General features: G+C 42.7%; 1 protein-coding gene across 2 annotated transcripts; it reads right to left on the bottom strand.

The window, feature by feature from the left end:
- Positions 1-2,963: 2,963 nt before the first annotated feature.
- smyd2b (SET and MYND domain containing 2b) lies at positions 2,964-97,114 on the bottom strand. Of its 2 annotated transcripts, XM_052098622.1 has the most exons (12): positions 96,801-97,114; positions 42,539-42,602; positions 40,180-40,290; positions 40,048-40,108; positions 22,797-22,921; positions 21,922-21,989; positions 18,162-18,264; positions 8,967-9,077; positions 8,656-8,776; positions 8,037-8,211; positions 4,152-4,260; positions 2,964-3,235 (listed from the first exon to the last, which is right to left on the bottom strand). In XM_052098622.1, the coding sequence occupies exons 1-12, from the start codon at positions 96,974-96,976 to the stop codon at positions 3,146-3,148; spliced, it is 1,314 nt and encodes a 437-aa protein (XP_051954582.1). In that variant the 5' UTR covers positions 96,977-97,114; the 3' UTR covers positions 2,964-3,145. The 2 variants fall into 2 exon arrangements, with proteins under 2 accessions (XP_051954582.1, XP_051954584.1); XM_052098624.1 differs by lacking the exon at positions 42,539-42,602 and having other exon boundaries at positions 96,801-96,937.
- Positions 97,115-144,179: the final 47,065 nt, after the last annotated feature.

Here is a 144,179-nt window from a genome sequence, read left to right on the forward strand (position 1 = left end):
GCCCGGGGGCGGGGTATGCAAATACTATCTGCCAACTTCTCATTGGCCTTTTTTCATAGATCAGAGGCATATTCGGTGCTCAAGAGAGACCCCTAGTGTCGCTTCTCCGACACAACGTCGAGAGTGCAACAGACTGGGAACTATAATGCTCTCTTAGCAGGCCATCCTGCAGGAGCAATCAGGCCTCTGCATATTATCCAGAATGCAGCAGCATGGCTGGTCTTCAATGAACCCAAGAGAGTGCATGATATACCACTCCATGTCTCTTTACACAGTCTACTGTTGCTGCATGTATCAAGTTCAAGGCTCTAAAGCTGGCAAACAGAACAGTCACTTGGTCTGCGCCTGCATGCCTACAATCATTCCTGCAAAGCTAGGTTCCCTCAAGAAGGTTGCTGTCAACAAATGAGCGTGGTACCAACAAAAAGATGCACAAAATCACTTTCCCGCACTTTTGGCTTCACTGTACCTCGATGGTGGAACGAACTTCCCAACACATCTGCGAAGGAAACAACCTTAAAAAAACAGCCAAAGAGACAAAATTTCTGAGAGCACTTAACCCTACACTCAAATACAGTTAAAACTTTAAATTACAATTAAAATCGTCTCCTTAAGATGAATCATTATTGTTGTATAAATCCTCATTTTGTAAGTTGGTTTGGATATAAACTTTCAAAAAAAATTATAAATGTATATTTGTTGTTCACAGGTAATTTTTTCCTCCCCAAAGCATGCAATAACAACTTAAATTGAATACTTTGCATACATGGTCAATATAAGCTGTTGTTGAATGATAAAGAACTGAAAGATTCTGGAACTAAAAAAAATCTACATTTGATTATCTACTACTAAAAAAACAGGTTATGTGTTTGGAACGAAAAAAAGGGATATAATATACTGACAACGTGGACGTTTCCTTTAACATTCCTTCAAACAAGTATTCAATTATATCAGCAATGTGTCTATTGTTTTTCAAATGTGTCTGTCTTTTTATTTTTTGGGGGCAGTGTGTGGAGACTTTAAAGTGTATGTGTACACTAACATTTCCAGTCCCACTTTGTATTAGGTGTCTTTAACTACTATGTACTTAAGCATTTGATACAACTTAATTATTTTGTGCATACAAGCTGTAGCATTGTACTTAAATATAAAGTACCTACATTTTAATTACACTTTTACTAACCCTAATCTTGTTACACTATTAAACTTACTACTAAATCTAACCCTAACACAACCCTTACCCAAAAATCTAACTCTAACCCCTAACCCTACTCCTACACCTACCCAAACCTCAACCTCAGTAGCAGCAAATGTGATTCTTGTGAGAATTTAGCAGAAACATTTAGCAGAACAACATGTAGTTACACAGTAAATACATTGCATTTTATGTACTTTAATGTTAGTACATAGTAGTTAAAAGACACCTAATCTAAACTGTGACAACATTTCCTACATGTGTCTCAAACTTGTCTGAAGTGTTTTAGGGACATTATTTGTCTCAAACTTGCAAGTGTCAAAATGTCAATTTTGCAACATGCTCTTATAGTCATTGTACTGTAGCTATTTTTATGGTTTTGGTTGTTGTTGTTTTGTGTCAAAAAGAATCAATCAAGTTTATTCCTGACCTGTATTTCAAATTGTTACTCACAAAATTTCAGTTCTTTCAGGTATGGTACATAGTTTTTGGCTGCCTGTAGTTTCATTAAGGCGTTTCATATTTAAAATGTGTTGTACTATATTTTAATTTTCTTTTTTGTTTCTTATAGAATGATTGAGAATTGTTCTACACTTTGATGCCTAAAACCAAGCCGTGAATCCATTATTTACATTTTGCAACTTCAGTGCAGTTTTGAGGTCAGTATCAATATAATTATGAAATTTATCCAGGTGAAATTTCACCCCACATAATAATACAGTTTATGTTGCATAAATAAGTAAATTTTCTCCAAACAATATTATTACTGTAATGCAAAGAGTCAATTTCTCATTACATTAAAGCATCTAGATATTTGTACTTTTTTTTCAATCCTTACTATTCTCAGTGGTGTCTCAAAATTACTATAATTTTACTAAATCTTTCTGTATTGAAATTACTGCACTGCAATATTTTTTGTTATTTAAACAAGACTAATTAAAAAGCATTATAAATACTACCATTATGTACCGTACTGTATGTAATTTCCAAATGAAACAATGTATCTATTTTCCCTCAATACATTATTGGTATTTTTTGGGAAAATGTGTCTTGATGTCAAAAAAATAATGTCAGTGCAAACATATCTAAATGATCCTACAATTAGCTTCATGTTCTTTATGCAAATATGTAATATTTCTTCTTTTGACTTGGGGGTGAAATATGACCCACACATGTTATTGACAGGTTCTTTCTGAGTTTCATCCACATATCTCATATTCAGATACCAAACCTTTTGTTGAGTTTGCATGTATCCACATTATCACTGCAGCGCACATATTGGTCCACTTTTTGGCCAACTATTTTGACATTAATTGAAAGTGTTGCAAAGAAATTTTGATTAGTTCATAAGTTCAAGTCAGAAAGCATATTTCATATGTTTTGATATAGTAAATTAAATATCTTATTTCTCTCCTTGGATTGTGCCAAATGTTTAAAATCCATTAGATGCTGACCAGGAACGTCCTTTTTTATGGATCCAACTTCCCAGTATATGATGTACAGGAGCGTTTCTCTCTTTCTTCCTCTGCTTTCTTATGTGACCATGATCTTGTTTTGGTAACAAAAATGCTCTATGTAATATATATATATATATATATATATAACAGAGAGTATTTTTGTTATACGTTATATACACGTTTTTATCATTTTTTTTATATTAACTATGTCTTGTTGCTGTTTGTAGTGTTGTGCACTGGAAGACCAAGACAAATTCCTTGTATGTGTATACTTGGCAATAAAGTTGGCCAAAAAAATTTTTTTTACATGTGTTTTATATATGTGCAAATAATTCACATTTTTGACATTGCCATGAATGCTTAAGCATTAAAACATGGTTTTCTCTATGTTGTGACTATCCTTTGAATAGCTAAAGTGTCATAACATACATTCATGAAAACTCGCCATTCATTTATTGTTATAGAGTGATATTCATGTGTGTTAGAGTTTTCATTATTTGCAAGGGTCACTTCTTATTTCCTGTTTGAGCTCCAACACATATGCGTGATCTTTGCCATGAACCACCTCCATGATGGCCAACGCCTGAAACAAAAACACAATTTTTATTCACTGCTGGTGAATTAGTCATGAAATTACAACATTCCTGGACATTTTCTTCCAAAACACAAATTATATACTTAAATCTGATTCCCTGCACTTAAGGTTACTTGGCTTTAAATAATAATCTGATAGAGCAGGATACTTGAATGTAGTGACAAACTTTGAGGCAAAAAATATATATAATTATATATAAATGTACATAAAACTTAGAGGTAGTTTACCCAAAAATGAAAATTCTCCCATTATTTTTTTCACCCTCCAAATCATAAGACGTTCTTTTTAAAAAACAAAATGAGATGTTCAGCAGAAAGTTTTTACAGTCGACACTGCTCCAAAAAGGACAACATTTATGTACTATAATATATGTGCGACTCATGAGCTATATTTCAAGACTTCTGAAATCATACTATAGCTTTCTGTACTAGGTTTGACGTCAAAAACAAGATCCATGAGAACTAATAACATCACTGACATCAAACCTGGTGAGATGCATCTTGATTCCATATTTTAACTAAACGTATATAAGAATGAATTTTGAGAGCTTTGGAGGAGATTTTTTCAGTGAAAAACAACTTAAATATTGGCCTGTTCTTCACATAAAGCTATCGTATGACTTCAGAAGTCTTTTAATATAGTGCATGGAGTTGTATCAACTACATTTATGATATTAAATGGTGTTTATTAAAAAAGAAATTGTAGATTGGCATCTCCAGTTACCATTCATTTTTATTAATTGAATGAAAAAGAGCACCATGAACATTCTATTTTATGTTCCATGACAAAAGTCATATAGGTTTGGAGTGACACAAGGGTGAGAAAATAATAGCAATTTTTTGTGAATTATCCCTTTAACCTACCCAAGTCAAATTTATGTTTTGCAGGAACATTGTGCTTATACCTTTTGAAGGGTGTTGATGCCAGTGGACTTTCTGTTGAGAGCGATGTACAGTCTGCCCATTTTAAGATACATCGATGCTATATTCAGAGAGAATGCTGGGTAAAGCACACTACAAAGAAAACACTGAGGTTAGTAAAGTATTTATATACTTCACACTTAAAATTCACACTTAAAAATGTATGATTTCCTTTGCATTACAATATCTCAAAGCAATTGTCATCTACAGAGTAACCACAGGTGAAGGTCAGCACCTTGATTCAAATGTGTGTGGGTGTGTGTTTTTTTTTTTTTTTTGTATGTACTCACTAAAGTAATGCACCACTAATTTATTATTTTACAGACTTTACTGATTATTTAATCAATAAACCAATTATACTAATTTCTTTTAAATTACGTACCATCTAAAACACTTTTCCCAAAAATGATTCATTAAAAAAGTTTATTGTCGCACACAAATTATACACTCAGCACCTCTGAAAGCATTTCTTTCTTAAAATGACTCGTTAGAGGGTGCACACATTTCAGTTGTCACAAAAACACATATGTTATAAACATAATTAATGTTTTAAATGTATTTCAAATGTATCAGTGGTTTGTCTTCTGAAGTGATCCAATCAGTTTTGGTTGAGAACAAACCATAATATAACTCCTTTTTCGCTGTAAATCTTGCCATTGCAGTCTGTCGGCACGATCATGATTTCGCAACACATTCTCACACCCCAACTCTTCACATACGGACGCTCGGGCAGGACCCCTTGGCGTCACTTATTGACGCGCTGGGTGTACCTGTGGCGTCATTTTACGACGCGTCCGGTTTTGAAACATAAAAAAACAGTTGGAGGGCCATTGTAGCCTATTCCTTTTTATTTTTATTTATTGCAGTCTCGAAATTTCAACGCTACACGCTCCGGTTCAGAGATACATAGAAGTCTATCGGACTACCCTGCGCGTTGAAAAATTACGGCAAAGGTATACCCGGCGCGTCAATAAGCGACGAAACTGCCCAAGCGTCCGTATGTGACGAGTTGGGGTGAAGTGCTTGATGCATGCTCAGAGCACTAGATGGCATGATTACACTATAGGATGTAGCGAATCAGCTCTATATTCTTCCACCATTAGGTAGCGAATCAGCTCTATGAAATATTAATAATCAATCATAACTTGTTATAATCGATTATGAATATTTGGATCAGTTAATCGGGTTAACTTGATGTAGCTACATTAACATTACAACCAAATACTCGGTTCATCCCGTGAACACTCAATATTGGTTATTAATTAATTAATTAATAGAAAGGTACATTTCCGGGGCATGGGAAATGTCTTTCTTACTAAGTATTAAGAGCAAGTAGTCAAAATCTATGATTAGTGACTTTAGATATGAGCTTGAGACACAGACAACTTTACATGTGACATGAACAAGACTTTATTAACTAGACTAAACATTTAAACTACTCTAACATACATATACATACATTCATACAGTTTACCAAGGGAAAGAGGGCTGAAGCAGAATACAGGAAGGCAAGAAGTTATAGCATTGTTTGAAGTTCAGCAGATCAACAGCCTGAGCAAACCATCATATTAGTTCTGACACGCCCTTTTTAGAAAGGGGTTAAGGATACTTAATGTATCAAATAATGAGACTAAGTTTGATACTTGCATGTCCCATTTGAATTAAACTGTCCTGATGCAATTTGTTGAGGCTCCAGTTGATCTTTGATGATGTTGTCTTGATGAGAGAGAACCAGTGGGAGTCAGAGAATCTTTGGTGAATGGAAAGTCAAGGCCGTAGCCTGGCACACGCTTGGGAGACCTTGGGGCCTTCTAGTTTGGCATCATTCAGCGAGAGAGTGAGAGAGCACAAGGCTCAGAGGGCAAGAGAGGCAGGAAGCAAGAGAGGCTAAGAGCGAAGATAAGAGAGGGCTAAGGGAGAGGGCTAAGAGAGGGCGAGGAAGTGGGCGCAGCAATTTTATACCCTCAGGAAACAGGTCCCACCTCTCATTGGCTCGACCAATAAGAAGGGTTTAAGTTCTAGGCGGGAATTTGGTTTATTGCTCTTTGTTGTAAAATTGCCCATTGCATGTGCAAGAAAGAAAATAGGAAATATACTTGTAATACTAATATGTTGTTGTTATCGACATATCATGTACACAGTCATTTCAATCTTCAAAATACCAAGTTATAGAGACCAAATATGCCACACATATGATTTTGGTTAACCATAGTATGCAAAGTCTGAAACATTAACCCATTAGTTTGCAAGAAAACATAGATCAAGCACATTTAAGGGAAAATGTGAGATGGCACATTAGATACATGTCAATATTTATCACATGGATATATAGAATATATATATAGGATTAACAGGGTTCATTTCTCTTTCTCAGTAAGAGAATGAAGTGAGGGTCAGCACTTCTCTGAACATTCCTTTGGAGGTCGTAAAAGTCTCCCTTACTCTGGGCATGAGAGAGTTCCTTTGTCAAAGCTCATTTGCATGTTTATGACAGTAAGAGATTTTGGGCTGAATGACTCAAAAGATAGTAAAACATCGCGTAATATCATTCTACAGAGATCTTATATTCGAATTCAGCTCGGACAAATCGTAAGGTTTAATTTGATACCAAGAAACATGTGTTTAGTACACTTAGAAAGGGAATATACACTGAGGCTATTAAATATGAGGCCTCAGAGTTTAAAACACACAACTGAAACAGTTCTAACGAGTTTGATATACCTCAGAAATACACAACATACAGGGATTACACGTATTTCATTAGCAATATGCAGTTCTGTGTTTAACTGAAAAACACACACACATTTTTACGTTCAAAGTTTCCCCCTTCCTGTCCACACGATATGCACGTGGTGAGCATGCGGATGTCACATGCGGTTCTCTGTCAATAGTTCATTGTCTCTTTGTCAATACATTTATTGTGCTTGTGGAGACTGGTTGGCGCTATTTCAGTAATTAGGGGAGTTTTTAACAGTAAGTTCTTGTTTGTTCGTGAATCTGTTAAGGCCACTGATCCTCCGCCATACCTTACAAGGAAGTGTAATCAAGCTTGAAATCGTGATTGTGCCACTGCCTACCGACTGCAATGGCAAGATGTACAGTGATCACCAAAGAGACTGCAGTCAAGATTTATTGTGAAAAAGGAGTGACATTTTGGTCTATTCTCATCTAAAATCGATTGGTTCACTTCAAAAGACATTTATTAAACCACTAGTCATATTGATTACTTTTATGAAGACTTCATGTGATATTTGGACCTTCAGAGTTCTGGCCACCATTCACTTACAGAGCTGAAATATTCTTCAAAAAATCTGTATTTGTGTTCAGCAGATGAATGAAAGTCATACACATCTGAGTATTGTACACATCTGAGTAAATGATTAAATTTTTATTTTTGGGTAACTTTCCTTTTAATTAACTTATAAGTAATTCATTTAATTGAAAGTTGTAACTGTAATCAGATTACAAGAATTCAAAATGTAGTTACATTTTTTAAGTGATTACAGTAACTACTTACTTTGCAAGCATCGACAGATTACACATTTATGGAGGTTCCATGCACAGCACAAGTAATAAGGAAATTTGTTGTTGACTATTTTTATCAAATTATCTGTAAGTTGTTGCAGCTCTATTTCAAACCTAACTAGCTTTTTCTGGGAAATGTTTTACTTAATGTGTGTGTGTGTGTGTGTGTGTGTGTGTGTGTGTGTGTGTGTGTGTGTGTGTGTGTGTGTGTGTGTGTGTGTTGTCTTTCTTTAAAATTGAAAACAAAATTCAATGTTACACTCATACATTTTTAACTGTGGAAGAAGTGTCTAAACACTTTTGTAGCCACTGTATTAATCACATGAGTGTATGTGTTTATATACCTGTATGGCTCAATTACTTTCTCCCCATATCGAACTGCTGCATGATAGTTGTCCATGAAGAGGCAGATGCCCATTGCCTGATACATCATATGCAGCATGTAAACATTGGATTCTTCAAACACAGCACTCATCTTATCAATGCTTAGCTCACACATCTCCAACAACTCCGCAGGACGTCAACAAATGTCAAGATACAATAAACCTCAATATTTGACTCCACTTTAAGGTATTTAATGACCTCACATATGACAATAGTGTATTAAAACTGACTTGATATTTTACAGAAAATGTAAATTCTGTGATCATTTACCTTCATGTTTTTCCCAACGCGTACAGAAGATGAGGGTGAGAATAATCTTTGCACAATTACTTTTTTAACTGTTCTTAAACTGTTCAATTCCAATGTTAAAAACAAGCAGCTGATGTTTATTTTGAACAAGATCCCTAATAATTTCTGTCTGATCTTAACAGTTTGAGCTGCACATTTCAGCACATATAACTTGATGAATCTGATATGGCCCCTTTAAATATCAGCATAATGAACTGAAAATTATTTAGCACTGCAAGTTTGCAATTAATTTTCTCAATACAAAGAGACATGAGTGCCATAAAAGGATATTTTTGTCATGTTTGGCCCTGCGGAAGTTTTCAATGGTGTTCCGAGCATAACGCATCATATCCTTAATCTCCTTTTCAGTGATGTCATCTGTCAGCTTCCTCACCTTCATCTTAATGAGATCCTACATACACACATAAGATTATAATAATATAATATAATATAATATAATATAATATAATATAATATAATATAATATAATATCAAATGTATGCAACAGGTTTAAATGATGTGCAGTAAAAGTAGAGTGGAAATACAGTTGTGTGATTTTGCCTGGAGCAAAAATATCTCTCTCTCCAAACATGTATACACACCATGGATTTGGTTGTGCATTCTTTGCAGTTACAGTTGAAGTAGTAGACATTGCGCAGTCTCTCAATCCTGTCTTCTGTGGGGTACAGCAGGTCTATATAACTGGTGTATATCTACAGACACGCACGCACACACACACACAAACACAAATGTCAGTAAGGTCAGGATAACCGCAGAGTTGAACATCAGGTTTATGGTTGCATGTATGTGAGGCACAGGCCTGGTGATAGGTCCACCTGCACTTGACCCACATGTGCGCAGTTTGATTGACATCAAACACAGCCCCTTGATGACAGCCTTCCCTGCTTTCTTCACAGCCATTGGATACAATTATTTTATTGATATTTTAGATTTGTTTCCAGTGAGATATTGAGTTTATATAGTGACTTTGCTGTTGTAAACATTACTGTTTCTACTCTAGAAACAACATTCTTTAAATTTTTTTTTTTTTATCAATTATTTAATTATTAAATAATTATACCGTGACTGCCTAAGGGAAACACGGGAGTCCGCTCGCCAGAGGGGACAGAACCGTGGTGTTACACACAGGGGGAGTCCGAAGGAGGCTTTACCTGTGGAGCACCTATACCAGTACAGGGTAGCTTGCGGTACCCGCAGTGGCTTGGGTCGGCGAGTTCCTCCGCTGAACTGTGACCCACGAGGGCTAGGGAGGAATCAACCAGTGTCCCAAACCTGAGATCTCCTGGGAATGAAGGCGCACTGTTTCCCCTGGTTAGGGGGAAGGGCGCTAGGTGCAAGTGATTCACCCGGTCAGATCGTGGGCGTGCTACCGAGTTCTACGGGCTCGGTACCTGAGAAAACACGGGACGATACTGACTCAACTCGAAGATTGTAGAATCTCGCAAAAGTGTTAGGTGTTGCCCAGCCCGCTGCTCTACAAATGTCTAATAGGGCAGTGCCCCTAGCCAGTGCCCATGAAACGCAACACTCCTGGTGGATTGGGCTCGGACCCGCAAGGGTGGGGGCACGGCCTGGGTGTGATAAGCCAGGGAAATGGCGTCGACAACCCAGTGGGCGAGTCTCTGCTTGAAGACAGCGTTCCCTTTCTGCTGTCCCCCAAAACAGACGAAGAGCTGCTCAGAGCGTCTGGTGCTCTGTGTGCGGTCCAGATAAATACGCAAAGCGCATACTGGACACAGCAGTGAAAGGGCTGGGTCTGCCTCCTCCCGGGGCAGCGCTTGCAGGTTCACCACCTGATCCCTGAAGGGTGTGGTAGGGACCTTGGGCATGTAGCCCGGTCGCGGTCTTAGGATCACGAAAGTGTCTGCCGGACCGAACTCCAGGCAAGCGTCGCTAACAGAGAACGCATGCAGGTCCCCGACCCTCTTGATGGAAGCAAGCGCGATCAGCAGGGCGGTCTTGAGAGAGAGGGCCCTGAGTCCAACTGAGTCAAGCGGCTCGAAGGGGGGTCTCTGGAGTCCCGTAAGGACGACCAAGAGATCCCAGGAGGGGAACAGGTTAGGGAGTTATCCTCCGGGCACCTTTTAGGAACCTGACGATTAAGTCGTGCTTACCAAGAGACTTGCCGTCTACCGTGTCGTGGTGGGCCGCGATAGCGGCGACATACACCTTGAGGGTGGAGGGGGACAGCCTCCTCTCCAGCCTCTCCTGAAGAAACACGAGCACTGACCTAACTGCGCACTTCTGCGGGTCTTCGGCTCGGGAAGAACACCAGTCCGCGAACAGACGCCACTTTAGAGCGTAAAGATGCCTGGTAGAGGGGGCTCTGGCTTGATTGATTGTATCTATGACGGTCGATGGTAGGCCGGCTAGATATTCCGCATCCCGTCCAAGGGCCAGACGTGGAGGTTCCAGAGGTCTGGGTGCGGGTGCCAGAGCGTGCCCCGTCCCTGAGAAATAAGGTCCTTCCTCAGGGAAATTCGCCAGGGAGGGGCTGTCGTGAGGAGCGTGAGGTCAGAGAACCAAGTCCGGGTGGGCCAGTAGGGGGACACCAGAATGACTTGCTCTTTGTCCTCCCTGACCTTGCATAGCACCTGTGCAAGAAGGCTCACTGGGGGAAATGCGTACTTGCGCAGCCCCGCAGGCGTCTGCCCCGAGGGGAGCCTCTGTCCGGGCATACCAGAGCGGGCAGTGGGAGGTTTCTTGGGAGGCAAACAGGTCTACCTGAGCCTTGCCGAACCAGTCCCAAATCAGCTGGACCGACTGGGGGTGAAGCCTCCACACTCCGCCAGTCAAGCTTTGTCTTGACAGTGCGTCTGCTATCAAATAGAGGTTGCCGGGGATGTGAGTGGCGCGCAATGACTTGAGTCGCTGCTGACTCCAAAGGAGGAGACGACGGGCGAGCTGTGACATGTCGAGGGAGCGTACTCCGCCTTGGTTTATGTAGGCTACGACCGTGGTGCTGTCTGTCCTGACTAGGACGTGTTTGTTCTGAATTAACGGGAGAAACATCTGCAGGGCCAGAAAAACAGCTCTAGGCAGTTGATGTGCCAGCGCAGCAGGCCTCGGTTCCACCGGGCTGCAGCTGCACACCCGTTGCACACGGTGCCCCAACCCAATTTGGAGGCGTCGGTTGTGACCAGAACGCATCGGGGCACCTGCTGCAAGGGTACTCCTGCCCTTAGAAAGCAGAGGTCTGTCCAGGGTTTGAAGGTTTGGCGGCAGGCAGAGGTAACTTTTACATTGTGCGTGCCGCGGTGCCATGCTCATCTCGGGACTCGAGTCCGGAGCCAGTGCTGAAGTGGTATCATATGCATCAACAACAGCGGTGCGGCCGCTGCGAAGGATGCCATATGCCCCAGGAGCTGTTGGAAACGTTTTAGCGGGACCACGGCGCCTGGCTTGAAGGAAGCGAGGCATTTCAGCACTGACTGAGCACGCTTGTTGGAGAGACGTGCTGTCATTGAGACTGAGTCTAACTCCAGACCGAGAAAAGAGATGCTCTGGACCGGGGAGAGCTTGCTCTTTTCCCAGTTGACCTGAAGCCCCAAACGGCTGAGGTAGCTGAGCACCTGGTCCCTGTGTGCGCATAGTAACTCTCGGGAGTGGGCCAGTATGAGCCAGTCGTCGAGGTAATTGAGTATGCGTATCCCGGCTTCTCGGAGCGGGGCAAGAGCTGCCTCTGCGACTTTCGTGAAGACGCGAGGGGACAGAGACAGGCCGAAGGGGAGGACTTTGTACTGATATGCCTGGCCGTCGAACGCGAACCGTAGGAAGGGTCGATGTCGAGTGCGAATTGAGACATGGAAGTACGCGTCCTTCAGGTCTACCGCTGTGAACCAATCTAGATGCCGGACACCAGATAGAATTTGTTTCTGGGTGAGCATTTTGAACGGGAGTTTGGACAAGGTGCGATTGAAAACTCGCAGGTCCAAGATCGGTCGTAAGCCGCCGCCTTACTTGGGTACAACGAAGTAAGGGCTGTAGAAACCCTTCTTCATTTCGGTTGGAGGGACAGGCTCTATCGCGTCCTTTAATAGAAGGGAGGCGATTTCTTCACGCAGGGAATGGGCATGTTGGCCGTGTACTGCGGAAAAATGTACGCCCACGAAGGGGGGCGGAGACCTGGCAAACTGAATTGCGTTACCGAGTCGAATGGTCCGGTGCAGCCAGCGTGACGGGTTGGGCAGTGAAAGCCACGCCTCTAAACTCCGTGCTAGGGGCACCAAGGGGACAAGTTTTTTGGACGTACCCGGCGGGGCTTCGCAGCGGTGCCGAACAGGTAACGCGGCGTCGGGAGGCAACATGGCGTCCCGGGGCTCCTGTGCTGAGAATAAACTCAAAGCACTTACCTTGCTCCGTGCATCCGGCAGGGGGCGGGTTCGTGACTGAGGAGGAGGTCTGATGCTGACGTCCTCTGGACTCGTCTGAACCGGCCGGCCGGGGAACACTCGTGGGGCTGAAGGCGGGGACACCGCGTCCATGGAGCCGGGACTGTTGAGGCCTGAAAGCAGAGTGCCGTGAGACCGGCATTTCTGGGCCATGTGCCCCAGAGACAAAGGAAATAGCTCTTTTATTGAGAATTTGGGTACCGCAGCCCTTGTTAGGTGGTGCGGCAAATGAAAAAACAAAGGATTCTCCTCCCGGCCCTCCACCAGGGGACGGAGTGGTCTTACCACCTCCAGAGCTAACGTCTTGGGCTCTGGGTGCATTGTCTCAGGAGCGCCTGGGAGCCTTCCCGGTCCTCGAGGGGGTCCCTGAGACAGGGGGCGTGCGCTTCCCGCGGTTTGCTCGACGCTGGGGCTGAGAGCTGGGCCCGGGTTAGGCGGAGCAGGAGCTCGTCTTCTGGCCGCGGGAGGACGCCCTCGGCGAGCAGACGGGGCATGGGCTGTGGCGGCAGGCTTGCGGCGAGGCATGATGTGAGAGATGGCCTCCGTCTGCTTCTTTACCATGGAGAACTGCTGGGCAAAGTCCTCGACGGTGTCGCCGAAGAGGCCGAACTGGGAGACAGGGGCGTTGAGGAAGCGAGTCTTGTCGGCTTCACGCATCTCGACCATGTTCAGCCACAGTTGACGTTCCTGGACCACTAGCGTGGCCATCGCCTGCCCGAGTGCCTGCGCTGTGACCTTCGTCGCTCTCAGTGTTGAGCGCAGTTCCTGCAGCGTGTCAGGGATCAAGCCACCCCCGTGCATGTTGCGTAGTGCCTTGGCTTGGTGGACCTGCAGGAGAGCCATGGCATGCAGAGCGGAAGTGGCGCGTCCGGTGGCGCTGTAGGCCTTCGCTGTCAGCGAGGAGGTTGCTCTACATGTCCGGGAAGGGAGTACGGGGCGACCTCGCCAGGTGGTAGGGGTTCCGGGGCATAGATGGATCGCAACCGCCCTATCCACCTGGGGAATCGCCTCGTACCCGTGGCGCGCTCCGCCATCGAGGGTGGCGAGGGTGGACGTGCCTGTGGCGGTGTGACGAGTGGACAGTGGTGCTCTCCACAAAGACGTCAGCTCGTCATGTACTTCCGGGAAAAACGGAACCGGGGGGGCGAGGCTGTGAGCGGCGCCCAGACCCCAGGAACCAGTCGTCCAGCCGTGATGGTTGTGGGGAGGATGGAGGGTTCCAATCCAAGCCCACGCTGTTGGATGCCCGGGAAAGCATGTCGGTCATCTGAGCGCCGGCCTCAGCCTGGGCGTGCAGGCCCGAAAGCGGCAGCCCAGGGGAGTCCTCAGCATCAGATACCACGCCCTCCGATGCCGTGGCGAGCTCATCTGCTTCCATCGCAAGAGGGTCGGCAGACTGGCTGTGAGGCGAGTTGCCGCCGCCTCGAGCACGGACGGGAATCAACGAGCGTGCTGGGGTGCGGGTAGTCCGAGGGGGCGTACCCGGCGGAGCTGCACCCGCTGCCATCCCCAAATCACCTCCATCGCCAGCCGCATTGTCCTCAATCCCGTGGGAAGAAGGAGCAACAAGGGGGGCGGCTGGAATGGCTTGCTCTTGTAAGCAAGTCGCGACTGCAACGTTGTCATGGTCATGTTCTCGCAGTGAGAACATGAACCATCCACAAACGCAGCCTCGGTGTGATCACTACCCAGACACACGAGACAACGCCTGTGGCCGTCAGAAGCGGAGAGCACTCTACCGCATCCAGAAACAACACAGGGGCGGAAAGGCATCTTTATAAAGACGCGTCCTTAAAAGGACGTTCAACGCCGCTGTGTTTTGCTCTTTTAGAGGAAATTACTCTTTTAAATAAAATCACTCTTTTATGAAAAAAACTTGTAAGAGTTCTTTAATCTGCGCTGTAGAAGCGCCCAGGGGCAGGAAGTGCACAGCCGTGCAACAGGAGAAAGCCGCTGTTGTGCGCCGTAGAATCCAACAGCATGCAGCAGAGGGATAGCAGGAACTCGGTGTGTATACGCAGCAGTTGCAGACACGACCATCGCCTCCGAAGAAATTTTCTGAATGAACTCCTGTATTTGCGCCGCTTAAATACCCGTATGTCCGGGGGCGGGACATGCAAATACTGGTGGCCAACTCTCATTGGCCTTTTTTCATAGTTCAGAGGTGAATATTGGCGCTCAAGAGAGACCCCTAGTGTCGCTTCTCTGACACAACGTGGAGAGAGCGACAGAAGGGGAAATGGATATTCACAATTCAAGGACTCCTTTTTTATCTGAACTCGCTCACCATTTGTGTAATTTAATTGCAGGAAACTCCCAGATCACTTCCAGGACATATGTGGTAGGGAATCAAGGCCATCACCAACTACAGTTGCCTGTGACAAAGATGCCTCCCTTCCAGATGCGCTGAATGACTTCTATGCTTGGCTTGAGGCGCAGAATGATGTGATGATGATGTGAGGAAAACTCTACATAGAGTCAACCCACGGAAGGCTGCTGGACCAGACAACATTCCCGGCAGAGTGCTCAGAGGGTGTGCAGACCAGCTGGCAGATGTTCTTACCGACATCTTCAACATCTCTCTGAGCAGTACCGTCGTTCCAACGTGCTTCAAGGCCACCACCATCATCCCCATGCCAAAGAAGTCTTCAATGTCCTGCCTCAACGACTACCGTCCCGTCGCACTCACACCCATCTTCATGAAGTGCTTCGAGAGGCTCGTTGTTAGGCACATTAAGACCCAGCTGCCCCCCTCACTAGACCCACAGCAGTTTGCGTATCGTCCCAACCGTTCAACAGATGACGCCATCACCACCAACCTCCATCTGGCTCTTACCCACCTAGATAAAAAGGACTCGTACGTTCGAATGCTGTTCATAGACTTCAGCTCAGCATTCAACACAATCATTCCTCTGCACCTGATTGGAAAGCTGAACCTACTTGTCCTGGAGACCTCCCTCTGCAAGTGGATCCTGTACTTCCTGACTGGGAGACCTCAGTCAGGAATTACATCGGGAAAAGCATCTCCACCACCACCACACTGAGCACTGGGGCCCCCCAGGGCTTTGTGCTCAGTCCAATGCTGTTCACTCTGCTGACTCACGACTGGGCAGCAATGCACAGCTCGAACCACATCATCAAGTTCGCCAATGACACATCCGTGGTGGGTCTCATCATCAAGAACGACGAGTCAGCATACAAAGAAGATGTGTAGCGGCTAACAGACTGGTGTAGAGCCAACAACCTGTCTCTGAATGTGGACAAAACAAAAGAGATGGTTGTTGACTTTAGGAGAGCACAGAGTGACCACTCTCCACTGAACATTGACGGCTCCTCTGTGGAGATCGTCAAGATGACCAAATTCCTTGGTGTTCACCTGGTGGAGAACCTCACCTGGTCCCTCAACACCAGCTCTATTACCAAGAAGTGTCTCTACTTTCTTTGAAGGCTGAGAAAAGCACATCTCCCACCCCCCATCCTCACTACATTCTATAGAGGGACTATTTAGATCATCCTGAGCAGCTGCATCACTGCCTGTATGGGACTTGCAACATTTCGGACCGCAAAGCCTTGCAGAGGATAGTAAGGACAGCTGAGAAGATCATCAGGGTCTCTTTTCCCTTTATCAAAGATATTTACACAAAATGCTGCATCCGCAAATTAACCAGCATTGTGGATTACCCCACACACCCCTCACACAAACTATTTACCCTCTTGCCATCTGGCAAAAGGTAACTAAGCATTCGGGCCCTCATGGCCAGACTGTGTAACAGCTTATTCCCCCCAGGCATCACACTTCCCAATACTCAGATACTGGACTGACACACACACACACACACACACACACACACACACACACACACACACACACACACACACACAACAAAGATGACTTATCACTTATACCTGGCTGCTACCTCAATAACTGCTATGTCTATAGAACACTATTTCATAGTATGTTATGTTTACATTTGGCATTTTTAGAACGCGTCATCTTTTTGCGCTACTCAGATTACAAATGTGTACTGGTCGGCACTGCACTGTCTCTTACTGTGCCTATTGTCCTGTCCCTTTAATAATTTATTGTACTGTCTCGTTTTTTTCTTTCCACCTCAGTAAAACACACAAGATGCTCTTTGGACAATTCTTAAATCATGCTGGATAACAGAGCTTTTGTTCATGTCAGCTCCAGTGCATGCTGTTATAAATGCAAAATCATCCTTTTCAAAGCATAAATGAAGACATACCAAATGTAAAGAGAGTGTAATTTTCCTTATATCCTTATATATATATTTTAGTAAATGCTGATTCAACTTCTACATAAATTCAAATTTTCTGTTCCACAGAAAAAATAACAGCATATGAGTTTGGAACAACAAACTGAGGGCGAGTAAATAATGGCAAAAGTTTCTTTGTTAGGTGAACTATTCCCCAACTTGTCTAGCAGAATGAATGAATGAATGTTACATTTTTATAAAATGGTCATATCAATTATAGAACTGTCACATTCATTTTTAAGACACTCAATACTCAAGAAACGCAGGCATCAAAACCTACAGGCCAGTTTCACTACTCCTCTTCATGGCAAAGCTCTGTATAGGATTTATCTATTTTCATATAACTGTCAAATAGCTCTATCAATCAACCTTAAAACTGGGCCTCACCACTAAAACTGAAACTGAAGCACACTTTACACACACACTTTTACACCCCTTCTATTCTTGTATCTGTGATCTCATCAGGATACAGCATGCTCAACCTCTTAAGCTATCCCAAATGTTTGCCTCAGCCAAGAGTGCTCCTGCTGAATCAGGTAATAGACATCCTTTGGTTTTATCACTAGACAAAAAAACATCTAGATTTAGAAAACAGGGTGACTGATAACACATCAGACCAGATGAACTTTGCTAAATAAAGTCATGTGTTGTGGCCTCAGATACAAGTAGATTCTGGCTGCCAAATATTCCAGTGAAGCTCACATAGTTTTTTTTAGAAATGCTGTTTCAACTCAATGTGAAGCCATGTTTATGACATTGAGCAACTCTCCAGTGAAGTGTCTATCTTTCTATTTGATTTCTGACCAGTGTTTGATGAAGAGTTTGCCACTGTCTGAAGAGTTTGGCCCATGCAGTCACTATGTTTTCAAACGGTTTCCCTTGACACATGAAATAATTTAGTAGTTTAATTGGGTATGTGAATGATGTACCTAGACACATACAACTAATCGGTAATCTTTGAATATGTCCATTTAGTCTATTCAAAAACCTAACAAACAAATACCTAACAAAATCCACTTCTCAGTACCTGCCTAAAGAACTGCAACTTCATTTTTGGTAATTTAACTGGTGAACATTGTCCTCACAAAATGAAAAGCAGCATACTGACCTCTTGACCTGGACTGATGTCCTGCACAGCACGCACTTCTGCATTAATACCTCTGAATGTGACAATGACATTTGGACAGCAGCTGTGATTCATCAGTGCAATGCTGAGAGAGAGATACAATACAAGAATATGAGACTGCTCGACAACTGGTGTCTCTATTCTGATATTGTGGTCGACAGCAGGGGAAAACGATGCTAAATGCAAATAATAAAACGTGTGTGTGTGTGCGTGCGTGTTATGGCTGGGCAGTTTTTCAGATTTTTCTGATAAATTCTCATTTGCATTTTGACCATTTTCTTTTTAAATCGAGATTTTAGCTATAGTTAGATATGTTGTAAACCCATTAAAGGTTGAATAAGAGAAAAAAAATTCACAGTGCTTGTCTTAATGCCGCTTCTGATCTGATCAGCTGCACCTGTGTGACATGACTATGGATATTATATTACAAATATATTTGTAAAGAAATGTAAAAAGTAATAAAGTGTGTATAATATATATATATATATATATATATATATATATATATATATATATATATATATATAATACATTTTAAAATCTGACATAAATGAGTATTTGCACTTTTATTTCCTTATTTGGTTATTATTGTATTTATTTATTTCCTCATTTATTTCTACATTTATTTCTTTCAACATGTATTTATTTCTACATTTATTTAATTATAAATATTTATATTTCCATATTAATTAATTTATTTGTATTATTTCCACATTTATATATTTGTAAATGTCTGTGTCCATATGGTAATGAGGGGGCGTGCTTTCTACTTTAAGCATAACAATCTAGCTTAGAGCGCTCTAGAGTGAAGCTTGGAGGCCACAGTGATATCTTGTGGTTGAAAAAATATAATACTTGAAATATAGCCACAGGTGGGTGGGCGTGCATTTGTAATGGGCGAGAAATTGTAAAATGTACCTGTGAGTTGAGCAATTTGAATAGGAAATTAATTTTGTTTATTGAATGAATGACTTAGAGGTTGGCAAATGACCAAAATCTTTTATCACTGTATAAGTAATTTTATATGTCTGTTACTCTGTGTATGTAGAATGACCATACCTGTACAGACTATTTTCCAAAATGTCCGGGACTCTGCAGACAGAAACTGCAACTTCATCACATCTAATAACAGACATTTCGACAAAAAGCAGCACACTCACGTGAAATGATGCAGTATCAATTAATGCAAACACGCGGATGTTGGTGATTGGAGCTTGATTTATTCAGGGCCAGGAGAGTATAAATAGCCACACAAGGCAGCTCAGTGAGGGTGGAAAAAGGGTGGAGAGGGAGAGAAGCATGGCTATTCATTTGGAATTATCACTGCCAGATCAACATGGCATGAACCTATTTCTAACCAAACTATTCTCCTTTGGCCTACCCGCCGTCACTCTCCACTCTACACTGATCCAGCATTTTACATGGCATGCAGTTTCAGTCATTTTCGACTTACTCCAATCGAAAATGACTGTAACTGCATGCCATGTAAAATGCCGGATCAGTGTAGAGTGGAGAGAGATGGCGGGTAGGCCGAAGGAGAATAGTCGGAGGCAAAACGGAGTGTGACAATTTAAATGCATAAAATATAACACATATTCACATTTTCCAAGATACTCCATTGAGCGGATTTCTTCCATGCCAGTGGACACGCATCATAGTGTGGAGAGAGATGGCGGGTAGACTGAAGGAGAATAATTTGGTTAGAAATATATTAATGACGTGTTGATCTAGTAGTGTTAATCCAAATGAATAGCCGTGCGTCTCTCTCTCTCTCTTTCTCTCTCCTCCCTTTTTCCACTATCGCTGAGCTGCCTTGAATGGCTATTTATATGTACCTGGTCCTGAATATATTAAGCTCCTATTGCCAACATGCGCAGTTGCATTAATTGATACTAGATCATTTCATGTGAGCGTGCTGCTGTTTGTCAAAGTTTATTTTATTAGATCTGTTAAAGCTGCAGTTTCTGTTCAGATTGTATGCCAGGATTTTCAGCCCTGGACATTTTGGAAAATATTCTGTATAGGCATGGCCACTCTACATACACAGAGTTACAAACAAATAAAATTACTTAAACAGTGTGTAACAAAGTTCAATGAAAAGGAGGAGGCTATAACCAGCTTGAAGTGCAACTCATAATTTAATAATGAATTAAAGCAAAAGCCAAATAACAACCAAACATACAGGACAGCTGCCTGAAGCTCTCTCTCTCTATCTCGAACTGTCGTCTCCGGTCACCTTTATACCTCGCTCGCCTCATCAGGGTGATTGGGATCTGGGCATGCATCAACCCGCCCTCCTCCACGCTACACAGTGATAAAAGATTTTGGTCATTTTGTTCACCTCTAAGTCATTAATTCAATAGAGATCATTCATTTTCTATTCAAATGGCTCTACACACAGGTTCAATTAAAGGTTAGATTTTTGTGAATTTTTTTTATGAATGTTCAAAAGAATAAAAAATGCAGATTTTTTTCACAGCCTTCTTTGCTCATATTTACCAAGGGTGCCAATATTTTTGGCCACTACTGTATATACATATACATACACACTTTATTCATTTTTACATTTCTTTGCAAATATATTTATTTGTTTATTTATTTTTCAAATTGTCACATTTGGTCCTCCATACGCAGTGTTGGGGAGTAACGAAATACATGTAACAGAGTTACGTATTTAAAATACAAAATATAAGTAACTGTATTCCACTACAGTTATAATTTAAATCATTGATATTTAGAATACAGTTACATTCAAATGTATTTTGATTACTGAAGAGGTTACTTTGCATTTTATTGTCATTTGTTTTTATCAAGAAAATTCACGTTGGATCATAATTTCTTTATTCTAGTAAGACCTTTGATATTAGGGTAAAAATCATATTCTTGATACTTATTTGTATTTATTGTTTTCCTGTAAAAATATCTCAAAATCCTTAAAACAAGATCAATTAGATTGACCTTGTTTTAGAAACATTGCATAAGATATTTATGTTTTTTAGAGAATGTATTTTTAACATGTGCATTTTGTCTTACTGTACTGGCAGAGAGTTTATAGTCAAAGCAAGTGAAAAAAAATCTACCAGTGATGAAGAAGTAATCAAAAGTATTTAGAATACATTACTGACCTTGAGTAATCTCACAAAATATGAGCATTTTACAGCACAACTTCGTCCATCACGCATGTATACACTGACTTAAGACCATAACTAGCCTCAGCATGGTTATGTTTCTTTTATTTTTACCTATAAAAAATCTGCTACACATATCTATCTGCAGGAGTTTATGAATATACCAGTACACACAAATTGTTGGATATACAATGAGTAATTTCTAGATAACATTCTAGACAGACTTGGTTGAGATAAAATGTATATCTACACTGGCTAAAAAGTATTTTGCAGTTTCTTATTTTATTCTGTTATTTCAGAATGTGGAGTATGTGGATGTATAAGATTTTAATTTATTTTACATTAACACTATGTTGACAACTTCCCCCTGTGGTGCATTTGGTGCATTTGTAAATTTTTCTTGCACACCTTTGTTTCCTATAATGAAAAGAACTTGGATTTCTCTAACCAGGTTGCCTTGCATTCTAATAAAAAACATGCAATATGAATCATGTTGGAGTACATTTAAAAGTGGTATAAAATGTAATTGTACATCTTGAATCGTCCATGAGTTAGATTAAAAATCGAGATTAAATTTTTTCTCATATCGCCGAGCCCAGTGTGTGTGTGCTTACTCTGGAAAAACTGCTAATCCCAAGTGAGAGAGTTCTTCATCCTCAAGAGTAAAGCCATTACAGTGAACCTGTGAGAATTACACATTATCATTATTTATTACACAATTCTCTGGAATACTTGATTCTGACTGGTCAATCGCACCATCCAGCAGTCAATTATTTTTTGAAAAACAACCAAACATCCAGGAATTAAGTATTTCACCAGTCATCTGGGAATTGTCAGTTATCTTTCTTTCTTCTTGTATCACATGCAAAAAGTAAGCTAGTACAATTATTCCAGTTTAAATCAATATTTGATGTCCATTTATTTATCAATTTATTCATTTGGCAAAAAGCTGTGTAATAAGTGGGAAAATTAGCAGATCATCATTTCGCAAAATAAACACCAGCAGAACTCTGACAAGAACCAGAGGTTCTATTGGGCTGTTTTGGAGACTCTGCTATCTCTTTCTTCTTACATAATACAGTTTTCCTCAATTGATTTGACACATTTTACCATAGTAAGGTCAATATTCTTAAAACTAGGGGTGTATCTGTTCCTATTGCAAAATTATCTGTATTTGGATAGAACCGGATATGGCCAGGGCTTAAACTGAAGGCGTGTCTAAACTAAATGAAACGACACGTTTTAAATGTTACTCTATTACATTTATAGTTTCTATAAATAAAATATGCCTTGTAAATGCCGATTCATAATAATAGCCTAATAATAATAATAATAATCTTATTATTAAAATAATAAGTAATAAAATAATAGTTAGATAGTTAAATAATAATTAAAATTCTTAGTAATAAAAATAATATTATTATTATTATAATTCTTCACTAAATTCACTTGTCGAACTTGGTCAAAATGACTTGTAAAATTTGTTTACCTGTGAGAAGAGTGTGAGCAGGGCCTGATGATCAGGGAAGTCCAGATGTTTGGAGTAGAAGTGATAGAGTCCTGCTATATTTGCTTCAATCATTTCTCTTTTCTCATTATCCAACTCCTCCATATCTGAGAAGAACATATCCTAAGAACACATCCTACTGAATGGTTGGGAAACATCAGACAACAATCGGTGCTAAATCAAACATCATACCATAACATAATGTTGAGTAAGCACTAGAGAACAAGACACTTCTTTACTTCTTTACTTTAAATGTGTACAATTATTTCATTCATTATTAATTATATTAAAAGTTATAAAAAAAGGGCTGATGTGTTTAAGATCGAATGACAGTCATAAATGTTAACTTCAGTCTTGTAATGGCTTTAAGTGGCATGACATCTGCTAAGAAACTGATGTATGGATCAAAAGCTTGCAGACACAGCTTTCTTCCTTTGGCTTCTACTTTTGTCAGTAGGTTGGCGTTTTGTGAAAAAATTACACAACAGCTTTTCATCATGTTTTTTCCTTTTATTCTGTAAAATAGCCAAATCTATCATATAGGAATGAATAAGTAACTATGGAATGAATAAGTAACTATGGAACAGGGCTTTCCTTTCCCTGACAAGTGGTCATAGTAACATTCTGTTACTGTTTAATGTCAGGGAGTAATGGTGCTCTCATGTCACCTGTCAGTCAACTCAAGAACCTTGTTCTTTAGCATGATCTGGGCTAAAGAAGCACATTGTATGATACAATTGTTGTCAGATTTTACTGATGATTTTTAATACAGTATGTTATTTTATCTTAATCTTGACCAACCATTTTGGAGATTTTGGCCTTTCCCCACTAAAGTGGATAGAAGCTGTAATTTTATTCCGCTTGTATACATAGTGACCATCTTTGGAATGCTCCTGGGCAGCTATTTTCTGAGTGAAATGACTTGCTTTGAAAGGGATTTTACTCTGAGCTATTCACGTACTCAGACCTCTATTTGTGACCACTATTCATGTCTATGGCAACACTTATAATGCTAAAACGATTTTGTTTTTGATAACAGTAAAATGTTTATCACTATATTAATTCACTTCTATATGTTCTTGCAAAACGTTTAATAGCAAAAAATAATAAAATGGCATATCAAACAGAAATATGGGTTCACTACCTTCAAGTGTTGAGGCCACTGCCATATTGTTTTTTTTTTTAACATGACTTCACAGCTGTCACAGTTCCCCGCCTGTCACTTACTTTGACATCGTGTCGAAGAAGCGACACTAGGGGTCTCTCTTGAGAGCCTTTTGCATCTCTGATCTATGAGAAAAGGCCAATGAGAAATTGGCAGACAGAATTAGCATGTCCGCGACCCAGTAAGACTAGACCTGCGACCCACCAGTTGAGAAAAACTGGTCTACAGGATATAATTTTGTTTTTACTCAAATCACCACTTTGGTCACAAGTTTCAATTAGCAAAATTCAATATTCAATACTTCAATATAAGCATAGCATAAAATAGGACCTTATTAATTTTTTTTTTTAATTCTGTTTTCATAAAAATAATTCTAAATTCCTAATTTCAAAGATTTATAATTTTTTTTAAATGAAAAAGGTAATTAATCAAAAGAATTCATAAAACGTTCATCAAATTATAATATTTTATCATGGAATGTAAACACCTTAATCGGTGTTCCTATCAGCTTATCCAATGTGCTTGTTAGCTAATTACTTTTTCTCCCTATATAACTTGCCCATTGCCGTTGCTGTCTTGTGCCAGATTATCTTGTGCCATTCTGCCAAGCAGTTTAACTGTCTCTGTTCCAGTGGATCGGAGTGTGTTTGGCTTTGTTTTTCTCAGGCCACCTCAAACATTCATCCTCTTTCCGGTCAGCAGATCTTCACCCTCTTCTCTCCAGACTGGTTCAGCTCTGTGTTCCTGCTCCCCTGCTTCCTGATTCCATATTTATATCTCTTTCTGCCCTGTTTGGTTCCTCTCTCCTCCAGCTCACCACCGTCCTTTGTTCCGCTTGTCAGCCCATTCTTCAACGTTTATCTGTCATCGTTGGTGGCTCTCTGGGACTCTTCACCATCAGCACTCCCCTCTGCCCCACCTGCATCACTCCTCTGGCTTCAGCTGCAGTCACATCCATTGCCTTTGCTGCTCCCCAGTCCTCCACTGGAGTTATTCTCATCACCTTTGTTGCCCTGTTCGTTCTTCTGATTGGTATTTTCAAAAAAGTTTACTTCTATCATCTCTATAGTTTTTGGGTCCGCCCTTTTCATCTCTTCACACTACAATCTGGCCATTATGGACCCGGTGGGTGAGGCAAATTTAGGGGCTGTCCTGATGCAACAAGGAACACTTTTATTGTCATCACAGGAGCTCATTACTTCCTCTAATCGGGCGATGGAGGAAATGGCAGCCCAGATTGTGGAACTCCCCAACCAAATGCAGCAGCTCCAGATTGCCCAACCACCAGCATCACCTGCCACAGAAGCATCAGTGCCCCCTGCATTTGCCCCCTGCTATTCTTCCAGTCTCAGAAACTTTCCTGAATCCCCTGCTGCCCTATGATGAGTATCCCAAGTTCTGTCATTAATTAATTTCCCAGTGGTCTCTTGTCTTTGCTCTGCATCACTCTCCTCACCAGACTGGTAAGTGAGTAACAGCATTCTGGGACAATAAGCTTCTCTGCTGTGCATGTAATAATGATTTCTCTGGTGAAATGCCGAAAGTTCCATTCCACACAGGACATATGGTTTGAACTTCTCCTTCCTGTCTCCAGCTGCTGTGGTAAGTCCATTCTTTTTGCCTTTTAGAAATGTTGAGGGAAAGCACAGACGCACCCCATATAGACACATTTTGTAGACTGTAGAAATCTGGTGGGGCTGAAGAATTAGAGGTAAAACATGGCTTTCCAAGGAAATTATAGCGGCAGCATAGACAAGGAGATTATGGAAACCGTGACCTTGCAATTAAAAGACCTCCTTGTTCCCCTAACTGACAAGGGAGTAGATTTCAACTGGGACAATAATGAAATAATATCCTGGTATTCTGCTGAGGGCCAAAAATTGGAATCTAAAAGTAAAAACAAAAAGATTCCCATTGCTATGCTTTACCCACTTCGTTGCAATGACCTAAAAACCATTGCAGAAAATGAACAAACTATAACGAGCATTAAAGATATTGAAAGATTGCGAATGTTAATGACCTTAAGCGCACAGATAAATGCTTTTGCATGAGCGAGGCGATGGGGAAAAAAATTGACCAGCTCCAAAAGAAACTCCAAACCAGCAATAATGACATATCTGTTCTTGAAGATTGCTGTGATACTGCAGGATTCCCAGTAGCTGCAGTCAAGCAAGCAGCACTGGATGAAGCATTTGAGTTAGAGGCTTAAAATTATAGCGATGATGATGATGCAGCCGCGCTAGTGTGAGGACCATGGAGAGAATCTCGTAACCGAGCTCCCGATCAAAGGTTTGACGAGCAGAGTCAGCGAAGCCCAATAAGGACGATAAACCAAAAAAGTCAGTTAAAGTCACTGTACATAAAACTATGATGAACTTAAACTACGAAATTACTACAATGAGCCGCCCATTAACATGTGAGGAATGCTCTAGGCATAAACAAGTCATAGGGATGATGCCAAGAAGGGGCCCATTCAACCATACTGGGAAACACTGATGTTGCAAGCCACAGTGTATAAACTGGAAATCAGAGACATATGGCAAATAATACTCCTCACAATCCCTGAAGAGTTGAAACCAAAATTAACCCCTGAAATTAAATCTGAAACTATACTAAACAGAATTAACAATGAAACTGACGAAAATATCTATGCGCGACTAAGGCAAGCATTACTAGATATGAGGGGCCAACCCATGCTGATTGGGACAAAATCTTAGGAATCAAACAAGCAAGTAATGAAACATTCGAAGCATATGCTGAACGTTTATGGGTAATGTATAAGGAGCACTCATGTCTAGAAAATGCAAGCCGTGACCATGATGTATTATTACAACTCCTAAAAAATCATGCAGGCACCCCAGTCCAGAAGGCTTTGATGAATGTTATAGATCCTGCTGAAAACACCTTTAGAGCAGTAGTAGATTGGGGATCAAATATAGAGAATAGATGGAAAACTAAACCCTGTACCGTCACATCGGCACACTGTATAACATAAGGAAAAAGCACAGGCAAGTTTAAATTAAAACCACAAAATAAAATGTACTGTCATTTCTGTAAGAAACCCAATCCCGTGATGAGTGTCTGCCAGATAAGGGAAAGGGAACAACAAATACACGCGCTTCAGTAATGATGCTGAACTGTTGAAACAATTCTCAAATTTCCCATAGGGGTGCGTGGCCTCCATAGCGTTAGGGAGCATAATCAAGAGTGGAAACTGAATCAAAATAAGGGCTAATATAGGAGGCTGATTAGCCAACATACTTATTGATACTTATCGGTGCAACACGTTCCTGCACAGATATCACGCTACCCCTAAACAACGAAACGATTAGAATCAAAGGCATCAGTGACACACTACTGATTTACATTTACATTTATGCATTTGGCAGATGCTTTTATACAAAGCGACATACAGTGCACTTATTACAGGGACAATCCCCCTGGAGCACCTGGAGTTAAGTGCCTTGCTCAAGGACACAATGGTGGTGGCCGTGGGGATCGAGCCAGCGACCTTCTAATTAACAGTTATGTGCTTTAGCCCACTACACCACCACCGCTCCACATTGTGTTACTGATAGCAACATAACACAGCAGCATTTCGGCTAATCATGAACATGATTGTGGCCTCATCGACTTTGTTGTGTGCATTGAAGGGGACCCCCCCCCCCAAACAATACTGCATCAAATCAGAGGCAGAAGCTGCTGTTCATGAAATAGTGAAAACAACTGAATCCGGGGGGGGTGGTTCGACAATGTAGTTCAACAACAAACTCTCCATTGTATTGCTTACCAACATCTCAACAAGGTATTGCCCAAGGCTACAGCCATAGTGGCAAACCTGTCAAATTCGCTTTCCCACATTTCAACAAAAGCATCGTGTTTTACTGTACTCAACATTAAAAACTGATTTTGGTCAATTAAAGTGGGACGCAAAGATCAGTAGAAATGAGCTTTTACTGTAAAAAAAAAATACAGTACACATGGGAACGAATGCCACAGGGCCTCCACAACAGTCCTGCCATTTTTCACAGGGCAGTGGAAGACACACTCAACCTGCTGTTAGGTCCAGGCAACGTAATCCACTATGTTGGCGACACACTTATTTCAACAGTGGGGTTAATCGATGAACATGTTGACTAGGTGTTTTTGACGCTTGGTAAAACAGGCTTTAAACTGAACAAAGAGAAAGCTCAAATCACGCAGCGAGAAGTGCAATATTTGGGTTACACAATTATGAAAAGTCATCGTGCGCTAACAGATTATAGGCAGAAATGCATAGCTGAACTGCCCCGACCGCATACACTGAATGCATTACAAAAAGTTCTAGGAACAGCAAACTATTTAAGAGATTTTATTCCTCATTTTGCAAACACCACCGCACAGTTGTACTCGCTCGTAAAAGGAAAAACAAAGCCTTCCAACGTTCTAGAATGGACAGAAGAGCATGAACAAGCTTTTATAAGTTTAAAACAAAACTTGTGCGCTGCGCCCGCTCAACCCATCAAAATCATTTCATATGCAGGTAGATGCTCATGAAAATATGCTAAGCTGTGTGCTAGCTCAAGAGCATGGAGAGAAATTGTATCCGATTGCCTATTACAGCCAAAATAAATCTTCTGTCGAACAGGGATTCACGCAGCATGTGCTGGCGGTTCATTGGATGTTAACCACAACGGAACCTATTGTAGGCTTTCAACCTGTTGTTGTGCATACAATGCACATGCCAGTGCAAATGTTGCTGCAGGGCCGAATTAAAGGGGTATCATCACAACGATTAGCAAGATGGTTGGCAGACATACAAGCAAGCAATGTAACCACGGTTAACATTCGTATTTTACCGAATCTATTGGGGGATGTGGAGGGCCACCCACACACATACCAAGCAAAACCAGAAACACAGGGACTGGTTCATGACCAAACACTCCCAAACCAGACTCAAGTGTACATTGATGGCTCCCAGTATTGGCAAGATGGTCAGTTCCATACAGGGTGTGCAGTGTGGACTCATAATCCTCCCAATTCAGATGCTGACCAATTGTTACTCAAATTACCCGCAAACATGTCTGCACAAGAAGCAGAACTCATCACAAACTGCTGTGTGTGTTTACTGATAGCTGATATGCATTCGGTGTAGTGCATGATTTCATGGCTCAGTGTCAATTATGCAAATGTCTTACATCCACCAGAACGCCTATAAAATATTTCAATATAGTCACCTCAATCTGGCAAGCGATCAAAGCACATGATTCCCTGATCTCAGTCGTTAAAGTGCGTGCGCACATTAACAAAAATCCAGACGAACATGAACCAAATAACAACATTGTTGACAAGCTAGCAAAATTAGCAGCTATAAAAGGGGATGAATGGCAGCCCAATATGCTAATTGCACCTGTTGTGAGTGTGGTTCAGGCTAGTCCCATCGACTAAAAACAGTATCAACAGGAACTGTGAATCTCTGATGGAGAGCTTGCACTGCAATTAAAGCAGGATCAATGAATCAATGTCACAGATGGCATGATTTTAAGAGATGGGATAAACGTTTTTCCAGAGGCCCTCCAGAAACTAGTGATAAAACTATACCACGATTATGCACACGTATCAGCTCCCAATACACAACAGCTGATACAACAGAATTTCTGGTGGCCCAGAATGGCATCAGACATTGAAAGATGGTGCAATACATACATCATATGTGCCACCATCAACAAAGGTAGATCTGATCGAACTAAACTCTGCAGACAAGACCCACCAAAAGGACCTTGGGAATTATTACAGCTAGATTTTATTGATCCACTATCCAGTTCCAAAGAGGGGTATCGCTATTGCCTAGTGATAATTGACAAATTCTCTAAATGGGTTGAAGAAATTCCCACTCACAATAACAGTGCAATCAGATCAAGGAACACACGTCGCTGGGCAGAAAATGAACACATATGCAAAATGCTGAAAATCAAGCAAAAATGTCATGTTCCATACAGGCCACAACGCTCTGGAATGGTTGAGTGTGTGACTCGCACCATCAAAGAGAACATATCAAAACAGATCATGTAGCATAAAAACAGGTGGACTGACACGTTGTCTACTGTTCTGACAGTCTTGAGAGCAATCCCGTCCAAAGCCATGGGCCCATTCAAGCGGATGACTGGAAGAGTCATGAAGCTCCCCATAGACCCAGAAATCACCCCCAGCAGACCTGGGAACCCTTGTGCTCACATCTCAGCAGACTGTGTTGAAAAAATTACAAGAAAGGCTGGAAATGTTACATACACAAGCCACCTTGAAACAGCAACAGTCAGACCTGATTAATGATGCATAGTTCAATCCAACCTCTGAAGTGAAATTTACTGAAGGTGACATGATAATCGTGCGTGTCATTGTGAAGCAAGGCACATTCACACCCGGGTGGCATGGACATATTATATCCAGGGGCCAAAGAAGGTGGGATGAGCACACTAAATGAAAAGATCAATGACGGCATAGACCCAAAAATGTTATTTTATCAACAATTTGGAACCTGCTACATATAGTTTTTATAGCACCCACACAGAAACAATAAACACCACACACATTAGCTACACAGAATACCAATTCAAACTAACACTATACAAACCCTTAGACAACAAACCAAATGCCTTTGTTTGGACTAGCCTAAAGGAAGGAACTTATTGTGTGGGAAAATGCAAACATAGCATGTACAATTTCACTGATCCACACAACTGCTCATAGATTGTAAATCATTGTTTCAATGTAACCACCTGTAGGTATAGCAAGCCAAAACAAGGCTCGAAGCTTTACCCCATTCCTCCTGGTGGAAATATTAAGGGAAATACAACAAAACTCTACTGCATGATGTAAATTTGGTTATGACCCATGTAACATACTACATTTCAAATATATTATCTGCTTATTTAAAACATTGCAATAATGATAAAAAACGTATGCATGGCTACAGACACGAATCAATGATTTAATCTCAGATTACAAAGGCAGACTTCCCGTCCAAATACCACCTGTATGTACTAAACGGGACCTGCTTGGAAATATAGCAGGCCTCTTTTGCTCAGTAAATTCAATAGCCAACACATACAAGATAAACTGTCAATCACATTTTCAACATGGTTGGCTAGAGTCCAGCACCCGCATTTCACCACCCCTCTGTCCCCATATGATAAGTTGCTTTATAAATCATGTAACGTTGTTGTATTAATGTTGACTCTTCATTTTTATGACCAGATATGCGGTCTAGGCTTATCAATGCATAATATGTGGGAGTCATTCTCTAGTTCAGGGTACTTTCACGTAATATTTCACATAATATTTTAACAGTATCCTATATCATTCGTCTTTTTCCGTCAGTTCACTGCAGAGAAGATCGTTGATCATCTGTTTCTCGGTGAAGGGGAGAGACAGTGAGAAAGAGAAAACGAGGTGCTCAACAATCAGCTGTTTTTCCGAAGTCAGCTCTTTAGATAAAATTGTGGTAACTGTGGGAAGCTAGTTCGATTTTCCAAGATTTTGTGCCCCACTGGGTCTCCAAGATTTTGTGCCCAGGGGCCTCTGCTTTCTAAATCCGTGCCTGGTCATGCCCCTGATAGAATACAGTATTTTACTAAGTTCTTAAATCTTACTTGTGATTTGCGCACACCGCCCCAACCCAATTTGGAGGCATCTGTGGTGACCAGGACGTGTCGGGACACCTGCTGCAAGGGGACACCTGTCCGTAGAAAGCAGAGGCCTGTCCAGGGTTTGAACGTTTGGCGGCAGGCGGGGTGATAACCACACGTGTGTGCCGCGCGCCATGTTCGTCTTGGGACTCGAGTCTGGAGCCAGTGCTGAAGCGGTATCATATGCATCAACCCGAGCGGCGTGACCGCCGCAGAGGACGCCATATGCCCCAGGAGCCTCTGGAAAAGTTTTAAAGGGACCACTGTGCCTGGCCTGAACGCACCGAGGCATTTCAGCACTGACTGCGTGCGCTCGTTGGTGAGGCGCGCAGACATTGAGACTGAGTCTAACTCCATGCCGAGATAAGAGATGCTCTGAACCGGGGTGAGCTTGCTCTTTTCCCAGTTGACCTGAAGCCCTAAACGGCTGAGGTGCCTGAGCACCTGGTCCCTGTGGGCGCACAGTAACTCTCGGGAGTTGGCCAGGGTGATCCAGTCGTCGAGGTAGTTGAGAATGCGGACGCATTGAACGGCAGTTTGTGCAAGGCCCGGTTGAAAACTTGCAAGTCCAAGATCGGTCATAAGCCACTGCCTTTATTGGGTATGATGAAGTAAGGGCTGTAGAAACCCTTCTTCATCTCGGTTGGAGGGACAGGCTCTATCATGTCTTTGAGTACGAGAGTCACGATTTCCACATGCAGGGATTTGGCATCTTCGCCATATACCGCACTTCCTGTGGGGCGCTCGACGCAGGGCCCGGGTTGAGGCGGAGCTGCGCATTTTTACAAAGCCGCAGGAGGACGCCCTCTGCGAGCAGACGGAACGTGGCCCGTGCTGGCAGATTTGCAGTGGGGCATGATTTGAGATATGGCCTCCATCTGCTTCTTCACAGCTGAGAACTGGTGGTCGAAGACATCGACGGTGACGCCGAAAAGGCCGAACTGGGAGACAGGTGCGTTGAGGAAGTGTGTTTTGTCCACTTCGCGCATCTCGACCATGTTCAGCCACAGATGACGTTCCTGAACCACGAGAGTAGCCATCGTCTGCCCAATTGACCGCGCTGTGACCTTCGTGGCCCTGAGGGCGAGGTCGGTCGCTGAGCGCAGTTCCTGCAGCACGTCGTGATCAGGACTACCCAAGTGCAGATCTTTAAGTGCCTTGGCCTGGTGGACTTGCAGGAGGACCATGGCATACAGGGCAGAAGCGGCCTGTCCTGTGGCACTGTAGGCTTTGGAGATCAGTGAAGACGTCATCCTACAGGCCTTGGAGGGGAGCACAGGGCGACCCCGCCAGGTGGCGGCGTTCTCGAGGCATAGGTGGATCACAACCACTCTGTCCACCGTGTACCCGTGGGCCTCTACGCCGTCAAGGGTAGTGAGAGTGGATGAGCGAGAGGCACGCTGACGGGTGGAGAAGGGTGTCCTCCACGAACTCGCCAGCTCATCATGCACTTCCGGTAAGAAAGGAACCGGGGTGGGGTGCGGCTGTGAGCGGCACACAGACATGAGGAACCAATCATCCAGCCGCGAAGGCTGTGGGGAGGATGGAGGGTTCCAGTCCAGCCCCAAGCTGACGGTGGACCGGGCAAGCACGTCGGACATCTCGGTGTCAGCCTCAAACTGGGCGTGCTGGCCCGAAGGCGGCAGCCCAGTCGAGTCATCCGCGTCAGAAGCCGGACCACTCTACGATGCAGCGGCGAGCTCATCCAGCTCGGGGGGCTCAAGAGGATAGGCGGGCTGGCTGTGAGGCGAGCTGCTGTTGCCTCAAGCCTGGACGGAAGTCAACGAGCGTGCCAGGGGGCGGGTTGTTCGTGGGGGCATACCCGGCAAAACCGAGACTGCTGCCATCCCCAAATCACCTCCATTGCCAGCCGGGTCATCCTCAATCCCATGGGAAGATGGAGCGACGTGGGGGGTGGCTGGAGTGGCGTTGCTTTTGAGGAAGGAAAGCCGTGTCCACAACGTTGCCATGGTCATATTCTCGAAGTGAAAACATGAGCCATCCACAAACGCGTGTGAGCGCTCGGTGTGATCGCTGCCCAGACACACGAGGCAGCGCCTGTGGCCGTCAGGAGAGGAGAGCACTCTACCGCATCCAGGAACTACATATAGGCGGAAGGGCATCTTTATAAAAACATATCCTGAAAAGGACGTTCAACGCCGCTGTGTATTTGCTCTTTTAGACAAAACAACTCTTTAAGAGAAATAACTCTTTTAACTGTGCTGTCGAAGCGCCCAGGGGCAAGCTGCACTACTGTGCAGGGAAGGAGAAAGCCGCTGATATGCGCCGTAGATCCAACAGCAATCACTCAGAGATGGGAGGAAACTGTGACTCGACTGTGACTCGCAGCTTGCTGCATACACAACCGATCGGCTCCGAAGAAAATTTCTGAATGAAACAGACGCATTTCCCTCCCTTTATACCCGTATGTCTGGGGACGGGACATGCAAATTCTGTCTGCCAATTTCTCATTGGCATTTTCTCATAGATCAGAGATGCGAAAGGCTCTCAAGAAAGACCCCTAGTGTCGCTTCTTCGACTTGCTTAGAAATGACTTGCATTTATCATCTGATCGTGGCTGCATTTCTCTTCTAGTGCTGCCTTTGACACCACAGATCACAACATTCTCCAGGACAGGCTTGAGAATTATGTTGGCATTTGTGGACAGGCTTGGTTTAGGTCCTATTTATCTGAACACTATCACTTTGTCCGTGAAAACGAGGTATTGTCAGATCAAACTATAGTTAAGTATGGAGTGCCACAGGGATCCGTTTTAGGGCCTCTGCTTTTCTCCTTCTATTTGCTTCCCCTGGGAGACATTATCAGGAATTGTGGAATTAGTTTTCATTGTTATGCTGATGAAATCCAACTTTATATTTCTTCGAAACTCTACAAAATGTAACAATTTCACCAAATAAGCACAGTGTATCAATGACATCAAAGATTGGATGTATAGAAATTTCTTTCTACTCAAAACAAAGGTACTAATTAATGGACCATAAACCTCTAAAAATAAGCAGGTAAAATATAATTTGACTCTCGATGGATGTACTGTTACGTTGTTTTCTACAGTGAAGAATTTAGGGGTTATATTTGATATCACTCTGTCCTTTGAAAAACACATTTCCAATATTTGTAGACCAGCATTCTTCCACTAAGAAGTTCATTTGAAGTTAAGAAGTTTTTATTATTGCTAAGTTTCAATGCATACTCTCTGTTTCTGATGCCCGAACTGGAAACACTTATCATATTAAATAAATCTGCTTTAAAGCAAATGGACTCTATGCTAATATTATTCTATTTGTTTCTATTGACTTCACAGAGGATGAAGTGATGCCAACTCCAACCGTAAGACATGGGATACTTCATGTGCCACTACCTGAACGTTGGTCTAATGATAGTCTACACTCTTAAAATGGAATACATACACTAACTAAGCACTTTATTAGGAACACTTTTACACCTACTTATTCATGCAATTATCTAATCATCCAATTGTCTGGCAGCAATGCAATGCATAAAAAACTCGCAGATATGGTCATGAACTTTGACCATATCAAAGTTCATGAGTGTACTCACATGAAGTTCATTGTGAGTACACTCTAGAGTCTCTAGAGTGTACTCACAATGGTGCCAAAAACAAAACCTGTCTGGCAGACATCTCAGCCTCCTTGTCTTTCCAGCCAACCCTGCTGTTGAACACAACATCACCGTGCAACTGGGCCAACTACAGTTTCGCTTTCCAAAATGGTCAGAAATCTAGGGGTAACTATTGATGATGAGCTAAATTTCACAGACCACATCTCAACGACTGCAAGATCATGTAGATTTACACTCTACAATATCAGGAAGATAAGACCCTTCCTCTCTGTACATGCCACACAACTGCTCGTTCAGTCACTTGTCATAACTAGACTGGACTACTGTAACGCTCTCGTTGCAGGCCTTCCTGCATGTGCTATTAGACCTCTCCAAATGATCCAGAATGTATAGTATATTTTTCAATATTCTAGTATGTTTCTTATATATCAAAATACTTATATGAGTTTCCTGGCCTTTGTGTGACCCAGGAGAGAGCATATGAGGTTACTAAAAGTGTTGATGCTGCAGAGGCCACAAAGAGCACCCAGCTGTAACAAAATAATGAGACTAAGGACCTTGAAGATAGACTAAAGCCAAGTTTCTACCAGTAAAAAGATATCAAAAGGCTCTGTGAGATAATGGTGGCAAATAGTATCCATTGGTTACAAAAATAACAAAGGGGCACAGAAATGAGGTAATGCCAGATAACAAACTGTATAGAAGAGGAGGTTTTGGACTAAGACAGTCAGAACGGACAGCTGGCCGGTCTCATGTTTGTTGGTGTTCAATAAACTACAATTTTGGCATCTGGAACTCAAGACTCCGAGAGTTTTCTTACAACTTAGAGAGATTCATCGCGATATTCCACGACAAATGCAGCATCACGTCTGGTCTTTAATGAACCTAAGAGAGCACATGTTACACCACTCTTTGTCTCTCTCCACTGGCTGCCGGTTCATGCACATACTAAATTCAAGGCCCTGATGCTGTCATACAAAACAGTCACTGGGTCTGCTCCAGCATACCTAAAAACATTTATGCAGAGCTACGTTCCCACCAGAAGCCTGCGGTCGGCTAAGGAACGTCGCCTTGTCTAACCAAAACAAAGAGGCACCAAAACACTTTCCCGGACTTTCAGTTTCATCATACCACGGTGGTGGAATGACCTTCCCAACTCAATCTGGGAAGCTAACTCACTCTCTATCTTCAAAAAACGGCTAAAAACACATCTTTTCCAAAAGCACTTAACCGGTCAATAAAAAATAAAAAAATAATAAAAAACTTTTTTTAAATATATATATTTACATTTCTTGTTGCACTTAAATCTGTTTTGTATACTATTCTGATGATAGTGAAACTTTGTAGTATGGCGCTTTTCGTACCACTGTCTCCTTAAGATGATTCGCTTATGATTTCCTCTTTTGTAAGTCGCTTTGGATAAAAGCGTCTGCCAAATGAATAAATGTAAATGTAAATGTAACCAACTTCTTATGGAGTTTTGTGTTCCTTGACACAGTTGCCTAAGGCTTGCTCACTGGGGTTCTAAATACAATAATTATTTACTAATTTACTTAATTATTTCTTTTAAGAAACAATTTAAAATAAAATTTGGATCAAAATGCACAATGATGACTCATACATTACAGATATAACTGCTTTATTTTCTGTTAAAGCATGATTTTCTGTAAATCTGCTTTGAAATTATGTGTGTTGTGAAAAGCACTATACACATATAAATTACTTGACTTTATAAAAAAATTGTAACCACAAAAAATAAACATGTTTACTATATTAATAACATTACTGTTGTAACACCATTGTTAATTGCATCAAATCTATGGTTTATGGCAACAACAAAAAAACATGGTTATTACAATATTACTATGGTAAAACTACATTTATATTAATTTTTATATATTATTATAAGTAGCATTAAAGAAAATATTAAGAGTGGAGAGAGGAAACAGAATAGGAAAAAGAAGGCGACAAACGCAGGATCGAACCCGGGTCAAAAAGGCACTGCCGTTAGTCCCAGCGCCACTGCAGCAACTCTTGCAATGCAGTTTGTCTATTGAGGTACAAATAGTCACTCTTTTTTATTAACATCTCTTCAATGTCTCTTACCCCTGCCCTTTTGGAGCTAATGTTGCCAAAATGGGAGAGAAATTTACAAAGGGCGAACTCACACAGATTTTAAAAACTGGCTTTATTTTTTATTTCATCAGGTATAATAAATCATGAGTTGACCCAACCACGGATGTACAGTGTCTACTAAATTTCAATCTAACACACAACGCTGACTACAACAGTAATAGTTTTATAAAAACAATCAAGGCTGTACATAATACTCACAGCTGAAGAGGTTGAACGCTGCTTCACGCATCATGCCTAACAACGCCCTCCAGCCATGACTATATTCACAATATAACATGGCTTTCCATTCCTTATTGCTTAAGTGTCATAGCATGCATTCACCAACCACATGTGTATGCACGCACAGTCAAATGAAATGTACTTTGAAAGGCTACTGTTCGACTGTACGCAGATGCTAATCATTCACATCAAAAACAAAGTATACTTTGGGCTTTATGTCCATATTCCACCAACAGCCAAAAGCTTGCTGGCCTCAAAACATGAACTGCTAATGTCAGAGACTGTTGGGCTGGATAATGTTAGTGCATGCAACAACCACCTGTGTGTGAGCGCACAGTCAAATGAAGTATAATTCAAACCTCTAACATCAGAGGCTGTTGGGCTGGATATTGTTAGCATCAAAGTTTTTAAAACAACAGCAGCTCCAAGAACAAAACTAGATTGCTCTCATTACAGCAAAGCTATTTACGCACCTGATGCAGTGATGAGATGCGCATTCAGTTGATGCCATATAGTGCAGTGGCTCCAACCACTTTATTTTCCATGTCTTATCAAATATTTATAACAACTGTCATATATGTGAATTGATTGCTCTAAATTGTATTAATTAGACTCTATATTTAAATAACTTCTAACATGTTCATCACCAGATCGAGTTGACATTGAGTAGACATTAAACAAATGTGGATGTTAAAATGCTCTCAAAGCTCTTAAAACTCTAAACTTAATCCACTCTATTTTTTAAGATAATATAATGTTAATTACAAATACCATATGCATGAACTGATTATAAGCTATAGCTCCAAATAAATTATTTTGGATGATAAAATATGCTCTCAAAACTCCTAAGACTTTTAAACTCCAGCCTCTTTTTACCCATACCAAAATAAAATGACATTATTTCTAAATATCATATACATGAATTGTCATAACATGGGGAAACAGTCAGGCATTGATAGATCTGAATATTTTTTTTCTTTACCTTGGAACCTGATTCCTATGCTTTTTTACTCTTACTTCGCTATGACAGCAGGACCATCTCTTCCCCTATTTATTGAGAATAGAATTGTGACGTAGTGACATCATTAGAGCAAAGAAAATTATTTTATTGATAGCAAACCATAGTGGAGACATTGCAATAACACATATTTCTGTCATGCTGATTCGTCCAAAGACATGCCAGCAAATTGTGCTATAAATTTTTTTTTAAATTTATCCATTCTATGGTTAAAATGTCCATTCTGTTTTTAAATGTTAAAAAAATTCTAGGGTAAATCCCCAAATCTCCATTTAATAGTAAATATTTGTTTTCACCTCCTAAAGTTTCATATTTTACCCATATAAAATAAAAATAAAATGTCTGAATGTACTCAAACACGAATATTGTTTAAACTTGCAGGGAAATGTATCTTATTTTAAGGATGTTTATATATTTTTAACTGGAAAACAAGACAAAGATACTTATTAATAATATGATTTTCTTGCAGTGCAATTTCTTATGTCCACACTACAATAAAACTTATTTTATAGCTCACTTTTTTAAGAGTTTTAGAATCAGAATCAGCTTTATTGCCAAGTATGCTTACACATACAAGGAATTTGTCTGGGTGACAGGAGCTTCCAGTGCACAACAATTAAGAAAACAACACAAAAACAGCAGCAAGACATAGATAATAATAAAAAAAATTATTATACATATACGTACATACACACAGACCCACACCTTCATATTGTATGTAATGGCAGAAGAGGATATATGTTGGATAATATAAATAGATTAAAATGTGTTTTGCATATAATTATTGCTCAATGGGGCAGCTTTAACTGTTTATGAGATGGATAGCCTGAGGGAAAAAACTGTTCCTGTGCCTGAAGGTTCTGGTGCTCAGAGCTCTGAAGCATCAGCCAGAAGGCAACAGTTCAAAAAGGTAGTGGGCTGGGTGAGTGGGATCCAGAGTGATTTTTACAGCCTTTTTCCTCAATCTGAAAGTGTAAAGTCCTTGAAGGGGGGGCAGGGGGCAACCAATAATCCTCTCAGCAGTCCAAACTGTCCTCTTCATTTAAGAGTATTTACAGTGTGTATTGATATATATTACTCTTATTATTTCTGCAGTGTATAGTTTACGGAACACAAATTTCCATTTGCATGGGATCTAATACATTTGTTGAAATGTATTAGATTAACAGCTCATTCACTCACAGCAAAAAGTTAAGACATTTTTACACAAAATGTATCAAAAATAAAAATAACTAAATTTACTTATTTCTAAGATGATATCTGGACATCACTCACATGTGACTTGATGAGGCCATGTGATAACAATGTAGCATCATAAACATTTAGGCAGTGTAAAGTGTGCAGTGCACACAGTAGTGAGTTGAACCATACTGTGTTCTATACTAAACTAAGCCTCTTTGTTAGATATGCTGAATGTGTTGTGGTACTTACGGGCTTCCATATCCCGCAGTAAGAGCAGATTTTCAGATGGGCCTCTCTCTCGCTGGTCTCTCTGTATCAGTAAACAACCGTCACACACTCAGCACTTCTCAAGATAGTGAGCTTAAACTGTTGGTATCTCACCTGTCTGGCAAGGATTCTGGCCACCAGTCGCACTGTCTCCGATGGACACCAGTTCTTCCCAAACACACACATTGCATGACACTCCAACTTGTGCATGGGCCAGTTATTTTTCTGTCAAGACAAAAATACTCATTAAGAACAAGATTAAAATTTACACTTATGCTGCAACAGTGGTGCCTGTTTTCTGTTATGTTTTAAATCTGATTTTGCAGACTTTTATTTTTTCTGAGTGGTTCCTTCTGAAGCCATTTTTTTATTTTTTTTGTCTCAGTTACGTCACAATACAATATCACATCTACTATAATAGACAGTTTTCATTTAAGAGGAACATTAAAATCATCATAGGTGAGTAATCAGAGGAAGCAGAGAAAAAAAATATTTTTAATTTTTTTCTATATATATATATATATATATATATATATATATATATATATATATACACACACTCACCTAAAGGATTATTAGGAACACCATACTAATACTGTGTTTGACCCCCTTTCGCCTTCAGAACTGCCTTAATTCTACGTGGCATTGATTCAACAAGGTGCTGAAAGCATTCTTTATAAATGTTGGCCCATATTGATAGGATAGCATCTTGCAGTTGATGGAGATTTGTGGGATGCACATCCAGGGCACGAAGCTCCCGTTCCACCACATCCCAAAGATGCTCTATTGGGTTGAGATCTGGTGACTGTGGGGGCCATTTAGTACAGTGAACTCATTGTCATGTTCAAGAAACCAATTTGAAATGATTCAAGCTTTGTGACATGGTGCATTATCCTGCTGGAAGTAGCCATCAGAGGATGGGTACATGGTGGCCATAAAGGGATGGACATGGCCAGAAACAATGCTCAGGTAGGCCGTGGCATTTAAACGATGCCCAATTGGCACTAAGGGGCCTAAAGTGTGCCAAGAAAACATCCCCTACACCATTACACTGATTTTGCAGACTTTTATTTTTTTCTGTGTGGTTGCTTCTGAAGCCATTTTTTTTTTTTTTGTCTAAGTTACGTCACAATACAATATCACATCTACTATAATAGACAGTTTTCATTTAAGAGGAACATTAAAATCATCATAGGTGAGTAATCAGAGGAAGCAGAGAAAAAAATTATTTTTAAACCCAGCTGTTCAAAAGTTATAAGCAACAGCAAAGTGAGTTTTTTTTTTACTGGTTACACTATAGAGTTTGGCCTTGAGTCCCCAAAACTGGACTGGGGGCTATATATACCCAGCCATCTCAGTGTGGCAAATTTCATAATGTTTCTGTGTACAGATCATAGTGCTTAAACTCTTATTGGGGAGAAAGATGTAGAATAACTAAATACCTGTATTAAAAATACCTGCAACCAGAAATGATTGGGGACAACCCTTTCAACTGTTCAATAAGCGCAAATCAATGACTGCTAGTACAGTAATAATTTAGGGGCAGTTCCCCTCTGGCTAAACAGCATGAGTATAATGCCAATATTAGTTATCTATGTTTAGTACAAGTCATGGATTAAATGAGTAAACTGAGTAAATGTTGGTGGCCAATGTTTAGGCAAAAGGATTTTGTATGAACTGTAAGATTAATGGCTCAATGTCTTTGAAGTCCATCCTGAATTAACTGTGGAAGTGCACATAGATGCAGTGTTCTTTTGTTATTTGGCTGATGAACACTTCATTTGCCATTCATTCATTGTCAGTGTATTCCATTTTAAGCAAGTGTAATCCATCCGATGACCAAGATCATGCAGGCAGAGGTCAGTGAGGTGCAGCATAGTCCAGCTGGGAGCGTTTCATTTCGGTGAAGTCCATCCTAAGTCCAAGGTTCAGGCAGTGGCCAATGAAGTATCCCATGTCTTACGATCTGCGTGGCAGCAGTTCATCCTCTGTGAAGTCTGTCTGCGCCACTTAGTTGACATGTCAAACCAAAGATACTTGTCTAGTTAAGAGTAAGCACACATAAATGTTGGGAATTTTTTTGAACTAGAGGTGGCGCTGTCTTCAAACTGTTCTGGTAAACTCAGGACATGATGACAATGTTGCACCCCAGTAAAGACAGTAAAGCCAAAATTGGGGAAAATGGTATTGCTGTGACCCGAGATAATCCTCATGACCCAAGGAATCCATAGACACAAACTTTATGATTTTACGACATACGGTTCAAAGGTTACGGGCAACAATAGCCATCTATTGCTAAAATAGCTGAAAGTGGCTGTACATTAAAATTTGAAAGTCACATTAAAAATAAGGTGGATACAGATATTGACTTTCAGAAATGGGTAAGGGTTAGTCTGTAATAATTACACCTTTATATTATTACCTTTATATTAAATACACTTATTTGTTTGTGTGTTTGTGTGTTATATATTACCTGACAGTTCACATTGCAGTAGAACGCTTTCTTACACTTTCCACATTTTGCAAGACCCTTTTTCCTGCACGTGAGAAAAACACACCACCACCAATGAGCATTGAAACTCACAGAATAAACACACACACACACACACACACACACACACTCATTGATGGGCCATTAGACTGCTTTTGAAAAGCAGCTGTCTCTCCTAAGCAGTTGTCAGAATAAGTGTGGTGTCAATTTAACAACTATAACTGACTCACTGGCTGAGAGCTCGACAGTGATTGGACGACAGCTTTCAAACATTCTGCACTATTTTTAGATGTGACCTTTCAGAGCTTATCTGCTATTCATGTCAGAAAGGAGAGATAAATGTAAAACTAGAGAAGTGCACAAACTCCAATAATTAAATCAGAGTTCTTAAACCTTTTCAGACCAAGGTTGATAGAGAGACGGAGCAGGGACCCCCTGTCACATATTATATAAGCTGTGTTGCTTTTTAAGCCTGCCCTATAATAAATAAAGTGTAGAGCACCATATTAATTAATTTATATACTTGTTTTATGACACAACATTACAAAGTCATTATAATAATCATTATTAATGTACAGAATCTTGTTCATAGAGTTGTCATGATACCAAAATCTCAGTAATATAATGTAATGTAAGTAATACATTAAAACAATGGCATGTTGAATAAATTAATAAAATATTGCTTTATGTTTTTTAAAGTAATTATTCAGGTAAACAGTGATAATAATAAAGAAGATCAGTGATAAAACTAAGAAATTCAGAGCATTGAGTGGTTTTCTTTTCAATATAGCAGTGAGTGTTTTTCTTGTCAATAATGTTATCTGATTAATATTAAAAACATACTGTAATAGACAGCCACAGCAAATGCAAAGATTCTGAAATGGTAAGTTACTCCAAAAAATCTTTAAACAATCAAGTCTGAGTTGAGTCCAAGTCCAAAAGGGGCAGGAGTTGGACTCAAGACAGAGTCCATAACAGGCCAAGTCCGAGTCGAGTCTGAATGAATCTGTTCATGAATATAAATTCTACGTTTTTCTTGTAACAAAAACACATCTGTTGCCTTTCATATATATTTCAGAATTAAAGCATATGCTTTAGGTGTATGAAGACAAAACTGTCCTTCAACACAATTCTTATTGCGTTCTGTTGACATTTCAATTATTTGTTGCTTTTTCCCCTCCACTCAAACATAGACTAAAGAATGTGAAAGCTGCATTAGTCATTACAACCAAGGTTATTATGTTTCAAATTTTATTTAGTTTTTATTTCTACTTCATTTTCAATTTGTCAATTAAATTTAATTTAGTTTTATTTAAAATTACCCCTATCTAAAGAAATAGTCTATACTGAGATTTCTTTCTGAATATTTTTTCTCTGTCTGCCAACTGATTTGAGATAATACAGTACATACAAATGAGTCAACACAGTAGTAATTAGCACTTTCTGAGAAGTTATGTCTCACGATTTGATTGCAAATGCTACATCCAAAAACACTGGAAAACACTGATGTATCCATGATGCGTCAGCAGCTGCCACAGAAGATAAAAAAAAATATATATATATATATATATATATATATATATATATATACACTCACCTAAAGGATTATTAGGAACACCATACTAATACTGTGTTTGACCCCCTTTCGCCTTCAGAACTGCCTTTATTCTACGTGGCATTGATTCAACAAGGTGCTGAAAGCATTCTTTAGAAATGTTGGCCCATATTGATAGGATAGCATCTTGCAGTTGATGGAGATTTGTGGGATGCACATCCAGGGCACGAAGCTCCCATTCCACCACATCCCAAAGATGCTCTATTGGGTTGAGATCTGGTGACTGTGGGGGCCATTTAGTACAGTGAACTCATTGTCATGTTCAAGAAACAAATTTGAAATGATTCGAGCTTTGTGACATGGTGCATTATCCTGCTGGAAGTAGCCATCAGAGGATGGGTACATGGTGGCCATAAAGGGATGGACATGGCCAGAAACAATGCTCAGGTAGGCCGTGGCATTTAAACGATGCCCAATTGGCACTAAGGGGCCTAAAGTGTGCCAAGAAAACATCCCCCACACCATTACACCACCACCACCAGCCTGCACAGTGGTAACAAGGCATGATGGATCCATGTTCTCATTCTGTTTACGCCAAATTCTGACTCTACCATCTGAATGTCTCAACAGAAATCGAGACTCATCAGACCAGGCAACATTTTTCCAGTCTTCAACTGTCCAATTTTGGTGAGCTCTTGCAAATTGTAGCCTCTTTTTCCTATTTGTAGTGGAGATGAGTGGTACCCGGTGGGGTCTTCTGCTGTTGTAGCCCATCCGCCTCAAGGTTGTGCGTGTTGTGGCTTCACAAATGCTTTGCTGCATACCTCGGTTGTAACGAGTGGTTATTTCAGTCAAAGTTGCTCTTCTATTAGCTTGAATCAGTCGGCCCATTCTCCTCTGACCTCTAGCATCAACAAGACATTTTCGCCCACAGGACTGCCGCATACTGGATGTTTTTCCCTTTTCACACCATTCTTTGTAAACCCTAGAAATGGTTGTGCGTGAAAATCCCAGTAACTGAGCAGATTGTGAAATACTCAGACCGGCCCGTCTGGCACCAACAACCATGCCATGCTCAAAATTGCTTAAATCACCTTTCACCTTTCTTTCCCATTCTGACATTCAGTTTGGAGTTCAGGAGATTGTCTTGACCAGGACCACACCCCTAAATGCATTGAAGCAACTGCCATGTGATTGGTTGATTAGATAATTGCATTAATGAGAAATTGAACAGGTGTTCCTAATAATCCTTTAGGTGAGTGTATATATTATATTTAATATAATAATATATAATAATACATTTATTTTATAGTCTATAATTAAATTATAAACAAAACATTTCACTGTTCAAATTATCCTAATATTTTATTGTGCATGGTTGAATTTTGTGAATGGTGGACAAATGCTATAAAAGAATGTATTTTAAGCAGTTCGTCAAAGCTTTGAAAATAGTATTCATTACGCCTAAAAAGACTTACTATCCAATATTAATACTATTTTTAGATATTTTTATTTTGACATGCTGTTTTAAGTAAACTATGAGACATATGATGTGGGTGACTTGACTCAATGAAGCTCTTGATTTTAAGTTTTTAACCATGCAAACTGCAATGCGAGCACCATCTTGGCTGTACAAACACCACAAACAATTTTACCAGTGGTAAGGTCCTGTGTTGTGTGATCTGCCTTGTTTAGTTTCTATTACAATGGATACATACCCGTCTTTATGTTTTCGTCGTGCCAGCTGCCTCAGCAGTCGATGTTATACAGTAGTCTCTGTAGTAACATTCAAGTGTATTGGTTGACTGATGAGTGTGCCTGTGCACGTGCGTATGTGTGTTTGTGTTTGCTTAAACAGTGAAACAACTCTGACTACAGCTGCATGCAGACAGAGATGTGTTCATTAATTTCTGTTTTGTTATTTAGTTTTATATTTTTTTCATTGCATCACAAATGTCATGGACACTTGGAGGCTTAATTCTGAGTCAAGTCTGAGTAAAAATGCATCCGAGTCCGTGGCAAGTCCAAGTCCATTAAAATTGGACTCGTGACACGGACTTGAGTCCAAATTCGAGTACCCCAACTCTAGGTATCGGAGTAGAAGTACATGCACTCAAATAAGCATGTTAGCATTTGAAAGCAGCCGTGTGTCAGTCAGACAGCATGCCGGTACCAGTCGGTACTCTGTACTCCAGTACTATTAAAAGACTGGTATCTGTTTTGTTTGCTGGCACTTAGTTTTGACATCCCTACTTGTACATTACATTGTAATTTTAATATGGGTTACTGTAGTGGGGAACTTGCAATGAAGCATTAAGCTTTGGTTAAAGGGATAGTTCACCACAGTACTCACCTCTGTGTATGACTTTCTTTTTTTTATTAAAGTGATAGTTCACCCAAAAATAATATTTGTCTCATTATTTACTTACCCTCATGATATCCCAGGTGTATATGACTTTCTTTCTTCACCAAAACATAGAAAAATCTTAGCTCAGTAGGTCCTTAAAATCCAAGTGAATGGAGATTTCTCTTTTGAAGCTCCAAAAGTCACAGACAGTCAGCAGTTAAATAAATGTATTGCATTAATTTATGCAATGTAAAGCAATGTGATCACTTTTGGTTCAAAATAAGATTAATATTTAAGTTCTTTTTAACTATAATCCAACGTGAGGGAAAGCTTGCCATGATCTCACTTTTACCACTCAGTTGAGATATCCAGGATAAGGACACAAATGCAATAAGTAGAGAAACGGTTAAAAACAGAATTAAACAAATTAAACCTCCTTCTCACTTAAAACAGTGCTGATCTTCCAGCTGTGATGCACATGCTTCAGTTCTCGCATATTTCAAATGCCAATGCAATTATGTCACACGAGCATAACTCTCCTGACCAGAAGCATGATTTAGAGTTAAAAAAGTACTTCAATATTTATCTTTTTCTTACCAAAAGCAATCGTGTTGCTTTAGAAGACATTAATTTAACATATGATGTCATATGGATGACATTTATGCTGACTGTCTCTGATTTTTGGAGCTTCAAAAGAGAAATCTCCATTCACTTGAATTTTAAGGACCTACTGAGCTAAGATATTTTTCTATTTTTATTCATATGTCTTCTGGTGAAAAAAGAGCATTGCTGTTGGATCTACGGTGCATTGCCAGCGGCTTTCTCCCTCCTCTGCACGCCAGTGCAGTCTAAAAGAGCTTTATTTTCTCTAAGAGTTAACGCATTGCGTCAAACGTCTTTTTAAAGACGTGTCTTTGTCAAGATGCCCTTCCTCCACTGCGTTGTTCCTGGATGTGGCAGATATCTCTCCACTTCTGATGGTCATAGGTGCTGCCTTGTGTGTCTGGGTCGCGATCACACTGAGGCAGCCTTTGTGGATGGCTTATGTACTCATTGCGAGAACGCCACTCCAGCCCCCCCCCCACCCGCGTTGCTCCTTCTTCCCACGGGATTAAGAACGACCCGGCTGGCGATGGAGGTGATTTGGGGATTCAGCGGGCGCAGTTTCGCCGGGTAAATTCCCACGAACCACCAGCCCCCCCATCACCCTCGATTGCTTCCGTCCGGGCTCGACGTGAGACCGGCTTGCCTCATAGCCAGTCTGATGTCTCTGTTGGCACCATGGAGCAGGATGATGATGTCGGCACTCCATCCGAGAGCGTTGTGGTGTCTGACGTGGCATCTTCGGGTTTGACCACCCAGTTCGAGGCCCAGGTCGCCATGAGCATGGAACTGGACTGGAACCCTCCGTCCTTCCCTCAACACTCATGGCTAGATGATTGGTTCCTCGGGTCAGGGTTCCTTTCTTCATGGAGGTGCACGACAAATTAATGAGGTCGTGGAGGGCACCGTTTACTGCCCGGAACTGACCTACTTACTTGTCCGCTCTCACTACCCGTGACGGCCCCCCATCTCACAAACCTTCTCAAGGACCCCGAAGGCTCCCAAGCGTTTCTGAGAAGGACCACCAAGGGGACTAGATGTTCGCACAGGAGCTGGTAGCCAGACCACTCCTACCCCCGGTGGAGGGCCTGGAGGAGAATCCTTGGTTTCCGTTTTTTCATTTGCCAAAGAACAATTTCCTCATCCCCTGTGTCACCTAGCCGGTGCCCGCAAACAGCGTTCTCATGGCATCCCGGCATCAAACCTTTACATGCAAAGTGGCACTCTGGACGTAGAAACTTCACCTCCACATCCACGTCTGTACAGCATTCACAAACCCGGCCAGACAGTTCTGACAAGTCCAAAGGACGCCTCACTAGGACCTCCTCCTCAGTCACTAACCTGCCCCCTACCGGGTACACAGAGCAAGGTAAGTGCCTTGAGTTTTTTCTCAGCACTCATGCCTCAGGATGCAACTTTGCCTCCAGACGTAACACTACCTGCTTCCCGCTGCTGCGAAGCCCCACCGGGTATGTCAAAAGCGATAGTCCCTTTAGTGCCCCTCACGCAGAGCGGGTAGGAGCATCTCTTTTCTCTGCATGGAGTTAGACTCAGTCTCAATGATAGCCCGCTTCACAAAGGAGTGTGCGCAGTCAGTGTTGAATTGCCTCTCGTCATTGAAAATAGGCAGTGCGGTCCCTCTAAAACAGTTTCAGAGTCTCCTGGGGCATATGGAATCCTCAGCCGCGTCGCTAGGGTTGATACATATGAGACCGCTCCAGCACTGGCTTCTGACTCGAGTCGCGAGATGGGCATGGTGCTGTGGCATTTATCGTGTGACCCCCCCCCCTCTGCCACCAGTTATTCAACCCCTGGACAGACTTCTGTTTTCTGCAGACAGGAGTCCCCCTGCTGCAGGTGTCCTGATCACCACAGTTGCCTCCAAACAGTACACTCTGGTACTCCCTCAGGTCGGAGGCAAGGAAACGCTCTCTCCAAACAGAGGCTGGCCCACTGGGTAGTCGACGCATTGCATTGGCCTATCAGACCCCCTTGCAGGTTCGAGCACAATCTACAAGGAGTGTGGCATCCTCGTGGGCACTGGCCAACGGCACCTCTCTAGCAGACATCTGTAGAGCCGTGGGCTGGGCAACAACCAATACTTTTGCGAGATTCTACAATCTCTGGTTTGACTGACCAGGTATACCACTTGCGCTAGCACCGTTCCCCTCATTGAAGGCGAATACGTGTGCTTTTAATCCCAGGTGAGTCCTCAAACTCAAGCTCCCTTGATGTTCTTCCTCCCCAGCCCTCTGGCTCGCGAATTCAACTGAGAAATTCCCGACAAGACCCACTACGGGTACTAGTTACTCTGTACTGGAATAGTTGCTCCATAGGTGCCGGTTATCACGGTAACCCCCTGCGATTTTTTTTCTGTGGTACGGTCCCCTTGTCATGCGGACCCTCGTCTCGCTTGGGCAGTCCCCTCTGCCCCATTCCGCTCCTCCCTAATTAGGCAGGATCTACCACCACGCCACTTCCATGTGTGGCGTAACAGGCCCACGTGACATATTTGCCATCAAAGCGCAGCACATCATCTGGGTCTTCCAAAAGTGTTTCCACCATAGCTTTTCTGCATTTTGTATTACTAAGAAATGTAGCGCTATTCTCTGATAAAGCTACAGTTGTGACACATAGTATTGTAATGTGACTGTAACTGTTGGCTTTCAAATAAGTTTTCAGTTAGGATGCCAGTGGGGCTACCCTAAAGTAATGACACTTTATAAGATTTTGGGCAAGTTAGGATGCTTCTGTAATGCTCTTTTCCTATCTGATGTTAAGATAAGATTTAATAAGACATGCATTTAAAGAAATGTTGTAACTTTTTCCTAAATTAGATCCTTACTGAAATGTGCATGGTAACCAAGCAGATAAAATAGAATTCAAAAGTTAGGATCTTTCTGTAATATGCCCCCCTATATTATATTTTTGTGTGCTTTTGAAGCTTGAAGAGGTGGTCGCCATAATCTGCCATTCTATGACGTCACAGAGCACAAACATGTTTCAAAATCTTTCTCTTTGTGTTAAGAAAAAGAAAGAAAGACATATGGGGTTATAACACAGGGGTATGTAAACAATGACTGCATTTTCTTTTTTGGGTAAACTAACCCTTTAAATGTTTGGTTGCTTTACACATTTGCATTATTCACAAACATTTGTTTCAGATCAAACAATTTGTGTACTCCCCCAGTCCTGCCGCAGAGTCCCTGTTGAAGACCCTTGCATTAAACGAATGAGTTAAAGCACCCCCTTTGAACCGGGACTGTGGCCAGATGAGAAAGTCCACTCCTCTCTCACACCCCAATTCACTTGGAAAGAAACCTGCTCCATGTCTACACCATAGCTACATCTGTTCCCAGTTATCACTCTACTCAAGCTCTTTCAATGTTTTTTCTTTTTTTCATTTTTTATAAAAGGTTTTAACTTAATGGAAGGATACAGCCCGCGGACGGGCCTGTAAATGTAAAAAAAATAAAATATGCGATGCACAAAACTGCTGTGTGTACATTGGTACACATGCCACATATCTTTGGAAAGTTACATTTCTTGATTGTCTATTGATATTAAACCATTTTAAGATACAATCACAACAGCAGGTACAATCTATATCTTTGTCAGACAGCCAACATGTAAACAAACAATAACAAAATTTAGGCAACTCACCTATGAAGCCTCATAGTAGTCCACTGATCCATAACTTCCTGACAAAAACGGTGTTGTTAATTTGTCAAATGTCCAAACGATCAAATCAAGTAAAATATTTAGTCCAAATCACATTATTACATCAATAAATATCCACAGACTCTTGTTGCATCATTTCAAAGTACCTGGCAGCTGTGCCTAATCTTTCACATATTCTCGATCATAACTTCAGTTCAGATGTAAACATTTCCTATATCCGGTATCAAAATGGATGCTGCACTCTGACCTTTCGAATGACACCTCATTTGACCCAATAGGAGCTTCCATGTCCTGTCCAAAGCCTTCAATAGCCAACCACAGTCTGTGTCGCATGTAAGTGCCTCCCCCCATTCCTTTGTGTAAAGATCAAGCCAATTACAGCCAAGTGTGAAGATGACAAGCACATCGTATAGCCAATGAAATTCTGAAAACATTGATATGCGGCTTTAGTGGGAAGTTTCAAGAATGTTTCTCTAAAGCGTGAGCGTAAAGTTTACTTGCATTACCAAATTCTTTTTGCGTCTGTGCGCAAAAGCTGAAGAGTGCCGTTTTGGAGCTGTTTACACATTTGCAGATTGAACAATGGTGAAACGCACGAGGAAAACAAGATTTTCACTCCAGGATGTGTCGGAAGAATGCACTCGTCGTGAAAGCGATGAATCTGGAGATGAAATTTCTGAGAAAAATACAGATGAATTGGCATATGTTGATTCTGAAGCAGAGGAAATGTTTCTGGAGGGAGGAGACATTACTCTGGACAAGTAAGTGTTTTTTTGTATTTTATAACATGTATATTCCGCATAAATAAGCTTTACTACACATTTTGTAGTTACCTTTTGTCGCGTGTTTCCCCAGTGAGTGTTTTGAACTGTTTGAGGGAGTTGTGTTACTTTGTGTGTGTGTGAGGCTTTAGTTCGTTGTTTGATGCAGATCTAGCTATTTTAGCGTGGTATATAGATGTTTTCATTGCCAAAGCATACAGTATTTACAGTAAATATACACACACGAATATATATTTACATACTTGAAAAGAAAAACTATATATACACGTTGAATATGAGATTGTGATTGTGCGTGTGTGATTTTTTTTTTATTACGCCTTTGTTTCATTGTTTGATGCAGATCTAGCTATTTTAGCGTGGTATATAGATGTTTTCATTGCCAAAGCATACAGTATTTACAGTAAATATACATACACTAATATATATTTACATACTTGAAAAGAAAATCGATATATACACATTGAATATGAGATTGTGATTGTGCGTGTGTGATTTATTTTTTTATTACGCCTTTGTTTCATTGTTTGATGCAGATCTAGCTATTTTAGCGTGGTATATAGATGTTTTCATTGCCAAAGAATGCAGTATTTACAGTAAATACAGGAATATATATTTACACACTCGAAAACAAATATATATATAAGTTGAATATAAGAATATAAGTTTGGGGGAGGTGTGTGTGTTTTATTATGTAAATTGCTGAGATGTGAGGAAGCAAGCTGTAAAAAGGTAGAATACAGAAAAGATGGAAAAGTTTTGTCTAGCTCTGTAAATTACATTTATTTTTTTACTTTCACTATAGGCAATTATCTGATGAACCACGGGATTGAGGACGGTGCGAGTGGCGCTGGAGGCGATTTGGGGGCGGCAGCGGGTGCGGCTCCGTCGGGTACCAGAGACCCGCGGACCACCCGTTCCCCAGCATGCTCGTTGACTCCCGTCCGTGCTCCAGGCAACAGCGGCTCGCCTCACAGCCAGCCTACCTATCCCCTAGAGCGCGAAGCGGATGAGCTCGCCGCTGCATTGGAGAGTGCGCCGTCTGACGCAGATGACTCCATGGGCTGCCTCCTTCAGGCCAGCACCCCCAGGCTGAGGCTGACGCTCAGATGTCCGACATGCTTTCCCGGGCCGCCGCCAGCGTGGGCTTGGACTGGAACCCTCCATCATCCCCACAGCCATCGCAGTTGGATGACTGGTTCCTGGGGTCTGGGCGCCGCCCACGGCCATGCCCCCCCCCCAGTCCCGTTTTTCCCGGAGGTGCATGATGAGCTGACATCGCTGTGGAGAGCGCCTTTCACCTCTCGCAAAGCCGCTCGCTCATCCGATCTCGCTACCCTCGATGGCGGAGCGGTTCACGGATACACGACGATTCCCCCGGTGGATAGAGCTGTTGCGCTTCACCTATGCCCCGGAAACCCTACCACCTGGCAAGGTCGCCCTGTACTCCCCTCCAAGGCCTGTAGGACAACATCCTCGCTGACAGCGAAGGCCTACAGCGCCGCTGGACAAGCTGCTTCCGCCCTGCACGCCATGGCCCTCCTGCAAGTCCACCAGGCCAAGGCGCTCAAAGAATTCCACGTGGGTAGCCCTGATCCCTGATTCCATGTGGGTAGCCCTGATCCCTGATGTGCTGCAGGAACTGCGCTCAGCAACCGACCTCGCCCTCAGAGCCACGAAGGTCACAGCGCAGTCACTCGGGCAGGCAATGGCCACCCTCGTGGTCCAGGAACGACACCTGTGGCTGAACTTGGTCGAGATGCGTGACACTGATAAGACTCGCTTTCTCGACGCCCCAGTCTCCCAGTTCGGCCTCTTCGGCGACACCGTCGAGGACGTTACCTAGCAGTTCTCCGCGGTGAAGAAACAGATGGAGGCGATCTCCCAGATCCTGCCCCGCCACAAGTCTGCCGCCTCAGGCCATGCCCCGGCTGCTCGCCGAGGGCGTCCCCCTGCAAAGAAACAACAGGCTGCTCCGCCTCAACCTGGGCCCAGCTCTCAACCCAAACGAAGAACGCCCCGCAGGAAGCCGACGCCCCCCGTCTCACGGACCCCCTCGAGGACCCGGAAGGCTCCCAGGTGCTCCTGAGACGGACGACCCAGAGCCCAAGACATTAGCTCCGGAGATGGTAAGACCGCTCCGTCCCCCAGTGGAGGGCCGGGAGGACAATTTTGTTTTGAATACATTTCATTTGCCGCTCCCCTTAACAGGGGCAGCGGTACCCAAATTCTCAATAAAAGAGCTATTTCCTTTGCCTCTGGGTCATCTGGCCCGCAAATGCCGTTCTCACGGCACTCTGCCCCCAGATCTCAACAGTCCCGGCATGCTGGACGTGGCCACAGGTCCGTATACAGCCCCACGACTGCCCCCAGGCCGGCCGGTTCTGACGAGTCCAGAGGACGCCACCATAAGACCTCCTCCTCAGTCACTAAACCGCCCCCTGCCGGGTACGCAGAGCAAGGTAAGTGCTTCGACACATTACCTGCTCCGCCCCGCTGCAAAGCCCCGCCGGGTACGTTGAAAATACTCGTCCCCTTGGTGCCCCTAGCACGGAGATTGGATGCGTGGCTTTCACTTCCCAACCCGTCACGCTGGCTGGCCGGACCATCCGACTCGTTTACGCAATTCTATTTGCCAGGCCCCCGCCCCCCTTCGCTGGGCGTCCGCTTCACCGCAGTGAAGCGGCGAACATGCCCAATCCCTGCGCGCGCAGATCGCTACTCTTCTACTCAAAGACGCGATAGAGCCTGTCCCTCCAACCGAAATGAAGAAGGGTTTCTACAGCCCTTACTTCGTTGTACCCAAGAAAGGCAGAGGCTTACAACCAATCTTGGACCTGCGAGTTTTAAACCGAGCACTGCTCAAACTCCCGTTCAAAATGCTCACGCTAAAGTGTATCTTAACAGGCGTCAGGCACCTAGATTGGTTTGCAGCGGTAGACCTGAAGGACGTGTACTTCCACGTCTGAATTCTGCCGTGACACCGACCCTTCCTACCGTTCGCGTTCAACGGCCAGGCATTCCAGTACAAAGTCCTCCCCTTCGGCATGTCTCTGTCCCCTCGCGTCTTCACGAAAGTCGTAGAGGCAGCTCTTGCCCCGCTCTGAGAAGCCGGCATCCGCATACTCAGCTACCTCGATGACTGGCTCATACTGGCCCACTCCCGAGAGTTACTATGCACTCACAGAGACCAGGTGCTCAAGTCAACCGAGAAAAGAGCAAACTCACTCCGGTTCAGAGCATCTCCTTTCTCGGCATGGAGTTGGACTCAGTCTCAATGTCCGCACGTCTCACCAACGAGCATGCACAGTCGGTGCTGAAATGCCTCGCAAAGTTCAAGCCAGGCACAACGATCCCTCTAAAACTCTTCCAGAGGCTCCTGGGGCATATAGCATCCTCCGCCGCAGTCACGCCGCTGGGGTTGATGCATATGAGACCGCTTCAGCACTGGCTTCAGGCTCGAGTCCCGAGACGAGTGATAATCACCCCCGCATGCCGCCAAACACTCAAACCCTGGACAGACCTCTGCTTTCTACGGGCAGGAGTGCCCCTGCAGCAGGTGTCCCGATGCGTCCTGGTCACTACCGACGCATCCAAATCGGGTTGGGGCACCGTTTGCAATGGGCACGCAGCTGCGGGCCTTTGGAGAGGGGCCCCGCTGCGCTGGCATATCAATTGCCTAGAGTTGTTGACTGTTTTCTTTGCCCTGCGACAGTTCCTCCCGTTAATTCGAGACAAACATGTCCTAATCAGGTCAGACAGCACCACTGCGGTAGCGTACATAAATCGCCAAGGCGGCGTACGCTCCCGCCACATGTCACGACTCGCCCGTCGTCTCCTCCTTTGGAGCCAGCAGCAAATCAGGTCGCTGTGTGCCACTCACATCCCCGGCAAACTCAATGTGGTAGCGGACGCGCTGTCATAACAACGCTTGCCCAGTGGAGAGTGGAGGCTTCACCCCCAGTCGGTTCAGCTGATTTGGGAACGATTCGGCAAGGCCCAGGTAGACCTGCTTGCCTCCCGAGAGACCTTCCACTGCCCGCTCTGGTATGGCCGGACAGAGGCTCCCCTCGGGGCAGACGCACTGGCACACAGCTGGCCCACGGGGCTGCGCAAGTATGCATTTCCCCCAGTGAGCCTTCTTGCACAGGTGCTGTGCAAGGTCAGGGAGGACGAGGAGCAAGTCACACTAGTGGCTCCATACTGGCCCAACCGGGCCTGGTTCTCGGACCTCATACTCCTTGCTACAGCCCCTCCCTGGCGAATTCCCCTGAGGAAGGACCTTCTTTCTCAGGGGCAGGGCACACTCTGGCATCCGCATCCAGACCTCTGGAAACTCCACGTCTGGTCCCTGGATGGGACGCAGAAGATCTAGCTGGCCTACCACCTACTGTCTTAGACATGATCAACCAAGCCAGAGCCCCTTCCACCAGGCAGCTCTACGCCCTGAAGTGGTGCTTGTTTGCAAATTGGAGTTCTTCCCGGGCTGAAGACCCACAGAGGTGTGCAGTTAGGTCATTGCTCCTATTCCTGCAGGAGAGGTTGGAGGGGAGGCTGTCCCCGTCCACCTTGAAGGTGTATGTTGCTGCTATCGCGGCCCACCACGACGCAGTAGATGGCAAGTCCCTTGGTAAGCACGACTTAATCATCAGGTTCCTAAGAGGTGCCCGGAGGTTAAATCCCTCCCGGCCAAGCCTGTTCCCCTCCTGGGACCTCTCGGTAGTCCTCGCGGGCCTCCACAGACCTCCCTTTGAGCCGCTAGAATCAGTTGGACTCAGGGCCCTTTCTCTTAAGACTACCCTGCTGATCGCGCTCGCCTCCATCAAGAGGGTTGGGGACCTGCAAGCGTTCTCTGTCAGCGACACTTGCCTGGAGTTCGGTCTGGCAGACACTCATGTGATCCTAAGACCGCGACCGGGCTACGTGCCCAAGGTTCCTACCACGCCCTTCAGAGACCAGGTAGTGAACCTGCAAGCGCTGCCCTGGGAGGAGGCAGACCCAGCCCCATCGTTGCTGTGTCCGGTACGTGCTTTGCGTACCTATCTGGACCGCACGCAGAGCTTTAGACACTCTGAGCATCTCTTTGTATGCTTTGGGGGACAGCGGAAAGGAAACGCTGTCTCCAAACAGAGGCTTTCCCACTGGGTAGTAGATGTCATTTCACTGGCTTATCACACTCAGGCCGTGCCCCCCCCTTTGCGGGTCCGAGCTCACTCAACAAGGAGTGTTGCGTCCTCTTGGGCACTGGCCAGGGGTACCTCCCTGGCAGACATTTGTAGGGTAACGGGTTGGGCGACACCCAACACATTTACGAGATACTATAATCTCAGGGTTGAGTCAGTTTCATCCCGTGTTTTCTCAGGTCCGAGCCAGTAGAACTCGGTAACACGCTGATGGGCTGACCGGGTGAATCGCTTGCATATACGCCCTTTCCCTCGCTTGAGGTAAAACTGTGCGTCTTTTTTCCCAGGAGATTTCACTCAACTCGAATCCCTGGTCGATTCCTCCCTAGCCCTCATGGGTTCGGTGGAGGAACTTGCCGACCCAATCCACTGCGGGTACTCAAATCTACCCTGTACTGGAATAGGTGCTCCACAGGGTGAGGACTCCTACGTGGACTCCCCCTGTGTGTATTTTCCGCGATACGGTCCCCTTACGAGCGGACCCGTGTTTTCCTTGGGTAAGTTCTGGCTGCCCTTTGGTCGCCGTGTGTAGCAACTCCCCCCTCGCTGTAGCTGGATCTACCACCGCACCACTTCCACGTGTCGCCTAAAAACACATGTGATGTATTCACCACCTTACCTCCCCAGCTGGGTAGGGGTGGTCTCCGCAGGGTCTTTTCCCCCTGAAAGAATAGGAACTTGGGTAAGACCCCCTTCCCTCAGTGCGTGTAAGGGCCCCGGCTGTCTATTGCTCTATGCGAGAAACATAGAGAGAAAAGAGGCCCAGCCAGGCTTGGCCTGTTCCCAGGTTGGCAAGTGTCACCTTGTTCCCCTGTCAGGGTAACCAAAAGGATTCCGCCGACTTTTGTGGGGCATTGGGGAAGGGTACGTGTAGTCTGATATAGCTGGTCGTCTGGCATGTAAAAAACACCTGCCCGCTCCTGTGTCAGATCATGTACATGGCTCAACAAATGGCGTAATTTAAATTGGACCCCTAGTGTCGCTTCTCCGACACAACGTGGGGAGAGCGACAGAAGGGGAACGTCTAGGTTACGAATGTAACCTCCGTTCCCCGATGGAGGGAACGAGACGTTGTGTCCTTCCCGGCCACGTCGCTGAGCCGAGCCGCTGTAGTGGCCGGACCATTTCCGGCTCCTCAGAAAAATCCTGAATGAACTCTAGTATTTGCCTCGCCTTTGTACCCGTATGTCCGGGGGCGGGGTATGCAAATACTAGCTGCCATTCTCATTGGCCTTTTTTCATAGATCAGAGGTATATTCGGTGGCTCAAGAGAGACCCCTAGTGTCGCTTCTCTGACACAACGTCTCGTTCCCTCCATGGGGGAACGGAGGTTACATTCGTAACCTAGACGTTATCAGACTTTAACTGAAAAAAGCCCAAATGTCAAGGCATATCAAAACTTCTCCAGGGCACAAAACACCCTCAGACCCCAGAGGGTTAAGATTCACACCACTACAATTGTATATATATATATATATATATATATATATATATATATATATAGCTATATTATTATTATTAACATACACTCACCTAAAGGATTATTAGGAACACCTGTTCAATTTCTCATTAATGCAATTATCTAATCAACCAATCACATGGCAGTTGCTTCAATGCATTTAGGGGTGTGGTCCTGGTCAAGACAATCTCCTGAACTCCAAACTGAATGTCAGAATGGGAAAGAAAGGTGATTTAAGCTCTTTTGAGCGTGGCATGGTTGTTGGTGCCAGACGGGCCGGTCTGAGTATTTCACAATCTGCTCAGTTACTGGGATTTTCACGCACAACCATTTCTAGGGTTTACAAAGAATGGTGTGAAAAGGGAAAAACATCCAGTATGCGGCAGTCCTGTGGGCGAAAATGCCTTGTTGATGCTAGAGGTCAGAGGAGAATGGGCCGATTGATTCAAGCTGATAGAAGAGCAACTTTGCCTGAAATAACCACTCGTTACAACCGAGGTATGCAGCAAAGCATTTGTGAAGCCACAACATGCACAACCTTGAGACGGAGGGGCTACAACAGCAGAAGACCCCACCGGGTACCACTCATCTCCACTACAAATAGGAAAAAGAGGCTACAATTTGAAAGAGCTCACCAAAATTGGACAGTTGAAGACTGGAAAAATGTTGCCTGGTCTGATGAGTCTCGATATCTGTTGAGACATTCAGATGGTAGAGTCAGAATTTGGTGTAAACAGAATGAGAACATGGATCCATCATGCCTTGTTACCACTGTGCAGGCTGCTGGTGGTGGTGTAATGGTGTGGGGGATGTTTTCTTGGCACACTTTAGGCCCCTTAGTGCCGATTGGGCATCGTTTAAATGCCACGGCCTACCTGAGCATTGTTTCTGACCATGTCCATCCCTTTATGGCCACCATGTACCCATCCTCTGATGGCTACTTCCAGTAGGATAATGCACCATGTCACAAAGCTCGAATCATTTCAAATTGGTTTCTTGAACATGACAATGAGTTCACTGTATTAAAATGGCCCCCACATTCACCAGATCTCAACCCAATAGAGCATCTTTGGGATGTGGTGGAACGGGAGCTTCGTGCCCTGGATGTGCATCCCACAAATCTCCATCAACTGCAAGATGCTATCCTATTAATATGGGCCAACATTTCTAAAGAATGCTTTCAACACCTTGTTGAATCAATGCCACGTAGAATTAAGGCAGTTCTGAAGGCGAATTGGGGTCAAACACAGTATTAGTATGGTGTTCCTAATAATCCTTTAGGTGAGTGTATAAGTTTGAACTATTTATATTGGTAAGTATGTATGGGCTGTTTTAACCCAAATCAGCAGATGCAATTGGATACATTTATAGAAATCTATGTCATGTTTGTGCGTTATTCATAGGGAATTTGCAAGCACTATATATTATTAGCCTTTATGAATTTTCAAAATTTTCAAAAAAAAATTGGGGGGGTTTATCAGCAATAATAATCAAATATATTGTCAAGTTCCTCTTTGCATTAAAACGTTTATCTAGACTTGTAGTATATTATTGTAAAAATTGTAGTACAATTATTGGTACGTACAACGTACGCCGTTCTTCTGATTTGGAAGTCTAGCAACGCACCTGAAGTACCAGGTTTAGCAGCATCAAATACACAGGCGGAGACACATATATGGCTCTGTAGATGGATAACCTACAGCTCGATTGACAACGCAGCACGAGCAGGCGTTCATCAAAAGAATGTTGAGAACCACTGTGTTAGCCTGTGATGGAGTGATATTGGGGCAACGGAAATGCAGATGTCCGGACTTTCAGGGGGAAAAAATGCTCAAACGGGGTGGGCAAATATCGCGGTTTTGCTTATATTCCGCACTACTCCCGTAACTTGAATCACGTTTATTGAAGTTCGGTAAAGTTGGATATATATTCACAGATTCGAACTTCCCGGATCAATAACTCATAAGCGAAACGTTCTTAAAACAACCGCAGTAATGTAGACAACGAGCTACAACCTAGTTTTCATGAAAACAAGCCTCCGTCGGAGCTGGACATATTACATTGATCTCTAAGCGCAGCCGGCAGAGAGACAAGTCCACAGGGATCGTCTGCAAAGTGCAAAACCGAAATGCGATAGTACAAAAATATTCAATAACTTCACTGTTACAGTCTCCTGCTGGTTATACTACAACACTTAGATTGGAAAAATGTGCTTTTGCATAATTTTGGGGAATCTTGTTAGTAAAAATATTCAATAACTTCACTGTTACACATTGTAGTGTCACCAAATTCTGTTCACACATCAGTGGTCTCCTGCTGGTTATACTACAACACTTCGTTTGGAGAAATGCGCTTTTTCATAATTTGGGGTAATTTTATTGGGGGAAAATATTCAATAACTTCACTGTTACACATTGTAGTGTCACCAAATTCAGTTCACAAATCAGTGGTCTCCTGCTGGTTATACTACAACACTTAGTTTGGAGAATATTATTATTATTTATTTATTTTTTTTTTTTTGCATAATTGGGGTATTTAATTGTTTTTTTTAATGTTCTTATGGTTAACTCATAGATCTCATGGCCACTGCCTTTAAACCAATCAAATTCAAGATGCATAGGGTGACTACGTCACAAGCCAATCAGAAGCAACTTTCAATTAAGCTCTACCTGCAGTGACCTTGTTTTAGTAAAAACCTGTTTTTAAAACCATAAAAACCATGAGCTGGAAAGCAATATATTAGTTCTTTATGCATTAGGATTCCATTGATATTTTTTCTTCAGTCCAGTTCCATCGTTATATGTAAGTAATCTTTTGTTTTTATTGTCTTCATTGTAGTTATTAACATAGTTAGTTGAAGTATGCTTGTATAGAGAAGACTGGCTGACGAAAAATGGAGGTCGGGAGAATGGCGTGGGGAGATATTTCTGATGGCGACAATAATCAAGAGATGGATTATCAGGAAGTAAGATACACCAAGGTATCTTGGAGGGTGTGCAACATTTATTAAAGAAAGCATAGCATATAAAAGAATATATAAAAATAGTAATGTAGAATACATACATATAGAAATGGAATGAATTAAGTAATTAGAATTATACATTTGTATAATCCATGTATAGAAATAAGTAATATTTTTCTAAAAGAGGTGATGGGTGAGACACAGGGCAAAATTATTATGTGTGGGGATTTTAATGCACATAATGGTTTATGGGGTAGTAAAAACACTGATAATAATGGGGAAATATTAGAGGAATTTATAGAAGACTTGGATGATAAGTTTTGAAAAAGAAGACAAGAAATATCTAAGCAAAATATACAAGAATGTCCGTATGAAAAAACAAGGAGTAGATAGCAATATGGATGAAGATTTTAATTCTTTTGAGTTAAAAATAGCTATTAACAATTAAAAGAATACAACACCAGGGAAAGACATGATCAGTTACAGTATGTTAAAAAACTTACCAGAGATAGCCATTAAAGCATTATTGAATTTATATAATCATGTATGGAATGAAAGTACTTTACCCAAAGATTGGAAATGTGCAATAGTGATACCAATAGTTAAACCTGGTAAAGATGCAACAAAATCTAACAGCTATAGACCAATTGCACTCACATCTACATTGTGCAAAGTAATGGAGAAAATGATAGCAAGAAGGTTGAATTACTTTTTGGAGAAAAATGAAATATTATCACCAGATCAGAGTGGTTTCAGGAAAAAGAGATCTACAATAGATGCTCTGATCTTATTTGAAAATTATGCAAAGAAAGCACTTCTAATGAAAGAATATCTTGTTGCAGTTTTCTTTGATATTGAAAAAGCATATACAACACTTTATGGAGGGAATGATATTAGATTTCTTATTTGAAAGTACATTTCAGGTAAGAATAGGGGAAGAAATATCAGCACCATATGATATTATGAATGGGACTCCACAAGGAAGTGTCATCAGTCCAATTTTATTTTATTTAATGATTAATGATATATATGAAAAAGTTAATCCAAATATTGGAAAGGCATTATATGCTGATGATGAAGCAGTATGGAAAAGAGGTAGGAATTTAAGAAATGTAGTTAAAGGAATACAAGAAACAATAAGTGAAGTTGAAGAATGGTCAATAGATTGGGGATTAAAATTTTCAGAACCAAAGACTCATGATCAACCACTAGAAAGAGTGACAGAATTCATCAAATGCCATTAGATTTAAGAAGGGAAAAACTAACTATTATGTATTGGGTTAACTTGCAAGGAAGTGATAACAATCATCGCACAGTTTTGAAAGATTGCTGGGAATATAAAAATAATGGAGGAAATAGCTTTGGATGGAAGTATGAACAGTGGGTCAAGGATTGTTGTCTGGAGAGTGAAGTCATCTGCCCTAATCTGCCATTACATGATGTGCCTGTATGGAACTTTCCTGAACCTATTGTTGAAATGAGATTATTAGAGGCCTGGGAAAAAGCAGAAGAAGGGTATAATAATAGTAATAAAATCAATGTGTTTATGAGAGAAAAGCTTTACTCTTTTATGCAGATGTTTACAGATGGATCTAAAGATCCATTTAATCAAAAAGTTGGTATAGGAGTATATATTCCGAGTTTTAAAACCAAAATAAGTCTCAGAATAACTGATAAATTGTCAACAGAATTAATTGCTATAATAGTAGGGTTACAATGGATTGAACAGACTAAACCAATTAGGACTGTAATTTGTTCAGATTCGTCATCAGCTCTTAAAAGTATAATGTCTACAAGAACGGACAGAGAAGATTTACTGATGGAAATCTATACATTATTGTACAGATTGAAAGCAGAGGGTATAACAGTATACTTTTGTTGGATACCGGCTATTGTAGAATAATCATTTTTTAGATGGTATAATAATCATTCTTAGATATCAAAATACTTATATGAGTTTCTAGGCCTTTGTGTGAGCCAGGAGAGAGCATATGAGGTTACTAAAAGTGTTGATGCTGCAGAGAACACAAAGAATGGTATACAACCTTGAAATACAGGATGTACTTCTTTAATCAGTTATTATATGAATGGTGTCTTGTATTCTTGCAGCTGGTGTTTTGCTGTTTCTGTTAATTAGTAGTATTCTGACATATATCTTTGGTGTATTTCCTTTATGCTGACACGTATCTCTAAAATATATGGTGTGTCTCATTAAAATACAGGATGCACTTCTTACAAAAACACTTTTAATAAGTTAGATATCTCTTATATGATATGTTTCTGGCATGGTGTTTTACCTTGATGAGTTAAATATCTTTGGAGCTTGTATTTTCTTTCATTAATCAAATGATACTGTGTATGAACAAACAAGGCCGCCTCATTATGAGGGTACACTGAAATGTAGGGCAAAGGTAAAAGGTATGTGATGGGGACATGGCTGTTTGTATCATACACAGGTGTTTCTAAAATTGATGAACTTTTATCATGAACTATGACTTATGTCAAAAATAAGTGGAGTTACCAGTTGATGTATGTTTTTTAAAAAATAATTAGATGAGGGATTTTCCACCAATATTTAATTAGTAAGGAAAATAGAACATATTGGTGGCGAAGGAAAGAGACAAGAGCAATTATTCTGTTGGTCAGAGATAATGGGCAAGAAGATAACAAAAAGGTATATAACTGAGAACTCAGGAGGATAGAGTCAGAACAATCAGCTGACTGGTCTCTTGTTTGTTGGTGATCAATAAACTACAACTTTGGCATCTGGAACTCAAGACTCTGAAAATTTTCTTCAACTTAGAGAAACTCTTCGCAATATTCCACGACATATCTTTGGCGCCCAACTTGTGGGGCTGGCATTGAGGTCAAGGGGGCAGAGGTCGCTGGTGGGACGGCTTGCACGAATCGCACAGAAACACCGGCGCCAGAAACTGAGGTAAGCATCTTTGCTTAAGGTGTTTTTGTGTGATCTGTGGTAGCGGGTCCCAGTAAGTGGCTTCCCTAAGACTTTTGCCAGTCCGAACATAGGATAATTCGAACTAATTGGCTAAAATAGAGAGAGTTCCAGATTTCAAAAATGGGGGGTGGGAATGTTTAAGTTAGTATATTAAAGAAGGTAGAAAAAGCCTGGGGGTGAGTCGAGAAGCGACGGCGTGTGAAAATTCCCGGTTAGGTGCATTTATTCAAGGTTTTGCCAGAAGAGTGGCTGAAAATCCTGTACAGGTGAAAATCCTAACACGGGTGGAGAAGTGAAAATTCGCGCAAAATTCCTCCATTCATTTCATTTATTGTTTATTTTTACAGGGACAATGCACAATTAAAAGTAATTGCGCCAGAATTAGCTAATAGCTAGTTTACATCTGCTGTCCCTGGGCAGGAAAACAAATAAAATAACATACATTACATATACCCCACATAAAACATCACAATACATACATGTACAGAATATAAAATTTAAAACCAGAATATAAAACAGATAATATACAACACAGTCATTAGTGGTTGCAGATCTGTTGTGATAGTAGCCAGTACTTAAGCTTTTTTTAAAAATTGAGAAGCTATTGAGGCTTCGAATGTTTGTAGGTAGGGAATTCCACAACCCCACTACTCTAACTGAAAAAGCTTTTTGCCCAAAGGTTGTTTTTCTGTACTGCGGTACCAAATCTCCCTGGCAGATGCTCTAGTCCTACCTGCACTTCCATTATGGATCACGCATCCCTGAAGAGGGGTGGAGCAAGGTTATTAATAATTTTGTAAATCAGGCACACATCAGTATAAAAAACAAAATTATTCATATTTAAAAAATTTAACCTTTTCAAAATAGTACAGTGATGGTAGTCCCTTGGTTTTTATCTAACACTTTCATAATTTGTTTATGAAGGGAGTACACAGGCTTAAGTGTAGTTGCATCTGCTTGTGACCAAGTTGTTATGCAATACGACAAGTGAGGTAGAATCAAAGTATGTACTAAAAGAAGTGCAGCTGATTCAGAGAGCTGGTGCCTGATACTTTTAAAATTATTCAAATTAAATTTAACATTATTTATTACCCTTTTTACTTGCTTTTTAAAAGACAGGTGTTGGTCTATTATTATTCCTAAATATTTAACATGCGTCACAAATTTGATTGCTTCACCATTAAATATGATATCTGGATTCACAGAGTTTTGTTTTCGTGCAGTGAAATACGTGCATACAGTTTTACTTACATTTAGAGACAAACAAGACTCATTCAACCAATTTGTGACTTTCACCATTGCAGATGACAGTTTGTTTGCAACTAGTTCTTTAGTTCTTGCATGAGTAAAAAGCACAGTATCATCCGCATACATTATAACATCTATACCTGGACATACTTGAGGCAGATCATTAATATAAATACTAAATAAAATCGGTCCTAAAATTGACCCCTGAGGAACCCCGTGAGGACAGCTAGCAAATGAAGAGCATTTATCAGCCACTCTTGTGCATTGACTTCTATTACTGAGGTACGATTTCATCCACATCAAGGCAGCATCTGATAAATAAAAATTCTGAAGTTTTGACATTAAACAGTTATGATTCACTGTATCAAATGCCTTTGCTAAATCTAAAAACACAGCTCCAACAACACCACCTTTGTCAAGTTTACTTCTAATTTGTTCGACAAAATAACAATTAGCAGTTTCAGTAGAATATTTTTTCGAAACCCAAATTGCATTTGGTGTAGATTTACTTCACTTTCATTTAAATAAGAAACTAATTGATCAGAAACTACTCTTTCTGCAATTTTTGATGCTATTGGAAGGATACTTATGGGTCTATAATTTGATGGAAGAGTCCTATCACCTGCTTTAAAAATAGGTGTCACTACTGCCGCTTTCCAGCAATCTGGAAAATATGAGTTTGTAATTGACAGATTTGTCAAGTGTGTTAGAGGTTTGCAAAGAATTGATTTATAAGTTTTAAAAAATCGTGCATCAGTATCATAAACATCTTTAGACTTAGATCCTTTTAAATTATCAATTATTTTCAATACAGTAGATTCTGAGACATTTTCAATAGTGAAGACAGGCGTTTCATTGTTTATGGGTTCTAGTACTCCAAATCTCGCACCAAACTTCCTAGCCAGACACTGTACAGAGTTCAAGAAGAAGGAATTAAAAATTGTAGCTATTTTTTCTTTATCTTCTATTAATTTCGATTGGTCCCGTATTATCCAATTTTGAACTGATTTATTCTCCTTCTTTGTAATTTTATCAATACTTTTCCAAATTAATTTACAATTTCCTTTAGAATCCTCAATTAATTTAATAAAATAATTAGCTTTTGCCTGTCTTAATTCTTTTACTACTTTATTTCGCAAATTCTGGAATTTTCTCTTATCATGTGGTAATTTAGATTTAAGAGCAGCCTTTAATGCCAAGTCTCTCTGCTTCATTAGCTTCCAAAGCTGTTCATTTAACCATGGCAAATGTACCTTACGTGAGTAAGATATATTTTTACTAAATTCATTTTTAGTCGTATTAACTCTATCCATCATATTGATAAATGCTTGTTCTATGTCACCAGACTGCATAATATCATTCCAGTCCAAGTGCTTTAATTTCTCCTCGAATTGGCCGATTAAGGATTTTGGTATAATATTAAAAAGCTTTTGCCTTCTTGTCTGTATAAAAACCTTTTTTTGTCAACTTTCTTACGATTAAGGTCAAGTTGTGGTCTGACATACCTGTTACCAAATTAAATGATTTTGTAATTCTTTCAGGTTTATTGGTAAAAATTAAATCTATCTGAGTTTGTGTTGATTGAGTAATCCTTGTTGGGCCAAGGATCATTTGTGTAAGATTAAACTGATCTGATATGCTTTTAAGTTGATATCTCTTAGCTTTTTCCACTCAGTTTATATTAAAATCACCTAGAACAATTAATTCCATTTTTGAACCAATTTCCTTTAGTACAGATTTCAATTTATCAAAAAATGTCTTTGTTGAATTAGGGGTCTGTATAATCCAACCACAGTAAAAGACATTTGAGGAGATAAAACAATAGTAACAATAATACATTCTAGATCTTGCGTTGAATTAAGATGGACCTCCACACATTTAAAATGATTACGAACATACAGAAGGACTCCTCCTCCTCTACCTGACTTTCTATCCTTCCTAAAAACATGATATCCCTGTACAGCAAAAGCAGTCTTTGGTGATAACTCAGTTAGCCATGATTCAGAGAGAAGAAGAAAGTCCAAATTAGAATCCATCAGCAGACCCTCAATTTGCTCTGTCTTTGATACAATACTTCTTATATTCAAATGTCCGCCGAGCAGGCCTTTGGGTTTTAGTCTTTTATCCCACAATACTTTAGACTGGTTTACTGGTTGAAAAAGTTCAAACTTTCTTTTAGTCGTCATTCTGTTTAAATGTTCTTTACAGCCATTCAAGTTAAGAATAGTGTTTTGTGGAGTTGCGATCGGACTTACAGATCGATTGTCACTTCCATGATGCAGTTCAGTGGCGTTTACAAGCTGAGGTGTAGCGCTATCCGGTAAAAATGGCTTTCGTTCAACTTTGCAAACTGGTCCTGGATTTGAATGAACGTCACCTGCCAGTAAGATCGTGATTAGTAGGTAGCTGGTTAGCTTGTAGTTTGGGCTTGAAGATTTCATCCTAGAGCGTGGCCGGACAGTAGTTGGTAAGTTAGCCGTTCCATTGCTCAGTATATTTTGATACACAGCTTGATGACTCAGCTGGGCGAAGACAACAACGCTTCCCCGCGCAACACCGCCAGCTCGACCAAGCCAGCAGCAACGGAGCGAAAGCAGCAGGAGAGCTAAGATGTAAATAATCATTCCGCCTCGATACGTCATTTTCTCAATTCCCAAGATCCTCCAGGTGTTAGATTAAGTTATTTATTGCAGTGTTTGACGGAACCCGGACTGTGCAGAAAACGGGGAATTGTTGAACTATGTGCACGTTTGAGATAATGAATAATGTGCATAACTAACTATGTTGTTGGTGCATGTGCTTTCATACTACTAATCGCATTGTCTATGTGTTTTTTCAAATGCATGGTCACAGTGCTGATGATGTGTTGTGTGCAAGCGCAGAATAATGCAGAGAATCAGGTGCACCAAGCAAGTAACATGAACTAAAAAGTAAGGGTAAATTGGGAAACTAAAATGAAGAAAATAATTGTAGAAAAAGATGTGAAAACACCTGATCCTCTGTCTCCCGGACCTGCCTTCACTCGCTGGGTGGCTGAATGGCCGGCACTGTGAGTGAGGGGAGGGGGAGATTGGGATAGAAAAAGAAATAGATTAATTGGGGAATAAAAAGAAGGAAAATGTTTTCCATTTAGAGTGAACAAAACTAAAGAGAAAATGCAGAGACCCATGAAATTTGTGAGATGCGAAGACCGACGGGGACCTGAAGAGTGGGAACGAAAATTGGAAAAGACATTGATAGAGTCAAAGGGCATACGTGATCATTTTTGGAGGGAAACAGAGTATGTAGATTACACGGGACAGAAAAGACAATTGACACTAGATAAAAAGAAGGCACTGTTGAGAGGTTTGATTAGGTTAGTAAATTTACCAGAATTAGAACAAGAATGGCCTTTTGTAGATTGGTTGGAAGTCACAATGGAGAACTTGTACCTTGGAACCTTTTTAACAGGCATAGAAAGACTTTGCCAGGCAGGATATGGGGAACAGCTGGACACCTTTGGGATAGAAGTAAGAAGGTCAGTTAAACAAGTGCAAATCCCTTATCTCAGCACTGAAGTGGCCCATTATTGGGAAACGCTAGAGAGGCCAGTGGGACAAGGTGTCACAATTTTGAAAAATGTAAGCTTAGAGATATTCAACAGAGTCAGAAATGTATACAGGGAAAGTAAAGTAATATTCAAGGAAAATAATGAAGGGAGATTGTACCAGCAACTGTAATTGAAGGTACAATAGGAATGTTTGAGGTAAGAGTTTGCCTGGATCCCCAGCAGAAATAAAGCAGACTTGGCTGGACATATATGAGAGACAGCAAGATAACCAATAGGGGCAGGCTTGGATAGAAAAATATAGATATGCATGAAATAAGATAGAATGCAAAACTTAGAGTGTATCATTAATAAAGACATTTACAGTAATGTAATCCTTAATGATGTAATGTTCATGTTTAGATAAATATGTAACCACACACGAAAGTATAATGCATGAGAAAGGTTAAATAGTTAGAAGAATTAATGTATTAGTTTAGACACTTATAACTATGCTGTGTGTATAAGAATGAAGCAATGTATAAGTATGTTAACCAGATCAAACTTGTATCCAAGTGCATGCATAAAATAAGTAATGTGTAATCATCTCTAAAATCTTGTAATGTGCAAAGAGATTGTAATGAGAAAATAAAGCATAAACAAACAAATAGTTGGTTTTGAAAAGAAATAAAGTAAAACCATACAAATAATAAAAGAAGGAACATAAGCAAATAATAAGAAAAAATATGAATTAATAGAAATAAAATAAAGAGAATGATAAAAGAGTGTAAAGAAAAGAAATAAGAGATAATAAATAACTATAAGAGGAAGAGATGATAAACAAAAGGGGAATATATAAATAGTATAAATAAAATCAATAGAGTAGCAGGTAAGACTAAGGTAAATGAGCATAATAGTTGATTGTCTCTCCCTCTCTCTCACAGCATGCTGGGGACTGAGTGTTGGAAGGGAGAGAGGGGAGGGGCTGCTAGAACCAGAACAAGAGAGCAGTAAAGGGAGGGCTTTTGAGCACGCTTAAGAGAGATAGGATAAGATTTCTTGGGTCTCCTCCCGCCTGATAATAACAGTACGGAGGGCTGGCAGTGGATTAGAAAGGGTGTAAAAAGGAAAGAAGGAAAAAGAGGCAAAATGATAATAGATAAAAAGTCAAATAAATTAACCTCATGTTTTACTTTCATGCACTGGGCAGGAGAAGTAATTGCAACAGGTCAAGAGTGTTGTGGAAAAAACCTGGAGCAGTGATTTGATAACCCTGAGGAGTGACATTGTTTGGATACATAATAATCTGTGTGGACTGGGACCAGAAGAGGAACCAATAAAGCAACCAAGCAGAACACAAACAAAAAGTAGCAGTATTAAAATATCTAGGAAGAAGGAAATTCCTCAACCCAGAAAAAGCCCAGGGGAAGTCAGGGGTCGGATACTTTTAGTGGTCCTCATCTGACCAACCTGGTGAAGATTAGCATAGCAGAATAGAACACTCTGGGGTTAAAGAGGTACTGAATTATTGAAAACATAGAGGGATAGTAAAATGGCACCGACAACAATAGATCAGATATGCATGGAGTTCCCAACATATAGAGAGGTGATAAAAGAGATGTCTAGGAAATGGGAAGGAAGAACAAAGGGGCTGAACACAAAGTGGCCAGCAGAGGGAACATTTGATGTAGGGACATGTAGAGAAATGGAAGCATTGATAAAAAATCATAAACCAAAAGATAAGAGCCAGAAGAGGATAATGAAACGAGATAGAGAACTAACAATGCTCCATATGTTCAAGACCAAGGGGATAGAAATAATAAAACAGGAAAGGGAAGGAAAAAAGGTGGATGAAGAAAAAGGAGAAAGACCCCCTCCCTATGCACCAGCAATGGAAACGAAAGGGAATTTACAAATGCCTATGATGGAGTTTAAAGGGGAAGTACACATGGCTGGAGAAATAGAAGTCACTGAGAAAGTGTCAATAGAGCCAGAAGAAAAACCAGCAAATCTATACCCAGATATTAAACTGAGAGGAACTATGAGCCACGATTATGGGGAAGCAGTGGGATCAGAACAAAACAGCACAAAGGGTCTATGGAGTCCAAGTCAAAGGTGGGAAGGGCCAGAAGGATCAGATCAAGAAATGCGCCAAGAGCTGTTAAGTCAACAAAGAATAAAGGAAGAATTAAACAAACAATGCCAGGAAGCAATAATAGAAGGAATAAAAGGGTATGCGGAGCAACAGAACAAAGAACAAAGAAAACAACAAGAGCAAGAAAGCACATCTGAAGATGACGATCTAATAGAGACAGATGACGGCATGACAATATCATCAAGAGTGAAAGAAAGTGTGAAAAAGCAGCGGAAGATGAGAGAAGATGTGACCAGCATCAGAGCCAAGTCACAGGAACTATCGGACTCCATGAGAAAGGAAAAAGAGATGCTGGAAAACATGAGAAGGTCAACAAGAAGAAGAGAGCATGTCGCTCCAGACATAAACACCCTGGGACACCGGACAAACGGAAAGATGAAACAGGTTACAGGACAACTCTATCTTGAAGACATGCCAGAAAAGACTAAACAAACATGGCAGAGAATGACAGGAAGAATGGTCAGAACTGATGTGGAATCTGATGGAGGGGATGATGAAGAATGGCCAGATGAAGAGGAAGTGAGAAGACCAGTCAGACGACATAATAGGACGATATCATCACAGTGTCCTATTATGATGAAGGGACAGTATGACTGCTATGTGCCATGGGCCAACCATGATCTTGAAGGATTACTGGCAGCCCTCCCTGACATATATGAAGGAGCAGGAAGGTGGATTAGAGATGTTGAGGAGCGAGCAGTAGGAACTCAACTGGCCCTGGGAGACATTAAAGCACTTCTTGCAAGATGCATTGGAGGAGGCAAAATGGCAGAAATACTCGAAAAAGCCAAAGTGGGAAATGCAGCAGATACCACAAAGTATGATGAGATACCATTCAGCAGATGCCGAAATACCATCTGGAAAGCCCTAAGAGAAGAATTTCCCACTAACCTAGACCCAAAATCAATAAAAGGAGAGCCACTGGGAACAACTGAAAACCCGAAAGCCTATATCGAACGAGAGCTAAAGAGATGGAAGCTGGAAATGGAAAAAGATCCAGAAAAGGATCCCTGGATGACAGCTGTGTTCGAACGGCCATAATAGAGGCTATGCCTACACCAGTAAAGGAAAAGCTGGAAGGCGTGGTGGGGTTAACTACCAAGACACAGAAAGAGTTCTGTGCCCATGTGGTACATGCAGTGGAACAACACAGACGGAATGAAGAAAAGCTAAAGCAACAAGAGAGGGACATACGTAAGAAACTGGAACAGTTGCAACTGGAGGAACTAACAGGAAACAAGAAAAGAATTCAAGCAGCAGTAAAAGGAAAAGATGCACCAACCTCTGTAATGGCGCCAGTAAATACAGTATTGCAAACTCCGATCGGTGCACAGGCTCAGATGGCCTCAAGTGAAACAGTCACACCTATGGTACCCGGCGTACCACCTGCGCCCATGTATCAACCCGTATCAACAATCCAGGTAGCACCAATGGCTCCTGTACCAGGTGCTCAAAACCAGATACCCATGCAAAGTCAGGTGATGCAACAGCCCATGCCGACTGTGGTACCAAACCAGATACCCATGCAGAATCAGGTGATGCAACAGCCCATGCCGACTGTGATATATCATGTCCCCGATCAAATGAATAGAAGATGGAATCGACAGTATCAAGGGGGAAGAGGAAGAGGACGAGGAAGACAGAATTATAATAATGGCCCAACAAATGCATGTTGGGGGTGTAACCAAGTGGGACACCGAAAAAGCGAATGTCCTATGAACCCCTGGCCACAAACGCACCAGGCAGACACCAACAACTGGCAACAAGACCCTCAGCAGCAACAGCAACAGCAGCAGGCCCCAGGTCCCGTCAATCCATGGCGCGGACCACCACAAGGTTACTAGGGATGCCCAGAGAATCCTACGGGGAGGGGTCAGCTTCCAATGATATCAACTGATGCTGATCAAGAACCAATAATGAAGGTTAAGATAGAGGGCAAAGTAACACCGGTTATGTTAGATACTGGAGCCACTTTTACGTGTATAAGTCCAAGTTATGCCTCTCACCTCCCGGTCTGGAAAATATGTTAAGACAGTAGGATTCTCGGGACAAACGCAGTTGATTCCAATGGCGGCTCCAGTAAACATAGAAGTAAAAGGAAAAGCAGTAAACATCCCAATCTTGATATCAGAAAATACACCAGTAAACTTATTGGGAAGAGACGCTATATGTAAAATGAACTTACAGATATGGTGCACTCCAGAAGGAATCTACATTGATGACAGAGGAGTGAAACAAATGACAATGACAAAACAGCCTGACCCTGAACGTCCACAAGCTGAACGTATATTGGCTGGGAGATCTAGGAAAAGAAGTGAACAACACAATAGACAAATGGGGAAAATATATTAAGGCACAGTTAGGAGATCCAAATGTGCCTGGAGCAGAGCATCATTGTACATTAATGTATGATGAAACAAGAAACCCAGAATTGGAGGAAAAGTGGCTGAATGGAACAAAACAACAAGAAATCACCTTGATGTCAGAATACATAGTAGTTGGACAGGAGGGAGCAGCACTCAAGATAGAGAATAATGACTTTATAAACAAATGGTTTCAGATACCAGAATCTGTTCCACATGTGACAATCTATGTGAGCAAAGGAAGGGAACAAAAAGACTTAGGACAAATGATGAAAAGAGCAGAGAGGGTACAATGGAAAGGGACAGAGAATCCTCTAATCATGGAATCACCAGACAGAACATTTCTAAAGATCATATGTGCTACCCAAATGATAGGAACACCTAAGGTAGTAGTTATTTCACCTACTGAAAAATTAGACTCAAAAATGGTAGAGCTAATGGCAGAAATGGAAAAAGTAGTGCCAGTAAAACTATGGTCACGCCATGACACAGATGTAGGGTTAGTACTATCAGCAAATCCAATCCGGATAAAAGTAAAACCAGGAACCCAACCTCCACGAAAACAGCAGTATCAACTTAAACCAGAGGCAATATTGGGGATTAAAAGTACTATTGAAGGGCTACTTAAAGCAGGAGTACTAATAGAAACATCAAGCTGTTGTAATACACCTATACTTCCAGTAGCAAAGGCGAATAAAGCAAAGTGGCGATTAGTACATGATTTAAGGGCAGTTAATGAAGTAGTAGAGGATTGGCCTGCGGAAGTACCCAATCCGCTCACTCTGCTGACTAATGTTCCCCCTGCTACTAATTATTTCACTGTGATTGACTTGTGTTCTGCCTTTTTCAGTATTCCTTTAGCAGAGGAAAGCAGACAGCTCTTTGCATTCACCTATCAAGGTAAACAATTCACGTACACACGACTACCACAAGGATTCAAGCACTCACCTCATGTGTTTAATCAAGTATTAAAAACAGACTTAGAGGATCTAAGAATAGACAGCACATTGATCCAGTATGTGGTTGACTTACTGATCTGCTCACCAACACTAGAGCAACGTCATCAGGAAACTATTAAGGTCCTTACTAAATTGGCAGAGGTGGGTCATAAGGTATCAAAAGACAAGTTACAGTTCTGTTTACCCCAGGTGGAGTATCTAGGACGAATTATTGCACATCAGACTAAAGCAATATCGCCAAGTCAGTTGGAGGGTATAAGTAAAGCGCCGCAACCACAAACAGTGGGGCAAATGATGACCTTTTTAGGGATGACAGGATTTAGTTCAGATTGGATAGAAGACTATGCTATGAAAACAAACTCCCTGTGAGAGCTAATGAAGCAAACAGGACAGCAGAATCTTAGAAGTAGGCTAACCTGGGGTGCAGATGCACTGGTAGCTTTTGAATCACTGAAAAAGGAACTGCAAACAGCACCTGCACTAGCAAGCCCAGACTACACTAAGCCGTTTCATTTGTATGTAGCAAATAGAAAAGTGGTTATGCATCAGCAGTGCTGATGCAGGAACTGTGTAGTGGAAGGAGAAAACAACCCATAGCGTATTATAGCACAAAATTGGACAGTGTAGCCCAAGGATACCCGCCATGCTATCAGGGATTAGCGGCAGTTTATTTTGCGTATGACAAAGCCTCCACGATAACTATGGGATATCCAGTGGTGATCTACACTCACCATAAGATAATAGAGCTAATAGAGAATGGGAAATTTGTACTAACACAGGCAAGATGTTTAGCATATTCAACATTGCTGACATACCCAGATGTAACTATAAAGAGATGTACCACTGTGAATCCAGCAAACTATATTCCCTTGGAGGATGAAGGAACACCACACGATTGTGTGATAAATTCGTTAGCATTCACACGGTTGAGGCCTGACCTGGAATCGATACCAATGGTTGAGGCAGAAATAGAATATTTTGTTGATGGATCTTGTTTTAAGGACCATTTGGGAAATCATGCTGGGTTTGCTGTGGTAAAAAAGCAGGGAGATTCTTTTGTGCCAATTGTGGTTCAGCATTGTGAACAGCCATGCTCAGCACAATTGGCAGAATTAAAAGCATTGACCAAAGCCTGTCTACTCGCAAAAGATCAAAAAGTAAATGTATATACAGACTCTGCATATGCGCATGGAGTGTGTCATTTGTTTGGTGCAGTGTGGAAACAGAGAGGGTTCAAAAGAGTGATGGAACACCAATTCAGCATAAAGACCAGATAATCAGATTAATTTCAGCAATGATGAGTCCAAAAAGGCTGGCTATAGTCAAATGCCAGGCACACAAAAAAGGCAATGATTTTGTTATTAGAGGAAATAATGCTGCGGACGAACATGCCCGAGAAGCTTCAGGATGCAAAGTAGCAATAATGGCACCACAAGTGATATTACAGGTCCAGCCAAGTTTGGCAGATATAGCACGGATGCAGCTTCAAGCTGGCCCACCTGAATTAGCACAATGGCAGCAGAGGGGCGACAAGGGACGTTAATGGAATATGGAGGTCACATGAGGGGCAGATATTGGCTCCAGTAGCACTTCTAAATATGTTAATTTCTGATGCGCACGGATTTGACCACTGTGCAAGAGGCGAGGTAGTGAGGAAGATAAAACAGCAGGGCTACTGGTCGCCATACTTGCAGGCCTCAGTAGATGAGTTTTTGGCAGGCTGTGAAATTTGTGAAAAACACAATGTCAGGAAAGGCACAACCGCTCCATTAGGTCATATTCCAGCACCGGAGGGCCCGTTCAAACATCTAGTGATGGACTATGTAGATATGATAAAACCAGTCAGAGGCAAAAGATATATGTTAGTAATAATAGACAGATTCAGTAGATGGGTAGAAGCAGTTCCCTCGGCAGACCAGGGAGCACAAACAGTGATTAAATTCCTAACAAGAGAAGTTATCCCAAGGTTTGGAATACCGTCGCAAATTAGCTCAGATAATGGCTCAGCATTTATTCAGAGGGCAGTAAAAACAGTCATACAGCAGCTGAGAATAAAACAACGACTAGGGTGTGTCTACCATCTGCAGTCTCAGGGGATGGTGGAGAGGGTAAATGGGAATCTCAGGGCAAAGATTGTGAAAATCTGTCAAGAAACAAGACTTAATTGGGTTGATGCGCTTCCGTTGGCATTAATGAAATATCGCATGCAAACAAATAGGATTACTAATCTAACCCCGCATGAAATGCTGACAGGAAGGCCTATGCCAGTGCCTTATCTGAGAGGACCTTATGAGGGTCCATCATTGGAACAACTAGAAATGGAATTGAAAGCATATATGAGACAATTGACGACAATACATGGAAAAATCTGTTTGCAGGAACAAAGAAGAAATCCTAGGCAGGAAGAGAATGCACCTTGTTCAATTGCTCCTGGAGATCTTGTGTACCTGAGAGTGTTTAGAAGAAGGTGGAATGAGCCAAGACGGGAAGGACCTTATGAAGTGATGCAGGCAACCCCAACAGCAGTAAAGGTGAGAGGAAGTAACACATGGTATCATTTAAATCACTGCACTAAAGTACGTAGGAGAAACCTACCACAAAATCAGGAACCTGAAACCGAAGAAGAAGAGGAGCAACAAAGAGAGGATCAAGCTCACGAGGTTGAAGACCTACAAGTACCAGATAGAGACAACGAAGAAGAGGAAGAAGGACAACAAACGAACGTAGGGGAAGAGCACACTGAGGCAGAGGAAGAATCTGAAGAACGTGCCACAGTGGAGCGGGACAGCACAGAAAGAGAAACGGAAGTATATGTCGCAGAAGAACAGGAACAAGAAGGTGAAGAAAGAGAAAGACAAGAGGAAAGTGCTTACCTTGCTGCACCAAATACGGAAACAGCTGAAGGATATGAAGCAGACAAACAGAGGCATCCGTGGGAGGACATATTGTCGGAGGCAGAGGACAGGTTGGGGGATGAAGGAGGTACTGTGGATAATGATATTGATGATGTATTTGGGACAGGTATTTCCCCCGATACAGGGCCTACCGGGGAAGCAGCGCAAGAAGACCCAGCCTCACCCGGTGAAGGACCGTCAGAGCGACCATGGTATGATGACTTCCCTACAATTGACACCTCAGAACTAATGTCTTTCTTCCCAGAATAAGCAAGGACAAGATGTTATAGAACAAAAAATTAGACAGAAGAGAGCATCTAGAGCATTGAACGAAGGTGAACCAAAAAAGGACAGAAGCATAGTTAACCAAAATAAGACAAAACCATTAGATTTGATGTATGATTGGGAGCCTATAGAGACAGCAGGAGTAGAAGAACTATTACAACATGCAAATCAAAACGACTGGTATAGATGGGCTAAATATACGGTTAAGCAGGCAGACATGACAAATTGTGTAATGTGCTCACCCTCACCGTTGAAGAAGTTGACAGTAGTTCCGAATCAGTATGATTACAGACACTGCGCCAAGTATTATGCCAAAAATTGTGGAACTAAAGGAAGAACAGTGTTCTGCCCAGCGGAATGTTTGGCTTTCCTAGGTCACCCAGAATATGAAAAGTATAGTAAGCTGATAAGGTGGGGAGATGAATGTAGGAAATTAGATGTACGCGTGGATAATAAGAATAAAGAAAGTCCATCATCATTTACGATTAATCAACAACTGGAATATGAATGCTTTAACAGGACCAAGGGAAAAAATAATGTAGGACAGTTTAAGAGCAATTGCGCAGTAATATGGCATTTAGACGAAGAAATGTTTTCCAACAATAATGTAATCAGATTTGGGGGACCGCGTTTTGCAACAGCAACATTAGGACAGAACTTTACTGCAAATATAACCCCAGGATGTTTAGGTGTAGTGACGGGTCATTGCCTTACAGGATGTGAAAATCAAACCTTAGTATCTCCTTCGGTAAAGATTCATCAGGAACAAACAGAAACCATAGCGGACTACTTTTGGTTATGTGGGGGAGGTCAGTTGAAAACCTCTCTACCTAAAAACTGGAAAGGGCTGTGCACTAGAGTAAGGTTACTACAAGAGGTAACTATGGTAGAGTGGGATCTCTCTGAAATCCAAACTGCACCAAATCCATTTGTAAAACAACAGGCAAGGGTGAAAAGAGCGTACTCCCCAGATCCAGATGTTTATTTGGATGCAATTGGTCAACCAAGGGGAATACCACAACAATTTAAAGCTCGGAATGAAATTAAATCAGGCTTTGAGTCAATATTTGTATGGGTAACAGCCAGCAAAAATGTAGAATGGATTAATTATATTTACTATAACCAACAGAGGTTTATAAACCATACTGATGAGGCATTGGAGGCATTAGGAACACAATTAGCGGCAACTAGTAAAATGGCATGGCAAAATCGTCAAGCACTAAATTGGTTATTGGCAGATAAAGGAGGAGTATGTGTTATGTTCGGAGCAGATTGCTGTACATACATACCAAATAATACATCCCCAGAAGGAGCTTTTACACAGGCAATGAAAAAACTGCATGACCTCAGAAAGGAAGTTAAATCTAATGCAGGAAGAGATCAGATGTTTGGCCAATGGTTCGATGATCTTTTGGATCATGGAAGTTGGGCTTAATGAAACTAGGTATAATGATCGTTATAGGACTGACCCTATTTGCATTGTTGTTTTGCTGTGTCATACCAGTTCTAAGATCAATAATGGCTAGAACAGTGGCTAAGCAAATGGTGACTGTATCAATGATGTCAACGCAAACGGGATAGAAACTAGATACTGTACCATTGGGCCAGGATTGGATGAACTTGATGAGATTTACTGAGAAGCAATCAAGAAACAACACTGGGGAATTTTATTTTTAAGGGAATTTTATTTTACACTTTTCTCATGTTTTTGATAGTAAGGGAGATAGCATGACTATTGTACTTTCATTTTACTTAACAGAATAGACAGCAACTCAAGAAAGGAGTTAGAGGGTGTTTTGTTTGTTATTTTTGACATGTTCCCCTATTACTTTCAATATAACCCATTACTTATAATAATTAACAAAGTTTATATTACGATATATTTAATCAAGTAGAAGTAGTATTGGTGATGATTATGTTCAAGAAAATATAGTTGTGAAGTAATTGCCAAGAGAAGACATACAAGAGCAACATGTGAAGAAAGGAGCGACGAGCACCTCAGTGCTTGGCTGCAAGAGCAAATAGACTCAACTGGTGGTTTAAAAACCCGCTGTCTGCTCCAACACACCACCAGATAGCTCTCCAGGCTACCGGAATTGTCTGTGAGTTCCTCTGGCAACGAAGGATGTAGCTCGTGTTGAGGGAGGAATATATTGTATATCTTATATATCTTTTTATATGTTTTTTCTTTATGAATAATCAATTGTACTCTACACAACGCAAGGCTTTCAAATTGCATGCACATGCTTATTACATATAATGTGATTTGTTTCTGCTCCCCCATTATTGACAATAGATAAGAGGATTGGAATCTTTTACTTCCTTCTAGCTGATTGTGGAGGGAGAGGTTTGGTTCACAATCCTGCAGAGTGTGGCCCCATATGCACGGTATTGATAACTTAGTGCGTAGCCTATTTTGGCTACGGTTGTATTAAATTGGCTGGCTTATGTGGCTATACTGTGGTTTGAGGGACTTAGTATGTGGGACTTTTAGTCCCAGAGGGGGGAATATATTGTAGAATAATCATTTTTTAGATGGTATAATAATCATTCTTAGATATCAAAATACTTATATGAGTTTCTAGGCCTTTGTGTGAGCCAGGAGAGAGCATATGAGGTTACTAAAAGTGTTGATGCTGCAGAGAACACAAAGAATGGTATACAACCTTGAAATACAGGATGTACTTCTTTAATCAGTTATTATATGAATGGTGTCTTGTATTCTTGCAGCTGGTGTTTTGCTGTTTCTGTTAATTAGTAGTATTCTGACATATATCTTTGGTGTATTTCCTTTATGCTGACACGTATCTCTAAAATATATGGTGTGTCTCATTAAAATACAGGATGCACTTCTTACAAAAACACTTTTAATAAGTTAGATATCTCTTATATGATATGTTTCTGGCATGGTGTTTTACCTTGATGAGTTAAATATCTTTGGAGCTTGTATTTTCTTTCATTAATCAAATGATACTGTGTATGAACAAACAAGGCCGCCTCATTATGAGGGTACACTGAAATGTAGGGCAAAGGTAAAAGGTATGTGATGGGGACATGGCTGTTTGTATCATACACAGGTGTTTCTAAAATTGATGAACTTTTATCATGAACTATGACTTATGTCAAAAATAAGTGGAGTTACCAGTTGATGTATGTTTTTAAAAAATAATTAGATGAGGGATTTTCCACCAATATTTAATTAGTAAGGAAAATAGAACATATTGGTGGCGAAGGAAAGAGACAAGAGCAATTATTCTATTGGTCAGAGATAATGGGCAAGAAGATAACAAAAAGGTATATAACTGAGAACTCAGGAGGATAGAGTCAGAACAATCAGCTGACTGGTCTCTTGTTTGTTGGTGATCAATAAACTACAACTTTGGCATCTGGAACTCAAGACTCTGAAAATTTTCTTCAACTTAGAGAAACTCTTCGCAATATTCCACGACACGGCACACATTGGGATAGCAGGGAATGAAATAGCTGATAAGTTAGCAAAAAAAGCATTAAAGAAAAACTTGGTGGATATTAAAGTACCCCTGGGGAGAAGTGAGGTAAAATCAGTGATTAAAACGAAACTAGTAAATTTATGGCAACAAAGATGTAAAAATAGCAGCACAGGGAGATGGTATTATAATATTGCAAAATTAGTAGTAAAAGAAACATTTTATGGAAGGTATAGGAAAGGAAGAAGTAATGATTTCTAGATTAAGACTGGGACACACAGGAATGAATTCAACACTTGTAATAATGGGGAAGCATGGAAATGGTATGTGTGATGAATGTGATGTTTTAGAAACTGTAGAGCATGTATTCTTGAAATGTAACAAATATGATGTTCAACGCAGTAGTCTTTTTAATAACATAATAAACATGTCCCTCTTGGGAAAGGGTTTGAGAGATTCTCAGACATATAGGGCTGTTTTAACCTTTTTAAAGAATACAGGACTAGAGCACAGGATATAATGTATGGGGATTGTGGTGCTTCTGCCCATCCTGGTGGTTCAGGAGCCCAGTGTGGAACCTGGAGGAGCTGAACACGCAGCGCCAGCTGAAGCGTGGGCTCTGATCCTCTGGGGTGGGTGGGATATTACATCCTCATGTATGTATATGTGCAATATATGTATATAGGGTAGTATGTGTGTGTGAATAATAAAATATTAAAAATACAGATGCATCACCCATGTAAGCTATACAGTAGGTGGCGGTAATACTCTTAAAGAGTGAACGGCCATTAACAAGAAGAAGAAGTATGCTTGTATACCGTGTGGCAGAGCAGAACTGCGCACTGCCCCTTTAAGGATCCACCACAAACTAAAATGGCTGCTCGTCATATTACCATGTGTCAACAATAAAGGCAACTATAAAGGTAACCAGGAAGATGGTTGTTCATGTCATAAAGTAAAAGAAGAGAGATTTGAGACTGGTTAGATGTGAAGTTGAGGTGTGCCAAGCTGAGTAAGGAGAAAGTTTGTTTTGTGTATTGGGATGTGGATTAGGAACACGATCGGAGAAGAGAGGAAGAAACCACAAGGGGAAAAATCTGACAGTGCTTATCACCAGAGAGTGAGGCCTGGATATTTTTCATAGCTGTTGATTGCACTTCTTCAGTGAAAGTGGAGTGGCATGGGTTCGTAGGATCTGCAACTGCCGAAGAGCTCCATGTTCAAGGTGTGATGGTAAAATAAAGGTCTATAATGGAAGTGCCAGGTGATTCCTTGATTCTTCTGACCTACTTTATTCCCTTGTGTTGGACTCTTGCTCTGTGTCCTGCAGCATTGCCCACAGTCACCAAACAGGTACATGCAAACTCTCCGTGAACCAGTGTGCACCATTCACAAACTCCTGCCTTTAACTCTCTCTCATACATTTACACACACACTTTAATAATTATTGTTGGATGTTTTGTTATGTAGGGATTTATGTATTTGATTATTGCTGGTATTTTGTTTGTGAGTCTTTGACTCCTTGCCTTTTGTTTACTGTTTTCTTTGATATCTGAATAATATACTTATGCTTTGAAATTTTATACTCTTATTTTGTGATTTATTTTAATTGGTGGCTTTTAGAGCTATCTGGGGCAAGGTATTCATTTTGACAGGCCTAAACCTGTCTGGCACCTGAATTTTTTAAATTAAAAATGTACATTTAGTACAGGGGCTGCCACCGTTACAACCTGTTCAGATTTGATCTAGAAATTGTTTGTAAGTAACTTAAATTTTGCTTAATTTTATGCTCCAATCAAATGTATAAATTTTTTCGACATGTAGATCAGAAATAAAGAGCATACAAAGACATACACATGATGTACCTAACATATCATTACCATGTGTTGTAATTTGAATAATATTTCAACACATGGTAATGATATGTTAGGTACATCATGTGTATGTCTTTGTATGCTCTTTATTTCTGATCTACATGTTGAAAAAATTATACATTTATACATAGGAATATTGATTTGTGTAAAACTTGAAATGTGATGTTTACTTGTTTGATTAGTTCATAGTTATGTATTGATATGTTTAAGTATTATTTTTTTAAAGTGCCAGCTGTAGCTTTACATATTGGTCAACCTTGTCTTGGTGCCAAAAAAAATATTTTTTTTTATTTTAATCTTTTTTTTTTATAGAAAATCTTGATAAAAGGTTTTCTTTATCTTGACAAAAGGTTGAAGCTTTGCCTGTACCCATTTTCCTAGGTTAGAGAGGCAATTTAAAAACAATGGGTAGAGTTGAAAAAGGGTAGCGTTAAAAACAGAGCTCAGAGGAAAAACCTTATGTGCAATGGCTGGTGGAATGGAAGCTTTGGTCAGAACAATGATGAGTGCTAACATTTCAAAGAGAAATACAGGATATTCCTCAGAAATCTGGTCTGAACTCTCTCTGACTCTATTTGGTCAAGATCATAAGAAAAAACATTGGCTATGGGTCATATGGACCAGAAACCGAAGTGGAGTGAGGGATTTGATTAGTAAACAACAGATTAATGAAGCTCAAGTTATGAAGAAAAAAAAAATCTGATTGTGAGACTAAGGAGCCAAAAAAAACTGACAAAGAGAGGCATGTACTCAAGACAGTGGGACAGAAGACCTGCCTCTGAGCATGATTCATAATATCGAATCAGTATCAGATGAGGACACAGAATACAATGAGGCAGATGATGAACAACAATCATTGCAAAGAATAGTTCAAGTAAAGGAAGCAGTCACAGATGTAGAGGAAGTATCAGACAAGAATGAGGCAGAAGATGAACAACAGAAGATGTCATTGCGGAGAGGAGCCCAACCTGAACATGGAAAGACAGGAAACAAAAAACAATGGAGAAAGTTGCCAGTGGTTTCAAAGAGGTTCACAGTTACAGTGAACAGAAAGAAATGGCAGACAATTGTTCCACTGCACGGTTCAAAGAAACTGAGGCAACCATGGACCAATGTATTGTACAACATTGTCTGAGAGGAAAATCCCTGTTGTACCCTTGCCTTCAAAAGCCATCATATCAAAACTCCTCACTGCCGTAAAATGAATAGTCCCTATTTAAACATTAGTGCAGTTTGTACATTTCCTTCCTGCAGTGCAAAGTACTTCTTTAAAAGGAAAAGGGAGCCAGAAGGAGACACACTGGTTAAGATATCTGTGCTACAAAGAGGAAAAATGGCACACAAAACAAATGAAAGAAAATTCAGACCAGCAGCAAACACAAGGAGAATTGCAAGAGCTCTAAATAAAGGAGTGAGCAAACTCTTCTATAGTAAACTTTTTAAAAAAAAACACCCGTTACAGAAATAATTTCAGGAAACATAACCCGAAGTCTGAATAAAAATGTTCTTAAAGTGATTAGTTCAGAGGTTAGAAAACGTAAAATAATTCATGATGATGTTTTCATGGAGATGTACCTCACACAAAATATAATGAAGGAATGTGACTTCAGATTTCACAAAATGCCTGGGTACATAAAGCACTTTCAAGTTGACCCCTTTGGTGTACATACAGTATGTATACTGAAACAGGAATAAGCATTGATGTGCAACACCTAAGAAAGAGGACTCCACTGACTTTATACTTAGATACTACAGGTAATCCAAAGTTCCTGGTCAGACCAAAAGACTCTTTCACTCTTCCTGGATGTGGTCAGAATGCACCTCCCCTCCCAGTCTGTGAAATACTGACAAATGAATACTCTATACCACCAATCACATTCTGGCTAATGCAGTTCCTCCAAAAACTATCACAGTACACAAAACTAAGAGTACATCAGGTAGAAACAGACTACAGCTGGGCACTACTCCAAAGTGTTCTTCTGTCATTCAATAGGGAGATCATTGTCAGCTACTGGGACAGGGCTTTTGCTATTTGTTCAAAATTGAAGACATGGAAGGATATTAGGCCCTGTCCCAAATGGCACACTCCGGACTTGTGGACTTCCTCAGAGTCCACACTTCGGTGACGTCATGTAATGCAGACTTCTAGGGCCCCTCGTGCAAGTCCACAAGGGTGCATTGAGAAGTATTTTTGGGACAGACTCGATCGTGAAGCGTGGTTATTGTTGGACAGGAGCTGCAGGTTCGGTTCGGGGAAATATGCTGCCTATTGTTGTTGTTTTTACTATTGTGTTTGCGAGATGGCTTGCCATGCAGAGAAATCACATTTATACGCTCCGACGTCGTAGAAGACAAGATTATTTTTCATGCATACAAATGCTGATGTTATGCACGGAGGAAAGGGTAAGCAAGTAAATGTTATTGACTTTGTAGATAAACATATAACTTGTCAAAAGTCGTTAATGCATTAAGTCATTATTATTTGATTTACTGTTTAATTTTCTTTTTTCTTTATATATATATATATATATATATATATATATATGTATTTTATATTTTTTATGTGTATGTAACGGGCGTGCCTTGTCTTAACTGTTTGTGTTAAATTTAATGCACGTCCATCAACCCTTATTTATTCTGCGTTGTGTTCTTGTAGTGTTGAATGAAGACTCAAACCACGACCAACTGCTGGTTGCCCTTTTAATGAAGGCAGAACAGCGGATTTATCTGTACAAATCAACAAAAAAATACATAAAACTCGTCACATGCAGTCTCCTCCACGCAGTACATTGATTTCAAGCTCTTCCTCTCAGCTAAGGTGGCGCAGACTGAGAGAAGCACATTAAACTAAAATTATAAAATGCTTAATATAAAAGACAACATGAAATTATTTTACATTCTCAATACAACCAATGTAAACACTGTCAAATTAGTTATAATGAACATTATACACATACCTGTACAAATCAACAAAAAATACATAAAACTCGTCACATGCAGTCTCCTCCACGCAGTACATTGATTTCAAGCTCCTGTTAGTAGACAAACATACAGAAAACCCTGTAGACTAGCACGTGGAAACATGTATACTTTAAAGCTTGCAAAAAGTCTGTTTACAAGGTTTATATTCTATAAACACATTAACTGCATGTTCACAACTTAAAAACTAACATTTAAATATGTATAAAACAAAGTTTACATCGTCCAAAACTAAAATAAATGTTTTAAACTGACACGCAAAATAATACATTACCTCCTCTCAGCTAAGGTGGCGCAGACTGAGAGAAGCACATTAATGACGACCTCTTAAAGTGACAGTACAGGTATTAACAACATAACCTGGAAACAACATCTAGGCATGCATATAAGCAATAAAACACATCTTAAACATCTATAAAACAATGTTCATCAGGATTTGGTGATATTTCAACCATAAAAGTAAAGGTATAATTTCAACCTGGTTACATGTACCTTGTTTTTTTTATGTCGTTTTTAATTTACAGGTTTAAATATCCATACTTCACTTACATATGACTCAGTAAAGCCCTGCCATTCGGTTCTATATAATGAATCGTTATGCGATCAGCCTATTATTCAGCGCGCTATTACTATGTTTGAGACATCAACCACTGGTCGATGACCATAATGTTTGTATAAACTGTAGGTAACAACTGGTAAAATGTACACAGTCATAAAAACCATGATGATACTTACACTTAAATATTTTCTTCTCAGCCATGTTATCAATTGTCTGTGTCCGTGAGCGAAAGCGCTCTTCACACCAGTTGTCTGATTGGCCTTTCGCAAGGACTCCTGGGTACTTGAAGTGCGTGAAGCCTGGATCTATGCGGGCTTCGTGGAAGACCGCTTCAAGGGTACAAAGGGGGCGCTGCTGAGCACACTTCAGAGCGTTAAAATGCTAAATGGGACGGCTTACGGACTTTAAGTCCACGAGACCGAAAGTCCGCATGAAGTGCGCCATTTGGGACAGGGCCTTAGAACATTAACAGCGCTACACATATGTTCTGCACATGTGCTCAAAGCTGTCGATCAGTCAATTGGGAGAAAAACAGCAGACAGAGGTTTGAAGGATTTTGCAACATTTGCATTTGTCAGGTTGCAAAACACTACCTCAATGACCACAGCACTCAAAATCTTTTGCTCACTGTGCACTGTATTAATTGAGAAACACAACATCAATACAGTCCTGATTAATCTGAAGGCCACGCAGGACTTAATAAAAGATTCCCGACATGGAAGAGACATAAAGGACAGCCCCTTAGCTCAGGAAGAACATTATGAAGAAAGAACAAATGCCCACACAATTGTCGGAAGATCTCCCTTCACATATGAATTCAAGAAGGTCTTAATGAAGGTACAGGAAGAGCTTGAAAAAAAGGATGCCGAGACCCCACACAATGAACCCAGGCATTGTTGATGTCCTTTTTGAGAACTACCTAGGCATTTTTCCCCTTTGGAGTGGTCTGTTGTTGGGGAATTTGAAAAGGTATGCATCTGACAAAGAAGATGACAACTTTGACCCAAGTAAACAAGGGACACAAACTGCCATGTAGAGAGATGGTTTGGAATTGTTAAACAGTCAATTCTGAAAAAGCAGAGGCAACTGAGGCCAGGGACCTTTGTCAGGAAAATGCATGGCTTTCTACAGGGGAGATACAGAGAACACATAATGTCTCATAAGTTTTCTGAGCAGTTACTCCTTAAACCCATGCTACCAAAAGACATCAATTAATCTCAGGAGGGTTGGGCAAAGAGAGATGGAGCACTGCCAACTCCAAATTTTACACTGCTTCACCCACTGTTCCAGTTCCAAAGAGAGCAAAGTCAACTCTAACCACTGGAAGATCTTCAGAAGAGCACAGATGTGAAGAACAGCAGCAATGATCTCATATGTAAAGTGTCCGAGCCTGCCACAGAGGTACTTTTTTGCTGATCACTAAAATAAAAAGTATGCTCTAAACAGATTAAAATCAAGTAATTGTAATTTGTAGAGCCTGAAACCACTTGGCACTTTGCAGAGCTATATAAACATTAAGAATTAAGCCAGCTGTATTGATACCCAACGTGTGTTCACCCCAGGACACACGGTCCATCTTCCAATACATACTTCTAAAATCACATAAAATAACTATTTTAATAATTTCAGAAATATCCATGAATACAAAATGAGGTAGGCTAGTTTAATGAGAGCTTTCTGTACCATTACAGTAGAATGTGCAGACAGAGTATTGCACATTTCTAAATGGAATTAAATTGGAGTTTTCAAATACCGTGTGAAGTGATTACAGTTTTCTTGTTCATTTACTTGTAGGTTGATGTCCTTTGGACATGCAAACCAACTGAAGTTGTTGTGGCTGTTGTAACATACTGAACAGAGGCTGAATTTCACCCTGCGGCACAGGGAGTTTCAGAGTTTGAGGCCTGATTAACTCGAGGCAAGTTTCTCATTAAAACTGTGGTTGTACCAGATAGTTTATCTCAAATTAATCCATCTGTTGATGCAACAATCCTTAAAGTTTTTGGGAAAATATCATTGGTTGTTCTGCATAAAATGATATCAAAGTAGATTGTCAGTCCAGAAGTTCTGGAGTGACTTCAGACAAACCAATCTCACCAAAGTGTTGCATATATGATCCATTCTCAAACTTGTTGACAGCGATGTTATCAAACATTAACTTTAGCCTCTAAGTTACCTGGCATTTTTGTGTGATTAATTTTCTTTACAATTTATTCAAAAGGTGATAGAATGTTACATTGGAGCCATCCTCAATTCTAAGAATTTTGCTGGCCGACTATACCACATGAATCACTACACCATGGGTGTACTTTTACACTGCACAAGAGAGCAGATGACCAGGCAAGGGTTAAAAAAGGTAGGAAAAACGTCTAGGTTACGTATGTAACCTCCGTTCCCTGATGGAGGGAACGAGACGTTGTGTCAGAGAAGCGACACTAGGGGTCTCTCTTGAGTGCCGATATTCACCTCTGATCTATGAAAAAAGGCCAATGAGAAGTTGGCAGCCGGTATTTGCATGTCCCGCCCCCGGACATACGGGTAATTAAGCAGCGCAAATACGGGAGTTCATTCAGGATTTTTGTGAGGAGCCGGAAATGGTCCGGCCACAACAGTGGCTTGGCTCAGCGACGTGGCGGGGAAGACCCAACGTCTCGTTCCCTCCATCAGGGAACAGAGGTTACATACGTAACCTAGACGTTCCCCTTCTGTCGCTTTCTCCACGTTGTGTCAGAGAAGCGACACTAGGGGTCCACTTATAAAAGTGCCATGCGCTGAGCCGTGTACATGAACTGCTGATACAGGAGCAACTATGGCCGGGGCCCTTACACGCATTGAGGGAAGGGGGTCTTAGCCCCTTTTTCAGGGGGAGAAGACCCTGCGGAGGCCACACCTACCCGGCAGGGGAGGTAAAGAGTGGCAAATGCATCACATGGCCTGTTAGGACCTATGTGGAAAAGTTGGTGCGGTGGTAGATCCAGCCTCGTAGAAGGGGGAAGCATACAGCACGGCGACCGAGGCAGCTGTAACTGCCTAAGGGAGACATGGGGGTCCGCTCGTGAGGGGACAGTACCACGGAATTACACACCGGGGGAGTCCGAGCAGGAGGCCTTAACTGTGGAGCACCTATTCCAGTACAGGGTTGCTTTTGGGTACCCGTAGTGGCCTGGGTCAGCGAGTTCCTCCGCTGAACTGCGGACCCAAAAGGGCTAGGGAGGAGTCAACCAGCGACCCGAAGATGGGGTCTCCTGGGAACGGAGGCACACTATTTTACCTCGGCTGAGGGAAAGGGCGCTAGGCGCAAGCGATTAACCCGGCCAGAACGTCAGCGTGTTACCGAGTTCTACGGGCTTGGACCTGAGAAAACACGGGACGATACTGACTCAACACGGAGATTGTAAACCCTCGAGAAAGTGTTAGGTGTTGCCCACCCTGCTGCACTGCAGATGTCTGCTAGGGAGGTGCCCCTGGCCAGTGCCCATGAGGACACAACACCCCTAGTGGAGTGAGCTCGGACCCGCAAGGGGGGGGCACAGACTGGCTGTGATAACAGCGTTCCCTTTCCGCTGTCCCCCGAAGCAGACAAAGAGCTGCTCAGAGCATCTAGTGCTCTGCGTGCGGTCCAGATAGATACGAAAAGCATGTACTGGACACAGCAACGAAAGGGTTGGGTCTGCCTCCTCCCGGGGCAGTGCTTGCAGGTTCACTACCTGATCTCTGAAGGGTGTGGTAGGAACCTTGGGCACATAGCCCGGTCGCGGTCTTAGGATCACGTATGTGTCTGCCGGACCGAACTCCAGGCAAGTGTCGCTAACAGAGAGCGCTTGCAGGTCCCCGACCCTCTTGATGGAGGTGAGCGCGATCAGCAGGGCGGTCTTGGGAGGCCCTGAGTCCAGCTGAATATAGCGGCTCGAAGGTAGGTCTCTGGAGGCCCGTGAGGATGATTCGCTTACCAAGAGACTTGCCGTTTATCGTGTCGTGGTGAGCCGCGATGGCGGCAACATACACCTTGAGGGTGGAGGGGGACAGCCTCCTCTCCAGCCTCTCCTGTAGAAACACGAGCACTGACTTCTGTGGGTCTTCAGCTCGGGAAGAACACCAGTCCGCGAACAGACGCCACTTTAGAGCGTAGAGATGCCTGGTAGAGGGGGCTCTGGCTTGATTGATTGTATCTATGATGGTCGGTGGTAGGCCGGCTAGATCTTCCGCATCCCGTCCAAGGGCTAGACGTGGTGGTTCCAGAGGTCTGGGTGCGGGTGCCAGAGCGTGCCCCGTCCCTGAGAAAGAAGGTCCTTCCTCAGGGGAATTCGCCAGGGAGGGGCTGTCGTGAGGAGCGTGAGGTCCGAGAACCAAGTCCGGGTGGGCCAGTAGGGGGCGACCAGAATGACTTGCTCTTCGTCCTCCCTGACCTTGCATAGCACCTGTGCAAGAAGGCTCACTGGGGGAAATGCGTACTTACGCAACCCCGCGGGCCAGCTGTGTGCCAATGCATCTGCCCCGAGGGGAGCCTCTGTCCGGGCATACCAGGGCGGGCAGTGGGAGGTTTCTTGGGAGGCAAACAGGTCTACCTGGGCCTTGCCGAACCGGTCCCAGATCAGCTGGACCGACTGGGGGTGGAGCCTCCACTCTCCGTCGGGCAAGCTTTGTCTTAACAGCGCGTCCGCTATCACATTGAGGTTGCCGGGGATGTGATTGGCGTGCAGTGACTTGAGTCACTGCTGACTCCAAAGGAGGAGATGACAGGCGAGCTGTGACATGTGGAGGGAGCATACTCCGCCTTGGCAATTTATGTAGGCTACCACTGTGGTTTTGTCTGTCCTGACTAGGATGTGTTTGTCTCGAATTAACGGGAGAAACTGCTCTAGGCAGTTGATGTGCCTACGCAGCGGGGCCCGGTTCCAATGGAGGTGTCGGTCTGGAGCCAGTGCTGAAGTGGTCTCATATCCATCAACCCCAGCGGCGCAGCCGCCGCGGAGGATGCCATATGCCCCAGGAGCTGTTGGACCACGGTACCTGGCTTGAGGGAAGCGAGGCATTTCAGCACCTACTGAGCACGCTTGTTGGACAGACGTGCTGTCATTGAGACTGAGTCTAACTCCAAACCGAGAAAAGATATGCTCTGGACTGGGGTGAGCTTGCTCTTTTCCCAGTTGACCTGAAGCCCCAAATGGCTGAGGTGCCTGAGCACGCATAATAACTCTCGCGAGGGGGCCAGGATGAGCCAGTCGTCGAGGTAATTGAGTATGCGTATGCCGGCTTCTCGGAGCGGGGCAAGAGCTGCCTCTGCGACTTTCGTGAAGACGCGAGGGGACAGAGACAGGCCGAAGGGGAGGACTTTGTACTGATACACCTGGCCGTCGAATGCGAACCGTGGAAAGGGTCGACGTCGAGGGCGAATCGAGACGTGGAAGTACGTGTCCTTCAGGTCTACCGCTGCGAACCAATCTAGATGCCGGACGCCAGATAGAATTTGTTTCTGGGTGAGCATTTTGAACGGGAGTTTGGACAGGGTGCGATTTGAAAACTCGCAGGTCCAAGATCGGTCGTAAGCCGCCGCCTTTCTTGGGTACAACGAAGGGCTGTAGAAACCCTTCTTCGTTTCATTTGGAGGGACAGGCTCTATCGCGTCCTTGATTAGAAGGGAGGCGATTTCTTCGCGCAGGGACTGAGCATGTTCGCCGTGTACTGCGGAAAAATGAACGCCCATGAAGGGGGGCGGAGGCCTGGCAAACTGAATTGCGTAACCGAGTCGAATGGTCCGGTGCAGCCAGCGTGACGGGCTGGGCAGTGAAAGCCACGCCTCTAAGCTCCGTGCTATGGGCACCAAGGGGACGAGTATTTTGGACGTACCCGGCACTGCTTCGCAGCGGTGCGGAACAGGTAATGCGGCGTCGGGAGGCAGTGAAGCGGCCGAGGCTCCGGTGCTGAGAATAGACTCAAAGCACTTACCTTGCTCCACGCACCCAGCAGGGGGCGGGTTCGTGACTGAGGAGGAGGTCTGATGTTGGCGTCCTCTGGACTCGTCTGAACCGGCCGGCTGGGGAACAGTCGTGGGGCTGAAGGCGGGGACACCGCGTCCAGGAAGCCGGGACTGTTGAGGCCTGAAAGCAGAGTGCTGTGAGAACGGCATTTGCGGGCCATGTGACCCAGAGACAAATGAAATAGCTGTTTTATTGAGAATTTGGGTACCGCAGCCCCTGTTGGGGGATGCGGCAAATGAAAAAACACAAAATTCTCCTCCCGGCCCTCCACCGGGGGACGGAGCGGTCTTACCACCTCCGGAGCTAACGTCTTGGACTCTGGGTGGGCTGTCTCAGGAGCGCCTGGGAGCCTTCCGGGTCCTTGAGGGGGTCTGTGAGACAGGGGGCGTGCGCTTCCCGCAGTTGGCTCGACGCTGGGGCTGAGAGCTGGGCCCAGGTTGAAGTGGAGCAGAAGGTTTCCTGGCCGCGGGAGGACGCCCTCGGCGAGCAGACGGGGCATGAACCGTAGCGGCAGGTTTGCGGCGAGGCATGATGTGAGAGATGGCCTCCGTCTGTTTCTTCACCATGGAGAACTGCTGGGCAAAGTCCTCGACGGTGTCGCCGAACAGGCCAAACTGGGAGACAGGAGCGTTGAGGAAGCTAGTCTTGTCTGCTTCATGCATCTTGACCATGTTCAGCCATTATTGACGCTCCTGGACCATGAGCGTGGCCATCGCCTACGCGAGCGCCTGCGCTGTGACCTTCGTCGCTCTCAGGGTGAGGTCGGTCGCTGAGCGCAGTTCCTGCAGCGTGTCGGGATCAGGACCACCCCCGTGCATGTTTCTTAGTGCCTTGGCTTGATGGACCTGCAGAAGAGCCATGGCATGCAGGGCGGAAGCGGCGCATCCGGTGGTGCTGTAGGCCTTTGCGGTTAGCAAGGATGTTGCTCTACAGATCCGGGAGGGGAGTACAGGGCGGCCCCGCCAGGTGGTAGGGCTTCTGGGGCATAAGTGAAGCGCAGCTGCCCTATCCACCTGGGGAATCGCCGTGTACCCATGGCGCGCTCGCCGTCGAGGGTGGCGAGGGCAGATGAGCAGAGAGTGGAGAGGGGTGCTCTCCACGAAGACGTCAGCTCATCATGCACTTCCAGGAAGAACGGGACTGTGGTGGGACGAGGCTGTGAGTGGCATCCAGACCCCAGGAACCAGTCGTCCAGCCGTGATGGCTGTGGGGAGGATGGAGGGTTCCAATTCAAGCTCACGCTAGTGGCTGCCCGGGAAAGCATGCCGGTCATCTGCGCGTCGGCCTCAGCCTGGCTGTGCAGGCCCGAAAGTGGCAGCTCAGGGGAGTCCTCAGCATCAGATACCACGCCCTCCGATGCCGCGGCGAGCTCATCGGCTTCGATGTCAGGAGGGTAGGCGGACTGGCTGTAAGGCGAGTCGCCGTTGCCTCGAGCACGGACGGGAGTCAACGAGCGTGCCGGGGTGCGGGTGGTCCGAGGGGGTGTACCCGGCGGAGCTGCACCCGCTGCCATCCCCAAATCGCCTCCATCTCCAACCGCATCGTCCTCAATCCCGTGGGAAGAAGGAGAAATGCGGGGGGCGGCAGGAGTGGCTTGCTTACGGTTGTAAGCAAGCCGCGACCGCAACGTTGTCATGGTCATGTTCTCGCAGTGAGACCATGAACCATCCACAAACGCAGCCTCGGTGTGATCGCTACCCAGACAAACGAGACAATGCCTGTGGCCGTCTGAAGCGGAGAGCACTCTACCGCATCCAGGAACAACACAGGGGCGGAAAGGCATCTTTATAAAGATGCATCCTTAAAAGGACGTTCAACGCCGCTGTGTTTTGCTCTTTTAGAGTAAATTACTCTTTTAAATAAAATCACTCTTTTATGGAAAAAACTTGTGAGAGTTTTTTAATCTGCACTGTCGAAGCGCCCAGGGGCAGGAATGCACAGCCGTGCAAGCAGGAGAAAGCCGCTGTTGTGCGCCATAAGATCCAACAGCATGCAGCAGAGGAATAGCAGGAACTGGTGTGTAACTCGCAGCAATTGCAGACACGACCATCGGCTCCGAAGAAATTTTCTGAATGAACTCCCGTATTTGCGCCGCTTAAATACCCGTATGTCCGGGGGCGGGACAAGCAAATACCGGCTGCCAACTTCTCATTGGCCTTTTTTCTTAGATCAGAGGTGAATATCGGCACTCAAGAGAGACCCTAGTGTCGCTTCTCTGACACAACGTGGAGAGAGCGACAGAAGGGGAACTGTAATAATTTATTATAATTTAATCACTTTAGTACTGTATTCTGAAAGGGTGTCAGTAGAGTTGTGTGTGTGTGTGTGTGTGTGTGTGTGTGTGTGTGTGTGTGTGTGTGTGTGTGTGTGTGTGTGCCATTTATAGTGTTATTATAATCCTTGATATGAAACTGAAATATGTTGTTTTTAACCAATACATTTTGGTTTGTCCTGTGAAGGACAATGTATACTGTGTACATGCAATCACTCTTTTACTTCTGTATATTAAATGGAGTAGAGAAAAAAAGAGTTGTTTTTACATTTTCATACATTGTATCAGGTCAAATTTGATGACTACGATGGAGTCATTGGATTTGTCAATGTACAAAATGTACACTGGAAGCTTGTGGTGAGTATATATTCAATTTTCAATTCAATTTTATTTGTATAGCGCCTTTCACAACACACATCGTTTCAAAGCAGCTTTACAGAAGATCAGCATTAACAGACGATAAAACTGTATTGTCTATAAAGTCGATGAATCATCATTGTGCAATTTAGGTAAAATACAACTCTTAATCGTGTTTAAAAATAATTAAATAATAATTGTATTAATAACCCCTATCTACTCATGTAATACTTTGTGCCTTTTAAGCATTTTTGCATGTTTCCTAACCCTCTTCACATTCTTAGAGACATGGCAGAAGAAATTCTAAAAGCATCAGGTATCGTTCTAAATATTAAATTCATGTGTTGAACACTTCTTACAAATTTAGCAGTAATGTATTTTTACTTTTTTTCAGTTTCAAAGAATGATTTCTGTTCCTTGTGTGGAAACGAGGACCTGCCCAAAACTGTTGATGCTGTTTGGGGACATAATGTTAAATTGTTTTAAACCATCAATACAGTAGATAATATAAATAGTACATAATTTATAAATAATCTGTAGTGAAATTCCAGGAATAACATTAAAGTAATCAAATATTCTATACTTTTATGCATTACATGATTCCTAAAGTTAACATTTTCTTAATGTTTAACGTATTTATACCCATATAGATTCAGTGTGGAACTTGTGCAAGATGGTTTCACATACAATGCCTTGGAATGACCGCTACACAAATACCAAACAAAGATATCCTTTGGTATTGTGTGTTGTGCAACACCCCTAACTAAAGAGGCCGTAGGAGAGTTTGGTTATCTCTTATAGAGTTAGTAAAAAAAATTGGTCCCTATAAAAAACTCCAAGGACAATGCAAAGGCACTTTTTTCAAAACTAAGTGATGTAGTATAACCAACAGGCGACCACTGATATGTGAACTGAATTTGGTGACACTACAATGTGTAACATTGAAGTTATTGAATATTTTTCCAATAAAAAAACTCTCCTCAAAATTATGCAAAATAAAATGTATCAACTAAGTGTTGTAGTATGACCAGCAGGAGACCACTGATATGTGAACTGAATTTGGTGACACTACAATGTGTAACAGTGAAGTTATTGAATATTTTTGTAATATCGCATTTCGGTTTTGCACTTTGCAGACGGACCATGTGGACTTGTCTCTCAGCCGGCTGCGCTTAGAGATCAATGTAATTTGTCCAGCACCGACAGAGGCTTGTTTTGATGAAAACTAGATTGTAGCTCGTTGTCTACATATCTGCGGTTGGAAAGAGCTGTTGTTTGTGTTTTAAGAACGTTTCTCTTATGAGTTATTGATCCGGGAATTTCGAATCTGTGAATATATGTCCAACTTTACCTAACTGTTTATTGATCGGGACGATTGGGACTACAGTCGGCTACGATGTGTATCGTACAGTCTGACATAATGTCGCACAATATGCCATGGCGATATCACTGCGTTCATATCATACAGTATGACAGACATAAATCTTAGAAAACTGTAAAAATCCTACAGTGTATAGCGGTCTTAAAGCTACTTTACGATTTCTTCTATAGCAGGTACATGAACAAAATCTGATGATCATGTTTTCCAGAATGATATGAAAATGTTACAAAGAACACCTTATGTGCTTCAATAGAAACAAAAGAAATCTGAAACAAAGGAGTTAACATGCTCAATGTCACAAATGTACTTTATCAGTGATCTAAAAATAGTGCAGAATATTACATATTTATTTGTCGTTTTATGTCATAACTTTTCATATTTTAAAATTCTTTAACCAACATTTGATTCAGCATTTAATAAAAAATATTGCAAAGGCAGACCTTGTGAAGCAGTGTTCGCAAATGTATCCTCTTTCACTGACGCACAACACGTATGAATAAGCGGGACATGAGAAAAGCAGTTCACCGACTCCAAACGCCTTGCTCACCCGCAGACCTCTGCCTTTACCCGGGCTGGCGAACTGCTCGATGCCCGTGATACCTTCCGTCTTCATCATCGCAGAGAAATACGGTAGCCTACTTAATTCTTTCCTATAAGAATGACAGGGGAAACACACAGTCAACGGCCGAGCAGCTGGACTTACAGAGTTAACATTGTAGTTAACTATGGGGGATAGATCGATGTTCAGCTGTCAGAAACCTCCTACACTGCATGCATGAAATCAGCCAGCCAATCTCTATTTGGGTCATTATACAAAACGGGTGCCATTCACATGCGTTCCTCATGTTTCTTGAATCTTGGGCAGTTTTAAGACACAGATTGAATTATATTAAAAACTACAGATTACTTTTTTTTTCTTTCCTTTTTTAGATCCGATCATCAGCAATCATGGATTTTTTTTCTAATATTGACCAATGGTTTAAATCAAACAAATTTTCTCTAATAGGCCTATTGAAAAAAATACATACTGTATGCTGGTCTCATCGAGGACTAAAACCGACAGTCTTCCTCCAGTGTAAGCCTATATGTCCAATAGTGCCATGATCCGGGTTCATTGCACCACATTTCCTAGAATACTTATTAAATATGCATTTATTTATGTTTTTATTTATTTTATTTTATTTTATTTTATTTATTTTTTTATTTTAAGTTTTAATTTTGAATGATATTGATCTGATTTCATAAAAAAAAATAGCTAAGAATCATTTGGGTTGGCAATCTAGGTCAATTTAAAGTTTTATAAAGAGGACCGTCTCTTTGGAACTGTTTGCCTCTTCACCTAAAGAATTGCAATTCACAACTTGTTTTTAAAAAAAAATGCTTAATGTTTCTTGATTCACAATAACTCTTTATTATCACAAAAACAAATTTTTTTGTTTGTGTGGTATGACTTCCTTTTGAATAATTTTTTTATTCTCTCTATCCGTTTTTTATTTTATTTTATTTTTTTTTTTTATTTTTTTTTTTAAATATAGTTTTTTAGTGTTACACAAAACACGAATTAATTGTATTTTTGTTCTTTTGCATATGTTTAAAAATTGTACAGCACATTGGTCAACTGCCCGTTGTTTTTAATTGTGCTATATAAATAAACTACTTTTTATCGTTTCCTAATTTCTTTATAAAATTAGAATTTTATTATTTCATTTAAACCTTGATTTGTGGAGAAACACTTTGTATGAGCTTTTTTTTTGCTTTTTTTACACTTTCCACATTTTGCAAGACCCTTTTCCTGCACATGAGAAAAGCACACAACCACCAATTAGTATAGAAACCGAATAAAAACACACACTTCTTGACCAGCCATTAGACTGCTTGTGTAAAGCAGCTGTCTCTCCTCAGCAGTTGTCAGAATAAGTGTGATGTTAATTTAACAACTGCAGTTATTCTCATTCACTGACTGAGAACTCAACAGTGATTGGTCCACTACTTTCAAACATTCTGCACTATTTTTAGACGTGACCTTTCAGAGCTTATCTGCAGTTTATGTCAGAAAGGAGAGATGCATTTAAAACTAGAGAAGTGCACAAACTCCACTAATTAAATCAGAGGTCTTAAATATTTTCAGACCAAGGTGGATAGAGTAATTTCAGTAATATAATGCAATGTCAGTAATACATTAAAACAATGGCATGTTGAATAAATTAATAAAACATTGCTTCAAACTTTAAGTAATCATTCAGGAAAACAGTGATAATAAAGAAGATCAGTGATACATTTTAAGAAACTGAGTGGTTTTCTTTTCAATACAGCAGTGAGTGTTTTTCTTGACAATATTGTTGTCTGTTTAATATTAACAACATAATGTAATAGACAGCCACTGCAGATTTTTAAGTAGTAGGTAAGTTACTCAAAAGTAACTCATTACAAATGACTAATCACTACTCTAAAATTGTAATCAGATTATTGATTTACCGATTAGTTAATCGAAAAAGTAATACCATTACTAATTATTTTAAGTTACTTCTAAATCACTTTTGACATAAAACCTTTTGATTTGCTAGGATGATGGGCAATTTGATCATGAAGCGCATTTGACCGTTCATGCGAGAAGGGTTGGGGAGTAATGAAATACAAGTAACGGGAATATGAAGATGTTCAAAATATAATTAACTGTATTCCACTACACACACCCAGTTCCTGTTTAATCCTCTGACGCTCTGCATGCTGTTGGATCTGACGGCGCATAACAGCGGCTTTCTCATTCGTGCACGGCTGTGCATTCTTGCCCCTGGGCGCTTCGACAGCGCAGACAACTCGAAAGAGTTATTCTAAAAGAGTGAATTTAAGAGCACAACACAGCGGCGTTGAACGTCTTTTTCCTTCTCAGGACGCGTTGAACGTCTTTTTCCTTCTCAGGACGCGTCTTTTTAAAGACGATTTTCCGCCTCTGTGTAGTTTCTGGATGCGTTGATTCTCCCCACCTCTGACGGCCATAAAAACTGCCTTGCATTCCTGGGTTGCGATCACACGCAGGCAGCGTTTTTATGAATGGTCTATGTTTTCAGTACGAGAACATAGCCATGACAGCATTGCGGTCGTAGGCTTTTTCTTGTAGTGAGAAGTGAGGCAGGCGCCGCGGGCGATGAAAACGATCTGGGGACAGTAACGGGCTCCATTTCGCCGGGTGAACCCCCTCGAAACCCCCCGCCTCCCCGGCACGCTTGCTTGTTTCCGTCTGAGCTCGGGATGAGCATTCTCTCCAATGGGTTATGTTTTCAGTGTGAGAACATAACCGCGGCAGCGTTGCGATCTCTGCTTTCTCTTGTAGTGAGAGAGAGCCATTTCAGCCGCCCCCCGGGCCTCGCCTCCTTCCTACGGGATTGAGGCAGGCGCCGCGGGCGATGGAGAACGATCTGGGGAGAATAACGGGCCATGTCCTGTCTGCTCGCCGAGGGTGTCCTCCTGCGGCTTTCAAGAAAGAAAGAAAGTGGTGCTCCGCCTCAACTAACAAGTGAGTGGGCCCAGCTCTCAGCCCCAGCGTTGAGCTCCCCGCAGAAGTTGGACGCCCATCATCTCACGGACCCCCTTGAGGACCCAGAAGGCTCCCAGGCGCTCCTGAGATGACAGACCCAGAGACCGAGACGTTAGCTCCGGAGCTGGTAAGACCACTTCGTTCCCCGGTGGAGGGCCGGGAGGAGAATTTTTTGTTAAATTCTTTACACTCTATAGAGCTATTTCCTTGTTGTCTCTGGGGTCACCTGGCCCGCAAATGCCGTTCTCACGGCATTCTGCTTTCAGGCCTGAACAGTCCCGGCTCCATGGACGCGGTGTCCCCGCCTTCAGCCCCACGACTGTTCCCCGGCCGGCCGGTTCAAACGAGTCCAGAGGACGCCAACACCACACCTCCTCCTCAGTCACGAACCCGCCCCCTGCTGGATGCGCGGAGCAAGGTAAATGCTTTGAGTTTATTCTCGACGCCGCAACGCCGCGTTACCTGTTCCGCACCGCTGCGAAGCCCCGCCGGGTACGTCCAAAAAACTCGTCACCTTGGTGCCCCTAGCATGGAGTTTAGAGGCGTGGCTTTCACTGCCCAACCCGTCACGCTGGCTGCACCGGACCATTCAACCCAGTTACGCAATTCATTTTGCCAGGTCTCCGCCCCCCTTCGTAGGCGTACATTTTTCCGCAGTACACGGCCAACATGCCCATTCCCTGCACGAAGAAATCGCCTCCCTTCTATTAAAGGACGCGATAGAGCCTGTCCCTCCAAACGAAACGAAGAAGGGTTTCTACAGCCCTTACCGTTGTACCCAAGAAAGGCGGCGGCTTACGACCGATCTTGGACCTGCGAGTTTTCAATCGGACCTTGTCCAAACTCCCGTTCAAAATGCTCACCCAGAAACAAATTCTATCTGGCATCCGGCATCTAGATTGGTTCGCAGCGGTAGACCTGAAGGACGCGTACTTCCACGTCTCAATTCGCCCTCGACATCGACCCTTCCTAAGGTTTGCGTTTGACGGCCAGGCGTATCAGTACAAAGTCCTCCCCTTCGGCCTGTCTCTGTCCCCTCGCGTCTTCACGAAAGTCGCAGAGGCAGCTCTTGCCCCGCTCCGAGAAGCCTGCATACGCATACTCAATTACCTCGACGACTGGCTCAGACTGGCCCACTCCCGAGAGTTACTATGCGCACACAGAGACCAGGTGCTCAGCCACCTCAGCCGTTTGGGGCTTCAGGTCAACTGGGAAAAGAGCAAGCTCTCCCCGGTCCAGAGCATCTCTTTTCTCGGCCTGGAGTTAGACTCAGTCTCAATGACAGCACGTCTCTCCAACGAGCGTGCTAAGTCAGTGCTGAAATGCCTCGCTTCCTTCAAGCCAGGCGCCGTGGTCCCGCTAAAATGTTTCCAACAGCTCCTGGGGCATATGGCATCCTCCGCGGCGGCCGCGCCACTGGGGTTGATGCATATGAGACCACTTCAGCACTGGCTCCAGACTCGAGTCCCGAGACGAGCATGGCGCCACGGCACGCACAATGTAAAAGTTACCGCTGCCTGCCGCCAAACCTTCAAACTCTGGACAGACCTCTGCTTTCTAAGGGCAGGAGTACCCTTGCAGCAGGTGTCCCGATGCATTCTGGTCACAACCGACGCCTCCAAATTGGGTTGGGGTGCCGTATGCAATGGGCGCGCAGCCGCAGGCCAGTGGAACCGAGGCCCGCTGCGCTGGCACATCAACTGCCTAGAGCTGCTGGCTGTTTTTCTGGCCCTGCAGAAGTTTCTCCCGTTAATTCGAAACAAACACATCCTAGTCAGGACAGACAGCACCACGGTCGTAGCCTACATAAACCGCCAAGGCAGAGTACGCTCCCTCCAAATGTCACAGCTCGCCCGTCGTCTCCTCCTTTGGAGTCAGCAGCGACTCAAGTCACTGCGCGCCACTCACATCCCCGGCAACCTCAATGTGATAGCGGACGCGCTGTCAAGACAAAGCTTGCCTGGCGGAGAGTGGAGGCTCCACCCCCAGTCGGTCCAGCTGATTTGGGACCGGTTCGGCAAGGCTCAGGTAGACCTGTTTGCCTCCCAAGAAACCTCCCACTGCCCGCTCTGGTATGCCCGGACAGAGGCTCCCCTCGGGGCAGACGCGTTGGCACACAGCTGGCCAGCGGGGCTGTGCAAGTAAGCATTTCCCCCAGTGAGCCTTCTTGCACAGGTGCTATGCAAGGTCAGGGAGGACGAGGAGCAAGTCATTCTGGTAGCCCCTTACTGGCCCACCAGGATTTGGTTTTCGGACCTCACGCTCCTCATGACAGCCCCTCCCTGGCAAATTCTAGCCGGCCTACCACTGACCGTCATAGATACAATCAATCAAGCCAGAGCCCCCTCTACCAGGCATCTCTACGCTCTAAAGTGGCGTCTGTTCATGGACTGGTGTTCTTCCCGAGCTGAAGACCCGCAGAAGTGCGCAGTTAGGTCAGTGCTCGTGTTTCTTCAGGAGAGGCTGGAGAGGAGGCTGTCCCCCTCCACCCTCAAGGTGTATGTTGCTGCTATGTCGCTGCACCACGACACGGTAGACGGCAAGTCTCTTGGTAAGCACGACTTAATCATCAAGTTCCTAAAAGGTGCCCAGAGGATGACTCCCTCCCGGCCTAACCTGTTCCCCTTCTGGGATCTCTCGGTTGTCCTTATGGGACTCCAGAGACCCCCCCTTCGAGCCGCTTGACTCAGCTGGACTCAGGGCCCTCTCTCTCAAGACTGCCCTGCTGATCGTGCTCGCTTCCATCAAGAGGGTCCAGGACCTGCATGCGTTCTCTGTTAGCGACGCTTTCCTGGAGTTCGGTCCGGCAGATACTTTAGTGATCCTAAGACCGCGACCGGGCTATGTGCCCAAGGTTCCTACCACGCCCTTCTGGGATCAGGTGGTGAACCTGCAAGCGCTGCCCCGGAAGGAGGCAGACCCAGCCCTTTCACTGCTGTGTCCAGTACGTGCTTTACGTATTTATCTGGACCGCACACAGAGCACCAGATACTCTGAGCAGCTCTTCGTCTGCTTTGGGGGACAGCAGAAAGGGTATGCTGTCTCCAAGCAGAGACTCGCCCACTGGGTTGTCGACGCCATTTCCCTGGCTTATCACACCCAGGCCGTGCCCCCACCTTGCGGGTCCGAGCTCACTCCACCAGGAGTGTTGCGTCCTCATGGGCACTGGCTAGGGGCACTGCCCTAGCAGACATTTGTAGAGCAGCGGGCTGGGCAACACCTAACACTTTTGCGAGATTCTACAATCTCCGAGTTGAGTCAGTATCGTCCCGTGTTTTCTCAGGTACCGAGCCCTTAGAACTCGGTAGCACGCCCACGATCTGACCGGGTGAATCGCTTGCACCTAGCGCCCTTCCCCCTAACCAGGGGAAACAGTGCGCCTTCATTCCCAGGAGATCTCAGGTTTGGGACACTGGTTGATTCCTCCCTAGCCCTCGTGGGTTGCAGTTCAGCGGAGGAACTCGCTGACCCAAGCCACTGCGGGTATAGGTGCTCCACAGGTAAGGCCTCCTTTGGACTCCCCCAGTGTGTACCACCACGGTTCTGTCTCCTCTGGCGAGCGGACTCCCGTGTTTCCCTTAGGCAGTCATGGCTGCCTCGGTTGCTGTGCTGTATGTTCCCCCCTATGAGGCTGGATCCACCACCGCACCAACTTTTCCACATAGGCCCTAAGCAGGCCTCTGATGGTTTTGACACTTAAACTTGCCTCCCCTCTCGGGTAGGCGTGGCCTCCGCAGGGTCTTCTCCGCCCTGAATAAGGGCTAAGACCCCCTTCCCTCAATGCGTGTAAGGGCCCCGGCCTTAGTTGCTCTATGCGAGAAACATAGAGAGAAAAGAGGCCCGGCCAGGCTTGGCCCGTTCCCAGGTTGGCGGCCAGCACCTTGTTCCCCCCCTCCAGGGTAACGATAAGGAATCCTGATGGCTTAAATGGGGCATTGGGGAAGGGTACGTGCAGCCTGATACAGTTGGTCGTCCTGCACGTAAGAATACCTGCTCGCTCCTGTATCAGCAGTTCACGTACACGGCTCAGCACATGGCACTTTTATAAGTGGACCCCTAGTGTCGCTTCTGACACAACGTGGAGAGGAACGAGACGTTGTGTCTCCCCTGCCACGTCGCTGAGCTGAGCCACTGTTGTGGCCGGACCATTTCCGGCTCCTCAGAAAAATCCTGAATGAACTCCCGTATTTGCGCCGCTTAAATACCCGTATGTCCGGGGGCGGGACATGAAAATACTGGTTGCCAACTCTCATTGGCCTTTTTTCATAGTCCAGAGTTGAATATCGGCGCTCAAGAGAGACCCCTAGTGTCGCTTCTCTGACACAATGTCTCGTTCCCTCCATCGGGGAACGGGGGTTACATACGTAACCCAGACGCTTTATATTTGGGGTGGCCAGGTGGTGGCCACTGCTACTTTCGGGGGTCCACACACACACACACACAAACGCGCGCGCACACACACATACACATACACACACAATGTTGGTTTTCCATGTTTTATGGGAAATTTCCATAATTATTTTTATACTGTACTGTATTTTCTATCCCCTAAACCTATCCATCACTTAAATATATAAATGTAAAACAATTTGGTATATATGATTTACAAGCTGTTTTTCTGGTATTGATAGTAATAACACACACACACACTCACACAGTATTCACATAGAGGAAAGTATTGGGTCACTCTGTTTGTGTCTACAAGTGTTGAACATCCTAAATATTTTCAGAAAATAAAGCTTAAGTACCAAGGAGAGAAGGTAGATTAGCATGTGTCTGTTACAATAAATGCTGAGTTTAGTTACAAAAAACCTCATGTTTACAAAAAAAAATACATGAAATAATTTCACACAGTACTTACAGAGAGGAAAGAATTTACAAGTGTTTATAAGTGTTGAACATCTCCTGGCAGCTCTGGCTCACTGTCTTTCTCAGTGTTATCCCTTGATACATCTTTTTATAACACAAGAACAATTTGAGTATAATCACAATATAAATGCCACAGCCATCAACAGCAAGAACACACATGAACCAACATTTTAATCGTCCAAATCTGTATGACTGACTTTCTTCTGCTGAACACAAAATATTGTATTTTTAAGCATGCTGGTAACCAAACAGTTTTGGTTCCCAATCACTTCTATAGTATAGAAAAAAAAAAATACAATGGAAGTCGACGGGAACCCCAAACTATTTGGTTACCAACATGCTTTAAAATATCTTCTTTTGTGTTCTGCAGAAGAAGGTCATACAGGTTTGGAATGGCATGAGTGTGAGTAAATGATATTTTTTTATTTTTGGGTGAACTATCCTTTTAATCTGACAAAATCATCTCAACGTAAATTCCTGAACTTGGCATGTGACTGACTGCCTGTGTCTGGTAGATGCTCTGACCTGTTGGTGGTCCTGAAGTCTGACCACACTGATGCTGACTAGCCTCAACTAGGGAGCTGCTCTGTGTTCCAGTAGTGATGCAAGGACTGGGGTCTGTTTGCAAGGACTGGGGTCTCCGCCTCTGGCAAGCAGCAACATCATTATTACACACGCATTTACCGTGTGGCGCGAGCTCTCTTCTTATGAGATTGGTTTTCAGTTCACAGCTTTGGCATGAGTACCAATAACATCTCGGTACTCTATACTACCGGTACTGTTGAAAGACTGGTATCTGTTTTGTTTACCGGCACTTTAGTTTTGACATCCCCACTTGTACATTACATTGGAATTTTAATATGGGTTACTGTAGTGGGGAACCTGCAATGAAACATTAAGTTTTGATTAAAGGGATAGTTCACCCCAAAATGAAAATTCAGTCATTGTTTACTCACCTCTGTTTATGACTTTCTTTTTCTTAAAGGGATAGTTCACCCAAAAATGAAAATTCTCTCATTATTTAGTCACCCTCATATCCCAGGTGTGTATGACTTTCTTTCTTCACCAGAACACATTTGAAGAAAAACAGAAAAATATCTAAGCTCAGTAGGTCTTTAAAATGCAAGTGAATGGAGATTTCTCTTTTGAAGCTCCAAAAATCACAGACAGTCAGCATAAACTTTATTCCCAATCCCGATGTGCTGCAGGAACTGCGCCCTGCCTCCAACTTCATTCTCAGAGCTACGATGGTCACAGCGCAAGCACTCGGATGGGCGATGGCCACCCTCGTAGTCCAGGAATGTGGCTGAATTTGTTTGAGATGTGTGACATTGACAAGGTAAGCTTTCTCAACGCCCACATCTCCCAGTTCAGCCTCTTCGGCGACACTGTTGACGACTTTGCCCAACTGTTTTTGGCGGTGAAGAGGCAGACGGAAAGTATATCTCACATCATGCTGCGCCACCTCTCAATGCAGCCCGCGCCCCGTCTGCCCGCCGATGGCATCCCCCTGCAACTAAACCAGGCAGCTCCGCTGCAAATGGGCCCAGCTCTCAGTCCCAGCGTGAGCGCCCCGCAGGTGGTTTACGCACCCCGTCTTCAGGACCCCCTCTAGGACCCGTGAAGCTCCTAGGCACCCCTGAGACAGAAGACCCAGGCAGTCAGATGTTCGCTCCGGAGCTGGTACCAAGACCGCTCCGTCCCCCAGTGGAGGGCCGGGAGGGAAAACCTTGTTTTCTTCGTTGCGGCACCCCCAGGCATGCCAGCGCTGAAGCCCCTACATGACGTCCTCCTCAGTCTCTAACCGCCCCCTGCCGGGTGTGCGGAGCAAGGTGATTAATTTGAGTCTTTCTCAGCACCCAAGCCTCATGATGCGCTTCTGCCTCCTCCCCCCTGCGAAGCCCCACCCGGTATGTCAAAAACGATTGTCCCGTTAGTGCCCCTCGCACGGAGCTTGGACGTCGCTATCCAACCCGTCGTGTTGGCTGGCCAGGACCATGCAACTTCGCAATTCGCCCCACTACATGCGTGGCGGAAATGCCAGCACCTTACGTACAGAGATACGTACATCCCTCTACTCAGAGATGCGATAGAGCCTGTCCCTCCAGCCAAGATGGAAAAGGGTCTCTACAGCCCTTACTTCATTGTACCCACGGTGGGCTGTGGCCAGTCTTGGACCTGAGAGTTCCAACCGGACTTTACACAAACTCCCATTCAGAATGCTCATGCAGAAACAAATTATAACCTGCATTTGCATTAGATTGTTTTGCAGCGGTAGACCTGAAGGACACTTACTTCACATCTCCATTCTGCCTCTGTGTCGACCCTCCCTACGCCTCGTGTCCAACGGCCAGGACTATCAGTACAAGGTCCTCCCCTTCGGCCTGTCCCCTCGCGTCTTCAAGGTCACAGAGGAAGCCCTTGCTCCGGTTCAGAGCATCTCTTTTCCTGGCTTGGATTATTCTACTCAGTCTCAATATCACCCTCGCTTCAAGCCAGACACAGCGGTTTCCCTCAAACAGTTCCAGAGGCTTGCCCTGCGGAGGGCTCTCCCGCTGATTCGGGGCAAGCACGTCTTGATCCGTTCAGACAGCACCGTCAAGGTAGCGTACATAAATCGCTAAGGTTTGGGACCCCTTCGGCAGGGCACAGATAGATCTCTTTGCCTCCCAAGACAACTCCCACTGCCCGCTGTGGTACTCCCTAACGGATGTGGTACTCCCTAACGGAAATCTCATGGTACGATACAATTTCGATATTGACCTCACGGTACGATATTTATTGCGATATTGTGGAAAAGCTCACGGTATTGTTAAATAGCTCACGATAGTGTTTGTGATGATAATAGCGAAAAAAATACTGACATTTATTCTGCTTTTGCCAGTCAACATGCAATTTACTGTTGTATTTATGGATCATGACAACATAAAACGTTGATCACATAGTGCTTTTAAAGTGCAAGTTGTAGTCAGGAACATCAATATTAAGAAGTTAAGAAGCATTATCAAGTTAAGAAGCAACTAGAACAATTGTAAACAATAGGGAATTCCCTTAAGTGTGCTCATAAGAGACCCCTTGTGTCACTACAATCTACACAATGTTGTAGGGTTTCTTGGTTCAGGTTTGGGGAATGTACAATTAATATTAATGATTGTAATCAGTGATTAATCATACGGTTTGAACCAGATACCAATACATTCTAAATTGCCCCAAAACAGGGGTTATATAGCCCAAAAGTCTGCTTCAGATATATATACATAATTAAACACAACGAATTATAATTAACTAGGAATATACATCGCATGCAGACAGGCTGTATTAATTTTCAGAACACCTTAATGGAATTTAAAGCATCTTAGGAGTAATGGTTGAAACTGAGAGAGAGTCCTTTCACCCGGAGGATATCGGACTGCTCCAAAAATGTAGAGTGTTGAGCTTTGTCCGGAGACAAGAAAAAGACTGAGATAAACGCCAAATAAAACAAAAGACATGTCTGACGAGAGTAACACAAAAAGGGAAGAAAAAGCAAGAGAGCTTGAAGAGAGATAAAAGAACAAGAGGGCAGGAGGACAAAAGAGGACGATTCAACACCAGATCCGGACTTTTAAGGTAGGGAGGTCACTCCTCCTTTGGGAGGCTGAAATGTCTCAATAATTGGCATATACACTTAAATTACATTTATTTATTTATGAAAAATAATACTTGATGAAATAATTAATCTATATTCATTGGTTCCATTGGTCTACTGTTAGCATGTCTGCAAACCATGCATATCGACCTGGGTTCAAATCCCTTGTGAACATCTGTATTCTTTTTACATTGCTATAACAGCATCCTTTACTTTTAAAAGGTCATGTGCATGACAATGTTTATAACTATCCATGACACTGCCAAAAGGTGATCTTTCAGAACAGCACATTTACATTTTTTATTTATTGTATTTGTATATATTTATTTTTATATAAATGCCAAATTGACCAATTGGTGAGAATATATGAGAATAAACTCTGAGAAAGCATGAGAAATTTCTTCAGAAACTTAATAATTCTGTTTGTTTGGCAAAATCTTAAGATTTTCAATCTTAAATTGGTTTGACAATTTTAAAACTATGTATGGAAAATAGTTTCTCTCAGTAATTCAAGCATTCTCAGAAAAGTCAATAGAATATACTGTAATTGCTGGCTGTCAGATTCAGTTACAATTTTGATTGATTGATTTAAAATAATGTTATAATTGTTTGTCTTTGTATGTGTGTTTTACAAAATTTTTGTCATTATATCTGTCTACATCAAAATCTGCAGCAATGCTACAAATTCTTCCAGTCTGACCTGGATTTGAACCTGAGTTGATGAATGTACTGCCAGTAAGATTAACCACTGACAAGACTTTAAGGTTAATCGTTGTTAATTATAAAGAAATACAATTGAAAGTATATTATTGACACATATCAGCCTGTGATGCTTTAATGTTGCAAATAAAATAATTCCACTTACAATTTACTGCTCTGTCAAGTGTTGTCGCTAGTTCCCATTCAAAACAATACGTTAACATGGGAAACCAGATGTTACCCTGTGAAACCTTTAAAATCGCCTTAAACTGTGTCTGTAAGGGACTCGCACAAGGGAGAGTTGTAGAATCCATGAGCAGGTGTTTATTAAAGAAAAACACAGAAGGAACAGGTAAAAATCTTAAGGCAGTCAGACGTGGTCAGAGTACAGGCAAAAGTCGAAACATAGGCAAATAATCCGATCAGCAAACAAACAAAGGCAGTAGCCCAAAAACATGAGTCCAAAAATCACGCAATGAAGTCATACACATGAAACAAACACTATGAAAGAATGCTCAGTAAGGCAGGGTAAACTGGCAATACTTTGCAGTGATTCTGTGAACTGGGCTGTTTTAAATATGGTACAAACATGAAGTGGGTGATGCAGAGATGGGACGAGTCTGTATTCAGGAGATAGCTCCCTCTGGCGGTTTGATGAATGAATATCCTGCTGGGATGTTACAGTGTCAAATTCATTAGAACTGACCTCAATGAAACAAAGTGTGTTAATAAAGATATCAGCATTTTATTTTTTTATAATGTGCAAAATGTTAATTTCTTTTACATTGAATGAATCTTCTGAAAAGGCAACTGAAATTATTTACATGCACACGCACATCCCCAATTAACGCGATCCCCAGTTGACCCATGACACTTGCTCTGCTTTGCCTTAACAAAAAGGCCCGGGCTGGTGCTGTGGCGTGACGTCATCGCGTACACATTTGTATTTCAACTTTTTATTTTTGTATGGTTTAGAGAATGAAAATATTTATCTGTAACTGTATAATTATTCTCTTGTCTTATAGAGATGTTGTTTCATAAATGTGTAGAAGCAGTCATTGGTGTGTAATTATCATTAATGTATGAATCAAATAAAGGCAATATATTTATTAGTCCCTCTGTAATACATGTGATAGAGTATAAAATAATATAATACAATTTTAATCCCAAATTAAAGAAGAAATAGGACTTTATGTACTCTTTATGTACTTTATAAAAATAAAAAAAAACATACAATAGTCATCATTCATACTAAACAAATTCACTCCAAATACTCAGCAACCTCTCATATTCTTTAGAAGACTAAAATTCCTGATGCTCAAAAGTTATTAATCTGCTATACTATATTACTGATAAACTCCGCAAAAAAAAGAAATGTCCCTTTTTCAGGACACTGTATTTTAAAGATAATTTTGTACAAATCCAAATAACTTTACAGATCTTTATTGTATAGGGTTTAAACAAAGTTCTCCATGCTGTTCATCGAACCATAAACAATTAATGAACATGCACCTGTGGAATGGTCGTTAAGACAGTAGGCAACTAATGTCAAAATTATAAAAACTTAGGACACTAAAGAGACCTTTCTACTGACTCCAAAAAACACCAAAAGTTAGATGCCAAGGGTCCCTGCTCATCTGCTTGAACGAGCCTTAAGCATACTGCATGGAGGAATGAGGACTGCAGCTGTGGCCATGGCAATAAATTGCAATATCCGTACTTTGAGGCTCCTAAGACAGCGCTACAGGGAGACAGGAAGGACAACTGATTGTCCTCGCAGTGGCAGACCACGTGTAACAACACATGCACAGGATCAGTACATCCAAATATCACACCTCCGGGACAGGTAACAACTGCCCGAGTTACACCAGGAATGCACAATCCCTCCATCAGTGCTCAGACTGTCTGCAATAGGCTGAGAGAGGCTGGACTGAGGGTTTGTAGGTTTGTTGTAAGGCAGGTCCTTACCAGACATAACAGGCAACAACATCGCCTATGGGCACAAACCCACTTTCAGTGGACCAGACTGGCAAAAAGTGCTCTTCACTGACAAGTCGCAGTTTTGTCTCACCAGGGGTGATAGTCGGACTCGCGTTTGTCGTCGAAGTAATGAGCGTTACACCGAGGCCTGTACTCTGGAGCGGGATCGATTTGGAGGTGGAGGTTCGGTCATGGTCTGGGGCAGTGTGTCACAGTATCATCGAACTGAGCTGGTTATCATTGCAGGCAATCTCAATGCTGGGCATTACAGGGAAGACATCCTCCTCCCTCATGTGATACCCTTCCAGCATGACAATGCCACCAGCCATACTGCTCATTCTGTGTGTGATTTCCTGCAAGACAGGAATGTCAGTGTTCTGCCATGGTCAGCGAAGAGCCCGGATCTCAATCCCATTGAGCACATCTGGGACCTGTTGGATCAGAGTATGAAGGCTAGGGCCATTCCCCCCAGAAATGGGAACTTGCAAGTGCCTTGGTGGAAGAGTGGGGTAACATCTAACAGCAAGAACTGTCAAATCTGGTGCAGTCCGTGAGGAGGAGATGCACTGCAGTACTTAATGCAGCTGGTGGCCACACCAGATACTGACTGTTACATTTGATTTTGACCCCATTTGTTCAGGGACACATTATTCTATTTTTGTTAGCCTGTGAAATTTGTTCAGTTTATGTCTTAGATTTTGAATCTTTTTATGTTCATACAAATATTTACACTTGTTAAGTTTGCTGAAAATAAAGCAGTTGAAAGTGAGAGGACATTTCTTTTTTTGCTGAGTTTATAAAAGTTTAAGGAAAACCAATCATTATTGCACTCACTCACTTTTTATTTACACATAACTGTATTTATGATATAATGTACATGAACAAATTTTATACTGTACACACGGAATAAAATGTTAGCATTAAAACATCCAGTATATCATGGCTCAGAACGTTTAAAACATGGATTCAATCCACTACGTAATAGATGTCTGTGACGTAACAGATGAAATACACTACATCATCATTCTACAGTCCGCATCGAGGACATCTTGTTTACAATCGTGTGTTCCAGAGTTTTTTTTTTCTAAGTTGCTGTCATTAAACTGGATAACTTCGAAGCCCGTCCCTCAGAGGTTGTGCAGAAGTATCCTCTTTTTTTTATATGATTTGCAGCACAAACTCCACAAACACAGCATGGCCACAACAAATGCATGGAGAAAGATTTGAGTTTTTATGATCTCAGATCAAATAACCTGTCACCAAAAGCTGGAGGGGCTGTGTGACAAGCAAACAAGTGATACAGCCTGCATTATTGGCATTACTTGTGGCTGTAACAGAGCGTTAAACACCATGACCAGGGGCACTTAAATGTACCTCGGGCCCATGGGCTCAGTGATATGCTGAGGCCCCCTTCAAGTTGTTTGGGGGGGGGGCGACGACTGCTGTGCATTAAATAAGCACTACACGGTCGCCTTTAATGGTTGCGCACTGTTACAATGTCGACAACCGCGTCTCCCGCTGAAAGTGTTTAAACACGCTCTTCTCGCTGGGCCCCATGGGAAATGTAGGCCAGGCCCCATGGGAGTTGTAGGCCCCTGGGCTTCAGCCCATATAAGCCCATGCGTTAATGTGCCCCTGACATCACCCTAAACTAACTCATTTTAAAATTACGTTGCATGTGGTATAAACACCACCTTTGTCCGCCTAGGGTGCTTAACAGTATGTTTCCACTGGTGTGTAAAAAATCAACTCAATGCCTCTCATCATGACAGAGAGCTACCGCATTGGGGCGTGTCAAAGCAAATTTGGACTGTCTTTGCAATGACATACTTAACATACTACTTTTACTGCTCCTGCTACATAAGTCTATGGCAGAAATAATAAGAGCAACTCAGTCTATGATTTGTTTCAGTTTACATTCAGTATAACCATCATATATATGCATGATTACAGTCAGAAAGATGCTATCTTTATTTCAGAAAGCTTAAAGTATAGACTATGTTGATTTATTGTGCTTTTTCATCCAGCCATAGGATTTTCACAACGTATGCATGCAATCATCATTTGAAGTCAGTTTGTGGTTCAAGCACTGAATCCAGCAGAAACTTCAGCATTATGTTCATATGTTGAAGCGCTTATGAAGCGACTGCATTCAGCTCACAGTGATTGGCTGCCACCTGGCGTTTATTATTCCTATTAAAACGTCTATGTTACGGATGTAACCTCCGTTCCTTGATGGAGGGAACGAGACGTTGTGTTGAAGCTTCGACACTAGGGGTCTCTCTTGAGAGCATTTCGCATCTCTGATCTATGAGAAAAGGCCAATGAGAAATTGGCAGACAGAATTTGCATGTCCCTCCCCCGGACATTCGGGTATAAAGGGAGGGAAATGCATCTGTTTCATTCAGGATTTTTCAGAGGAGCCGACATTGAGGTTTGGCTGCAACAGTGGCTCGGTTCAGCGATGTGGCCAGGAGGACACAACGTCTCGTTCCCAAGCAACCGGCTGTGTCACACTGTACGTACCCTTCCCCAACGCCCCATACAGTCATCAAAGCCTTCTGGTTCTTTACCCCCGACAGGGGGGACAAGGCGATGTGCCAAGCATGGGAGCAGGCTGCGCCTTTTCTCGCATAGAATTAAAGCGGCTAGGGCAATCTTAACACTATCATATGCATCGGGGAAGGAAATCTTTGCCAGTTCCTATTCTTTCAGGGGGAAAAGACCCTCCGGAGACCACACCTGCCCAGACTGGGGTAGGTAAAGCATGGTGAATGCATCACATGGGTTTTTAGGTCACATCTAGAAAGTGGTCCAAGAAGATATACACAGCAACGAAGGGGCTGGGCCTGCCTCCTCCCGGGGCAGCGCTTGTAGGTTCACTACCTGGTCCCTGAAGGGAGTGGTAAGAACCTTGGAAACATACCCTGGTCGCGGTTTTAGGATCACATGAGTGTCTGCTGGACCAAACTCCAGGCAAGTGTCACTGACAGAGAATGCTTGCAGGTCCCAGACCCTTTTTGATGGAGGCGAGCACGATCAGGAGGGCCATCTTCAGGGAGAGAGCCCTGAGTCTGACTGATTCTAGCGGCTCGAAGGGGGGTCTCTGAAGGCCTGAGAGGAGCACTGAGAGATCCCAAACTGCGCACCTCTGTGGGTCTTCAGCCCGGGAAGAACACCAATTTGCGAACAAGTGCCACTTCAGGGCGTAAAGTTGCCTGGTAGTGGAAGCTCTGGCTTGGTTGATCGTGTCTACAACAGCAGGTGGTAGATCAGCTAGATCTTCCTCATCCCATACAAGGGCCAGACATGGAGGTTCCAGAGGTCTGGGTGCGGATGCCAGAGTGTGCCCCGTCCCTGAGAAAGAAGGTCCTTCCTCAGGGGAATTTGCCAGGGAGGGTCTGTCGCGAGGAGTACGAGATCCGAGAACCAAGTTCTGCTCCGCTACAGTAACTAGAGTGACTTGTTCCCCGTCCTCCCTGACCTTGCACAGCACCTGTGCAAGCAGGCTCACTGAGGGAAATGCGTACTTGCGCAGCCCTGCGGGCCAGCTGGCTTCAAAGGAGGAGACGATGGGTGAGTTGTGACATGTGACAGGAGCGTACGCCACCTTGCCGATTTAAGTACGCTACCCTGGTGGTGCTGTCTGATCGGATCAAGACGTGTTTGCCCTGAATTAGCGGGAGAAACCTCACACGGTGCCCCAACCCAATTTGGAGGAATCTGTGGTGACCAGGACACATCGGGACACCTGCTGCAACGGGACTCCTGTCCGTAGAAAGCTGAGGTCTGTCCAGGGTTTGAACATTTGGCGGCAGGCGGGGTTGATAACCACACGGGACTCGAGTCTGGAGCCAGTGCTGAAGCGGTCTCATATGCTTCAACCCGAGCGGCGTGACCGCCGCGGAGGACGCCATATACCCCAGGAACCTCTGGAAAAGTTTTAAAGGGACTGCTGTGCCTGGCCTGAACGTGTCAAGGCATTTCAGCACTGACTGCATGCACTCGTTGGTGAGGCGCGCTGACATTGAGACTGAGTCTAACTCCATGCTGAAAAAAGAGATGCTCTGAACCGGGGTGAGCTTGCTCTTTTCCCAGTTGACCTGAAGCCCTAAATGGTTGAGGTGCCTGAGCACCTGGTCCCAGTGGGTGCATAGTAACTCTCGGGAGTGGGCCAGGATGAGCCAGTCGTCGATGTAGTTGAGTATGCGGACACCTGCTTCCCGGAGCGGGGAAAGGGCTGCCTCTGCGACCTTTGTAAAGACGCGAGGGGACAGGGACATGCCGAAGGGGAGGAAATTAGGGCGGGTCGGCGCAAAAAGGAGGCGTGTTTCGGCGCAAACATTCCCTAGTGCTATTTTGCAGTTCCAGAAAACAATTCCGCCACTGACCAGAAAAAACCTAGTCTAAAGTCAGTGGCGCTTTGCGCGTTGTTCATAATACTATTTTAAGCGGGCATGCTTGGCCATAATGTAGCGGGTGCACAACGCGCATACACTTTGATTCTCTCATCAACACAGATGCAGCAGTTTTTATTTTTGCAAATCATACATTATAACAAGGAAAAATATTAACACATGAGGGAAATTTGTGTGTCATTGTGGTGTCCATGAAGATGTAAAAAAATGTAGGCTTAAATCTAGCTTACACATTTACCCAAATGTTTCAGGCTAATTGTAGTTATGACAGATCAGACCTGTTTGCCCAATAGTGGCAAGACACATATGTATATAAGGACATCTGACAAATTAGTTTGTCCGTCAAGAACCAGGAAAAAAACAAATCTGAAGACTGCGAAATCACCTTTACCATAATGTAAGTACATTCAAAACCTTACTCTTTAACTTACCAGTTAAGTTGAGCTTTCTCATATATTTTTTTTCTATTGCACAGTGAGATGGAGTATGTCTTGGAACAGAGAATTAGACGCCGGAGGGAGAGGGTCTACCGGCCCAGACAGACCTATCTCTCCCTCAGTGAGGAGGAATGTATGCGTAAGTTACGCCTGACCCGCCAAGCTGTGACAGACATCTGCCATCTCCTGGCAGATGAGCTGGGGACTGATGCACCCTGTCCCTATGCCTGCCCCGTTGCAGTGAGAGTTACAGCGGCATTGCATTTCTATGCATCTGGGTCGTTCCAGCACCCCCTTAGCTCCATTGGAGGCATTTCACAATCTGCCATAAGTTCGGCTATACATGCAGTTACATCAGGTCTAGTCCGACATGCTGGGGAATACATCCAATTCCCCGTCACACCTGACAGCCAGGAAAGAGCGAAGTATGCGTTTTCTGCAAATTATAGGTTCCCTGGTGTCCTTGGTGTTATAGACTGCACCCATGTGCAGCTACGTGCCCCATCAGAAAACGCACTTGTTTACGTCAACCGCAAGGGAACCTATTCAATCAACAGTTTGCGATGCTAATAGGAAAATCACCCATGTCTTTGCGAATTATCCAGGCTCGAGCCACGACTCATTTATACTAGCAAACTCTGCCATTCCTGCCATCTTCGAGGGGAATCCCCCGTTGGATGGGTGGCTATTAGGGGACAACGGGTATCCGTTAAAGACATGGCTGATGACACCATTTTTGATGCCAGCAACAATGAGTGAAATACGGTTTAATCGTAAACACACACAAACACGCTGTGTAATTGAACGAACGTTCGGCATACTGAAAATGCGCTTCAGGTGTTTGGATAGGTCAGGAGGCACTTTAAAGTACAGTCCTCAAAAAGTTGCAGCATTCTTTGTGGCATGTTGTGTTTTACACAACATTTCCATAAATCAAGGTTGTGTTGTTGACATAGATGAGGAAACATTAGAGGACTTAAGGAGACGTGATGGTGAACTGCATGTGCCGATGCCACTTAACCCAAATGCCCCAGCAGCAGCACGGGACAGGAGAGCTTATTTGGCAGAAGAGCTGCTGCATCATCTATAGTGAGGTAAAGCAAATTAATCTCGGTCTAATGTTCGACTACATTTCAAAAATATAACCATGCATATATTTGTGATTCAGAGAGAACGAGCCCAAAACATCCGAAAGTATTTATTTGTGAAATTTCTTTATTTACATTTGTCAAAATGAAAAATCATTATCAAACAGTAATTGATAAAAATCAAAAATACAAACGGAAAATTAGGTTGAAAAGATTTAAACAGAATAAATGTAATTCTTTTTCCTCCCCTGATAGTAATACGACGCGTGCCACGGCGGGATTGGACACTTGAGGGTCCGGGAGTGGCATTGCGCAATGTGCTCCTGGTGGAACGGGTGGACGGAGATGGAGTGGGGCAAGGAGGAAGGGGTACAACAGGAGGAGGAAGAGGCACAACAGGAGCAGGTGGTGCGTTTGAAGGGCCACGCTCCATGGCTGCAGCAATCCTCTCCAAACTTGAGGAGATGTGCCCGAGAGGCCACAGCAACATCGCCATCCGGTCAAGACAGGCATCCATACTTTGCCGCATCCCGGACAGCTCCCGCTCCAGCATGTCAAACCCGGTTTGCTGGAGCTGTAGGAATGGGTGGTCCTCCGGTCTGGCGATGCTGCCACGGCGTGTAGTGGGTCTGGACCTTGGTGGTTGCGCTGTTTCCTCCTCAGATGGCCCGTGCGCACGGCTCGCGAGGGCAGGGTCTTCCTGCGAAGCTGCAATTATATTGTTTTTATTTATTGTGTGGCTGTGTTACATTTATTTCATGAAAATAACGATTAATATATTTTCATAAGAAACCTTAATGTAAGTGAACTTGATTTGTAAGTGTACCTTGGGGTTGGACTGCTTGCATTTCTGGTTGGGTGCCGATTTGAAAGCCCCCAAACCCTTCAGCGCTTTCAGCGGTGAGGGTGGACGCGGCAATGTCCTCTGCTGGCGTCAGGTCCTGAGTAGAGGCAGATCCACCTCCCGTTATACGGCGTGTCCGATTGTTGCTAGCAAGCTTGGACTTCCCCTGTCTTCTGATGTCGTTGTAGCGCTTGCGGCACTGATGCGATGTCCTGGGGATGCCAGCTGATGAAACAATTGTGGCTATTTCCTCCCACGCCTGTTTAACCAACGCTGATTTGGGTGGGTTTTTCCCATCCCCATACGACGTCACTTCTCTGTCTTTCACTGCCTTGACAAGAACGTCAGTCTCCTCGGCTGAGAACCGCTCCTGGCGCGCACCTGGTAAATCCGCCATAATAATAACAATCTGCCATGCAACATGCGCACCTGCTCTTAAAGGGTATGTTGGATGACGCTCTGATTGGTTTATTTCACGTTATGCCCAAACCACACCTATGAATAATGAAGCTATTTCAGACCAACCCCTTTTAAACTTGCGTTGGGCGCAAGAGTCATTTATCCCGCCGGTAAAATAGCAACAGCGCCCAAGACCCGCCCACAAAGTTACTTGCGCTTCGCGCTTGATACTTGCGTTTCAGATCGTTAAAATAGGGCCCTAGGTGTTAAATCAGTATCTTTAGAAGTGATGTGATAGGTGTGGATGAAAAACAGGTCACTTTCACATTCTTCTTGTGTTTTTGGTGATTCACATTCTTCTCTGCACATCACCCCCTGCTGTCTAGAAAAATGATAAAATGACAAATATTGATCTGTCTCTCACCCACACCTATCATATCACTTCTGAAGACATGGATTTAACCACTGGAGTCTTATGGATTATTTTATACTGCCTTTATGTGCTTTTTGGAGCATCAAAAATGTGGCCTACAGAGCTAAAATAATCATTTAAAAACCTGAATTTTTGTTCTGCAGAAAAAAGAAATCATACTCATCTGGGATGGCATGAGGGTGAGTAAATGATGAGATCATTTTTGGGTAAACTATCTCTTTAAAGTGATAGCCCAGCCATAATTTTATATTCTGTAATCATTTCTCTACCATCATGTTGTTCTAAACCAGTGTGAGGTTTTGTATTATGTGCAACACAATATATGTTAGACAGAATGTTAGGGACTGACAGTCTCGGTCACCATTCACTTTCAATATATATATATATATATATATATATATATATATATATATATATATATATATATATATATATATATACTGTATATATATATTAAACATTTACTGAAAGTACAGTAAATAGTGACTCAGGCAAACATTTGGTCTAATATCTCCTTATTGTGTTGCATGGAAGAAAGAAATTCATACAGGTTTGGAACAACATGATGATGAATGATGACAGAATTTCCATTAATAATAATCATAATTCTGTAGTACATGTTCAATGTGTATTATGGAATATAGGGGACTTAATGTCTATTATTTCATTTGTGAAAGTAACAAGTTACTCACTACTTGAGTACCCTTTTAATTGGATAATTTCTTACTCTTACTCAGGTAATTATTTATGTTAAGTACTTTTACTTCTACTTGAGTAATTATGTTTTTGAAGTAATTGTACTTTTACTTGAGTACAGTTTTTGGCTACTCTACCCACCTCTGAAGAACACCAATTCGCGAACAAGCGCCACTTCAGGGCGTAAAGTTGACTGGTAGAGGGAGCTTTGGCTTGATTGAGCATGTCTACGACAGCAGGTAGTAGACCACTTGAGCACTTCAGCATCCCGTCCAGGGGCCTGATGTGGAGGTTTCAGAGGTCTGGGCGTGGATACCATAGGGTGAAAGAAGGTCCTTCCTCAGGGGAATTCGCCAGGGAGGGGCTGTCGCAAGGAGCGTGAGATCCAAGAACCAAGTCTGTGTGGGCCAATAGGGGGCCACTAGAGTGACTTGTTCCTCAACCTCCCTGACCTTGCACAGCACCTGTGCAAGTAGGCTCACTGGGGGAAATGCGTACTTGAGCAGCCCCCGGGGCCAGCTGTGTGCCAGCGTGTCTATCCGGAGGGGAGTCTCCTCTAGGGAGTACCAGAACGGGCAATGGGAGGTCTCTTGGGAAGCAAACAGGTCTACCTGTGCTCCTTAGAATGGGTTGTACTGCAGCCCGAAGGGGGTGTGGTAAAGAAAATATGGATAAATAAGGATTCTCCTCCCGGCCCTCCACTGGGGGACGAGAAAACGTCTCGTTCCCTTGGTCGTCTGTCTCATGAGCGCTTGGGAGCCTTCTGGGTCCTCGAAGACGTCCGAGAGATGGGGGCGAGCACTTCCTGTGGGGCGCTCGACGCTGGGGCTGAGAGGGGGATGCAGGGGGATGCCCTCGGCGAGCAGACGGAGCATGGCCCACACTGGAACAGCGGCAGGGCATTATGTGGGAAATGGCCTCCGTCTATTTCTTCACCACCGAGAACTTCTGGGCAAAGTAGTAAATGGTGTCACCGAATAGGCCGAGCTGGAAGACGGGGGCGTTGAGAAAGCGGGCTTTGTCTACCTCCCACATCTCGACCAGGTTCAGCCACAGGTGATGTTCCTGGACCATGAGGGTGGCAATCACCTGCCCGAGTGTCCGCGCTTTCACCTTCGTGGCCCAGAGGGCAAGGTCGGTCGTAGAGCGCAGTTCCTCCAAAACGTCAGGGTCAGGACTACCCAAGTGCAGATCTTTGAGTGCCTTGGCCTGGTGAACTTGCAGGAGGGCCATGGCATGCAGGGCGGAGGGGGCCTGTCTGGTGGTGCTGTAGGCTTTGGTGGTCAGAGATGACGTCATCCTACAGGCCTTGGAGGGGAGTACCGGGGCGATCCCGCGTTTTCTGGACATAGGTGGATCCCGTGGGCTGCCCCCACTACGAGGAGGTTGGTTGCGGGCAGTGAAAGGTCAGCTCATCATGCACGTCTGGGAAGAATGGGACCGCGGGGTTGGGGGCGTGTCGGCCATCTGGGCATCACCCTCAGTCTGGGCGTGCTGACCCGAAGGTGGCAGTTCACTCGAGTCTTCCACGTCAGATGCCCCGGTGCAGGAGCGAATTCATCATCCAGCGCTGCGGGTCTGAGGGAGTAATCAGACTGGCCGTGAGGCAAGCTGCTCTCACCTCAAGCCTGAGCGGAAGTCAACAAGCATGCCGGTGGTTCGTGGAGATCTACCCATCAAAAATGAGCCCGCTGCCATCCCCAAATCACCTCCATCGCCATACGTGTCATCTTCAATCCCGTGGAGTGGTGTTACTTTTTAGGAAGGAAGCCGGGACCGCAACGTTGCCATGGTTAAGTTCTCGCAGTGAGAACAAGAACCATCCACAAACGGCACCTTGGTGTGATCGCAGCTCAGACACATGAGGCAGCGTTTATGACCATTAGGAGAGGAGAGGTATCGACCGCATCCAGGAACTACACAGAGGTGGAAGGGCATCTTTAAAAAGATGCATCCTGAAAAGGACATTCAACATCTGCTGTATGTGCTCTTTTAGCTAAATAAACTTTTAAGAAAAATTTTCTCTTTTAGAAGTGCTGTCAAAGCATCCAGGGGCAAAGCTGCACTGCCGTGCAGAGAAGGAGAAAGCCGCTGATACATGCAATAGATCCAAAAGCAACGCTCAGCAGAGGTGAGTAGAACAGAAGTAATATCAGCTCGCTGATCGCACAACCGCTCGGCTCCTAAGAAGAAATCTGAATGAACAGATGCACTCCTTTTATACCCGTATGTCCAGGGGAGGGACATGCAAATTCTGTCTGCTAAAGTTCAGAGGTAACCGAGGCCTTCAAGAAAGTTCCCGACACAACGTCGAGTGAGCGACAGATGGGGAACTAAAAATTGTGTAGAATCGTAATTATTTATTCTTCGTTTTATGTCTTAACTTTTAAAATTAAAAAATTCTTAAAAATTTTTTTTTCAATATTTAATAAAAAATATTGCAAAGTCAGACCTTGTGAATCAGTGTATGCTCTTTTGCTGACGGACAACATGTATGAATAAATGGCACATGAGAAAAGCAGTTCACCGACTCCAAACGCCTTGCTCACCCACAGACCTCTGCCTTTACCTGGGCTCCCAAACTGCTCGATGTCCAGGATGCCTTAGTCTTCATTATTGCAGAAAAATATGGTACTTTTCTTATTAGAATGAAAGGAGAAACACACAAACATTGACCGAGCAGCTGGACTTAAAGATCCATTGTAGTTAACTATGAGGGATAGATCGATGTTCAGCTGTCCGAAACCCCCTACACTGGATGTATGAAATCAGTCATCCAATCGCTGTATGGGTCATTATACAAAACAGGTGCATTCACATGTGTTCCTCATTAATAATTGGGTGTTTCTTCAACCTTGGATAGTTTATTGGTACAGGTTGAATTATATTGGCTGGGTTTCCCGAAGAACTAATTAGAACGATAGTAGCACATAATAATCTCTAAGATGCGTTTCCCAAAAGCATGCGACATGATAGGTCTAAATTACAAGACACGTAATAGAATATAATTTATATTAGCCTTCATTGATAAGCATAATTGTAATGGCAATATAAAGACAACATGTTCTTATTAAACAGATTATTTAAGAAGACATGAGTAATGTGACCATGCAGTTTGCAACTTAATTAAATATACCTAATAAATCATTAAAATTTGGATAGAGTGGTTAAAATTTGAATTCAGGATTTTATGGTTACATCAGTGTTGGAAAGCGGTCTATATAATTTTTTCTTGGGTACACAATTTGTCTTGGCATGTCAATATGTCACACTTTAATATAGGTAAAATGTTTCTCTCCACTTGGAATGTTTATTATTTTGATTAAAAAACATTTTATCCCCTTTTCTCCCAATTTGGAATGCCCAATTCCCACTACTTAATAGGTCCACATGGTGGTGAGTTTACCTCAATCCAGGTAGTGGAAGACGACTCTCAGTTGCCTCCGCGTCTGAGACGTCAATCTGCGCATCTTATCATTTGGCTGTTGAGCCAGTTACCACAGAGATGCATGGGGAAGCTTCACGCTATTCTCCACGTGGCATCCACACACAACACATCATGTGCCCCACGAGAGCGAGAACCACACATTATAGCGACCACGAGGAGGTTACCCCATGTGACCCCATAGGTCAATTTGCAAAAAGGACCGTCTCTTTGTAACTGTTTGCCACTTTACCTAAATAACAAAAACCTCTTTCTTAAAAATTATAGGTTTTGGTCACATGCCACACAAAAACTGATTAAAATGAAAATAAATACAAAATGTATTCATACAATAAATAAATATGCACTGAAGGCAATTTGTATGTAAATACAAATGTACTTTATTACCAAGCAAAACTACTGGAATGAGTGTAAAAATGTATACTTAAGTAATAAGCCAATAAGCCAATATCTCCTGAGCACAGCATACCTCAGATTCCCTGCATGGTTCACCTTTGAAAGGGGGAGAATTATACATGTGAAATCACTTCAAAACACAACAAAGATGAAGAATAGGCTACAGCACAAAGCACAGATTAAGCAAAGGCATGCTGAAAAACTTCAAATATAGCAAGCAAAATAAATCCCACAGCCCCCTTTTCATGGCTCCAAAGAGATTTGAAGAAAAACCAGTGAAAATGTCACTATTATATTTTTATTTTATTTTCAATCAAGCTGTAATTTTGCTAAATTATGTAAAAATTGTGAAAATTCTATTTAATTGTGTGTATAAGATGCATGAAATGCTATTGTATGGAATGGAAATCCATAGAGCCAAATGTGGCCAGTTGGAGAAACACCTTAGCTTGTAACATTATGTCGGCTTTCAGATCATCATTTCACTTGAGGAGATCTTTTTTGGACACAATGTCAAAACTTTCTTAGTCATGCTGACTAACAATAACCTAGATCTTAGATCTAGATGTAGACTTAGATCTAGATGTAGACCTAGATCTAGACCTTATCCACCCTCGTTGCATTTCTAATGTGATTCTTGTGCTCGGTCTTATCTTAAGGTTTGACTTATATTGTAAGTAGATTATTAATATAACAAAATGAAAAGGACTTAAAACACATCTTTTCCATGAGCACTTAACCAGTCACTAAAAAAAAAAAATCTTGTACTTTAATCTGCTTTGAATACTATTCTGATGCTAGTGAAACTTTGTAGTACCGTATGTCTGTTTTGCTCTTTTGTAAGTCGCTTTGGATAAATGAAATAATAAATGGAAATGTAACAGCAGGAACACAGAAAATCCCAGTAATCAGATTTCACTTGCAGGGTTGTGCATCATTCAGAATAGAAATTAAATTTCCTTTGTTGGAACTGAGGTAGCAAACAGGATGCAAAATTGTATTACAAATTGGAATATAAAACTTCAATGGAACTGCTGTAAGTGGTTTTTAATAATATATTTGATTTTTCACTATGAATTACTCATATACATGTTATCAATCATTTATTACATGCAGCTCAGTGTAATACTCAATTCTGATTAGACAATCTTGGCAATCTCTGAATAACAACTGCACATTCTGGGAAGTGAAGCTAAGAAAATAATTCAACTCAAATCAGTGTTTCATGTCCATGTATTTATTTGGCAAGTATTCTTTTAATAAGAGAATTCAGATGGTCCTGTTCGCAAAATAAACACCTTACAAAACACCAACCCAAAACAGTGGTGGAACTCAGCTCAAATAAAACACGTTTTCAGCTTAAATCAATATTTCATGTCTATTTTATAATACCATTGTTAAGTAGTCATGTAATAAGCAGGAGAATGTACAGTCAGCCTGCAGGGGTGGAAAGAGTACTGAAAAATAATACTCAAGTAAAAGTACTGTTACATCTTATAAAATGTAGTACGAGTAGATTAAAAGCTCCTGTCCTAAAATCTACTCAAGTAAGAGTAAAAGAGTAGCTCATTTAAAAGTACTCATGAGTAGTGAGTATGGAGTACTGATTTGTGAAAGCTATGCCACTTTAAAATAAAAACTCTTTGCTGCAATTTAAAAAAATGTAGCATACTTCTATCAGGAAGACTCGCAGACTTGAGTGAAATTTAAAATGACAATTATTTGATGAATAGAAAACAGAAATGTAATGTCTTTCTTTGGCGTAAGCCCCGTCTGGTGGTCCGAAGAAGTTGTACTCAGAAACATCATATCCTGCCGGAGATAGGAGGCAGGGGCGAGGAGCCTACCCCCATGCAGGACGGGACTCAACTGGTGGTGGTGGGGTGGTGGAGGGTGCTGTGTTAGCACACTGAAACAGCTATGCGATATTGTGAGCGGACTTATAAAGCAATGGCTAACATGTGATTGGCTAGGAGTTACCAAGCTAATGGTATAATTATGTACCACTGCTAGTCTTCCCACTAGAACTACGCTGCACTTACATTCCTATCAGGAAGACTCACAGACTTGAGTAAAATTTAAGAGGACATTTAGTTGATGAATATAAAACAGAAATTGAATGTCTCTCTTTGGTGTAAGCCCCATCTGGCTGTCCAAAGATGTTGTATTTGGAACCGTCATATCCTGCTGGAGATAGGAGGCAGGGGCGAGGAGCCTACACCAAAAGAGAGAAAGTAGAATACTACCCCCAAAAGAGGAGATCCAGTCAGGTACAAACCATGTCTTGTGTTCATTCTGGAGAAGAGGGGAAAGAAAAGAGATGTGAACACCTATATTTGACATGAAATGCACAATATCTCTGGCATGGTTGTGCAATTATTTTTTCTGATTTTGTCCTTGTCTGGGATTTTTTTTTCTCCTCGAGTTTGATTTAGTCCTTGTCCTTGAGTGCGATTTTGGGCCCTCCGTCGAGGAGCTGCTGGTTGTGCAGAATCTTTGCCAAACTGGACCCACGCACTCTCTCAATCATATATTTACAAACCTATAAAAAAGAAAGGGAAAGGATACATATATTTAAGAAATATTTATATATTTGTGGTTTTATCCGTATATATACAAGTGTGAGCAGCGTATGGTATCGGCATGTATATGCACATATATATATATATATATATATATATATATATATATATATATATATATATATATATATATATATATATATATATATATGTGTGTGTGTGCATGTACATGTTGATATTATATATTGTTTTTATTGTTATTATTTAAAGCACCATCATCATTAATACCATCTCTATTATTACCACTATGATCGTTAAATTTCATTACCATCAATATTATTATAACTATAGTCAGCATTGTCATCAATGTCATTGTATAAAGATATTTCCATAATTCTAGTTGATTTAATACATATTTTCTAATTACTATGACTATAGTAATATCATATCATAATTTTATTTATAACCTATTAATATATAACAATAATGTTTATTTCCTATTTATTACAAACACATATCTATAAAACTACAGACTTACGGCCCACCCCCCTTTTATTTATTTATTATTATTTATATGTATTTATTTATATATTTTTAAATAAACGTTTTCTTTTCTTCAGTACATACTGAAAAGAGATGTACACACACAACACAACCTCACACCTACACTTCACATAATATCATACAATATCTGTTTTGTTTGTTTTTGGTTTATTGGTTTGTATATCTTGTATTTCCATATTTTGCTCTAATAAAAAGACAAGGAAAAGAAAAAGAAAAAAAAAGAAACTAGCTGGTAAGTTGATGGCTCGATAAAGTTATAATATACATAAAAACAAAACATTTCTATAATTAATGAGTATTATTTAATATACTGTTCTTCAATTATTTATAGATTGATGTAATTTAAATATATTATAATGTTTTATATGCTATAATATATTTCATTTATTTTCTGTATATATGGAAATTGTGCATGTAATTGTTATAGTAAATGCCATTATTGTTATTGTTGATGGGGTAGTAGTGGTGGAACTTGATATTAATATTATTACAGAACAATTTACCCTCCCTCCCACCCACCTTCCGTATGAAATCCAATTCCAAAAGCATTCTATTTATACACTTATAACTTAAATACTTTATTAACTGTCTGGGTCTGGCGACTGTTCTAGTGCTGTCGGTGGGTGCGGTTGGCACGTCTTATCGGCATGGACACTTGCCTGTGCAATTTTTGGTTTGCCTGGCCCCTCCCTTTGCTGCAACTGCCAGCGGTCCCTTCTCTTATTTTAACGTGACTGTGTCGGAGTGCTATCTCGGTTCGATGTGGTGTCTCTGGCTGGGGAGCTAACGGGTGCACACCACGGTTCAACCAAACAATGATTTCTGGTCATCTGCCAGGTCACAACCAGACCAGGTGAGCTTGATTTGAAGGTGCCTGTCATGGTGCCCAAGTATCCTTTGTGGAGGAAGACATGGCGGCGCACAGAGGCTTAACCGCTGGTAAAGGATTGGGTTTTGCTGGCGGTTGGGGAGGAGGGGCCAGGTGGATTGGAGTTGGGGTTGGTGTCTTTGTCTGTGTCTGTTGGATGTGCTCGCCAGCAGTATTGGAGCGACTCCCAGACCTAGAGAGTTTTGTATATCGGAAATCATTTTTGACTAGTCTAAAATCTCATAAAGCTGAGATGATACTATTATTATCTTTTTTATAATTATTACTGCTACCACTACTACTATTATTGTTATTATTATTATTATTACTAGTATTATACTACAACTACAACTATTATTAGGGCCCAAGCACAAAGTGCGTAGGACCCTATTGTTTTCGTTTAGGATGACTATGATTATTATTTTTTTACGACTATTGGGGCACTTTTGGGGCTCTTAACGTGCTCGAAAACTCTTGAAACTTTGCACACGGGTCAGAACCCGCGGCCATTAGGGCCGGGCTGAAGCTGGTACCGGGGCGTGGCAGGGGGGCTCGACGGCGCCCCCTGGAACGGGGTCCGAAAACTTGGTCCATAAATCAAACACGCTTGCATGTAATAATATGAAACTCGGTACACATATAGATCTCATCATTTCATATATCCTTCATACTTTTACTTTTTACCTCAGCCCAACAGGAAATCGTCTATTTAGGGTTGTTTGGAAAAGGCATGCAATGGAATTTGAAATACTCCTCCTAGAGAATTCCACCAATCGCCACGAAACTCGGTCAGCATGAAGTCAAGACATTGAGGATGAAAAATTGCCGGCGGATTTTTGATATCTCGAACGGTTTGGCCGTGGCGAGGAAGCGAAATGATGGCGCGAAAAGAGAAACAGGAAGTGTGTTATAACTTCTGCATACATTAATTGATCTCGATGAAACTTCAGCAGTTTGTTCGCTGTAAGAGCCCGATCGCATGGATGTGACTATTGTGAGTCAAAGTTATAGCGCCACCAACTGGCAGAAGGAAGTGTGTCACTTTCAAAATGCTTTGAAATCACCCTCTTATTTTTACCCGATTTACTTAAAACTTTTGGTGTGTAATGTAAACACACGGCAGATGTAGACATGTGAAAGGATTATTGATATCTTGGATACTGTTGCAGCGGCAATGCTTCAAACTCGAATATTTTTTTTGATGCTTTTTAGACTCTTAGCATACTTGAAATTGCATGAAACTCGACAGACACATCACATTTATTAGCCAGTAGACATGTGCAAAGTTTCAGAAACGGGCGTGGTGCAGGGGCTCAGTAGCGCCACCTTTTGACAAAAGTGAGGGGGTTGGTTTTATACTTTAACCCACAGTCACAAAACTCAGTAATTATATTGTTCTCATCGAGCCAGACAACTTTCTAATTTACAGTCATTAGCTCAGACCAACAGAAAGTCAGATATTTTGGTTTGAATGTGGATTTTTGGAGAATTTTCTCTGCCTCTCCCACTGACCCTACGTCTCTCTGTGTCTGGGGGAGGGGCTGATTTTGCTGATGAGTGAAATGCTTTTATTTTTGTTTTTCAAGGTTTTGGGGCCCTTAACGTGCTCAAAAACTCTTGAAACTTTGCACACGGGTCGGAACCCGCGGCCATCAGGGCCGGGCCGAAGATGGTACCCGGGCGTGGCAGGGGGCTCGACAGCGCCCCTGGAATGGGATTCAAACACTTGTCCGTATATCAAACATGCTTGCATGTAATAATATGAAACTCGGTACACTTGTAGATCACATCGGGCCGAACAACTTTCGTGCTCTAAGTTTTACGCCAGCCCAACAGGAAGTCGGCTATTATGGGTTGTTTGGAAACACATGCTCTGGAATTATATATATTTCTCCTAGAGAATGAATCCAATCGCCACCAAACTCGGTCGGCATGAAGTCAAGACATTGAGGATGCTACATTCGGACGGATTTTTGATATCTCGAACGGTTTGGCCGTGGCGAGGAAATTGATTTAGGACTAAAAAGGACACATGAAGTGTGTTATAACTTAGTTAGTTCTATCTACAGTTACAAAACTCGGCGTGTATATTGTTCTCGTCGAGCTGAACAACTTTCTAATTTACAGTCATTAGCTCCGACCAACAGAAAGTCAGATATTGTGGTTTGAATGTGGATTTCTCTGAATTTTTCTCTCTCTGACAGACAGACCTGCGATTCTGTGTGTGTGTGTGTGTGTGTGTGTGGGGAGGGAGGGAGGGAGGGAGGGGAGGGAGAGGGGTTTTCTGTTGGGTGAGATTTGCATTAAGATATTGTTTTTCAAGGTTTCCGGGACTTTTGGGGCCCTTAACGTGCTCAAAAACTCTTGAAACTTTGCACACGGGTCAGAACCCGCGGCCATCGGGGCCGGGCTGAAGCTGGTACCGGGCGTGGCAGGGGGCTCGACAGCGCCCCTTGAACGGGGTCTGAAAACTTGGTCCATATATCAAACATGCTTGCATGTAATAATATGAAACTTGGAACACTTCTAGATCTCATCGGGCCGAACAACTTTCGTGCTCTAAGTTTTACGCCAGCCCAACAGGAAGTCGGCTATTATAGGTTGTTTGGAAACACATGCTCTGGAATTATATATATTCCTCCTAGAGAATTAATCCAATCGCCACCAAACTCGGTCAGCATGAAGTCAAGACATTGAGGATGCTACATTGCGGATGGATTTTTGATATCTCCAACGTTTTGGCCGTGGCGAGAAATTAATTTATGAATAAAAAGGACAGCATAATAATGGGAGCATAAAAGCAATCCATACGACTCCATTGGTATAATTCATAATTCCCACAGTGTACTTGCTTGTTATATTAGCTACTACAAAATATATAAATACATTTACTATCTTAACTTTAATGATCTACTTAACATAATGATAAATAATCGTAAAATATGATATCGTATGCTATGTATTGTGAATACACCCATGTTAAACATAAAATGTACTTCCATTGCATATCATAGGAACACATAAGCGTAAATTATAATTACATTAATAAACCTGTACAAAGACCTCCAGATAAATACTGGCCTTCTGGATTAACACATTTAAGTGCTGCAAAAGATATTGGCCTATGACATCCTATGACATTAAAAATTATTCTACATTTGAATTACCTCATAGATGTGACTATTGTGGTTCACGGTCATAGGCCCTGTCCCAAATGGCACACTTCATATGAATTTTCAGTCTTGTGTACTTATTTCATGTGTCCATTAACTCCATGAGACCGTAGGGTGTCTCATTTTTCATTTTAGGTATCAGAAGGGTGCTCACGCATTGGTTGATATGTGCCCTCGATGCGCACTTTTGCAGAGCCCTCACTGATGCAAGGTCTACAGCACACATCTTCTCGACAGTCAAAGCGAGGTTACGTTATTGCCCATCATGCACAGCAAACCTAAAGGCACGGGGGTGGCGGTGCCACCGGCTTGGGCCCGCCATCGCTGCTTGCAGCTATATTTATTATTATAACTGATTGTTCCATATCTATCTGTCACTCAGCTAGTTTAAATCTATATCTTTATTTTTCTTTTACTATTATATGACACTAAATTAAACTAGTCCTTAAACTTATCACAGTACCTGTAGACACTACTATATCTGTTACATATACCTTGTCTTGTCTCACTGTTGCCCTTTGTTTGTCATTTTTGTCACTTTTGTTATTCCTTAGTTTTCACTTTTGTCACCCTTGTACCTCCATAGTCTTCCTGTCAGCCCTCGTGTTCACTGTTCATTGTTTTCACCTGCCCTCGTTTAGTTTCCCTTTGGTTTCTGTTTATCGCCTTATCATCTTGTTTGAGTTCTGTTTGTTCATTGGTCCCTTTATCCTATGTTCATGTCTTTTAACCCTGATTTTTGGTTCAGTCCTTGTCTATCGTTGAATGTTGTTGTTAGCCTGGTATGTGTTCCCTGCCCGAGTTTTCAGTTTTGTTTCATCGTGTTCTCAGTTTTATGTTTATTTCCCCATTGAGGGTTTTCCTTTGTGTTTATTGGTTTGACTGTTTAAATAAAGTGAGTCTGCATTTAGATCCGCTCTCCTCGTCTGCTTCGCTGCCTCATTCGTAACAATATCTATACACCTATAATTGTGTTTGTTTGTTTTTATGTGTGTATGTATATATATATATATATATATATATATATATATATATATATATATATATATATATATACATACACACATAAAAACAAACAAACACAATATATATATATATATATATATATATATATGTATATGTGTGTGTGTGTGTGTGTGTGTGTGTCACTGGTCCCTTACTTGTATAAGATGCTATGTCTTGTTAATTTGTGTTTTGTTCAATAAAAAAAAAAAAAAAAAAAAAAAAAAAAGAATCTTTGCCAAAGATGAACAACGTGGTATGAGGCATGATGCACATGGCAAAATTGAGGTGGCCTAATAGGGACAGGAGATTGCGTTATGAGTCCTAAACTGACCAGAGAACGATGTGCAAATAGACCTGATCCTGTTGAGTTTATCTTTAGGCAAGGAAACTTGCCTCTGGGGTCGACGGACGCGCCGGCGCGTCCTGCTGGATTTTTACGTCATTACAGCGGAAACAACATAAAATACTCTGTCATTTTGGGGCATACAGATAAGTGTAAGACATCATTAGAGACTATAAAGGGTCTACTTTTATTTGTGTACACTCTCAATAACAACAAATCCTTGTGCTTTTGTAATATAAAGAAAATAAAAAGGGTGAGATGTAAGCAGCAGTCACAAAAATTAACTGAAACTCCATGAATACTTATCACATAAACATGAAACATATGTCTAAAGAAAACTTAAAATGTCTACTTTTAAATAAAACAATTTAAACTTAAAACAAATATTCTCCTGAAATGTAATCTGTATGAAACAAAGCGATTTACAGTTTCTCCTGGCTCAGCTAATTATCCCTAATGTGATCATACCAACAGGCAGAGGGCACTATTCATACGGTAATGTGTTGAGACGATCAGTGCAAATGGTGAATTCCCCCGACTGTGCCTTAAAAACAAAGTTCATTCACTTTTCTGCACATTTGAAAGACAGCATGATACACAAGTGAGAAAACTCTGTGACGAAGAGTACAAATTTTCCTCAGAATAAGAGCGGCACTCCGATGAACGTTTGTATTTTGAAGAGAGACTTGATCCAGCAGAGGATACAATTAGTAAGTCATTTAGTTTTACTTACATATTAGTTGACATGCTATTTTATATAAACATGTACATATTTTACTAGTGGGACTGTTTCCAGACTTGCCAGCCAGGATTCAGAGTAGTGACATTTGAAATATGTCTTTTCTTTTTTTTTTTTTTTTTACACAAAACCATGACATGCAACTCCAGTGAGCTGAATTTCTGTATCTGCTGCGAGAACACCTATCCGGCACTGTGATGTCAAGAGGAATGAATCCTACTGCCTTCTGCTTGCGAGAGCTGCCCTGAATGCAAAACATTTTTTGTTTTTTCATATGCATAGTGGAGCAAAACGTAAACATTGATAACTTTAAAATTAATAAGGCATTTGGCAACATAGTTGAAGAAATAACAAAAGCATTAGGAAGGAGCTATGGCTTACCAGCAGGAACAGAAATTAACAGTAGCAAGATGATATTTGTCACGATTCCCTTGTTGTCTGCCCCGTGTTTCACTAGTCTTTGTCTTAAACTCCTGTTCCCTTTGTAAAAAACTACACTTCACATGATTCCCGGCCCTCATCACTGCCAGCCCTGTGTCATTGTGCTCACCTGATCGTCGTTTGTCATCATCATGTCTCCTGTGTATTTAAACCCTTCTGTTTCTCCATTCCCCTGTCGATTGTCGATGTTTATGGATGCTTGTTTCCGTGCTCTCTGTTATGTTAATACTGCTCGTGAACCCATTTAATGTCTTTCGTGTTTTGTTCCATTTAATGTCTTTCGTGTTTTTGTTTCTATTTTCCCATCGTGGATTTTTCGTTTGTTCCAGTTGTGTTTGTCTTATTAATAATAATAAAACCTCGCCCCTTGTCTGCCTTCCTGCTCATCGTAACAATATTAATGAGCTTGACTCTGCACAGGTTTTATCTGATGATTATCAAACCTACTTACCTGCTACTAAATGTAACGTCCCTGACCATGTGCATTAAAAGTGAACAGCATCATATTGAAATACATTGAAACTTAAATTAAAAGTAATTTAGTTAGGCTGACATGACTGTTAATCTCATGAGATTTGAAATTTGGAACATTGATAAAGCGCCAATGCTTGAAGATACCCATAGATTTAAATGGTCTGAACAAAGATGAGAGTGAATGATATATGAAGACATACCATACACATTTTTGCACATTAATGATGCCTGAATGAGTAATCAAGCATAGAAATTACCCCCTGTATGACCTGATCATATAGGCAATATGCATTATGCTAGTAAAGAAATAATCTGATGAATTGGGGAATGCAGTGCAGAGCCTGCACTGCAACAGTGAACGTGGAAGTATGCATAGAGTAAGAAAACGTTGTACTGAACGAATTAAGTTAATTATTTCACTGAGGACCCTTTCAAAAGACTTTAGTGAAGGCTATATTAAAATGTGATGCCATGCTCCCTCAGAGTGCCCACATCATGAGCTCTGTCTTTCCTAGTGAGTAGGGCATCGAGATGATACCTTGTATCGCGCATTCCTTCCGCGCCGTGTTGTGCATTCAGATTGAGGATGCGGTGGATCGATTGAGGGAGATCTCCTAAGTGAATGAGATATGGATGAAGATCCAGGTTTGCTGGTTGTTTACTCCCCATGAGTTTGATGAGGGCAGAAGTTGAGATTAATAAATCTGTGTCCATGCTGGATGTTAGCTAGTCAGAGAGCAAATTGAACCCGACATCAGTGCTATAGAATGATGTTGCCATGTTAGCACACTGAAACAGCAATGTGATATTGAGAGACTTATAAAGAAATGGCTTACATGTGATTGACTAGGAGCTAATGGTACAATGATGTACAGCTGCTATTATTACCGCTAGAACTGTGCTGCGGTTACATATACCGGCATTTACACTTTTGGCTTTTACTTTTATGGCTGTTTGCCAGAAAGAATAATAAATATAGGTATTTTAAAGGTGTTTGTGATTGACAACTGTTATTAGAGACATGTCAGAGCAACCATATTACAAATGAGCATTGCTCGCATTTTCATTAGAGGTGCTTATAGAAGAACTATACTGTAGCAGTGTTTCCCAACCTTTTTTCTTTACTTTTTATGACTAAAAAATACTACGGCACACCACTATCCCACATATGCTAACCATCATCAATATTTTTCCTTTTCAAGAACTTGTCCATGTTTTCTGTCCATCTTAGTAGCATGTTTACTTGTAATGTTTGAAACTACAGTGGAAATGCAAGCTCAGAAAAGTAAACCGAGTAGAGTTAAGGCGAGTCGAACCGTAACGTGCAGTGGAAAAGTGCCATTAGACACATTAATGAAACCGGATGTCGCTACGATTTCTCTGGAGCAGAGATATGTGATTTGTTACTTGGTTGCTAAGGTAAACCCATCTGGTTGCTAGGCAGTTACCACAGTGATACTCAAACAGCTCCTTGCTACCCTGAGTCCAATGAATGAAACCAGAATTCTCTACAATATTTTTATGAAAAGATATGTGATTTGTTACTTGGTAGCTAAGGTAAACTCATCTGGTTTCTAGGCAGTTACCAAGGTGATACTCAAAAGGCTCCTTGCTACCCTGAGTCAAATGAATGAAACCAGAAATCTTCACGATATTCTGGTGAAGAGATATGTGATATGTTACTTTGGTTGCTAAGCTAACCCATCTGGTTGCTAGGATGTTACCAAGGTGATATTCAACCTGAAGTCTGATTGCTCACCCAAGTAAAACAAGCCAACTGTCATTTCTCTAGGACATTCTGATCCAAAGATATCCCTCTCAGCCATTTTTAATGGAAGTCAATGGGGCTGGTTGCTAGGATGCTCTAAATGGTTGCTAGGGCATGGCTAAGTTGTTTCAAAATTAATTGTCTTGTCATAGTAGAAAACAATTGTTTTCATGGGCAAGAGCCTTGCCATAGTATGCCTGTGGGGTACTTTTAGGCTGGTTTTAAGGCAGCATTTTACAGTTTTCAGACGCAGCCATGTAGAAATGATGCGATGGGATAATGGAAAAATAAACACATTATATAATTCCAGACATATGTAAACATATCCCTAAATCAATGTGACAGTTAATCAAGTCTGGCGATTTGACAAATATGTTTTCAATATTTTTAGGATACGTAAAAATTTGATTTGAATATCTATAATCATTTTGGAAATCTCAGATTTATATGCAAACTAATATTATAAAATTCAGAAGACATTGTCAGTATACAACCTTTCTTCAAATAAATTGATATTCATTCATATACTTAATAATTATATTTATTATTCATATATTATAATTGACGCAAGGATTTAGAGGTACAAAGCATTTTGATTTGAATGTGCTTGGATGCCATGTATTAGCAAAAAGGTAAACATTTTTGTTATACTACCACCTTGTGGCCGATTCTAACAAAACTTGGTACACAGCCTCTTTTTCACGCTGTGTATGAATATCTCAAGTTTCATAATGCATTACAAAATCCCATTCAGGTTTGATGTTATTAGCTGCTGAAATTTTATTGGCTGCAAGCAGCCATGTTTTTAAAGATATGTGATTATGCTCAAATACTTTGATGTCACCTTGGATAAAGACAGTGCATGCAAAATTTCAAGTCAATCGGACCAACTTTTCCATAGTTAGAGCCATTTTAAGTTTTTTAATTATTAAAATGACACTAAGAGGCAAAGGTGTGCAATATATTTGTGTGACCTCAGCATGAGCCCATACATACATTTACCACATTTGGTGATGATACCTCTGTAACAAATTTACGGGAAGGGCGATCAAGGAGGACACAGGAAACGGGGTTTGACTGAAGGTAGGTTTTTTTAATTGCCGTTTTCTCTTTAACACCACACAACATACAGCACACTGGGTTGCTTTTTTAGGCTCTCTCTCCCACTGGAGGCTCGGAGTCTGCTTTTATGCCGCTCTCCTCGTGCTCACTGGAATTAGAGACAGGTGTTAGGCATAATTTAGCTCAGGTGTAAGCACCCTTACCGCTTTCCTCTCCCGGACGGGCGCTTGACCACGCCCCCGCTGCCACATACCCCCACCGCCCGACTCAGGCCGGGGCGCCATCCGGCCTGTCTACCACCCCCCCCCCCATTTCTGGAGAGAAAGTCGGCTACAGCCATCTGCACCCCCGGTCTGTGGACCACCTTGAATTTAAAGGGCTGGAGAGCCAGATACCAATGGGTGATCCGGGCGTTAGTATCCTTCATGCGGTGAAGCCACTGGAGTGGGGTGTGATCCGAGCAGAGGGTGAAGGCCCGCCCCAGCAGGTAATACCGGAGGGTGAGGACCGCCCACTTGATGGCCAAACACTCCTTCTCCACGGTGCTGTACTTAGTCTCCCTCAAAGAGAGCTTCCGGGTAATGTACAGCACTGGGCGCTCCTCCTCCTCCACCAGCTGCGAGAGTACGGCCCCCAGCCCCCTGTCTGAAGCGTCCGTCTGCAAAATAAAAGGGAGAGAGAAGTCAGGTGCATGAAGAAGCGGCCCCCACAAAGTGCGGCTTTAACCAGCGTAAACACCTGTTGACACTGCTCTGACCATTGAACCGGATCTGGAGCCCCTTTTTAGTGAGGTCAGTCAGCGGGCTGGTGACGTCCGAATAATTAGGCACAAACCTTCTATAATAGCCAGCCAGCCCCAGGAACTGCCTCACCCCTTTTTGGTCTTAGGTCTAGGGCAAGTCACAGTCGCCCGTGGTTTTGTCAATTTGGCGACGCACCTGGCCATGACCCAAGTGGAACCCCAGATACCGTACCTCCACACGCTCAATCAGCACTTCTTAGGGTTTGCCGTGAGCCCCGCCCGCCGCAGCGATCTCAGGACGGCCCTCAGATGTTGCATGTGCCGCTGCCAATCATTGCTATAAATGATTATATCATCTAAATAGGCAGCGGCGTACGCGGTGTGAGGTCTGAGGATCCTATCCATAAGACGCTGAAAGGTGGCTGGTGCTCCAAACAAACCGAAAGGAAGCGTCACAAATTGGTGTAATCCAAACGGCGTAGTGAAGGCTGTTTTCTCATGGGACATTGGTGTCAAGGGGATCTGCCAATAGCCCTTTGTTAAATCCAAGGTCGAATAAAATCGAGCAGTACCTAACCGATCGAGCAGTTCATCAACACGGGGCATTGGGTACGCGTCAAATTTAGACACCGCGTTGACTTTTCTATAGTCCACACAGAATCGTACAGACCCATCGCTCTTGGGAACAAGAACAACCGGGCTGGACCAATCACTGTGGGATTTCTCTATTACTCCCATCTCAAGCATCGCATCCAATTCTTCCCGAACTATTTTCTTTTTGTGTTCGGGCAGGCGATGAGGCGGCTACGTACCACCACCCCCGGCTCGGTCTCGATGTGGTGTTGTATGATGTTCGTACGGCCCGGTAGCGGAGAAAACACATCTGCAAATTCCTTTTGTAACTCGGAAACCTCTGTGAGTTGACGCGGTGAGAGGTGGTCTCCACAATTAACCACATTTGCAGAACTACCGTGGCCAACGTCACAGAGGCCGCCTCTTCTCTCCACAATTTGAGGAGGTTGAGGTGATATATTTGGCGTGTGCCCCCTCTATCGGTACGTTTAACCTCATAACCGAGATCCCCTACTCGTCGTGTGACCGCAAAGGGTCCTTGCCACTTGGCGAGTAATTTAGAGCCCAATGTTGGGAGTAATACAAGCACCTTATCTCCCGGTGCAAATTCCCTTAGCCGAGCACCCCTGTCATACAGCCGCCGTTGGCTGTCTTGAGCCTGGAGCAAATTCTCCTGTGTTAATTGCCCCAGTGTGTGGAGTTTTGCTCTAAGGTCAAGAACGTACTGAATTTCGTTTTTGCTATTCGAAGGTCCCTCCTCCCAAGTTTCACTGATGACGTCAAGGACCCCGCGTGGGCATCGCCCATACAGCAGCTCAAATGGGGAGAACCCCGTGGAGGCTTGCGGAACCTCTCGTACTGCAAACAACAGGGGGTCGAGCCACTTATCCCAATTCCTAGCATCTTCGTGGACGAATTTACGAATCATATTTTTGAGCGTTTTATTAAATCGTTCCACTAGTCCATCTGTCTGGGGATGGTAAACGCTAGTGCGAATCGACTTAATGCCCAACAGTTCGTAAAGTTCGCGAAGTGTACGTGACATAAACGTCGTGCCTTGATCGGTGAGGATTTCTTTCGGAATCCCCACCCGGGAGATTATCTTGAAGAGTGCCCCTGCAACGCTACGTGCTGAGATGTTGCTCAGAGGCACTGCTTCCGGATATCGCGTTGCGTAATCCACCAGGACTAATACAAAGCGATGTCCGCGTGCTGTCCGTTCTAATGGCCCGACGAGGTCCATTCCAATTCTTTCGAAGGGGACCTCGATTAATGGAAGGGGGTGCAATGGCGCTTTTGGGGTGGCCGGTGGGTTTACCAGCTGACATTCGCGGCACGCCGCACACCACCTGCGGACGTCACCGCCAATGCCCGGCCAATAGAAACGGGCTATTAGACGGAGAAGTGTCTTCCTTTCCCCTAGGTGACCAGCCATAGGATTATAGTGAGCCACCTGGAAAATCATTTCCCGGCGGCTCCGTGGAATCAATAATTGTGTCACGTCCTCTTTTGTTTGAGCGTCCTGCGTCACTCTATATAGCCGATCTTTAATCAAGGCAAAATATGGGTATGAAATGGCGATGCCCGGCCGGAGCTGTTGACCATCAATTACTCTCACTTGGTCAAGAGCATGTTTAAGTGTTTCGTCCCACGACTGCTCTAGAGGAAAGTCCCCCTCAGGGAATTCCCTGAGAGAAGGGGCGGCCACCTCGTCATTCAGAGCAGCCGAGGACGGCCCTGGCTCCGCCTCCCCTGCCAAAGCATCGCACACCGCACACCTCTTTATGCAGGACCCATCCGTGCAGATACCCTCTAAAATACCTCTAAAATCTGGCCAATCAGTACCCAAGATTAGCGGATGAGTGAGGCGGGAACTAACCGCTGCCTCCACACTATGGTTTCTTCCCCTGAATTTAATCGCCAAAGTCACCATGGGATAGTTGTGAACATCCCCATGCACACACCTCACCCTCACCACTTTAGCTAAACCCAAAGCCCCGGGTTGAACCAAGCGTTGGTGGATGGTGGTCTGATTGCAGCCGGTATCCAGCAAAGCTTGGTAAATACCCCCCCTGATCCTTACCGGAATCCAGTATGCTCCAGCCCGATCGGGGGCAGCCTGCTGGACGTCGGAGACCCGCACCACCGTCCCCACCTCCATCAGTGGACACTGATCCTGGAAGTGGTCCGGGTCCCCGCACCTCCAACAGACCGGCCCAGGCGTTACACCCGCACTTGTGCTGGCGGGCACCCCCACCTGAGGAGGAGAGTGGCTGAAGGCCGGGAAGCAGGTCGCACATACCTTCCACGCCTTTGCGGGGCAGGAACGGGCCCTGGGGAGAAAACAGAACGAGAAAACACAGGGGAGGGATAAATGGAGGGGGGTGCAGACACAGGGGAAGGGGAGAGAGAGAGAGAAGAAGAAGAAGGCTCGTCCACCCTCAGGATCACCGCCAAATGGTCCTCCGCCAGCCGAACAGCTTCCTCCAGTGACGCCGGGCGGTGGCACTGGACACACTCTGCCGTTCTCCTGGGCAGCCGTTGCGCGAATTGCTCCAGCACCACCTGATCGATGACTCCCTTGATGTCGCGGTCCCCGCGAGCAGCCACCGCCGACAGGCGTCCCAGAGCCATTGAGCAAACGCGAATGGGCGATCGGACTTCTCTAGCTTCATGCCCTGGAAGAGCTGGCAATTCTCTTCCGGGCTCCGACCAACCCGTTGCAGAATTGCCCTCTTCAGGTCAGAGTAAGCCAGGAGGTTTGTCGCTGGCAGTTGTTGTGCCGCGAGTTGAGCTTCCCCGGACAGGAGAGGAATTAGGCGGGCTGCCCACTGTTCGGGCGGCCAGCCCCAGATTTCTGTCGTCCGCTCGAACAAGTCGAGGAAGGCCTCAGGATCATCTGCTGCCCCCATCTTCTGTAACGTGGGCGGGGGTAGCGTAGCACGGGTGTCCGGGGTCGCGGCTGTAGCCGACGCAGTCTCCTGGCTGAGGAGGCTCCAGATAGCGAGCCGGTCCTCTGCCTGAGCCCGCATGATCTCGAAAAACCGTCGATCTTGGTCCTGCCGGAGCTCAAGCAGGGATTGCTGGTGGCTTTGATGTAACGTCGCGAGGGACTGGAGGACTTCCGCCAGCTGGGAGGACTCTATGAGGCGACATTGCTCCATGCTTGGAGAGTAATTTTCCCGGGTTTCGGCACCAGTTTAACAAAGTTACGGGAAGGGCGATCAAGGAGGACACAGGAAACGGGGTTTGACTGAAGGTAGGTTTTTTTAATTGCCGTTTTCTCTTTAACACCACACAACATACAGCACACTGGGTTGCTTTTTTAGGCTTTCTCTCTCTCCCACTGGAGGCTCGGAGTCTGCTTTTATGCCGCTCTCCTTGTGCTCACTGGAATTAGAGACAGGTGTTAGGCATAATTTAGCTCAGGTGTAAGCGCCCTTACCGCTTTCCTCTCCCGGACGGGCGCTTGACCACGCCCCCGCTGCCACAATCTCATTGTGTTCAAAAGTTATAACCGTTTTAGTAAAATGGACACGCACACTACGAACGTTTTGGCATACCTTTTGACAATAAATCAGAATTAAAAAATGTCTTTTTTTATTTTCATATTGGGACTCTGCTGAATCATTCTGCACTGGTTTGGTTCCGATTGGGAAAACGGCCTAGGACGAGTTCATTTTGATTTTTTTTTCATACAATCCAAAATAGCGGGAAAACGAAGGGGTGGAGCAAATGTAAGCAAGGGGATAAAACTCTTTGGCATAACGCAAATTATTTTGTTTGTAGCCCTACCGGTTCAAGATTTATGCATCAAAATTGTATTTTTTATTGTTTTGTTCGCAATAGCGCCACCTAGTCTCTGAAGGATGGGTTTCTGTATGCCTGAGTAGTGGGGGGGATTTGGAACCATCCTGTCTGGAATCTATACGACTTACAGTCTCTGACGCCTAGACACTTTTAGGGCAGAAAATAATAATAATAATAATAAGAAGAAGAAATGTAGCTGCGAGCAGCAATTAACAGGGTTCAAGTAGTTTAAGGCCTTTAAGCACATGCGTAAAAAGGTATTATGTTTTATTTAGCAAGCATGTAACCACCTAGATTATAGATGGAATAGACCATTTACATCCAATACAGGCAATTTACTAAGGAAATACATGGTTTTAAAGCTTTTTAAAGATCACAGCGCCTCCTATGGTCTGATCTCCATAAAAGTCTGCATACTTGTTTAGAATCATATGTGCTCACCTAATTTTGTGATCTTCTGTGTTTTTGTTTAGGAATTATGGGCTTATTTGTACACTTGACCATGGCCATTTTGTAAATGACACCGTTATAGCTACCCAAGGGGTATAGTTAAAAAAAAATATATATAATTATTGACCTAGAGAGTCCAGAGAATTGTACTGCATTGGTTTTATTGGGGTTGAGCAAACAACCTAGGACTAGATCATTAAAGTAGGTTTTTTATATAATTGTGAATATTTAATAAACAATTTGATAGACAACAGTGGTTCTTGAGGCAATGTTCTTCAATATGAGGAGATCTAACAAATTATTTGAATTATAACTATGTCCCAATTCAGAGGCTACATCCTTCAAAGGTCACATTTGAAGGCCGATTGTGCCGATTGCGTGACAAAGGCTGTCCCAATTCGAAGGCTCTTTCAAATGCGGCCTCCAAATTGCCAAATCACACTTTTAAATGTAAGTAATGGGTTTCAACTTGCTCAAATATCTAATGGTACAAATGTAAAATAAAACTTTTAAAGTGGTTCAAATGTTGACTTATATCTTACTAAGATGCGATATTATATATAGATTATACTCTTTATTATATACAGAAATAGACCATGGTGAAAATATTTAGACAGATGGGGAACCCTGTTTTGTTTTCAGCCAGTTTAATAAAACTTTAAAAAAAAGTCCAGTACAAGCATTACAGTCCTCCATAGGCTAGACTGTCCCAATTAACAATGCTCAGTCCAACCTTCGTGGCCTTCGAAGGCGTGGCCTTTGAAGTCTGAGTCCTTCGAAGGATGTAGCCTTTGAACTGCCATTGTGTGTATGTGTGAAACACCACGTGATTACAAAGGTGTACATCTTGTTAGCGCCATCAATTGGTCGATTTCTTTATAATTTCTCACAGACCTCTAGAGCCAGGTGTCGGACAGGCCCACCGAGTTTTGTGCCGATCGGCCTCCATTAACCTTGTTTAATAGGTGCTCAAACTTCATTGGTCGATGGCAGCCATGCTTTTTGAGATAAGCCAAAGTCCTCATAGACAGTCATGGCACCTTGGACAAAGACACTGCATGCCGATTTTTAACTCAGACTAACGGTTGCGTAATTAGAGCAGTTTTCATGTTTTTTTCCTGTTATAGCACCACCAAGTTTCCAAACTCTGCATTTTTTTACTGTAACCATGTCTAATCCACTGTCTATTAATTCTCTGAGTGGAAATTACAAGAAATGCAGCATCCAAACTCCATTGTTGAATGATTTCCAACAGTTCTGAGTCCGAGTCCAGAATGGGTACTTAGTTCATGAGTTGGTTGAGGTCTTTTTCAGTCGAACCCTATAATAAAAATGCAAACAATGTGTCTCCACTCAATATATACATCAACTGAGGTGGGGATGCAATCTTTGTTAAGAACATATAACTCTTTCCAGCCGGAGCGTTCAAATTTGGGAACAATTATTCCCATGGTTCCTGTCTCAGTGTCTTCGCCGTCCAATCACCGATTTTATTTCTGAAATCTGCAGAGATACTCATGACAATATAAGCTAAAGGCACATGTGATTGGTTAAGGAGTTACTGGGCAAGAATAATAAATGTATCGTCATCCTTCATTTGCCTCGGAGACAGAGGGGATATCCCGGGAGGTACTCCGGTGTTGGACTTACTGCTTAAAATTGAAAACTGAGGCGATTTTTGCAAGGTAAGAACGATATTTAACATGTATTGTCTATATTTTCTATTGAAAGTCAAAACGTTTGTTACGAAGCATTTATTTGTAGGAGTAATGTTAGTTATTTCTGGGAAAAATGACATGACCGTCTGTGTTCATCGTACAGGCAGCTAGCCTCTATTTATAAGCAAATTTATGTGAAACTTGATAAATAAACATTAACTAGCACTTATGTTTGCCAATGTTGTCGCTTGTGAAAAATCCAACTGAAGTAATGTGATGCAGAGAGCTACGGAGCCCCTGATGTGACCTGTGCAAAAAAAAAAAGAACTCTCGCGTGCACACGTTACAGTTTCCGGTGTGTGTGTATAGCTCTTTTCCGATTGCGTCATTGGCATCATTCATTTACTCAAAGATACTGAGAGCATGGATGTGCATGAATTTATAGAGATATATATTTTAAACTTTGCCTTCAATACAAAGACATTACTGTCTATGACATTTGTAATACTGTCATGGCTGAGATACGCTTTGATCTTCCAAAGGACACTAATCAAGCAATAGACTTGTACTTGCATTTAAGGAATGAGATATTAACCTCATTATAACCTGTGCTTAGCATGTTTCTTTTATCTGAGATACAGATATAAGATGTATATATTCATACTTATGTAATATTTTTGTGAAAGTGTTCACATTTGTTACAATTATTTCAAAGTTTTAAATTCAACTGAAATGCCTCTTGTTTTATTTACTTCAACAG

The sequence above is a fragment of the Xyrauchen texanus genome, chromosome 30 (genome assembly GCF_025860055.1).
Source record: "Xyrauchen texanus isolate HMW12.3.18 chromosome 30, RBS_HiC_50CHRs, whole genome shotgun sequence".
Classification (NCBI taxonomy): Eukaryota; Metazoa; Chordata; class Actinopteri; order Cypriniformes; family Catostomidae; genus Xyrauchen; species Xyrauchen texanus.

Bases quoted from the DNA above. Each gene is read 5' to 3' on its own strand.
- smyd2b (XM_052098622.1), bottom strand. From the start codon at position 96,976: ATGATGAAGACGGAAGGTATCACGGGCATCGAGCAGTTCGCCAGCCCG. The intron at 42,603-96,800 runs GTCTGCCTTTGC...TCTCACGTGCAG, and splicing joins TGCGAACACTGCTTCACAAG to GAAAAAGGGTCTTGCAAAAT. The intron at 21,990-22,796 runs GTAAACAAATTT...TAATTCTCACAG, and splicing joins TGCTCACACTCTTCTCACAG to GTTCACTGTAATGGCTTTAC.